We start from the raw sequence: 144179 nt of genomic DNA, 5'->3' as shown, positions 1-144179 counted from the left end.
TAAGCGTGTCCTCACACCAGGCCAAGTCAGTCCATCTGCAGTAGGAGCGAGAAAGGAACTGGCACAGCAGGACAGCAGCCCTTGTCCCACACATTCCATGGCAATGGGAAAAAGAGGGTAGTGAAGGTGGCCCTAGTTCTCACTCAGCATGCTCTGATCCCTGGAACAGTCGGCAAATATTTGCTTAGAATCTCCCAGATCGGAGTCTCATCAAGACCCCAGGACCTGCCCTCAAAGAGCCTACAATAACCTCGATTCTTTGGAAGAGCGGCTCTGCTAGCTGTGCTGAGCTATCACAGCACAGGGAGGAACTGAGGCAGGAAGTCTAGGTGCTAGAAACAGCAGGGCAAATTTTCCAATAGCTTCATCTACTCAGTTTGCCCCTTTCTTGAAAGTGAGTCTCCTTTCTTTGAAAATGCAGACTCCACCTTAAAGTTAGTTTACTTTTTGGCTTTGTATTCTGAATGTTGAATACTGAGTTGCTGCTCAAGAGCTCCTTGGGGGCCTTGCACCAGGCCTTCGTTCCCAGGCGTGTCACCTTCACGGTTGTCTCTACATCTTTCTAGGGCACAGCTCCTCAGTAACTTTGAATGCTTACAAACTTTTGCCACAAGAGCTCGTTAAACACAAATCCTCTTTCATGGCACTGCTGGCCATCCTCACCCAGCATCACAACTGCAAGAAAAGGCCTGGGCTCTAGAGTTCGACAGATGCAGTTCTGAAACTTCTAGCTGAAAAGTCACAACTCCCTGAACCTTAGTTTCTTCATTTGGTTCTTTAAAGATGACATGAGATAACTTGTGTAAAATGTTTAGTACTGCCCCTGGTAGATACTGGCATGCAATAAATGGTAGGTAGTATTATTAGCTATTATTTAACATCTCACCTGTTGTACTGGTCCTGGGTTTTCCAGGATAAACAGAACCAATGTGATATATACAGAGTGAGACAGAGAGAGAAAAAGAGACAGAGACAGAGATTTATTATAACTAACTGGCTCACGCAATTACGGAGGCTAAAAAGTCCCAAGGTATGCAGTCTGCAAGCTGGACACTCAGGAGAGCCCATGGTATAATTCCACTCTGTGTCCAAGTCCAAAGACAGAAGACCAATGTCCCAACTCAAAGACAGACAGAAAGAGAGAAAGTCCTCTCTACACCCTCTCCCTTTGTGTTCTATTCAGGCCTTCAATGGAGGATGAGGCTCACTCATGCTGGAAGGGCATCTGCTTTACTCCGTGTACCAATTCAAATGCGAATCCCATCTAGAAACACCCTCACAGACACACCCAGAATAATGCTGAACCAAGTATCTGGGCAACCCATGGCCAATGAAGTTGACACACAAAATTAACCATCGCATTTGTCAAAGCATACGGCAGTTTGAGTTAAGTGCCTCATCTCTGATGAGGCTGCACTGATACCATTAGGTAAGGCCACATTAGGGAAATATTCCTTCTTGGCCAAGGGAAGTCAGGTAGACACCCACAGGCTGAGGAAGGGAGTTCAGGGAGTGATCTATTGTATTTTTACCTCTGAAAATCCTATCTTCCAGAACCATCAGGTGTATTGACTTGATCCCAGTGTTCTAGGAATTTCCTTCCGTAGGTTGTTAATTTCTCTACTTGTTCTGAAGTAAAAACTATAGAGTGAAGACCAAACTGTATCAACCTTTCTGGTCGATTTGTCATTTTCCAAATTTAAACCTCAATGTTTTTCAACCTGGACCCTATTCTTTGGAATCATTCCTTTTCACACTTTTTCTTTATGTAGGTTTAAGCTTCCAGGTATATTCTCAAACATTTTTCTTAGGTGGTTATTGTATAATCATACACAGTCCCAAAGGCCAGCTTGGAACATATGGGCCAAGAACCCCAGCTCCTGGCCTAAGGAGGTTACAGCTGTATGGTGTTGACACTTGGATGACTTGCTGAGATCATCTAACAAATATTTATTAAACATCCACTTCCATGTTTAGACTAATGAAAGACTGCTCTCAAGGGGCTCACAACCTTGAGGAGAAGACAATTAAACAGGGCACAGGGCAGAAGAGTATAAACCAGGGTAGCCAACACTTGACGCCCTGCACTGCTTACAAGCTGTGACCTTAGACAAGTCTCTTAGCCTCTCTGAGTCTTACTTTTCCCATTTGCAAAGTGGAAATAATAAAACTCTTCCTGAGGCATATGGGGAGGTTTAAATGAATGAGTTGTGACTTTTCAAAGCAACTGAGCATATTAGGGGGCACAGTAGACATTCAATAAACTTCCTGGTCATACAGCAATACTCACACATACCTTAAAAAAATCTCAAGATACATTAAAAACTGAGGAATGTTTTTAATTAACTTAAAAACTAAACTTTTACATATAACAGTGCTATGTTAACTAAACACACACTTAATGGTGACCATTGGTTCCAAGGACCAACTGACTGAGTGTCCGTAATTCACAGGGTGAGAGTTGCAGAAGGAGTAGGAAAATGACCCCTCATCCCCAGATTACTTAGGCAAATCTGACAAAAAAAAAATCCAAATTTTTATTTATAATATTTAAGTTTCAGAAGATATTTCTCAAAAAAAATTGAAGGCAATATTATGTTGAAGATACAGATAATAAAATGTTCTCTCTAAGTAACCAATATTGTGCAAACTGACTCAATGAGGGTTTTCTTCTTTGTTTTTTTTTTTCCAAAAACTGCCTGTCTGAGTATCACCACACCTTGTTTATTCACACCGATAAGCACCCTTGGAAACTCACTGTTTAACTTATAGAACTTTGGACTTTATGGAAGTGAACAAACTTTAAAATCTACTTATTGCTAAAGTTGTTGGAGATTGTGCTTAGAAACTATTTTTCCAAATTTACTTTGCACCTGAGAACTGTCTGCAACTGGCAATAAATATTAATATAGTTTAGTAGTTGATTCAACTATATATGTTGAAAAACAGATGTGTTCCCAAAAATTGGCTAAGAAAGTGAATTTCTAAAGGGAACCCTCCTACATTGTTGGGAACGTAAATTGGTACAGCCACTATGGAAAACAGTATGAACGTTCCTCAAAAAACTAAAAATAGAGTTGCCATATGATCCAGCAATCCCACTCCTGGGCATATATCCAGAGAAAACCATAATTCAAAAAGATACATGCACCCCTACGTTCAGAGCAGCACTATTCACAATAGCCAAGACGAGGAAACAACTAAATGTCCATCGACAGATGAATGAATAAAGAAGATGTGGTACATATATACAATGGAATACTACTCAGCCATAAAAAAGGAAGGAAATAATGCCATTTGCAGCAACATGGATGGACCTAGAGATTATCTAAGTGAAGTAAGTCAGAAAGAGAAAGACAAATACTATACGATATCACTTATATGTGGAATCTAAAATATGACACAAATGAACTTATCTACAAAACAGAAACAGACTCAGAGACATAGAGAACAGATTTGGTTGCCAAGCAGGAAGGGGAGTAGGGGAGGGATGGATTGGGAGTTTGGGATGAGCAGATGCCAACTATTATATAGAGAATGGGTAAACAACAAGGTCCTACTGTATAACACAGGGAACTATATTTAATATCTTGTGATAAACCACAATGGAAAAGAATATGAAAAAGAATGAATATATATGTGTAACTGAATCACTTTGCTATACAGCAGAAATTAATACAACATTGTAAATCAACTACACTTGAATAAAATAAATTTGTAAAAAAAGAAGAAAGAAAGTGAAGTTCTCTATATAAGCCCTCTACTTTCTAACTGGCTTTACTTATTTTTTTTAAATAAAGATGTTCCTTTGGAAAATATTCTAGCACAAATACACAATAAAACCACAGATACGCATCCCTTAAACAAATTTTTTTTCACACTGAGGTGAGGAGTAATCATTTCAATTTTGTTATTTAAAATAGTTACTGTACAGCAAACTGTACAGCAAATAGTTACTGTACAGCAAAGTATAAATGCAAAACATTCAAGAATTTTAAAGACTTTTTATTGTTTTTAAATAATGCAATAACAATTTCAGGCATACATAAAAATATGTATAGGGTGATTCTTTCTGTGTCCACCCATCACTCAGCCTCAACAACCATCAACCCCATGGCCAAACTTGCCCCATTCACACTCTCATCCACTTCTTCCTTCCCATATTATTTTGAAGCAAATTCCACTCATAAACATTTCAGAACTTATCTCTAAAATATAATGACTACTTTCTTTTCAAAGTAAACATATCAACATATCACCATTATCACATCTGAAACAATTAACAATCAGTCCTTAAAGTCATCAAATGTCCCGCGTTCAAATTTCCAAGGTCTCATACGTGTCATAATCTAATATTTTTTAAAAATCAAGATCTGAGTAAAGTCCATGCTTTGCAGTTGTTTGATGGGTCTCCTAAGTCTCTTTTAAATTATTGGCCTCCTCCCACTCTCTTTCCCCCTTTGTAATTTATTTTCCAGGAAACTGGGGTGTTTGTCCTAAAGGGGTTCTTCTCTCAGGATTTTGCTGATTATATCCTGGGGTGGCAGGAAAAGAAAAACATCTTTTTCTGTACTCTATTTTCTATAAATTGGTAGTTGGAAGCTTGATCCATATGTATGATTTTTATTTTAATGTTTTCTTTGGCTTTTTATTCATTTAAGTTTTACCGAATACCTACTATGTACATGTCTGTTATGGCTGGTTGTTATGGAAACAAAGATGCCTCAGGAATTTAGATAAGAGTGAAGAAAATACATACAAACAGAATTATAATCAATGTGTTCAGTGTTTTTAAAAAAGTGTAAAATAGCTGCTAAGGGAGTCCCAGAAGGAAGAAACTAGCTTGCCAGAGGGAGGCTTCTTAAGGAGGTGATTTTTGAACTAGGTTTTGAAAGAAGAGTAGGAGTTTTCCAGATGAGAACCTAGGGAGAAATGAAGGGAGGGCAATTTCCAATCCAAGATATCAGCACATGTGAAAGCAGAACATTGTATAAGAAAATAAATACAGCTTGAAGATCTATCTGTCTAAAGTAGGACCGTTGATGGCAGAGTTCCTGAAATGGATAAAAATACCTTTAATTCCCTCTACCTTATTTCTGCTCCGGGAAAATTAGCTGCTTGGTTCCCGCCTCCTCAGTCTCTAGAGGAGTCTGTGGCTTTTACAGAGTTGACCGTCATGGCCAAGGAGAGCAGAAGCAGAGCGTGGAGAAGATGCCAAGAGCAGCAGCAGGAGAGAGAGGTCGGGTGACCTGAGCGCTCGTGACAGAGCTCGGGCAGTGCCCAGCTAGCCTGGCCTGTGCCTGGGACCTTTGGCACAATACGTTGCACATGTATTCAGAGGCAGCCTTTGGCGAGATGGTCAGGAGCGTGAAGTTTATTCTGGTCCCCTTAGCACCCTCCTCTCTTCGCCTCTCATCTTGCTCCCATCACCCCCGCCCCCAGTAAGATAAGGGCAGAATCTGATTCTGCAATATGACAAGATGCCTGCAGGAGACAGAGGACTGGAGGGAAATGTGGGGAAGAAGGGTGACAGAAGCAGAAGCTTCCAGGGCGGCCCTCGCAGTACAATGTTCCTGCCTATCCCAGGCTGCCTCTCTGAGGCTGTGTTAATCCTGCCCCAATCACTAGGCTAACAACACCCACCCCTCCCCCTGCTTGCGGGACTATTTGTCACTTATTTTTATCATGTCGTGATCATTTCCACCTTTGGTCATGCTGGTCCTTCTGATATGATGCCCCCATCTCTCCCTTCTCTGACTGGCAAACCCCTACTCATCCTTCAAGGCCAGCTCAGGGGTCACGGGCCCTCATCCCTGGATGACCTGCCCCCATCACTGTGCTCTCATAGCACAGGCACAAATCTTGGCTCCTGCATCTGTCGCTCAGTATGACCATATGCTCATGTCCTCCGTTTCTCCTCCATTTGACTTTTTCAAAATAGGACTGGGCTCCATTCACCTGTAAGTCTCAAGGCCTGGTCTAGTGCTGGCACGTGAAGATATTCAGTGAGCATTTGCTAGGTGACTAACTGGAAGTATTAACTAGAAAGATTTGGCTTGCACCCTTTGCCTCACTCCACCTCTATTTTCCCTCCCAGTTACAAGAGGACATTGTACATGGTGGTCTAGATATAATGTCCTGACTTGGCTATTGTGGCATAAGGCCTAAAATTAAGGCCCAATATTATGTATGTCTTGACATCTGGGGAAAAATGGGAGACCTCAAATGGTCTAACCACAAGTTCCCCTCCCCACTCTGCTCCAGAGGATAAGGTCCCCCAGCCAAACAACCCGCCTTATTAAATGGACCAGGTGCTAATCCCTGAGTGGTGGGTTTCAGTTCCCTGCCAGCCCTCAGAATTTAAACAAGCCACTCACATCCTCCCATGGGAATCAGGGGGCACTTCACCCTCTTGGCGCTACAAAGAAGTCTGCCCTACCCACACAAGTCATGGTCGTTCATTCCATCCTCGAGTGCAACCTGCACATGGCCCTGTGTGCAGTGTCCTCCTCCTCCCAGCTGTGAGTGTAGGTGACCAATAAACTACTGTCAATCTCTTCTGTCCAGTGTCAGGGGTTGTGTGTCTGGCCGTCCCCATAACTCTAGGGTGTGAACACCTCCCTCACCAATGGCGTGAATAGGAGGTGATTCAAACCACCATGGGTTCCAGAGGAACAGTGGTGATGGTGGGAAGTGGGAGCCAGGTTGGCAGGGATGAAGACGACCTAGCAGTCTTGGTTGATCTCCCTCGTGAGTTTCCTATCATGCTGGGTTCCTGAACTCTTACGGTAGTATGGGTGATCTGTCCATGGTTCCCAGTGCTATCAAAAAAAACCTTACCAAAATGTGCATGGACCTCAGTAAAAGCTACAAGGGTTACTACATTTTGGGTAATCCAGATATTTCAAAACATGGCAACCACGGAGTGAAAGTGTAACTTTTAAAAAGGTCTTTAGTTGAGAATGCCTGGCCTAGACCAAGCTAAGTTTTATAGGATTGCTGAGGTTAAACTCTACGAGAGCCCTGGGCTGATTCCCTCATATCCCATATTGTTTTGCCCTCTTTAACCCAACTTAACCCAAGGGGAATCCATTCAGGAGCAAAGTACTGCCCAGCTGGGGTAATCCAAACAAGAGTAGATTTCTTTGGCTTGAATTATTTCCATAAATGCATCACTTTCCACCTGGCATTAGTGTTAGGCCAGTGGAGTTATTCTGCAACTGCCCTTCAAGTTTGTGAAAGAACAGGCTCCTCTCAAACAGCAGCTTTGAGACAGAAACCACAAGTTCAAGATGCAAATTAGTGTCCCTTCACTTAATAAGATGCTTACTATACAATAATTTTTAAGATACAGGTAACAGAAAAATGGGGAAATGACAACAACCTAAAAGTAAAATGAAGAAAACTCCAAGCTTCAGAAATCTATCAGAGTGATGTTCTCTTGAAAAAACTTCCCTTGCTGAATCATTCATTTTTAGTGTTATGGTAACTAATTCCAAAAGTGACTTCGTGTTAGCAAAAAGTTCAGGGTCCCTCCACAGTTCAAGTCCGTAGTTCTCCGGGTTATTGCTCAAGATCAGCAGGGTATTACTCTCTTCTGTACCAGCCGCAAATTATTTCGGGCCATAGCATTCTGCCATCTCTCACAGATAATTTTTAAAAGGTTCTTTGGCATCCAAAGGAGTTGGATACATCTGATAAATGTCTGAGACACTTTGGACAAGGTTTGATATAGTTTTTTCCGAGTAAAGACAGTATAGTAAAGGTAGAGCATGAACTGTATTCATTTTTTCACGTTCCCTAAATATGTTCTAACATTTGCATATTACTATGAGTGGCAGTACTATTTTTTATTATTTCAACCTTATCTTACTCTGTGGAGCACTTTATGAAAGCTAGCAATAATTCTTACCTTACAAGCCTAAAAGGTGGGTTTATTACTTTAGTAAGACCTAAGTGAATAATAACGTTTCTCTAGCTCCACAGACCTCCTTGCCCTTTCCCAGGCAGCACCCTCGCAGAAAACCCAGAGGCAGCGCAGTAGACAAAGCTAGCTGTGGCAAACCTCCTCTTCTCTTATTTCTTCCACACAGTGTTCGCGTCTATGTATAAATATTGCTCCATTCATATTTATTACAGGCGCTGACTTACAGGAACTTGTCCATAGTCTCTCAGAACTAGGAACAGAGTGCAGAAATCTGAGCACTGGAGACTCCTGGAAACTTCTGGAGTACAAAGGGATATTGACGGCTCTAACGGTCCAGCCTTCACTTTCAGACATGCTTACGTCTAAGTGGGCCTCAGTGGGACACAGGCCTGGGGAATCCTTTTCCCCAATTTGATTAGAGGAAGCCTGTGGTCAGAAGACTGGGTTGCAATCCTGATGTTGTCACTAACAGAGTATCCTTTGGTAAGTTCCTCTTTCTAGGCCTCATTTTCCTTATCTGTAAAGTGAAGACACCGGATCAGATGATCTTCAAAGGTTCTTTCAGATCTCAGCTTTTATATACAGCAGATTATTTCTGAAGATGGTCCCACAGTCCCTCCTACCTCCTACTTTTTTGCTATACTTTACCAAATAGTTGTAATAAAATGCACACATTTTGACAAATGTTCCCTGTGTATACACCACCACAATCAAGGTACAGAACATTTCTATCATCCCCAAAAGTTCCCGCATGCTTTTTTGCTGTCACCGCCCTTCAGCCACAGGCAACAAGTGATTTACTTTCTTTTCCTCTAGATCAGTTTACCTTTTCCAGAAATTCACATAAATAGAATCATACATAATGTACTCTTTTGTGTCTGGCTTCTTTCAATCAGCAGAACCACATTCCCTTTGCAATGTGCCTGTATCATTCTCCCATCAAGAGTGGAATCCCAATCTTTTGACTTTATGCTGGCCCTTGGACTTGCTTTGACCAACAGAACACAGTGAAATTGATGCTGTGTAATCCCTTTCAGTCCTTGGAAGACATCCACCATGTAAAAATGCTTGGGCTAGACTACTGAATGATGTGTGACCACATGGCAGGGAGAGAGAGAGAGAGAGAGAGAGAGGAAGCATGTGGAAGAGAACCAAGGTGCCCCACCCAGGTATCAGCGCCAAGGCCCAGACAAGTGGATGAGGTCACCCTGGATCCTCCAGCTGAGGTACCCCAGTCAAGAGGAAATGGAACAGAGAAGAGCCATCCTCACTGAGCCCTGCCTGAATTCCTAACCCAAAGAATCATGAGCAAGTAAAACGGTCTTTGTTTAAGTCACTAAATTTGGAGGCGGCTTGTAACACAACAGTAGTTAACTGAAAAAATGAGTCTTCTGCCCTGTTTTTTTTTTTTTTTTTTTTTTTTGCAGTAGGCGGGCCTCTCACTGTTGTGGCCTCTCCCGTTGCAGAGCACAGGCTCCGGACACGCAGGCTCAGCTCCCATGGCTCACGGGCCCAGCCACTCCGCGGCATGTGAGATCTTCTGGGACCGGGGCACAAACCCGCATCCCCTGCATCGGCAGGTGGACTCCCAACCACTGCGCCACCGGGGAAGCCCCTCTTTCAGGCTCTAGGACTATTAGCTAACCATACCAGTGTTTTACCTTAAATCTTTTCTACTTCTCTTACTCCCCTTTCTTCCTTCCTTCCTCCATCCCTCCCCCCTTTCTTTCTTTCTTTTTTCTTTCTTTCCTTCTCTCTTCCTAATTGAGGCATATTTGGCAAACAACATTATATTAGTTTCAGGTGTACAATATAATAATTCCATATTTGTATATATTGTGAAATGATCACCATAATAAATCTAGTTAACATCCGTTACCACACAGTATAGAATTCTTTTCTTTTGATGAAAACTTTAAAGATTTACTATTTAGCAACCGTTAAATATGTAATACAGTACAATTAACTATGGTCACCATGCTGTACATTACAACCCCTGACAATTACTTTATAACTGGAAGTTTATACCTTTTGATCTCCTTAACCCATCTCTCACAGTCCCCCATCCTCCACCAATGGCAACCAATTTGTTCTCTGTCTCCATGAGGTTGGTTTTTGTTTGTTTCTTTGCTTTTTAAAGATTCCGCATATAAGTGAAATAATATAGTATTTGTCTTTCTCTTTCTAACTTATTTCACTTAACATATTGCCCTCAAGGTTCTTCCACATTATCATCTTACTCACGTTTCAGATTGTTCTTCCCTAAGGTATCATAAATTGCATCTAAATTCTTTCTAACTACATATTAACCCTGTTACTTACATGGACTTGAAAAATGTAGGGTGTTTTTCTTAGATTTCACTTCTATGTGATAAAAAATATCTCAGATTCTTTCCCTCTTTCCTTCAGATCCAGTGTTCTGGCATTTGAATTACAGCATATTCTAGAGAAAAGAATGCAGAGTTTGGGAGCAAAGAGCTCTCACTTCAGACCAAATGAGCTGTATGGTTCTGGGCAAGTTTAAAAGCTTCCTGCACCTGATATTCTCCATATAAAGTAGAAATACCTCATGTGCTGGTAGACAGAAGATAAAGTGCAAAAACAGATGGAAGAGTTATTCAAAGGCAAAAGTACCTTTCATTTCCATAACTCTGACAGGTCCTCTTGCAATGACATTTGCATGCCCTCCATGGGTCAGGTTCTCTGTCACAGGGTTGAACATGCAAGATACATTCACCTATCACCTGAAGACAAGATAAATACTATTTCAGCCTTACAGCTTTTTGTCGGGAAAAGTGAGGGGTGTGTGTGTGTGTGTGTGTGTGTGTGCGCACGCGTGCGCGTTTTACTTTGCCACTCTCCGTAAATGCTTTATGGTGGGCTATGACTCATTATGGTAAGAGAAAATCTGGTGAAGGAAACATTCTCATGGAAGGGTGAAAGCTGTGGTTTACATGAAGAGATGCATTGGCTTGTGGGGTACTTAACTGTAAGACTTAAGACTTTTAGAAGTCACTTCTAACAAAGAAAGAATTATGGGAGTCCTACCTCCCCAAGTACAACTCTAAATCAAAAATCATACTAGCCATAAAATAAAGGTAAAGAAGCTCAGAAAGTTTCTGATTTGCACCATGATAGTTACTTAGAAGCTTCGTTTGAACTATCAGATACAACCCATCTGGGGTTTTTTTCTCCTCATTTTTTCTTGGTGCCCCTGTTTTCCTCGGTGTCCTAGGACAGTGGTTCTGAAAGTGTAATCCCTGAACCAGCAGTAGAGCGGCATCACCAGGGAACTTGTTAGAAATGCTAATTCTCTGCCCCAACCCCTAATTTACTGAATCGGAAACTCAGGGTGCAGGACCTCGCAATCTGCGTTTTAACAAGCCTTTCAGGTGTTCTGAAGCAGTGAAGTTTGAGAGTGGCTGCCTTAGACAGATGCTTGAGCTGCCCACTGCGCTGTTTCTCAAACTAGCTTTCATTAGAATCTCCTTGAGAGCTTTATAAAAATACCAACGCTGGGACTCTAACTCCACAGATTCTAATCTCACTGGTCAGGGGTAGGCCCAAGAAGTCAGTACTTTTTTAAAGTCTGATTCTAATATGCCAACCAGGATTGAGAATCACTAGCGTGTTGGGTAATCCAGCTCTAACCCCCAGGCTTGAGCAGCTGGGGGTTGGCAGTGGGGATGAGGGGAGGTGAGGGAGGAGAGAGAGGTCTGCTTCCTCAGTTCAGGCTGAAGGGAATGAGCAGGAATATAGGGATTGTTCAAAAGAATGTTTAAGCAAGTTTGAAACGTAACAGATTTAAATGTGAAACGGGGAAAGGGAAGTATTGCAGTTAAGCCACAGTCTTCAGGAAACGTTTGGGTCAGTGAGCATTTTGGATTGTATCAAAGGGAGAAAATTTAGAGAAAACTGCTGAAAAAGAGTAGAGTTAGTACAACTAAGAAAATTCCTTCTGGTACTGTATTGTGCACTAGAAACTTGTTGCACGTTTATATTCCGAATCTCTAAGCCAACATTCAGTTTACTCCTTTTAAAATAATCTGGAAAAGAAACACCTCTGTTTTTAAGTTTAATATTGCTATTCTCCACATAATGTTTTACTGTATGATTTATTGTAAGATTAGTATGGTCAGGCAAAGGCTGGGTGAAGGAAACATTCTCATGGAAGGGTGAAAGCTGACTGAATAGTAATTATCTTCACTTATACAATAGCCAACTGAAGGAAACCAGGAAAATCATTTTTAAACTTTTAAAAATTATAGCCATAAAAGGAAAATTTTAGAAATGAATTTTTTGGTAAAAAGTTAGGTTTTTAAAAAGACTTGAGTTTTAAAGTGTATTTCATCATGTATTTTTATTTGATATGTTCGTATTTTGGATGAAGTGAGGGGCAGAAAATAGAAATGTTTTGAAAAAAAGTGGTAAAGTAGATGGCAAATGAAAGGTGAAAACAAGTAAAGAAAAAAGATGTAGTGAAAAGATGGAAGGGGTCTGGGAGTAGAACAATATAAAACAAGGAAAGGGATTTTTGTCTTTTTTTTTTTCCACTGCTATATCTGCAGCATCTAGAACAAGGCATGACACATAATAATAAATATAGTATACTTGTTGAATGAATGAATGATCTTAATATAGTATACTTGTTGAATGAATGAATGATCTTACAGGATACCTCCAGTTTTGCATACCAGGATGATATGATTACTGGTTGGCTGAGGCATTAATATATGAGATCTTAAACTTATTTTTTTGTGTGAAGGACTTTCCAATCTGTCAGGTATACTGTGACATATATTATAAACTTTCCTGGCCAAGGTGTAGCTCTTTCCCAACCAAAAGTTCCAAAGAAACGGAGGTTGAGACAGGGGTAATTCCTTAGAGCAGCTGGCTGTTCTGATCCTCTTCACTTTCAAAACACCCCATTTTCACTTCCTTCAAAACTAATCCATCATTTATGCATCAGCATCCTGTGGGGATGAAAGGGTGTTCAGAGAGCAGAAGGATTTAGCCAGCTAATTTTCATGTGAAACACACTCCCCAGGTGTGTCTTCATGTACTAGACATGACATTGTGGGTCCAGCACAGAAAAATAGTTACGTGGGGCTCACTGAGGTCCGTCTTGTGTTCTGAATGTCCCAAAGCCCCATGTCTTGCTCATGACAGGCCACCTAAACTCCCAGATGGGGTTGAGCATGTGTCCGAGGGTCACCTACGACTAGTAAAAAAGAAAAAAAGGACTTCCATTTTCCTCATAGATTGTTGTTGGGCTCACCTCAGAGAATTAATCTCTAGAATGAAGTGGAAAGCACCCTAGACATAAAAGCTCACTTCTTTCATTATTCTCCTTTGGAAAACGTAATAGTGGGGTATCACTATCTCTCGGTTATTCCTCACCAATGATTGCTCCGAAACGAAAAGAGCAGGTCTGAAGAGATCAACTTTTCTTGTGTCACGTGGCTTTCGTTTTCGTGCTTCTCTCATAATGCCTTTAAATAATGTGCCATGTGTGTTTTTCATTCACTGAGTCAGTAACTATTTACGAAGTCCCCCCCACCCCGCCCCGCCAGTACTTTGCCAGGCACCGTGCTAGGCTCCAGGGAACCCCAGTGAACAAAACACCTCCGGGCTCTCCCAGGTTTAGATCAAGTGGCGGAGAGAAGCCAAACAATAAGTATGTAAAATATGCAACGTCTAGCTGGTGGCAAGAAAGGCTACGAAGGGAAACAAAGGGGGAGATCAGCAGTCACAAGCTGCGAGCCCAAGCTGGACTTCGGTGCTCTCGAAAAATACCCTCCTGCCCTCTCTTCCGTCACTGAGGGCTGTCGCGTAACCAAACAATAGACGCCTTCGCTGCGGACTGGAAGCCCCTTTCTGAGGCTCAGCTGCCTCCACCTTCTCTGGTCAGGCAGTGTCCCTGGATTTTCATGAAAAAAACACAGACTAACGGGATCCCCAGATAACTTTAACCCGCACAGCCGTCTCCTGAGGCCTGCGTCTGAGGCACCAGGGTGGACTCAGCAAACACATCTCAGGACTGCAAGCCCGGGTGAGCCTCGCCCACCTCCACGGTTTCCCAATTCAATTCTTTCTGAGGGAGCAAAAGAAAAGATGTGCGCTAAGAGTCCACAGAGAAGGTCTCATCAGGTTTCAGAATCGCTAAAGGAGATGCAGTCAGTTTAGGCGGAGGGCAGTCCTCAAACTCCAAGACTCTAATCAGAATGAAAATGTCAGGAAGGAAAAAGCAGACTTTCCCGGGTTTAACTGACACGGAAAACATCGCCAGCGGAGCCCGCGGAGAGCGGCCCGGCGGCCATTAAGGGGGCGCCGCTTCGCCACAGCTCTTTTCCCGCAGACAAAGCCTCCTCGTCAGTCCCTCCGCTGCCGCCGAAGGCGCACCACGTTCGGCAGAAGAAAAAGAGAACCGCTGCTCTCCGTCAGGCAGCCAGACAATAGCGGCGGCCAGGCCGCGCCTTGCCAAAGGGCAGAGGACCGGCATCTTTGTTTCCACCCTGTCCTTCAAACCCGGTCTCCGCGGGCTGTCGTAGCGAGGAGGGCGCGGAGAAGGAGAAAACGACTCGGGACCACTCTTCCCGCTCGTTCCTTTGCAGCGGCAGGGACGGGGCGGCCTCCCTCGGGCCGTGGCGTGCACCGGCCGAGCCCGCGCTCCCCTCGTCCACGACACTACTCCTCCGCCCCGCGGGAAGTAGTGCCGTCCGCGCGGAGGGAAACGGCGCGCGGTGAAAAGCCCGGCCGCCGTGACGCGTCCGCGGAAACGCGGGTTCCTCGCTCTCGTGCGCGTCGACCGCCCGCGGCCCAGCCTGTGCTGGTGGCCGGAGCCCCCGGGCCGTCCCTCGAGAGCAGGCGGCCCTGGAGGCCGGCGGCTGGAGGGGTACGGCCTCTCCGGCCTTACAGGCGCCCTGGCAGGGCCTCCGTCCCGGGAGTGGGGGTTTGTCTGGCCCGCGGCTGTACACGGCCGGGCCCGCTGTCCCCCTCTCCAGCCGGACAGCAGGTGCCGCGAGTCGGGCCCCGGACCGCGGCGAGCGTGGCAGCCTGACTGGCCGGGGTCGGCCCGGAGCCCCCTCCCAAGCTCCCCCGCCGGGCGCCGCCAGCCTCGTGTCCCTGTGCTGGGAAGCAGGGTGGTTGTGAGGGCTCCCAGTGAGCGAATGCAGGTAAAATGCCTGGCGTTCAGCACACAGAGTGAAGTTCTCCAACAGAGCGAGCAGTGAAAAAACTCCCAGTATTAATACATACGGCAACGCGGATGGATCTAAAAAAACATTATGCTGGGGGCGGGAGGAGAGGTAAACGCGGAAGACCTTAGCGGGTCCGATTGCGTTTATCTGAAATTGTAGAAGAAGCAAAACTGTGGAGATGAAAGAGGCGAGAGGATGGGAGGCAGAGGAGCAGGAGGGAACTGTGGGCGTGATGGCGCAGTTCCACGCCTTGATGGGAGTGGATGTTGAGGACGTGTGCAAAATTCAACGCTCTGCACCTTCACATGGGTGGATTTTATTACACTCAAATTACACCTCAAACGATCTTGGGCGGGGGGAGAGTTAAAGTAGTGGGTAAGGGTAGTCGAGGAACATGGGACCGTTTGGTGGCAAATAATTACATTTACAAAATCTGAGAGCTGAACGCGTGCAATCTCTGAACTGAGTGGCTCCTCCTCCCCTAGGAGTGAGTGAACATCAGCACAGGACCAGCTCTGGCCCTCGAAGGAGGCACGGTACCAGACCCAGCTTGTGCGCCTCGCCGCTTTGCTCAGTCCCACCTCCACCCTCATCTTAACCTCTAGCTCGGTGCGGAGGCCTGGCGTCCACTGCTGTGGTTTCCTCTCAGAACAGCCTCCTCGTGGGTGAGGGTCAGGCTTCAGCACCGTCTCCCCCGCAGTCCGATTCTGACGGTCGGTCGGTCGGAGGCACCGGCTCCTCCCACCAGTCCCAGACTCAGGTGAAAAACCCTGAGGTTCAGCTTGTTCTTGTCTCCTTGGCAATTGCTGGGAGGGTCAGAAGACACGCCCAGAAGAGTGGGGCACTGGAGCCCCACGAGGCAAACTTACACCACAGAGGACAACCTAAGAGGGCAGAGAGCAAGAAGTAGCAAACATATAAACTCCTCTCCCCTTTTCTCCATAGGCAGCTCGTCCCAAGACGTGATGGTTCTGCATGGCTTGACGGGAAGGTGTCCCTGGGGACTGAGCAATCAGCCGTACTTCTCTCGTGAAGCACCGCTTTCCATTTGCTTTCCTTTGCCTTTCCCCTCACCCTTGATGCCCTGGAATTGCACCTTCTAATAAAATCTTAGCGCTTAAACTTGGCCTCAGGCTCTGCTTTCTAGGTAATCCTTTAGCAGCCTTTGGTCTTTCACTCTGTGCTTTACTGAAAATTTCACAGCCACAATAGCAAACAAAATTAAGATTCTTTTTGGCTCTGGCGTACTGTCCTATTAGCCCTGAACTGCTACTTGAAAAAGCAACCAGCTGAAACCAATACTAAGTACATACATTTATATACACATACCTCTTTGTGAGTTAGTAGAGATGAAAAAATTTGTTTTTCCATTTATAAGTTCCTAGTGGTGTTTCCTCTCACGAGTAAGTTCCTAGAGCACAGGCACTTGTATGTTTTGAACATTTGGAAGCTTAAAAAACTTGAGATGCATGTGAGTGCAAACCCAAGAAAATCCTTTTCAATCATGATCATAAAGCTGTCATTTTGTCGGGGGGTCTGGTTATGTTTTTTGGTTCATTCATAAAGCCATGTTCTATCTTTGCTAAAATCTTATTATTAGGGAAGGATATGTTAAAGCCACTTACAGGAACATCTTCTGTTCCTGAATGCTTTGCAAAACAATTTTTCTTTGCATTACTTTAAATATTGAAGACGGGTAAGTTTGTATTTTTAATGATAACAGCCACTGGCTTTGTGGCCTCCTGTTTATTGCAGGGTTGTCAGACCTTTTTCTTCCCTCCCACTTGGCTTGCCAACCATCTGTAACTTGATCAACAGTAATTTGAGATGAGACTGGCCAGGGTCATATGTTAAATAAGACATTTCCACTTTCTTGACCACAAAATCCTCCCTTTCCTGGCCACTTAAACACTGTTACATAATCTACAAACATGTGGCTCTGATGATGATCTGCTACATATGCTGGCAGAGGTCACACCTGCAAATCTACCTTTCTATTGGCACAATATATTTTTTTATTAGAGACATTTTTATTGCTTATAATATGGTGTACCAGAGCATTTAAAAGTTATTTTTAAAAACATGTTCTGCCTTATCTACATCATCGTAATGAATTGATTTTTGCAGAGAAAACTTTGTCATCCTATCATGTGAACAATTTCTAATCTTTACATTTGAAAAATGTTTTATCTGGGGTTAATTTCAATCACAGACAAACACAAAGCCAGGCTGCACACATAATGTATTTAAATAAATTTTCACAGAAAGAAAAAATATTTTAAAATATCTTAGGTTATAGACATGCGGTATCAGAGGACATCCCATTAAGCAAATGTGAGAGCTTCTCTTTAAATTCTAGCACTTGACTCTTTCCGAATATGTGAGGGCAGATAACGTTCTAGGTTTTATATATACAAATAGGTCTTGGCCTTTTCAGAATAGGTCATAAGCTTTGCTGCAGTTGTCGTTACTCAAACATTTTTAGAATTCTTTAGAGTTCTGAAAGAGACTGAGTCACTTTCTTTTAAGTAACATCATCAGTGATAGCAAATCTTTCTCTTTTGAGAGTGGATTTAATTTTTAGAAATAACCCTGCAGTCATTTGAAACCAGACCAAGCTGAGGAACATTGTTTAGCAGGAGAAAACTGAACACGAAAAAATAATAAGTGAACGGAGTGATACTTTTTAAAAAATTAAACTCTTAGAAAAGGAGAATTAAGGAAAAGATTGAAGCAGAAATTAATGAATGAGAAAACAAAAAACACAATTATTGATCAATTCCAAAAGTAGTTCTTTGGAAAAAAATAAGAAAGTAGAGAACTATCTGGCAAATCTATTTAATTAAAAAAAGAAAATATAAATAAAATTATAAAGGAGAAAGGAGACAACAGATATGGAGAAGTCTGAGGGGATTATATGAGAATACTATGTATAGTTAGCTATATGCCATTATATGTTTTTTCCAGGAAAAACATAAATCACCCAAATTTAATCAAGAAGAAGTTAGAAAAACTAAGTAGATCAAAACTAGAGAAGTCAAAAAAGGCTCACCCTAGAGATTTTATAGGCAAATTCTTGGAAATTTTGAAGGACATGTAATTCCCTTTCTGCATGCATAAATATATTAAAATTTAATCCATTTTATGAAGCAAATATAATTATTATAAAACCTATCAACTGTGGTACGAAAAGAATAGCCAAAAAATATGAAGTCACATAAGAAATCAAATGCCAGAATTCCCCCCAGAACTATCAGCAAATTACATTCAATGAAATAAGTAATTTTTAACATGATCAAGTAGCTTTTATCCTAGAAATGCCAAGATATTTTAATAATGGGAAAATAATTGAAATAATAAATCATACATTTAGGCCATATAAGAAAAAACTTTGTTATCTCAATAGATGATAAAAATCTAACACCTACTCCTGATTACAACAACTAAATTTTTTAAAAGACCTCTTAGTAAATATTAAACCAATAGCCAGCATCATATATTTTAATAAGGTTCTATAAAAATAATAATGCTAATGGTAAGACAGCCAAACTGTAAGGAAGAAGAGAAAGTGTATAGTAATTCCTCACCCTCCCATCATCACTCCTTATTCTCCTTCCCAGACATAACCTTCATTAACAGTTTCTTACATGTCCTGCCAGAAATCTTCCATGAACATAAAAGCATATGACAATCCCTTTGAAAAAAACAAATAGATTCTTACTATACGTATTGTTCTGCACTTGATTTTTTTCATTGTATACAATAACTTGGACACCTTCCCATATCAGCACATAGATCTACCAAAAATTTTCATAACTTATTATATGAATATGTGAATTATGTAGCAGTTCACATATTATATGAATGTGCCATAATTTTTCACTCCCCTATTGGGGAACATTTTCTAGTTTTCTGCAATTCTATACAGTTACACTGAGTATCCTTGAGTATAGGATTAATGCCTAGCGATGGAATTGCTGGATCCATTTCTGAATAGATATTTCCAAATTAGCATCTAAAAATTAGTCTGGGTTAATTATAATCCCTCTAAAAATGTTTGCAAAAATATCGAGAATCGTTGAGGGTAGGTGATGAGCACGTGAGAGTTCATTTTACTATTCAACCTACTTTCATGTGTATTTTTAAATTTCCATACTCAATGATATGACAGGAGAGACATTCTCATTAAAATCAGGTATAAAGATGCCCGCTATCAGTACTATCCTTTAAAATTATGCTGAAATAATTCTGACAAGAAACAGAAATAGGTAAAATATTGAAGGCAGAAGAAAAGTTACCTTTATTTGCAGATGATACTTTTGCCTAGAAAACTCACGACATGATTAAAAAGCTATTATAAAATAACTATTAAAAACCAGTAACTTTTCCAGATCCAGTAATAACCTGTAGGGAAATATGTATTTTTTAAAGATTCTATTAAAATATAAATAATATTGGCAACACCTGGAAGGGATTGATACGAAAGAAGAGAGAAGAGAAAAAGCATGAAAGCAAAAAGATTTAAATAGATTGAGAAATCTGTTATGCTTCTAGATAAATGTATCTAGTCCTTTGTTTGTGATTTTAACCCAAATTCTAATAAGATTTTTTTTAAGTTGAAAAAAATTAATTTCCGTTTGGAAGAAAAAGCAGGAGAGTAGCCAGAATACTTTTGAAAAGGAAGAGTGATAATAGGAGAGTCACTGTACCAGATGTTAATACATGTTATAAAGCCACAATAATTACAATGATTTTGAACTACTGAGAAAAGCTTGACAAATAGATTAATAGTTCAGAAAAAGCCCTGAAAGAAAATTTATATGCCAATAAATGAAGCTTCACCAACGAGGAGGACATAGATTATTCAAAACTGGCCAGTAATTTAGTCGATTAGATGCTCACTTCATACAATTTACTGAAATACATCGCAGATGGATCAAAGGGACAAATGTAAAAACGAAACTGTGAAAGAACTAAAAGAAAATATGAGTCCCTTAAATAAGGGATTTTGAGTGGGAAAAAAACTACGAAATACAAGATATATAGATGTATCTGCATAAGCATTTAGACCATCTGTATGTCAAAAATTACAAACAATATTAAATTAAAAGTCAAGAAGTAGAAAGATATTTGCCGTGAGAGTTAGTATTTGCAACAAGGTCCTTAAAAGCCTTTTCAAAGAAGAAATCCCAACACCTTTTGGGTCAAAACAGCATCACTGTATTATGGGTTATGTCTTATGAGTTCAGAGGGAACCACTTTGAAGAAGAGAGTTCATTCGGAAGAATCATTTGTCCCAGTTTTAGAATGCAAGGTTTTTGCTTTTGGTATGTTTTGTTTGTTTCCACCTCATTTCATGTGTACAAAGTGATATTATTTGGATTACAAATGCTTTTTTTTCCATTTTCTTTTTCAAAAGCACCCCTAGAATATTGTGCTTTCCTCTCTCCTCTGAAGGGGTTCACTTGATTTATCTCATTGCAAACGCAGGGGTAGCTACTCTTACTATCCCCATTTTCCAGATTAGGAAAGATGTATCTTTGTGGCTTTAAGTACAAATAGGCAGCAAACTGAAATATCGACATAAACAAGTCATTAGAGGAGAAGCGACACCGAGTGAACACGATTTAGAGAAAGAGAGGCAGTTGTTAAAAGTACCTGCCGATCCTCAAATGCGTGTGCTCAACCAGGAAGGATTCTTACATCCTGCCCCATCTTCGGCTGTCACAGACCACGCCCAAGGGATACAACCTAGCTTTCTGCAGTGCCTGAATGAGGACAGGTCACAGAGGCCCCGCTGGAGAGAGGAGGCTGTGAGGAAGTTCACAGATGCCTGCACTTGTGCTAACACCTTCTGGGGGCTCAAAACAGAGACTGTATTGAGCATGTACCGACTTCACAATATGCATGAATTGTCTCATGTAACCATTACCAAACAACCTCAGGACTTAGGTACTTTTACAGTCTCCATTTTCCACATTAGGAAACTGAGGCACGGAAAACGTTAAGCAGCTCGCGGAAGCTCGCACAGCAAGGGAGTGGTCGAAACTGTATTTGAGCCAGGCAGCTGGGGCTGGAGCCCAAACCCCTTGGCCACAAGTATCCATGTATAAAGCCCTTTCATCCACAGGAGCACATCTGTCCTCCCTCACAACTTTGTAAGGAGGTCAGGAAATATTCTCCCTGATTTACAGCAAGGCAGTGGGAAGCCAGAAATGCGTTACTGGAATTAGTCATCTTTTTTTTAATATATATATACTCTGAAGAAAGAGCATGGATGGACATGTGATAAGGAATGACTGGAGGGAAAACAAAGACTTAGCAAGGCTTGGATCAGAGAAAGAAGTGCCCTAAACTTTAAGTAGATTAAACACAACGGAGGGGAAGGGAGCTGGGGAACACGCAAGGGGAGGTTATCCTAGCATGGGGAGAATGAAAATCACTCTAGCTCACCAGCCATCAGGTCTGTCATGATGCTGGATGATAAACAGTGAAAGAAATCACACCCACAGCATTCTCATCATGTCGAACTCGTTTACCTTCCTGAAATACTAGCTCTACTCTATGTCACTATTTGTCCAAGAATACTGTTGTTAATTCATGTCCCTGTTTACTTACCTGGCCCTCGTTAGTTAACAAGACTAGAAGTTATGTCTAAACAGCCAAAATGAGGGTCCATTGCACAATAGGATTTTCATGTAGTTTTAAAATACAATCATGGTAATAAAGTTTATGCAAATACTTTTAGAATTTGCTCTCATAGAACTAAAACAGTATTAGTTAACCTCTGAACTTGTTGCTTGTTCTTTGATCACCTTATTTATTTCCCAGTGTTGTGAACACAAAGGAACTTCACAAGAAACTCTCATGTTCTGATAAACTTACATCTATAAAATGATCCATGTTAATTAAATGCACCGGAACTAACTCTATTTAAAAGTAGGAAAATAAAGAATCCTTTTACTATAAGACTGTTGCCCACTCATTTATCTGTTTTTGTTCATCTCAAATGATAGGTATCAGAAAATATATACTCTATACTCATTTCAAAATGTTCCTAAAATTGATACGTGTCATCAACTGCAAAGGGAATTCTTTAACCTATTGTAAATTACAGCATTAACCTCAAGTTGCATGTAATATCAGTATAAGATTTATCGTAAGAACATTGTCTAAGTACAAACGTTTTCATAAATAAATTTCTATCTAAATCCTCTCTCAAAAGTGAGTAAATTTCATGTAATAAGTCCTTCCTAACTTCCTTTTCCTGCTCCAAACCCACATTCTTTCGTTCTATAACTCTTGGCCATCAAAATCCTTCAGTGAGCTGTAGCCACCAAACAGGTTTCCAGGATTTGATCTCAAATAGTTTTTAAAAATGGGGGGATTGTTCAAACTGAAATATTTGGCTATGCCTCAGGGGAAAAAAATAAAAGGCACTCTTAATCCATGGTTCTGACAGCACTGTTCTGATTTTTTTTTTAATTGCTGGTGCTGGCATGAATGAAATATAGAATGATTCATCCAATGAGAATTTTGAATGCTGGTAGAAAACTGTACAGAAAATCCAGGTGAGTTGAAGGAGAAAGAGATCAGGGACTTGTGAGGAAAATGCAATCAGAAAACAAAAAGAGAGGTTCTATGAACGCAGGCAAACAAACGCAGCAGGTTTGAACTCTAATATTTAAAGCCTGCTAAAGGCCAGTGACAGATGACACCAGGATGGGAGAAGAGCCAAGGGTGAGAAGTTTCTAAGCTGACTGTTAAATAGATGTAACTCACTGATGAGAGTGCCCATGTGGGATTTTAATTACTCAGACATCTGTTTAGCGAAGTGTATAGTAAATAGGGATCAAATACAGAGATCAAATTATGTGGGGAAGAGAGTGGAGATGACATTCATGACTCAGAAAGGAGAGCTATCAGTCAGGGGAAAATCAATCCCGGCTTTACATCTCACCAACAGAGAAGCAATTATTTTAGATGTGGGGCTGGTTAGCATCCTAGGTCATGAATTTAATTAAATAACCCTCGAGTGGCAGAAAACAGAACAAACCACTGTATTTAACTGTCAGTAAGACATGCTGCAAATCAATGGCCAAATTCCTCCTCTTCTCCTTCCCTCCTTACAGCTGTCAGTGACAAACAAGGTAAAACAAGCTAATAGTTGATGTAACAACATGGATGGACTTGGAGGGCATTATGCTATGTGAAATAAGTCAGACAGAGAAAGACAAATACTGTATGATATCACTTATATGTGGAATATTAAAAAAAAATAAAGAAATAAATACAACAAAACAGAAACAGACTCATAGATATAGTGGTTACCAGTGGGAAGAGGGAAGGGAGGAGGGGCAAGTTAGGGGTAGGGAATTTAGAAGCACAAATTACCATGTATACAACAAAGAAGCTACAAGGATATATTGTACAGTCAGGGAAGATAACCAATATTTTATAATAACTTTAAATGGAGTATAATCTATAAAATTATTGAATCTCTATGTTGTACACCTGAAACTAATATAACACTGTAAATCAACTATACAATTAAAAAAATAATTAAAATAAAAGCCAGTTTAAACCTAGAAAAAGTCCAAAGTGCCTTAACCAATGGGTAAATGTAATAGTTACAATTAAGACTGTCATTTGATCCTTTTAATCTCCGAAACAGACGAGCTACAAACCGGTATTTTCTATACAGTGAATTTTGTGGCAAAATAAGCCACAGTATACACAAGCCTCAACATTTGCTAGCACCTTACTTAAAGTTAGATGATTTGAAAACACAACAGACAAATCCTTCATGCTTTCAAGGTCAGTTTCTAAATTTGACATCTTAGATTGGAGATGGCCTTACCCAGGAATTTAAGGTCAGGGTTTATGAATTTAAGGAAAGGGCTGGAGATCTAAAAACACAACAGACAAATCCTTCATTCTTTCAAGGTTAGTTTCTAAACTTGACATCTTGGATTGGAGATGGCCTCACCCAGGAATTTAAGGTCAGGGTTTATGTTAAGCAGGACCTCAAATCAAGTTTAGAAACTAGCAAATCTTTAATCCTGTCTTTAAGGGGATAGTTTGAGAGAAAAGGTTAGAAAAACAGGTCAACCTCCTGTAACTATGAGGTTGTCATTTGTTTTTACATACTGAATGAAATATGCCTGTTTGGTGTTCAGTGTCTTGTGCCTATTTTACTCCCTGTGTCTGGGCAAATGTGTTTATATTAGAAAACTCCATGAGGGCAGGAAATTTAGCTTTTCTTTATAATAAATCATCTGGAATAAACTCTACTGATCTAAGAGTATGGGGCCTGGTGTGCCCAACTGCCGGCCAAAATGTGTAATCTGTCACTGGCTGTCAGATTGCCCATAAATCACATATTGGTTTGCACAGAAGAGTTTACAAAATTGTTACATGCATCATTGCAAGTTATCTTCATAGGCACCTTATGAGTCTGCTGAGCAAGTATTATCACCTTTACTATTTAACAGACATGATCAGAACCCAAACTTTCACCATCTCCTTTCAGGTACCACTGATACACAACAGATGAACTGAATGAATAATAATAAGGTTCAACCAATAATAAGATTCAACCATTCTATTCCTGAAATGATAAAAATAAACTGTTGTTCATGTAAGCTAAATGAGATATCCTAATGATAGTTGAATTTTAAATAAACTGCAGGGGGTGGGGAGGGGAAACAGAGGATTGGAATTGACAAAATTCAAACCAGGAGTGAAAATAACAAAGAATACCATCAGTGAGAGACACTATTTTTCCTCTAGCACAAATAGAAAATATTTTTTTAAAAGTCTCATAATAGACTTTGCAAAGAATAAAGAAAGCTTCATTTTGCTTTAAGTGTTTTATGTCAAGAAACATTGCATAGCATATATTTTCCAAATTGCATATGAACAACTTAAAGCACCCATTCAAATTCCACTAAATATTTTTATTTTTCTTAGCTTAAAACTATTTGATAAGTATGAAATGATTTAAGAAGTGAAAAATTTCAAATACAACATACAATAGTAGGAAATACATAATAGGAAATACACCATTCCCGTAACATTTGAGGAGGTCTTAGAGCAGATGGACTAATTTCTGTCATTATTAATGAAGAAAGATGGAAACCACCTTTATTTTCTCAGTTTGTTAAAAGGTTCATAAGAGAAGCTGGGCAGGCAGGAAGGAGAGAAAGGGAAGCTACAAAACTGAGGATAAAGATTACATTTTCTTATGCAATGGATCTAAGAGATTACTGCAAGGAAACAAAATAGGCCCTTTTCAATAAAACTGCAGGCAATTCTAGACTGATACAAGGCAAAAAGAAATGGGGTAATCTTGGGTATGATGAAATTTAAAAATATACAACAAAGCTATGTACTGTTAGGAAATGATGACAGAGATGAATCCAGAAAATACCAAAAATAAATGGGTAGGTTTCTTTTTAGAGGGGAAAAAAAAAGAGTCTGAGAAGGAAACCTGAAGGCCAACCAGACTGGAAACAGTGTGTCCAAGGGGCTCTCTGGTTACCATTTACTTCCTCTCCAGGCCTCCAGGGGAGATCACTGTAAAGAATGTCCTTTAGATTAAAAAAAAGACACAGTTGCCAACTAACCAAGACTCCTGAGTCTAATCACATATTCCCCAAGGTCAGAAACACTACATAGGAAAAATGAAAAGGACAGTTCTAGGGCTGTTTTTATTGAAAATTTTATCACAACTCCCTCTTACCCTCCTTTCAGCTCCGTTTGTGAAAATGTAAATTCTGAGTCAGACAGTATTCTTTTCAAATTTTTCCTTAAATCCCTGAAAATCTGACTTTTGAAACCTGGGAATGTGAAGCTAGGACAAGGGAACGCTGAGGACCCATTTTATTTGTTTGCTTCCTTGTTTATTCATGAGCAGGGCTAGACTAAGAAGAAACCTTTCAATGAAAATGGAAAGCATGCCTGCAATAGTATAGTGCTTAATATTGACTTCTACCCCGTCCAGCCCCAAGAAAGGTAAGGAACAGTTTAGGTAGGGTAAGAAGAGGTTTAGGAAGCTTAGGATGAAGAGGAGACTTCCTAAATTTTAGGAAAACCTGGCAGGTTATCGATAGATTCCATGTGTTCGGCTAACACATTTGTGTAACCAGCATCAGTATGTTTTTCAAATGCCCTGTACTTCGTCATCAGCGTCCTCTTTCAGCTAGTACTTCCCTTGGATATCCTACTGTGGAATTTGCAAGGCCAGCCTTCCTTGCCTGTGCCTGTGAGGAATTGGCAAAATAATTAAGAGGTGTTTTTTCTTTGCGGTACGCGGGCCTCTCACTGTTGTGGCCTCTCCCGTTGCGGAGCACGGGCTCCGGATGCGCAGGCTCAGCGGCCATGGCTCACGGGCCCAGCCACTCCGCGGCATGTGGGATCTTCCCGGACCGGGGCACGAACCCGTGTCCCCTGCATCGACAGGCGGACTCTCAACCACTGTGCCACCAGGGAAGCCCATAATTAAGAGTTTTTGAACACCATCTTTCATCTGTATCTAGTTGGAAGGGTGTGTGTGTGTGTGTGTGTGTGTGTGTGTGTATGTGTGTGTGTGGTCTTTAATGGAACAATAACTAATGCCTTAGATCCTTTAATGTCTTAAAAATTTACCTTTAGAGCATATCCTATGCAAATGACCATGAAGAGTTCCTCATACATTCAAGCCACTAATTTTTAAAGTATTCCATAAATTTAGAAAATATCCAAAGGTTTTTCACAGTGAATAAATCTAGAATGCATTTAGTTCAAATATTTAGAAAGAGCTTTAACAACTATCATTCATAATTACTCTGCTGTGAGTTCAAGTATAAAAATGTAACTTTTCTCAGTTAGTAAATGGTTGATAGCTGTCCACTCTCTGCAGAAGTATATCTGAATATCCAGGGGAATAATACCTGAAAAAGAAAATTTTCTATTAGATCTTTGTGAAAAGATTCGGCACAGTAGGCAAAAAAGATTTAATATAAGATATTTATCTGAAATAATTCTCTAAGTGAAACCTCTAGTACACTGACCAGTTATGCTCCAGGAATGCTTTGTGCATGAGCGTAGAGATGATCAAGGAAGAGAACGACAGCTCACAAGACTGCCAGATAAACAGCAAACATTTAAGGGATATCAATGCAATGGCAAAGGTGTATTTTCAAAGCCAGGAACTTGGATCCAGTAACGTATTTTATTACAGAGACTCTGTTTTTATTATGTCAAGTGACTGATGTTGCTTTCATGATTGTAGCTAATAGGTTTTTTTGGTAAGTTAGACAACACAGTCTATCATTACTAATCAACTTCCGCATTCTTACTACCCTACAGATTATTCTCAACGTATGTTTTTCCAAAATTAATTAATTAATTAATTTTTGGCTGCATTGGGTCTTCGTTGCTGCACGCGAACTTTCTCTAGTTGTGGCGAGCGGAGGCTACTCTTCATTTCGGTTCACGGGTTTCTCATTGTGGAGGCTTCTCTTGTTGCGGAGCACGGGCTCTAGGTGCACGGGCTTCAGCAGTTGTGGCACAAGGGCTCAGTAGTTGTGGTTTGTGGGCTCAGTAGTTGTGGCACGTGGGCTTAGTTGCTCTGCGGCATGTGGGATCTTCCTGTACCAGAGCTCAAACCCATGTCCCCTGCATTGGCAGGCGGATTCTCAACCACTGTGCCACCAGGGAAGCCCTCAATATATGTTTTAATCAGATCTGGCTACCCATAAAAACAAAAATTTCTGGGAGTATAATTCACATTAAATAGCTATTTAATAAATAGTTTACAAATACTTCATCATACTAACCTAGGAAATAAATCCTTTTCGTTGGTTTTGGGCATCTATAGTACTATAAATTTACATGTATAAATTTATCATTTTATAAAATATATAGTATAAAAGTATTATATATATTGATTAATGCATTGTGAGATGCTTCACATACCATGAAAAGAATTTATATGCATATAAAAGTATGTCAAATAAAATTTGTCAGACATTCTAGAATATGCTAAATGGATAAAAATCTAGTAAGTATAATTTAAAATTTTCTAAAACATTCAAAGTAATTAAACCTCCTAAGGTGTTTTCTCCAAATAAAACCTAATATTCAAGACTTGCTTTATCCTTTGTTAATAAGCTTTACTTATCCTCAGATGCTTGACTTAAAAACTCATAATTTATATTACATTAGTTTCTTCCACAATTTGTCAAGTTAACATGGATAAAACTGTGTTTTCTCAACAGTGTGCTTATAGGCAGTCATAGATAAACAGATACATGCATACATAAAGAGCTACCTTAGAGAATGTATCTCCACCAAAGGCCTCCTACCCTTGAAAAAAATTGTCCCTCAACAGTGAGTCTCTTCCAAGTATTCCTAAACCAAGGAAGTTACAACTGTTTCTCTCTGAGTCAGTCACAAATTTTAAGCAGGCCTCACCTCCCTGGGTCTTATAAATGTGTTAGACATGAGATAGGTACTTTTTCTAGAAATGGGAGAAAGTGGATTTAGAAAAAACCAAAACTTTAAAAATTGTGCTGTTTCATATGGTAGCCATTAGCGACATGTAGTTCTCGAGCCCTAGAAACATGACTGAGGAACTGAATTTGTATATTTAAGTTTAATTAAAAATATTAATAACTGATATTCAATTAGTTATTAGAAAAATTTTAGGTGTGCTTGGAACAACTTGTGTATCTACTTTTTCAACCGTAAACTTTATATAATCTAAATACAGATCATGTATTTCCAATGAAATTTAATATCTGAATTGAGATGCACTAGAAGTGATAAAATACCCACCAGATTTCAAGAACTTAGTACAAAAAATGTAAAATAGCTGATTGATAATTTTTATACTGATTACAAATTGAAATTATAAAGCTTAGATATATTGGGCTAACAAAAATATATCATTAATATTTATTTACCCTGTTTCATTTTACTTTTTAAAATGTGGCTACTAGAAAATTTTAAATGACATATGTGGCTAATATTATATTTCTGTTGGACAGTATTGCTTTAAAATAAAGGTCCCCAATAAATAAATTAGGACCTACCTATAATTCTTGAGGTTTTACCTGGCTAATTGTCAAGCTAGTTGCCACTGTATACCTGTCTCTCCAGGGACCTCAGCGATGCCACATCTCCAGGATCCCCCACGGGGAAGGAAATGTGCTCAGGACTTATACTTCTCACCCTCTCAGCAGGGTGTACATTTATCACTACCTAACTTCTCATAAATGCATGCAGACCACGTATGTATCTCAGTGTATGGACCCATAAATAAGTACATCAAGTTACCCATTAACTGTCAGAAATCTCATTCCAGCTGGAATCTGTCTGATGCTAAGGAATTCTTTTGGGTTTTTTTTTTGGTCTATTTTTATTTAAGGAAACTTCATACTGTTTTCCATAGTGGCTCCACCAATTTACATCCCCACCAACAGTACACGAGGGTTCCCTTTTCTCTACACCCGCTCTAGCATACATTATCTGTAGACTTTTTTTTTTGATTCTTTGTACATTTGTTTGTCTTCAGAATGTACTCCAAAAATGGAGTTATATTTAAAATATTGTGTTCTTAAGTCATTTAAGATAATTACTTTTACAAACAATAAGAAAATAGTAAAATTGGCTTCTGTTTCTAAATTCTTAGGAATTGCTGGGATTTTTTTTCTATTTGATTTATTTTTAATATTTTTAAAATTTAATTTTATTTAATTTTATTTATTTATTTATTTTTGCGGTACGCAGGCCTCTCACTGTTGTGGCCTCTCCTGTTGCGGAGCACAGGCTCCGGACGTGCAAGCTCAGCAGCCATGGCTCATGGGCCTAGCTGCTCTGCGGCACGTGGGATCTTCCTGGGCCGGGGCATGAACCTGTGTCCCCTGCATCGGCAGGCATCGGCAGGCATCGGCAGGCGGACTCTCAACCACTGCGCCACCAGGGAAGCCTTAATTTTATTTTTTTATACAGCAGGTTCTTATTAGTCATCAATTTAAAACACATCAGTGTATACATGTCAATCCCAATCGCCCAATTCATCACACCACCACCACCACCCTCCCGCCGCTTTCCCCGCTTGGTGTCCACACGTTTGTTCTCTACATCTATGTCTCAATTTCTGCCCTGCAAACCGGTTTACCTGTACCATTATTCTAGGTTCCACATATATGCATTAATATACAATAGTTGTTTTTCTCCTTCTAACTTAACTTCACTCTGTATGATAGTCTCTAGATCCATCCACGTCTCAAGAAATGACGCAATTTCGTTCCTTTTTATGGCTGAGTAATAGTTCATTGTGTATATATACCACTTCTTCTTTATCCATTCATCTGTCGATGGGCATTTAGGTTGCTTCCATGACCTGCTTATTGTAAATAGTGCTGCAATGAACACTGGGGTGCATGTGTCTTTTTGAATTATGGTTTTCTCTGGGTATATGCCCAGTAGTGGGATTGCTGGATCATATGGTAATTCTATTTTTAGTTTTTTAAGGAACCTCCATACTGTTCTCCATAGTGGCTGTATCAATTTACATTCCCACCAATTCTTCAAGAGGGTTCCCTTTTCTCCACACCCTCTCCAGCATTTCTTGTTTGTAGATTATCTGATGATGCCCATTCTAACTGGTGTGAGGTGATACCTCATTGTAGTTTTGATTTGCATTTCTCTAATAATTAGTTATGCTGAGCAGTTTTTCATGTGCTTCTTGGCCATCTGTATGTCTTCTTTGGAGAAATGTCTATTTAGGTCTTCTGCCCATTTTTGGATTGGGTTGTTTGGTTTTTTAATATTGAGTTACATGAGCTGTTTATGTATTTTGGAGATTAATCCTTTGTCCATTGATTCATTTGCAAATATTTTCTCCCATTCTGAGGGTTGTCTTTTCATCTTGTTTATGGTATCCTTTGCTGTGCAAAAGCTTTGAAGTTTCATTAGGTCCCATTTGCTTATTTTTGTTTTTATTTCCATGACTCTAGGAGGTGGATCAAAAAAGATCTTGCTGTGATTTATGTCAAAGAGTGTTCTTCCTATGTTTTCCTCTAAGAGTTTTATAGTGTCCGGTATTACATTTAGGTCTCAAATCCATTTTGAGTTTATTTTTGTTTATGGTGTTAGGGAGTGTTCTAATTTCATTCTTTTACATGTAGCTGTCCAGTTTTCCCAGCACCACTTACTGAAGAGACTGTCTTTTCTCCAGTGTATATCCTTGCCTGCTTCGTCATAGATTAGTTGACCATAGGTGCGTGGGTTTATCTCTGGGCTTTCTATCTTGTTCCACTGATCTGTTTCTGTTTTTGTGCCAGTGCCATATTGTCTTGATTACTGTAGCTTTATAGTATAGTCTGAAGTCAGGGAGTCTGATTCCTCCAGCTCTGTTGTTTTCCCTCAAGACTGCTTTGGTTATTTGGGGTCTTTTGTGTCTCCATACAAATTTTAAGATTTTTTTCTTCTAGTTCCGTAAAAAATGCCATTGGTAATTTGATAGGGATTGCACAGAATCTGTAGATTGCTGTGGGTAGTATAGTCATTTTCACAATATTGATTCTTCCAATCCAAGAACATGGTATATCTCTCCATCTGTTTGTATCATCTTTAATTTCTTTCATCAGTGACTTATAGTTTTCTGCATACAGGTCTTTTGTCTCCCTAGGTAGGTTTATTCCTAGGTATTTTATTCTTTTTGTTGCAATGGTAAATGGGAGTGTTTCCTTAATTTCTCTTTCAGATTTTTCATCATTAGTGTATAGGAATGCAAGAGATTTCTGTGCATTAATTTTGCATCCTGAAACTTTACCAAATTCATTGATTAGCTCTAGTAGCTTTCTGGTGGCATCTTTAGGATTCTCTATGTATAGTATCATGTCATCTGCAAACAGTGACAGTTTTACTTCTTCTTTTCCAATTTGTATTCCTCTTATTTCTTTTTCTTCTCTGATTTCCGTGGCTAGGACTTCCAAAACTATGTTGAATAACAGTCGTGAGAGTTGACATCCTTGTCTTGCTCCTGATCTTAGAGGAAATGCTTTCATTTTTTCACCACTGAGAATGATGTTTGTGGTGGGTTTGTCATATATGGCCTTTATTATGTTGAGGTAGGTTCCCTCTATGCCCAGTTTCTGGAGAGTTTTTATCATAAATGGGTGTTGAATTTTGTCAAAAGCTTTTTCTGCATCTATTGAGATGATCATATGGTTTTTTGTTTTTGTTTTTTTTTTTTTTTGCGGTACGCCGGCCTCTCACTGTTGCAGCCTCTCCCGTTGCGAAGCGCAGGCTCTGGACGCGCAGGCTCAGCGGCCATGGCTCATGGGCCCAGCCGCTCCGCGGCATGTGGGATCTTCCCGGACCGGGGCACAAACCCGTGTCCCCTGCATCGGAAGGCAGACTCTCAACCACTGCGCCACCAGGGAAGCCCCGATCATATGGTTTTTATTCTTCAATTTGTCAATATGGTGTATCACATTGATTGATTTGCATACATTGAAGAATGCTTGCATCCCTGGGATAAATCCCACTTGATCATGGTGTATGATACTTTTAATGTGTTGTTGGATTCTGTTTGCTAGTATTTTGTTGAGGATTTTTGCATCTATATTCATCAGTAATATTGGTCTGTAATTTTCTTTTTTTGTAGTATCTTTGTCTGGTTTTGGTATCAGGGTCATGGTGGCCTCATATAGAATGAGTTTGGGAGTGTTCCTTCCTCTGCAATTTTTTGGAAGAGTTTGAGAAGGATGGGTGTTAGCTCTTCTCTGAATGTTTGATAGAATTCACCTGTGAAACCATCTGGTCCTGGACTTTGTTTGTGGGAAAATTATTTATTTATTTATTTGTTTGCGGTACACGGGCCTCTCTCTGTCGCAGCCTCTCCCGTTGCGGAGCACAGGCTCCGGACGCGCAGGCTCAGTGGCCATGGCTCACGGGCCCAGCTGCTTGGCGGCATGTGGGATTCTCCCAGACCGGGGCATGTACCTGTGTCCCCTGCATTGGCAGGCAGACTCTCAACCACTGCGCCACCAGGGAAGCACTGTTGGAAGATTTTTAATCACAGTTTCAATTTCATTACTTGTGATTGGTCTGTTCATATTTTCTATTTCTTCCTGGTTCAGTCTTGGAAGGTTATACCTTTCTAAGAATTTGTCCATTTCTTCCAGGTTGTCCATTTTATTGGCATAGAGTTGCTTGTAGTTGTCTCTTAGGATGCTTTATATTTCCGCAGTGTCTGTTGTAACTTCTCCTTTTTCACTTCCAATTTTATTGATTTGAGTCCTCTCCCTCTTTTTCTTGGTGAGTCTGGCTAATGTTATCAATTTTGTTTATCTTCTCAAAGAACCAGCTTTTAGTTTTATTGATCTTTGCTATCTTTTTCTTTGTTTCTATTTCGTTTATTTCTGCTCTGATCTTTATGATTTCTTTCCTTCTGCTAACTTTGGGGTTTTTTTGTTCTTCTTTCTCTAATTGCTTTAGGTGTAAGGTTAGATTGTTTATTTGAGAGTTTTCTTGTTTCTTGAGGTAGGCTTGTATAGCTATAATCTTCCTTCTTAGAACTGCTTTTGCTGCATCCCATGGGTTTGGGATCATCATGTTTTCATAGTCATTTGTCTCTAGGTATTTTTTGATTTCCTCTTTGATTTCTTCAGTGATCTCTTGGTTATTTAGTAATATATTGTTTAGCCTCCATGTGTTTGTGTTTTTTACGTTTTTTTCCCTGTAATGCATTTCTAATCTCATAGAGTTGTGGTCAGAAAAGACGCCTGATATGATTTCAGTTTTCTTAAATTTACTGAGGCTTGATTTGTGACCCAAGATGTGATCTATCGTGGAGAATGTTCCGTGCGCACTTGAGAAGAAAGGGTAATCTGTTGTTTTTGGATGGAATGTCCTATAAGTATCAATTAAATCTATCTGGTCTATTGTGTCATTTAAAGCTTCTGTTTCCTTATTTATTTTCATTTTGGATGATCTGTCCATTGGTGAAAGTGAGGTGTTAAAGTCCCCCACTATTATTGTGTTACTGTTGACTTCCTCTTTTAGAGCTGTTAGCAGTTGCCTTATGGACTGAGGTGCTCCTACGTTGGGTGCATATATATTTATAATTGTTATATCTTCTTCTTAGATTGATCCCTTGATCACTATGTAGTGTCCTTCTTTGTCTCTTATAACATTCTTTATTTTAAAGTCTATTTTATCTGATATGAGTATTGCTACTCCAGCTTTCTTTCGATTTCCGTTTGCGTGGAATATCTTTTTCCATCCCCTCACTTTCAGTCTGAATGTGTCCCTAGGTCTGAAGTGGGTCTCTTGTAGGCAGCATATATATGGGTCTTGTTTTTGTATCCATTCAGCGAGCCTGTGTCTTTTGGTTGGAGCATTTAATCCATTCACATTTAGGGTAATTATCAATATGTATGTTCCTATGACCATTTTCTTAATTGTTTTGGGTTTGTTTTTGTAGGTCCTTTTCTTCCCTTGTGTTTTCCACTTAGAGAAATTCCTTTAGCATTTGTTGTAGAGCTGGTTTGCTGGTGCTGAATTCTCTTAGCTTCTGCTTGTCTGTAAAGCTTTTGATTTCTCCATTGAATCTGAATGAGATCCTTGCCGGGTAGAGTAATCTTGGTTGTAGGTTCTTCCCTTTCATCACTTTAAGTATATCATGCCACTCCCTTCTGGCTTGTAGAGTTTCTGCTAGAAATCAGCCGTTAACCTTATGGGAGTTCCCTTGTATGTTGTCATTTTTCCTTTGCTGCTTTCAATAATTTTTCTTTGTCTTTAATTTTTGCCAATTTGATTACTATGTGTCTTGGCGTGTTTCTCCTTGGGTGTATCCTGTATGGGACTCTCTGCACTTCCTGGACTTGGGTGGCTATTTCCCTTCCCATGTTAGGGAAGTTTTCGACTATAGTCTCTTCAAATATTTTCTCTGGTCCTTTCTCTCTCTCTTCTCCTTCTGAGACCCCTATAATGCGAATGTTGTTGCATTTAATGTTGTCCCAGAGGTTTCTTAGGCTATCTTCATTTCTTTTCATTCTTTTCTCTTTATTCTGTTCCACAGCAGTGAATTCCACCATTCTGTCTTCCAGGTCACTTATCCGTTCTTCTGCCTCAGTTATTCTGTTATTGATTCCTTCCAGTGTAGTTTTAATTTCAGTTATTGTATTGTTTATCTCTGTTTGTTTGTTCTGTAATTCTTCTAGGTCTTTGTTAAACATTTATTGCATCTTCTCGATCTTTGCTTCCGTTCTTTTTCCGAGGTCCTGGATCATCTTCACTATCATTATTCTGAATTCTTTTTCTGGAAGATTGCCTATCTCCACTTCATTTACTTGTTTTTCTGGGGTTTTATCTTGTTCCTTCATCTGGTACATAGCCCTCTGATTTTTCATCTTGTCTATTTTTCTGTGAATGTGATTTTTGTTCCACAGGCTGCAGGATTGTAGCTCTTCTTGCTTTTTCTGTCTGTCCTTTGGTCGCTAAGGAATTCAAAAGTAGCTTCTCATCAGGAAAAAGTTTGGAATCCCTACCTTAGCAATTAAAAGCAATTTAAATCTAATCAGAACAATCTTTATTTATGTCTTTTATACTTGCAAAAATGAAACAAATATTTGCTTGCTATGCATTTATCATCAAAACAAATAGTGAAAAAATAAGTGGCCATGTGCTGCTACATAAGTTTCTCCATTATTATTATAATGTTAAATTTGATCTAGCTAATAATGTGACTTAACATGGATAGAAAAAAGAACAAGAATAATATGCCTTAGTGTAGGTATGTTTGGGTTTATCTTGTTTGGGACCCTCCTGTACCTGAATATCTGTTTCCTTGGTGTTGGGAAAGCTGGACAGCCACATGTAAATCAATAAAGTTAGAACACTCCCTCATATCATACATAAAAATAAACTGGAAATGGCTCAAAGACTTAAATATAAGACATGGCACCATAAAACTCCTAGAAGAGAACATAGGCAAAACATTTTCTGACATAAATTGTAGCAATGTTTTCTAAGGCCAGTCTCCCAAGGCAACAGAAATAAAAGCAACAATAAACAAATGGGACCTAATCAAACTTATAAGGTTCTGTAAGCAAAAGAAACCGTACACAAAATGAAAAGTCTACGGACTGGGGGAAAATATTTGCAAACGATGCGACCAACAAGGGCTTAATTTCCAAAATATACAAATAGCTCATATAACTCAATAACAAAAAAACCAATCAAAAAATGGGCAGAACACCTCAGTAGACATTTCTCCAAAGATGACACACAGATGTCCGACAGGCACATGAAAAGATGTTCAACATTGCTAATTATTAGAGAAATGCAAATAAAAACTACAATGAGATATCACCTCATACTGGTCAGAATGGCCATCATTAAAAAGTCTACAAATAACAAATGCTGGAGAGAGTGTGGAGAAAAAATCCTCCTACATTGTTGATGGGAATGTAAATTGGTGCAGCCACTGTGGAAAACAGCATGGAGGTTCCTTAAAACCTAAAAATAGAGCTACCATACGATCCAGCAATAACACTCCTGGGCATATATCCAGACAAAACTATAATCTGAAAACATACATACACCCCAATATTCATAGAAGCACTATTTTCAGTAGCCAAGACATGGAAGCAACCTAAATGTCCATTGACAGATGAACAGATAAATATTTAGTGTATACACACACACACACACACACACACACACACACACACACAATGGAATACTACTCAACCATATAAAAGAATGAAATGATGCCATTTGCAGCAACATGGATGGACCTAGAGATTATCATACTAAGTGAAGTAAGCCAGAAAGGGAAAGACAAATACCATATGATATCACTTACATGTGGAATCTAAAATATGATACAAATGAACTTATTTACAAAACAGAAACAGACTCACAGACATAGAAAACAAACTTATGGTTACCAGTGGGGGCAGGGGATGGGGAAGGGATAAATTCAGAGTTCAAGATTAGCAGACACAAACTACTAAATATGAAATAGATAAACAACAAGGTCCTACTGTATAGCACAGGGAACTATATTCAATATCCTGTAATAAACCATAATGGAAAAGAATTTGAAAAAGAATATATGAATATATCTGAATATATATATATATATATATGAATCACTTTGCTGTACACCAGAAACTAACGCAACGTTGTAAATCAACTGTATTTCAACTTTAAAAAAAAGAAAAAGAACAAGAAGAGGGGTGCCCACTGAGGACAATAACAGATATTTACTGAATTGAATTCTTCCTATCTGTGAACCCTGTGGCTAATCCTAATAGCCTCTCACTTAATCCTAATAGCAACTCTGTGAAGTAGGTAATTATTCACATTTTACACATGAGAAAACTGGTTAAGAGGGTTAAGTAATATCTTCAAAGTCACAGTTAGCAAGTCGTTTGGACTGAGATAGGAACTTAGATCTGTTTGATACCTAAGTCCGAGCTTTTAGCCATACTCCTCATGAAAGAACCAAAATGAACCTCCAAAAAAGAACTGGAAATGCCTTTCCTCTGGCTATCACCCTACTTCTTCCTGGCCTTTAAGAATATAGGGGAGTTAACTCATCCTAGACCCATGTAGAATTTAGGTTACTGTAATACCTGTTATCACACCAGAAATGGGCTGAACGGAAGACTGTATGCATGCCTTGCCCCCCGGTTTAGGCAGAGATCCAGAAGACAACAGCTGTGGAGTGGCCCGGGATTAGAACTTATGTCTTCTAACATCTTGTCCTGGGCGCCTTCCCTCTCATCATACCAACCACCTTTATTAAACATTTTTAAAGATTACTAAAATCAGAAGGCAACTGAAATAAATGTTTAGGCTGAAAACAGCTGAGAGAATGTATCCACTGATAATCTGTCTTACAAAGAATAATTCTAAAATAGTCACCAAGTCATTTTTGAGAATTACGACAGCAAAAATTAAACAATTTTGAGATTATATTTGTCTGCTTTCATAGGAAGGCAAATTTTCAGAGATTTCTATAAAACTCCTCTAAGTTCTATAGAGCCCAATGCTTTAAAAAAATATATGTCAGAAACTTGAAAAGTTAGCCAGCTAACCAAAATTCTTCATGATAATTAGCCAGATCCCAGAATATGAGAAGTGGAAATTTTACAATGGTATTTTGACAAAGAACCAGATCAAATTCTAACACGACAGAGTTTTTTATTTCCCCTGGTGCCCTGTAAACTAATCCTAGAAATTAGTGGAAAGAAGACTTCTATTCAAGAAAGCACCTTACCATTGGTCAATTCTAATAGGTCACTCCATTTGGGGGACCAGTTAGTTCACTTCTTCCATTTTTCTATAATTCTGTTTATGTTAGAAAATTGCATAGAAAGTTATTTTAAACTTATGTAAAATAGCATTCTTCCTGAAGGGACATACATTCCATGCACAAAAATTAACTTTATTTTCTTCATAAAAGGTTTTCATATTTCCTTCATTTAGTGGGTTCACACATATTTATATGTTATACAACCTTTTTGGTATGTTATTTTATTTATATATTATACATAGTATATATACATGTTATGATATACTACTCCTTTGATGTATTTTATATATATTAATACTTTCAAAGCTAATTTATTGGAACTCTTTTGGTCAAGAAGTTCTCATAAACCTCCCCAAAGTGAATGAATTTGTACACCTCTGGAAAGAATTTACTGGCAGAGTATATGTGAATATAAAACAAATTTCAATCTTAAAATTATTTTCGTGCTTTTAAAATCAATGTTACCAAATGTATTAAAAACCACTGATATTAAATAGGAAGAATACTCCCAGAGTAATGGAAATAAAAACAAAAATAAACAAGTGGGACCTAATTAAACTCAAAAGCTTTTGCACATCAAAGGAAACCATAAACAAAATGAAAAGACAACCCACAGATTGGGAGAAAGTATTTGCAAATGATGTGACCGACAAAGGATTAGTCTCCAAAACTTATAAACAGCTCATGTGGCTTAATATCATCAAAACAAACAACCCCAGTCAAAAAATGGGTGGAAGACCTAAATAGACATTTCTCCAGAGATGACATACAGATAGCCAAGAAGCACATGAAAAGATGTTCAACATCACTAATTATGAGAGAAATGCAAATCAAAACTACAATGAGACATCACCTCACACCAGTCAGAGTGGCTATCATCAAAAAATCCACAAACAATATATGCTGTAGAGGGTGTGGAGAAAAGGGAACCCTCTTACACCATTGGTGGGAATGTAAATTGGTACAGCCACTATGGAGAACAGTCTGGAAGTTCCTTAAAAAACTAAAAATAGAACTACCATATGACCCAGCAATCCCACTCCTGACCATATATCCAGAGAAAAACATGCTCCAAAAGGATATATGCACCCCAGTGTTCACTGCAGCACTGTTTACAACAGCCAAGACACGGAAGCAACCTAAATGTCCATCAACAGAGGAATGGATAAAGAAGATGTGGTACATAAATACAATGGACTATTACTCAGCCATTAAAAAGAATGAAATAATGCCATTTGCAGCAACATGGACCGAGCTAGAGATTGTCATACTGAGTGAAGTTAAGTCAGACAGAGAAAGAGAAATATCGTATGATATCACTTACATGTGGAATCTAAGAAGAAATGATACAAATGAACTTATTTACAAAACAGAAACAGACTCACAGACTTAGAGAATGAACTTATGGTTACCAGGGGGGAAGGGTGAGGGGAAGGGATAGTTAGGGAGTTTGTGACTGACATGTAAACACTGCTGTATTTAAAATGGATAACCAACAAGGACCTACTGTATAGCACAGGGAACTCTGCTTAATATTATGTAACAACCTAAATGGGAAAAGAATTTGAAGAAGAATAGATACATGTATATGTATAACTGAATCACTTTGCTGTACACCTGAAACTATCACAACACTGTTAATCAACTATATGCCAATAAAAAATAAAAAGTTTAAAAAATAAATAAATTGAAGAAAAATAAATAGGAAGAATAGTTTACATAACATATAAATTATAACAAATTTTAAAAATTGGAATTTGTAATCTCTAATATTAAGAGAAAATAAGAAATGAGTGTAGTATTAGAAAAATATAGATAAATATAGCCTTTAATTCTGCATGTTTTGTGGACATTTTTCAAGATTCAGTTGCTTAATAATTCTATCTGTACTTGGTAACTTTGTTTTTATTTATTTGAGGTTTAGTGGTAGAGTTCTCTTTTAGGCTTACAGGGACTGAGGCTTAGGTTTAATGCCCTGAAACCAACCTCATTAAAAAAATTAATCTTGAGAAAAACTTCCTGCTACATTACTATGAAGCATCTACATTTCATAAAAAATATAATTTTTTCAAATATAGATAGTAACTTTCTTTTTGCCATGCAACATCTCTTTCTTATTTGTAATACTCTCACCGATATGAATGGAGCTTAAGGCAGAGAAATAATATGCAGGGAACTATGAAAATCAGACTCTTTCTAAATCAGGTTCATATTAAAGATTGTTAATTTACTTTGAACTCTGTATTTGGGTACTCTTTAGTAAAGCATGTATTAAATTAGTACAGAAATATCTCAAATGGCATTCCAGTTTGATGTGGAAATGTATGTGTCACTCAGAACATAATTTAATTTGAGGGATAAAAGAGATCAAGAGAGAAGTAGAAGTATACACTGGTCTTATGTGCTATTTCAAAGTCCACATTTTGACACAGTAGATATAAAATCTAGGTTTGAGAACTGAAAAACTACATTATAACTTTGACCTTCTCAAAGTCCATTTTTCCCACCTTACTATTTCTTCTGGGTAACAGTTGTTAATACTGTTGATGTATTCTTGAAGGAGAGATCCAGGTTCTGCTTTTATCTCTTGAATCCTTTTAAGTCCACCACTTGTTACAAAAAGTCGTCGAGCTTTGCTATCATGCGGCAGCACCTTGAAAAGTGAAGCACACAAAAATGTCAGCTTTTCTTTTCCAAGTTGGATTTTTACTACTGAAAAGCAATAATATACCTGAGGAAATACATAAGAGAATTTATGTCCAATATACCTGCAACATAATGAGCCTAAATTTGCTGATCATTGGAAGTAAAATGCAGCCTTTTTAGAAATTTCTTAACTTTTTATGTTGTGGAGATGGAATAAAGGCAATGAACAGGAGCAAAGATAATGGAGAGCCACTCATATACATACAAGGTAAAGCAGTATCTGTTCTTCTCTTATACAAACTGAAGGTCTCTCCAAGCTCCTTAACAAGGCACAGAGGGCCTTCTGTGACTCAGGTCCTAAACATCTCTCCAGCGTCCTTCCCTACCAACCTCTATGCTAAATTTTATTTCAATAATCTCAAAGGGTGTGTCCAAACCATTTCTTGCCTTTGCCTATGCTGTTTCCTCTTCCTAGAATACCCTTCCACCCTCCACACACCTCCCCCATTACTTGGCTCACTCTTGCTTATCTTTTTTTTTTTTTTTTGGCCACGCCACGTGGCATGCAGTATCTTAGTTCCCCAACCAGGGGTCGAACCAGTCCCCCCTGCAGTGGAAACTGGACCATCAGGAAATTCCCATTCTTGCTTATGTTTTAAGACTCAGCTCAGATGTCACCTCCTTTAAGAAACTTTCTCTGGGATAGCCCTATTCTCTTTTCGCAGGATGAGTTGGGTACTTTTCTTCTCTCATGGAATTCTGTTAAACCCCTATCTGTGCACTTGCCACATAATTTTTTTTTTTTTTTGCGGTACGCGGGCCTCTCACTGTTGTGGCCTCTCCCGTTGCGGAGCACAGGCTCCGGACGCGCAGGCTCAGCGGCCATGGCTCACGGGCCCAGCCGCTCCGCGGCATGTGGGATCTTCCCGGACCGGGGCACGAACCTGTGTCCCCTGCATCGGCAGGCGGACTCTCAACCACTGCGCCACCAGGGAAGCCCTAAGCTAAACTCTTTATATATAACATCTCATTAACCTTTACAATGACCCTATAAATAGGTTCTTTTATTAACCCTATTTATGGGTAATCACACTAAGGTTTAGAGAGGTCAAGACTTGCTAAAGGCATTGCTGCTGGTAAATGGGGAATCCAGGCACCCCAGCTCCAGAGCCTGGGCTCACGGCCACAGTGGGATACTAATTCCAACAACCCTGTTTTCTTAAACCCAACCTCCTGAACACAGTTGATAGTTTAGGGTCCCCCTCCTGGCCATCCACAGCTGTGAGAACGCACTCACTCTCTCTCAGCCTCTGCTTTCAGCAGTCAGTCCCACTGGCTGAGCCCCTTCCAGCAGCTTGACCTTTCTACCTTACTACCTTGAATCTGCAGTGGTCTAAGAAATATGACAGCCACGTTTGTTAAAACTGTTCACAGAATAAGTCAATACACTCCAAGTGACTGTCTCAAAGCATCTCCGGTAAAGTGCATGCACGTTGCAAAAAATATTTCAGTGACTCAGAGACCTTTTACCTTTTCTTTATAAGACCTTCGCAGTGTTCCCAGATGAGTGAAACTAACAGACACTGGGAAAATTACCAAAAGTTACTTCTCAGTATAAATTATCTGCGCTATGAGGTTTTTATATGTTGACTCTTTACTCTCCAAGAACATAAAAAAGACAGTACAGAGGCTGTGAGGAAAATGTGAGGAAGAAGAAAGTGTGAATTAGTTATGTGTGAATTTTATTAGCTTATGTTAATTTTATTAACCTATTTTACCTTCCGTGTCAATATGATAGGTGAAAGTTAAGTAGTAAAACCCTGCCCCCATCTTACAGAAGAAAACATTGACCCAGCAGAAGCAACAAGTTAATACCCCATTTCAATTTTCTTCCCCCACTTCTAGGCTAAGAGAGCATGTCTTACCTTACTGAACTGTCCAACCACATACTTCAGAATATTGGGAGGAGCATCATACAGAAATGGCTCGAGAGCTGGTAAATAGGTGCATTTTTGTAGGATGTTCTTTATGGCTTTTTTACTCTATTGAAATACAAAGCAAAATACATACCAAAGTAAGTAATCAATGAAAGCTTGACAAGAATTCATGTCTTGTGTTCCTGGAATTTGAAAATGAAGTGAAGAGCTTGTGATGAACTTAACTGCTGTTGGTGACCAGGTCTACCAGCGGGATAGCGGAGATCACATCCACTGTACCATGCAGACAGCCTTACTCCAATTCTAACAGTTCCAAGCTGGTGATAGACTGCCAACTTATTAATCAAGAACTCTAATGACACTAGAAATCCACTGAGCTTCACTATCCTTCATCAAGAAATATACTTGAGTTTTGACTATAAACTTCTAGATCAGGATGTATATCATGATTAATAATCAGTTGTATTATCCAGCATGAAAGAAATATTAGTATATTAGTTAATTAAGGTTTTGTTTACTTGTCAAGTTCTGGGTTTAAGATTTTTTTAACAACATTATTGAGATATAATTTACATACCATAAATTCACTCATTTTAAAATCCATGTATTTTTAGTAAATTTACAGAGCTGTGCAACCATCACCACAATCTAATTTTAGAACATCTTCATCATCTCAAAAGAAACCTCGTGCCCGTTTATAGTTACATTCTTGTGGCTGTAAAGTAATATCTCATTATGGTTTTGATTTGCATTTCTATCATCACTAATGATGTTGAACATCTTTTCATGTGCTGATTGATCATTTGTTGGTGAAATGTCTATTCAGATCTTTTACCCATTTTTTAGTTGGGTTGTCCTCTTATTATTGAGTTGTAAGAGCTCTTTACATATTTTGAATACAAGTCCTTGCTTGAATATATGATTTGCAAGTAATTTTTCCAAGTCTGCGGCTTGTCTTTTCATTTTCTCAGTGATGTCTTCTGAAGCATACAAGTTTTTCATTTTGATGAAACCTAATTTATCAATGTTTTCTTTTATTACTTGTGCTTTAAGCGTCACTTCTAAGAAATCAATGCCTAATCCAAGGTTAAAAAGATTTACTTCTATGTTTTCTTCTAAGAGTTTTATAGTCTTAATTCTTATATTTAGACCTATTATCCATTTTTAGTTAATTCTGGTATATGGTATGAGACATGGGTCCAAATTAATATTTTTGTCTGAGGATATAATAATTATCCTAGTACAGTTTGCTGAAAAGACTATCCTTTTAACATTAAATTGCCTTGGCACCTTTGTGAAAAATCAACTGACCATAAAAGGGTCTATTTCAGATTTTCAATTCAATTACTACATTGATATATATGTCTTTCTGTAAGCAAGTACCACACTATCTTGATTCCTGTAGCTTTATAATAAATTTTGAAGTTGGGCAGTGTAAGTCTTTCTTTTTCAAGATTGTTTTGGCTAGTCTGAGTCCTTTGCATTTCCATATGAATTTTAGGATCAGCTTCTCAACTTCTGGGGGGAAAAAAGCCAGCTGGGATTTTGACAGGAATTGTATTGAATATGTAGATGGTTTTCACAATATTGAATTGCCATTTTAACAATATTGAATCTTCCAATCTGTGAACATGGAATGTCTCTTCATTTATTCAGATCTTTTTTAATTTTTTTCAGCAATGTTTTATAGTTTTCAGTGTACAAGTCTTATACTTTTCTTTTTTTTTTTTTTTTTGCAGTACGTGGGCCTCTCACTGTTGTGGCCTCTCCCGTTGCAGAGCACAGGCTCCGGACGCGCAGGCTCAGCGGCCATGGCTCACGGGCCCAGCCGCTCCGCGGCATGTGGGATCCTCCCGGACCAGGGCACGAACCCGTGTCCCCTGCGTCAGCAGGCGGACTCCCAACCACTGCACCACCAGGGAAGCCCTTATACTTCTTTTGTTAAATTTATTCCTAAGTATTTTATTCTTTTTGATGCTATTGTGAATGAAACTATTTTCTTAACTTCATATTTGAATTACTCATTACTAAGATATGGAAATACAATTGATTTTTATATTGATTTTATACCTAGTGATTTTGTTGAACTCTTATTAGTTCTAGTATTTGTGTATGTGTGTGTCTGTGTGTATTCCTTAGGATTTTCTACATATAAGATCACGTCATATTTTGGATTTAAAATGTATAAGCCTTTAGAAAATGTGCCTTATATTTGGTTATTTATGGCTGTGAACGAAATAAAATTGTTCCTACAACTTCATTTTGTGAATTGTACAGAAATTACATGGGGTCAACAAACCCTTTTATTTACCTAATTCAGGAAATCAAGTAAGGTGTTACTTTGAAATAATGAATGAGAGACTATGAATTTTGCTAAATGTCAGAGCATTTAGTAGCTAGTGCTTATCCTTAGACATATATAATACATGATGATGTGAGGGAAGGGGTCATGGGCTATCTACTTAGGGCAACTTGAGTTTGAGCCTGGTTTTCCTATGAACTAGCATAGCATCTACAGTTCTACATTCACTAATTTTTCTGATATTTCTAAAAACTGACTTCAGCCACACTGATCAAAGCTATTGTAAAGACCACAGTAAGTGACTAGCAATACTATTTTTTTTTAATCTCAACAACACACATAAGCGTAGTAATTAACAAAATACAACTGTCAATTCTAGGCAAACACTTGGTGCCACTTCACTTGTTTTTCACAGAAAATGAAAGGAGTAACAAAAAATTATTCACTGTTGCTTTCCTTAATGAATGATCTCTAATGAAAACTGCTTAAAATGAAAAATGTTTCTTATTCAAAAGTTAATTTTATTCTGAAAGCATTCTGACCCAAAGAGCTATAGTTATTTAAATGAGGGGGGCACATAGGAGTAAATCTTCATGACCTTGTGTTAGGCAAAGTCTTCTCAGATATAGCTCCAAAAGCACAAGCAGCAAAAGAAGAAAAATACACTGAACTTCGTTAAAACTTCCTTTTTAAATGTGCTCTAAACAATACCATCAACAAAGTGATAAGACAATCCACAGAATGGGAGAAAATATTTGTAAATCATACATCTGATAAGGATTTGTATCCAGAAATATATAAAGAACCCTTACAACTCAATAATAAAAAGATAAATAGCCCAATTTAAAAATGGGCAAAGGGTCTGATTAGACATTTCTCCAAAGACGATATACAAATGGCCAATAAGCACATGAAAAGATTTTCAGCATCATTAGCCGTCAAGGACATGCAAATCGAAACCAGAATGTGATACCAATTCACACCCACTAGGATGGCTATAATAAAAAACAAAGACGATAACAAGTGATGGCAAAGATGTGGAAAAATTAGAACCCTCATACATTGCTGGTGGGAATGTAAACTGGTACAGTCACATTGGAAAAGAGTTTGGCAGTTCCTCAAAATGTCAAAAAGAGTTATCATATGACCTAGCAAGTTCCATTCCTAGGTACATACCCAAGAGAAATGGAAACATACGTCCACACAAAACTTGCATAATAATGTTCATAGCAGCATTATTTATAATAGTCAAAGAGTAGAAACAACCCAATGTCTAAGCAGTGAACAGAAAAATAAAACGTGGTATATATCAATACAATGGAATATTATTTGGCAATTAAAAGGAACAAAATATTGATATATGCTATGACATGGATGAACCTTGAAACTTTAAGTGAGAGAAGCCAGGCACAAAAGCCCACATATATTGTATGGTTTCATTTAAATGAACTGTCCAGAAGAGGCAAATCCCCAAAGACAGATAGTAAATTAATGGTTGCCTGGGGCTAAACAGGAAGGATGTGGAGTGACTGCTAATGGGAGAATGAAAATGTTCTAAAATTAGACTGTGGTGATGTTTGCACCTGTGAAGATACTAAAACCATTGAATTGTATAGTTTAAATGGGTAAATTATATGGTATATGAGTTATATTTCAATAAAGCTGCTAAAAATAAAGGGGAACAACCAAGACAATAAGAATACAATAATTAAATCAAATAATTATCTTAGAAATAGTTTTATAACTATTTGAATAGTTTTATAACCATCCAAATGCCAAATTAAGATGATACATTTCGATATGATATCTCTGAATCAAAACAAGTGTAGTTGCCTGAATATTATCAAAATATATGTAGGTAAGCTGATTATATAAAAGATATATATTCTTTTCAGTTTTTATAAGGTATTTGAAATTACATAGGTGTATAGACAGTAAGGCTATGTGAAAATGTGCAAGAAATTCCAAGGGGCTGCTCCTTGGCTCTCTCTCATGGATCAGAACCAATTAGAGAATGCTTACAGAAGCTGACATGCCTTTGGGACAAAATGAACTTCAACATGGCCTTATAATTTGAAAGCTGCTACAGAGTAACAAATGAGAAACACCATTAGACAGTTCCTAAAGCTCTTGGATACATTTTCCCTACTGAGATAGTGTCACATCAAACAGATTTGGACTTTCACTCTAAAGCCTTTAAAACAACAACTGATAGAATCCAAGAGACCTTGGGGAAGAAAAGAAAAGGAATGATTAAGTCCCTACAATAAGAAAATATCTGGATGGATTTAAAGCCTTGGAAAGATTGTTGACAGGATAAAGACTGATAAATCACTTTTAATTTAATACCCACTGTATTTCCTGAAAGTAAATATTATATTAAATAAGGGCAAAAGGAATCTTCTATTAGTAAACCTAAATGTTTTAATAAAACCACCTTTATTAAACTAATACAAGATAAAAATTATCTGACTTCAAAAAGTAAAGTTATCAAACTTATTTTACTCTGGTGATATTTATACAACATAATATCATAATAACTCATTAAAAACCAAGTTATATAAACTTGGTAGCATGTAAATAGTATATAGTGCTCCCTCAGAGACTATTTGCAAGGGTTTCTCAAACTATAATTACTACTGACTCCACTATTAATTATTCATGCTCTAGCTGATGTAATCTTTTATTTCCCTGGATTACTAGAGGTAAGGGTGGGAAGGATGAGAAGTGAGGAGGAGGGAGGAGGGAAGAGGAGGAAGTGGGGAAGAGGAGAGGGAAGAGGGAGGAAGAAAGACAATTATGATAATGGGTTAAAGAAATATGCCACAAAAAGAGAACTACATACATAGGTTAAAATTATATGTAGGGCTTCCATGGTGGCACAGTGGTTAAGAATCTGCCTGCCAATGCAGGGGACACGGGTTCGAGCCCTGGTCCAGGAAGATCCCACATGCTGCGGAGCAACTAAGCCCATGGGCCACAAGTACTGAGCCTGTGCTCTAGAGCCCATGAGCCACAACTATTGAGCCCTCATGCCACAACTACTGAAGCCCGTGCACCTAGAGCCCACGCTCCGCAACAAAGAGAAGCCACCATAGTGAGAAGCCCACCCACCGCAATGAAGAGTAGCCCCTGCTCACCACAACTAGAGAAAGCCTGCGCACAGCAATGAAGACCCAACGCAGCCAAAAATAAAATAAATACATTTAAAAAAATAAAATAAAATAAAATAAAAGTATATGTATGTAAATCAGATGTACTTGGACAACTCAAAATTGGAAATGGAGTTGTGGTTTCTCACCAGAAAGTCAAAGAATCACACAATTGTTAAACAGGAAAAGACCTTAGCACATTGTCAATCTTACTCTCTACCAAGCATCGCCAAGGAATGGAGTCAACATTGGAGACAAGTAAGGGAAAAGCCCTAAATCTATTAAATCATTGCTTTGATCTAGAAAGTCTTATAAAAACGGGAAAAGCGTTAATCTTAGAAATCAACTTCCCCCAATGAATCTGTAGAGAAAAAACATGTAAACATAACCAAATCAACATAAACTCACTTTTATAAAATTTATAAACCAAATAAATGACTCACGACATCGCTTTCAGAGTCTCTCAACTGTAAGTTCAAGCAGACTTCCTGCCTTGTTAGAGCACCTAAAGTTGTTCCAGCAAATGTGTTTTCCTATTTGTTACTTCAGTGTTTTAATTAAAATTTAAAAGTAATTTAATTTACTGTTATTTTGATTGTCTTTTCTGTGTACTTCTCTCAACCCAAGTCAATTCTGAAAGCTGCTTTCCAAAAGTTACATGTTTTCCTAATAGGCAGTATGCTGGGAAGCATTTTTCTTTCTTTGAAATTCTAAAATTATTTTACAAACCCATCCTACTTTATATTCATGTTTTATGAATCATTTCAGTAGCTAGTAACATTTTTTTTAGAAATCTTAATTTTTTTTTTAAATGCATGATGTAAAAATGTTTAATTTAGTGAATCTTACAGTCATTTTTCCTTTAAGGAACAAATATAAGACATAATTAAAAGATCAGGCAGACTTGGAGTTAGGAGAGGTAGCTCATGCTTCAGGAATACCTTGGGAAAGCAGCTTAAATTTCTTTAGACTCAATTTTTTAATGTAAAATGGACTAAAGTACTCTCTGGCCAATTCCATCTCCAAAATCCTATTATTCAATAACCTATTTCATAAGAAAAGTCAATAGAAATGTAGAAGGCAACAACCAGACATTCATTTTACAAACAACTTTGTACCTACAGAGAACTTTCATTAAAATATATCACTGATTTTTAGAGACAAGGGTAACTCATTTTCAAAGAGTCACCTCACTTCTTCTGATAAATTTATTTCTTGACTCAGAAAAGCGATATTGTCCATGATGAAAATTAAAACATTTTAATTTACACATTTTAAAGAATGAGTCAAAATCTAACAAAGCCTCATTAAAACAGTCAAGAATTAAGCACTTACTTTCATTTGAAGATCCTCAGAACTTTCGGTCGACATGTACAAAGAAAGCAGGACGGGCAAAGTGTTTGTGACCGCGACAGCCCGGGCATGCTCCGGAGTGTGCCTCCCAATCTGTCCCAAGGCCCAGGCAGCAGCAGCCTTAATATGATCTTCTGGCTCTTCCGACAAGCAGACTGACAGCTGGGGCACACCCTGCAGCGTTGATCAAAAGAGCAAGAGTTATGAATCCAGAGCAGGATTAAAGAGTCTTCCCTGTCTCTCAAACGTTAGAAGGAATCATTTTGGTCTTGATCCTTTTCTTAAACGGTTCAATAAATGAGCACTTCACAGGGGCTGTCATTTTTCAAGTCAATAAAATGACTAGAACTAATTTACCTTAATTATCTGTAACAATCCAACTAAACTAAATAACTCCACTAGCGTTTACTCCCCAAACAGAGGCATTTAACCAAAAAACAGATGCCACAGACCAGTATTTAGGCAAAACCAGATTTCCCTGTGACAAATTAAAAATGCGTAGGATTTTAAAACCTTTTGCTTGAGGGGAGGCCGGCTGGGGCCGGCGCACACATCCCAGAGGCAGCCGGGCTGGTGACTCAGCTGCAGGTGGCGCCCCAGAGTCCGGAGAAGTGGCGGGGGGCGCAGGACGCTCTCCGAGGTTGCCCCCGGGGCAAAGGATTTCCAGATCTGATCAGGGAGCTGGACTCCTCGGTGTCACCACTTAGAACACACATCCTTTCTTTGCTATCAACATCACGGATCACCAACCACCCCAGACATCTGCCTGTGTGACTTTAAAAAGTCAATGCAGCAGCATTTTGGTTGAAGAAGGAGACCTTCAAGATGGCAGAAGAGTAAGATGCGGAGATCACCTTCCTCCCCACAAAAACGTCAGAAATGCATCTACATGTGGAATAACCCCTACATAACATCTACTGAACGCTGGCAGAAGATATCAGACTTCCCAAAAGGCAAGAAACTCCCCACATACCTGGGTAGGGCAAAAGAAAAAAGAAAAAACAGAGACAAAAGAATAGGGACGGGACCTGCACCAGTGGGAGGGATCTGTGAAGGAGGAAAGGTTTCCACACACTAGGAAGCCCCTTCGCCGGCGGAGACTGCGGGTGGTGGAGGGGGGAAGCTTCGGAGCTGCGGAGGAGAGCGCAGCAACAGGGGTGAGGAGGTAAAAGCGGCGAGATTCCTGCACAGAGGATTGGTGCCGACCAGCACTCACCAGCCCGAGAGGCTTGTCTGCTCACCCGCCGGGGCGGGCGGGGCTGGGAGCTGAGGCTCGGGCTTCGGAGGTCGGAGCGCAGGGAGAGGACTGGGGTTGGCTGCGTAAACGCAGCCTGAAGGGGCTAGTGCGCCACAGCTAGACGGGAGGGAGTCCGGGAAAAAGTCTGGAGCTGATGAAGAGGCAAGAGACCATTGTTTCAGGGTGCGCAACGAGAGGGAATTCAGAGCAACACCTAAACGAGCTCCAGAGATGGGCGCGAACCGCGGCTACCAGCGCAGACCCCAGAGACAGGTATGAGATGCTAAGGCTGCTGCTGCCGCCACCAAGAAGCCTGTGTGCGAGCACAGGCCACTGTCCACACCTCCCCTCCCGGGAGCCTGTGCAGCCCACCACCGCCAGGGTCCCGTGATCCAGGGACAACTTCCCTGGGAGAACGCACAGCGCGCCTCAGGCTGGTGCAACGTCACGCTGGCCTCTGCCGCCGCAGGCTCACCCCGCATCTGTACCCCTCCCTCCCCCCTGCCTGAGCGAGCCAGAGTCCCCGAATCAGCTGCTCCTTTAACCCCGTCCTGTCTGAGCGAAGAACAGATGCCCTCAGGCAAACTACACGCAGAGGCGGGTCCAAATCCAAAGCTGAACCCCAGGAGCTGTGCGAACAAAGAAGAGAAAGGGAAATCTCTCCCAGCAGCCTCAGGAGCAGCGAATTAAATCTCCACAGTCAACTTAATGTTCCCTGCATCTGTGGAATACCTGAATAGACAACGAATCATCCCAAACTGAGGAGGTGGACTTTGGGAGCAATGATATATATATTTTTTTCCTTCTTCTCTTTTTGTGAGTGTGTATGTGTGTGCTTCTTTGTGTGATTTCGTTTGTATAGCTTTGTATTTACCATTTGTCCTAGGGTTCTGTCTGTCCGTTTTTGTTTGTTTTTAAGCATAGTTTTTAGCGCTTGTTATCATTGGTGGATTTGTTTTTTGCTTTGGTTGCTCTCTTCTTTCTTTTTTTAAATTACTTTTTAATTTTTATTTTTTTTTTTATTTTTTTTGCAGTACACGGGCTGCTCACTGTTGTGGCCTCTCCCATTGTGGATCATAGGTTCCGGCTGCACAGGCTCAGCAGCCATGGCTCACGGGCCTAGTCGCTCCGCGGCATGTGGGATCCTCCCGGACCGGGGCATGAACGTGTGTCCCCTGCATCAGCAGGCGGAATCTCAACCACTGAGCCACCAGGGAAGCCCAATTTTTTTATTTTTAATAATTATTTTTTATTGTAATAACTTTATTTTATTCTCTCCCTCCCTCCCTCCCTCCCTTCCTTCCTTTCTTTCTTTTTTTCTCCCTTTTCTTCTGAGCTGTGTGGCTGACAGGGTCTTGGTCCTCCAGCCGGGTGTCAGGCCTGTGCCTCTGAGGTGGGAAAGCCGAGTTCAGGACACCAGTCCACCAGAGACCTCCCAGCTCCACATAATATCAAACGGTGAAAGGTCTCCCAGAGATCTCCATCTCAACGATAAGACCCAGCCCTACTCAATGACCAGCAAGCTACAGTGCTGGATACCCTATGCCAAACAACTAGCAAGACAGGAACACAACCCCACCCATTAGCAGAGAGCCTACCTAAAATCATAATAAGGTCACAGACGCCCCGAAACACACCACCAGACATGGTCCTGCCCACCAGAAAGACAAGATCCAGCCTCATCCACCAGAGCACAGCCACTAGTCCCCTCCACCAGGAAGCCTACACAGCCCACTGAACCAACTTCAGCCACTGGGGGCAGACACCAAAAACAATGGGAACTACGAACCTGCAGGCTGTGAAAAGGAGACCCCAAACACAGTAAGTTAAGCCAAGTGAGAAGACAGAGAAACACACAGCAGATGAAGGAGCAAGGTAAAAACCCACCAGACCAAACAAATGAAGAGGAAATAGGCAATCTACCTGAAAAAGAATTCAGAATAATGATAGTAAAGATGATCCAAAATCTTGGAAATAGAATAGACAAAATGCAAGAAATATTTAACAAGGACCTAGAAGAACTAAAGAGCAAACAAACAATGATGAACAACACAATAAATGAAATTAAAAATTCTCTAGAAGGAATCAATAGCCGAAAAACTGAGGCAGAAGAACAGATAAGTGACCTGGAAGAGAAAATAGTGGAAATAACTACTGCAGAGCAGAATAAAGAAAAAAGAATGAAAAGAATTGAGGACAGTCTCAGAGACCTCTGGGACAAAAGTAAATGCACAAATATTTAAATTATAGGGGTCCCAGAAGAAGAGAAAAAGAAAGGGACTGAGGGCTTCCCTGCTGGCGCAGTGGTTGAGAGTGCGTCTGCCAATGCAGGGGACACGGGTTCGTGCCCGAGTCTGGGAGGATCCCACATGCCGCGGAGCGGCTCGGCCTGTGAGCCATGGCCACTGAGCCTGTGCGTCCGGAGCATGTGCTCTGCAACGGGAGAGGCCACAACAGTGAGAGGCCCGTGTACCGCAAAAAAAAAAAAAAAAAAAAAAAAGAAAGGGACTGAGAAAATATTTGAAGAGATTATAGTTGAAAACTTCCCTAATATGGGAAAGGAAATAGTCAATCAAGCCCAGGAAGCACAGAGAGTCCCATACAGGATAAATCCAAGGAGAAACACACCAAGCCACATAGTAATCAAATTGGCAAAAATTAAAGACAAAGAAAAATTATTGAAAGCAGCAAAGGAAAAATGACAAATAACATACAAGGGAACTCCCATAAGGTTAACGGCTGATTTCTAGCAGAAACTCTACAAGCCAGAAGGGAGTGGCAGGACATATTTAAAGTGATGAAAGGAAAAAACCTACAACCAAGATTACTCTACCCAGCAAGGATCGCATTCAGATTCGACAGAGAAATTAAAATCTTTACAGACAAGCAAAAGCTAAGAGAACTCAGCACCACCAAACCAGCTTTACAACAAAGGCTAAAGGAACTTCTCTAGGCAGGAAAGCCAAGAGAAGGAAAAGACCTACAATAACAAACCCAAAACAATTAAGAAAATGGTCATAGGAACATACATATCAATAATTACCTGAAATGTAAATGGATTAAATGCTCCAACCAAAAGACACAGACTGCCTGAATGGATACAAAAACAAGACCCATATATATGCTGTCTACAACAGACCCACTTCAGACCTAGGGACACATACAGACTGAAAGTGAGGGGATGGAAAAAGATATTCCATGCAAATGGAAATGAAAAGAAAGCTGGAGTAGCAATTCTCATATCAGACAAAATAGACTTTAAAATAAAGACTACTACAAGCGACAAAGGAGGACACTACATAATGCTCAAAGGACCAATCCAAGAAGAAGATATAACAATTGTAAATATTTAAGCACCCAACATAGGAGCACCTCAATACATACGGCAAATGCTAACAGCCATAAACGGGGAAATCGACAGTAACACAATCATAGTAGGGGACTTTAACACCTCACTTTCACCAATGGACAGATCATCCAAAATGAAAATAAATAAGGAAACACCAGCTTTAAATGATACATTAAACAAGATGGACTTAATATTTATAGGACATTCCATCCCAAAAAAAGAGAATACACTTTCTTCTCAAGGGCTCATGGAACATTCTTCAGGATAGATCGTACCTTGGGTCACAAGTCAAGTCTTGGTAAATTTAAGAAAATTTAAATTCTATAAACTATCTCTTCTGACCACAATGCTATGAAACTAGATATCAATTACAGGAAAAAGTCTGTAAAAAAGACAAACACATGGAGGCTAAACAATACACTACTAAATAACCAAGAGATCACTGAAGAAATCAAAGAGGAAGAAATACCTAGAAACACATGACAATGAAAACACAATGACCTAAAACCTATGGGATGCAGCAAAAGCAGTTCTAAGAGGGAAGTTTATAGCAATAAAATCCTACCTCAAGAGACAAGAAAAGTCTCAAATAAACAACCTAACCTTGCACCTAAAGCAATAAGAGAAAGAAGAACAAAAAATACCCCAAAGTTAGCAGAAGGAAAGAAATCATAAAGATCAGAGCAGAAATAAATGAAAAAGCAATGAAGGAAACGATAGCAAAGATCAATAAAACTAAAAGCTGGTTCTTTGAGAAGATAAACAAAATTGATAAGCCATTAACCAGACTCATCAAGAAAAAAAGGGAGGAGACTCAAATCAATAGAATTAGAAAAGAAAAAGGAGAAGTAACAACTGACACTGCAGAAATACAAAGGATCATGAGAGATTACTACAAGCAACTCTATGCCAATAAAATGGACAACCTGGAAGAAATGGACAAATTCTTAGAAAAGCACAACCTCCCGAGACTGAACCAGGAAGAAATACAAAATATAAACAGACCAATCACAAGCACTGAAATTGAAACTGTGATTAAAAATCTTCCAACAAACGAAAGCCCAGGACCAGATGGCTTCACAGGAGAATTCTATCAAACACTTTGAGAAGAGTTAACACCTATCCTTCTCAAACTCATCCAAAATATAGCAGAGGGAGGAACACTCCCAAACTCATTCTACGAGGCCACTATCACCCTGATACCAAAACCAGACAAAGATGTCACAAAGAAAACTACAGGCCAATATCACTGATGAACATAGATGCAAAAATCCAACAAAATACTAGCAAACAGAATCCAACAGCACATTAAAACGTTCGTTCACCATGATCAAATACAAGGATTGTTCAATATATGCAAATCAAACAATGTGATAATGCCATATTAACAAACTGAAGGATAAAAACCACATGATCATCTCAATAGATGCAGAAAAAGCTTTCGACAAAATTCAACACCCATTTATAATAAAAATCCTCCAGAAAGTAGGCACAGAGGGAACTTACCTCAACATAATAAGGGCCATATATGACAAACCCACCACCAACATCATTCTCAATGGTGAAAAACTGAAACCATTTCCACTAAGATCGGTAACAAGACAAGGTTGCCCACTCTCACCACTATTATTCAACACAGTTTTGGAAGTTTTACCCACAGCAACCAGAGAAGAAAAAGAAATAAAAGGAATACAAATCGGAAAAGAAGTAAAACTGCCACTGTTTGCAGATGACATGATACTATACATAGGAATCCTAAAGACTCTACCAGAAAACTACTAGAGCTAATCAGCAAACTTGGCAAAGTAGCAGCATACAATATTAATGCACAGAACTCTCTTGCATTCCTATACACTAATGATGAAAAATCTGAAAGAAATTAGGGAAACACTCCCATTTACCACTGCAACAAAAAGAAGAAAATACCTAGGAATAAACCTACCTAAGAAGACAAAAGACCTGTATGCAGAAAACTATAAGACACTCATGAAAGAAATTAAAGATGATACAAAACAGATGGAGAGATAAACCATGTTCCTGGATTGGAAGAATCAACACTGTGAAAATGACTATACTACCCAAAGCAATCTACAGGTGCAATGCAATCTCTATCAAACTATCAATGGCATTTTTCACAGAACTAGAACAAAAAATTTCACAATTTGTATGGAAACACAAAAGACCCTGAATAGCCAAAGCAATCTTGAGAAAGAAAAATGGAGCTGGAGGAATCAGGCTGCTGGACTTGACTAAACTACAAAGCTACAGTAATCAAGACAGTATGGTACTGGCACAAAAACAGAAATATAGATCAATGGAACAGGATAGAAAGCCAAGAGATAAACCCATGCACATATGGTCACCTTATTTTTGATAAAGGAGGCAAGAATATACAATGGAGAAAAGACAGCCTCTTCAATAAGTGGTGCTGGGAAAACTGGACAGCTACATGTAAAAGAATGAAATTAGAGCACTCCCTAACACCATACATAAAAATCAACTCAAAATGGATTAAAGACCTAAATATAAGGCCAGACACTATAAAACTCTTAGAGGAAAACACAGGCGGAACACTCTATGACATAAATCACAGCAAGATCCTTTTTGACTCACCTCCTAGAGAAATGGAAATGAAAACAAAAATAAACAAATGGGACCTAATGAAACTTCAAAGCTTTTGCACAGCAAAGGAAACCATAAACAAGACCAAAAGACAACCCTCAGAATGGGAGAAAATATTTGCAAATGAAGCAACTGACAAAGGATTAATCTCCAGAATTTACAAGCAGCTCATGCAGCTCAATATCAAAAAACAAACAACCCAATCCAAAAATGGGCAGAAGACCTAAATAGACATTTCTCCAAAGAATATATACAGACTGCCAACAAACACATGAAAAGATGCTCAACATCACTAATCATTAGAGAAATGCAAATCAAAACTACAATGAGGTATCACCTCACACCAGTCAGAATGGCCATCATCAAAATATGTACAAACAATAAATGCTGGAGAGGGTGTGGAGAAAAGGGAACCCTACTGCACTGTTGGTGGGAATGTAAATTGATACAGCCACTATGGAGAACAGTGTGGAGGTTCCTTAAAAAACTAAAAATAGAATTACCATATGACCCAGCAATCCCACTACTGGGCATATACCCTGAGAAAGCCATAATTCAAAGAGTCATGGGGCTTCCCTGGTGGCGCAGTGGTTGAGGGGTGCAGGGGACACAGGTTCGTGCCCCGGTCCGGGAAGATCCCACATGCTGCGGAGCGGCTAGGCCTGTGAGCCATGGCCACTGCGACTGCATGTCTGGAGCCTGTGCTCCGCAATGGGAGAGGCCACAACAGTGAGAGGCCTGCGTACCACTAAAAAAAAAAAAAGAGTCATGTACCACAATGTTCATTGAAGCTCTATTTACAACAGCCAGGACATGGAAGCAACCTAAGTGTCCATCAACAGATGAATGGATAAAGAAGATGTGGCACATATATACAATAGAATATTACTCAGCCATAAAAAGAAACAAAATTGAGTTATTTGTAGTGAGGTGGATGGACCGAGAGTTTGTCATACAGAGTGAAGCAAGTCAGAAAGAGAAAAACAAATACTGTATGCTAACACATACATATGGAATCTAAAAAAAAAAAAAGAAATGGTTCTGATGAACCTAAGGGCAGGACAGGAATAAAGACGCAGACATAGAGAATGGACTTGAGGACATGGGGAGGGGGAAGGGTAAGCTGGGACGAAGTGAGAGATTGGCATGGACTTACATATACTACCAAATGTAAAATAGCTAGTGGGAAGCAGCCGCATAGCACAGGGAGATCAGCTCAGTGCTTTGTGACCACCTAGAGGGTTCGGATAGGGAGGGTGGGAGGGAGACACAAGAGGGAGGAGATATGGGGATACATGTATATGTATAGCTGATTCACTTTGTTATAAAGCAGAAACATACCACTGTAAAGCAATTATACTCCAATGAAGATGTTAAAAAAATAAAAATAAAACCTTTTGCTTTCCCTTGTTAAAAAAGTTAATTTAGAATCCTTTTAAAAATTGACTTTTCACCAAGTATAACAGATCTGAGAACAAAATACCTACTATAGATCCAAAATCAAATGAATAATATGAGCAAGAATCCTATTGAAGTAAATTTTAGGTAAAATATAGTCACTAAAACCTTTTCTGAAATAGTAAATTTCCATTAATTTTTGTCAACATTTAAATGATAGTTTTGCCCATTTTAACATGATTGAATGTCAAAGGAGGATGAGTACTTTTGTTACACAGATGGCATATGCTTATATCTTGCACTTCAAACTTCATCTAAATAATCAAAACAGAGTTAACTAAAGGGCCTCAAATGCATCACAGTTTATATACCCAAGGAAGAGTCAAATAACCAAATCAAATTATAATTCATTCTGTATAGGCATAATTTTCTAACTAACTTGAGACTAGAAGAATTATCACCTAAAATTTAGCACCACAAAAGCCACTATCACATGGGTCATGCTACTGCAGCAAAGGCCAAATGATCATATATACTTTTTTTCCCTCCACCTTTAAATTAGGTTTTTAAGACCAATTTCTTAAAGAAGAGATCTGCCATATTTCTTTGACTTCCTTCTTATGACTAAAAATGTGTCTGCCCATACAAAAAAAAAAAAAAAAAGGTCAGAATCTTTCTATCTTCAGAATGAGGTAACTCTCCAGAAAGTCCATACTTCTGAGACATACCAAGACTGAAGAAGCAGGAGGAAAAGAAGACAGCCAGCCCCCTTTACCCCATGCCCAGCACTCTGACTTACTGGCCTCAGTTGTTTTGAACGGCAAATGAGACAAGGAGCACTGAATGTGCTTTGAACATTAGAAAGTATCATTTAGACTGGAGGTGTTCTCAGTCCTGAGAGTACTACACGGAACGGGAAAGGATGAGGCAGTGTTGCGTGGTCTGCCTCAAACTGCTGGTGCCCCCACCTTGATCAGTTAAATGGAAGACAAACCAGATGGGAGAGGCCAGAAGCAGCCCCAGAACAAAGGCAGGGAGCACCTCCTGGTTAGTCTGGGGAAGAAACACAGGAAGCAAAAGCAATTGCTGCTTCCTTCCTCATCCTTCCTACAGTAGGCTTTCTGACTATCCACAAAAGAACCGAGAATCAAGAATCCTGATCGCATCCCCATGGTGACCCTTCAGAAAGCAGCACTACTGCTCTAGTCACTATCAGAGTCTTTGGTAATAGAAGAACAAAAGGAATAGCTAGAGATAAAAAGGGAGTGAAGTAAAGAATTATCAAGGAATAGGTAGAAAATAAAGATCTGAGGCTCATTTTTATTCTGAGGATTAGCAAAGGATTAAAAAAAAAATCCACACTTCTGTTTAACATACAGCAGCAGATTTTCCATGCTGATAAGAAACCCACATCCTAGAGGGTTGCCGGAGACACTGGGAGCACGCAGCCTTTGAAGCATGCTTCAGGAGATCAATATTTATTCATTCAACAAATATTTTTTGATCACCTACTATGAGCCAGGGCTACGTGATCTGGTGGGTTAATTCCAAGCCGTAAATTGAGATAAGGCCAAATCCCTAGAGCAAGGAAACAGCATGTCAGAAACATGCTATCCAACATGTGCTCTGAATTGCCCATGTCTAAGAAGATAAATTAGCTCATGGAAGCTGAAGGAGAGAGAGCCATCCATTGTCATATCCTGCCCAAATGGCAGGAAGGGGGAGAATGTACGGAATAATCAAAATGACCACTGGGCATGTCATTTATGATAGCTGTCTTTAATCAAAGTATGCTTTACATATTTGTAAAGCCAATCCTTCAGGATACAAATACATGGTATTTAGATATAGGTGATACTAACACTCAGAGGTGTTGACATTTTATTGATATTAAACACTGAGTAAAACTTTAAACTTCCTGCCAAGTAAACTTTACTTCAAGCACTGCTTTGGGAAACTTACTAATAAGCCTTGAAGAAAGCTGGTAGTTCTTTGACTCTGGTCAGCTATATTTTACACTCTGTGGGATAGTATTAATCTGTGGTTCTGTCTTAGAGTATCTCACTGCAATAACCAGAGGAAAAGGAAGCAAGAACAAACCTTGGAAATGATGACCGCCATTGCCAGGTTCTCAGAATGAGCTGCCACGTAGCCAAGCATCATGATGCCCGGCAGCTTTATGTTTCCTTTGCAGGACCCAATGCAATCGATCACGGCAGCAACTCCCCCCGTGTTCACTATCAGCTGAGAAAGCTAAGAGGAAAGAAGGAGAGCTAAAGTGTAAGATGATCTTTAAATATTACTTCAGCATTGCCAAATTTTAAATTTTAGGACGTAAAAAACGTCTGGTAAAATCTGAAATGTCATTTAGTGAAATTATTATTTTTATCAAAGAAGTGTACAAGGGTAACAGTCCTGCTATTTCTAATGTACAGAATATGCTCACTGTGAGGACCCTCTCTGTGGCTCAATTTTTCTTGCACGACTTTATCCTTATCATAATGGATGTCAAAACTCCTCACCTAAACACTAAGTCTAGGGCTAGTTCATAACTAGCTAACTGCTGAAACCCCCTATCACAAGGTGTGAGTAAGAATTGGATTAATCACTGAATGCTGAAAGGTGAGATCAGACTTGAAATAGTCTAGCCCCATTATCCTTCCTTTGCCAGCAATGATCTCTAGCTGACTGCACTCCAGTCTTGAACAATCTCAACCAGATAAAGATGTTGGGTGAAATAAAGAATGAGGACTTGGGACTTCCCTGGTGGTCCAGTGGCTAAGACTCCGAGCTCCCAATGCAGGGGGCCTGGGTTCAATCCCTGGTCAGGGAACTAGATCCCATGTGCCGCAACTAAAGATCTCCCACGCCACAACGAAGATCCTGTGTGCTGCCACTAAGGCCTGGTGCATCCCAATAAATAAATAATTTAAAAAAAAAAAAGAATAAGGACTACTTAAAAGTTTAGTGAAATGAAATTGATTAGTGAAAATATACACAGAAAAAGACATAACTTCAGAATCTACCCAGGTTCGCTTCGTCTCTATTCCTTTCCCACCTCACACCTCAGAGCAGGAACCACTGTGCAAGAGCAGCTGTTAGAGCAGTTACGCCAGGTCAGGGGGCCTGATGGTCTCTCCCAACCTGGAGGGGCACCATCTCTCACTACGCCCAGCTGACCTAGAGTGACAGGACAACAAAGGTCCACGGTCCCTACAATCTAGAAATGGAAAGCAGAAAATGATTAAAACCTGAGATTTCAGACTCAAACTCCATTGATATAACCCAGTGGTTCTCAAGTGGGGGCACTCTTGTCCCCTAGGAAACATTTAGTAATATGTGGGGACATTTTTGATCGTCACAACTTGGGGGAGGGGCGCTACTGGCATCCAGCGGGCAGAGGCCAGGGATGCTGCTAAACATCCACCCTACAGTGTACAGGACGGCCCCTCACAGTGTACAGGACGGCCCCTCACGACAAAGAATGACCTGGTCCAGAATGTCAACAGTGCTGAGGACGAGAACCCCTCACAACATGTGACACTGTCCCTGAGCCCTGTGAACAAACTGATGTTTTACTTAAAAACTAAAACTAACTGCATACTGTTGGGTTTTTTCGTTTTTTTTTTTTCGGTACGCAGGCCTCTCACTGTTGTGGCCTCTCCCGTTGCGAAGCACAGGCTCCGGACGCGCAGGCTCAGAGGCCATGGCTCACGGACCCAGCCGCTCCGCGGCATGTGGGATCTTCCCAGACCGGGGCACGAGTCCCTTGCATCGGCAGGCAGACTCAACCACTGCGCCACCAGGGAAGCCCCATACTGTTGTATTTTGAAGCTGTTTTTTTTTTTTTCCTTGTTTTACCTCAGGTGTATGTTTTGCAATCTCTCTAATTAAAGTGGAAGCATTTTTCTTCACGTATTCATCTTTGTCCTTCAGACAGGTAAGTACAGCTGGAAAAATCTCTGCTTCAACCACCATTTCTGCTAGATCCACAGAATGTTTCGCAATCTGACTGAGAGCTGAAAGGATCTGACGCTGTTGAGCAAAAACCAAACCCAAATGTTACATAGACTCCACTGTGGAGTTCAGACATAATTTAAACAGCTTCGTACACACTCAAATTCCTTTATAAAGAGGAAAAAACAATCACACATCCAACATAATCTAGGAGTCTCGAGGCATTCACATCCTAGTCTTCTTATACCTCAATACTCAATTTCTTAAATTCCCTCATATCCAAGTTAAACATCTTAGTTCACACTATTGACTATTTAAATCTCTTATCAGTTGAGGCTGGTCAAAGAACATGACCCTGGGATGAATACTATTTCTTAATTACACAATACTTAAATTGTTAATTGACGATAAACACAGTAATGTAGTACAGTAACAATCAAGCAGAACTAACATTTTGGGATATTGCCAATATCATTTGTAAAACTTTACATTGCTTAATTAATATTGACAATTTTTAAATCTTACAGAATATAACTATTAGAATATAAAAGTATAATTGGTAACTATCAACTGAAAATTAGATTTTAGAAAGCTATAGAAAAGACTAATGTAAATATGGCAATTCTTACAGGAAACTTAAATATAACAATGGGCTAGAAAACCTTTAGGTCCCTTCTAACCCTGAGATTTAATCATTACGTGATTCCTTACTTTAATTATTAGTATTAATTCTGATGCTACTTCTAGTTTTCAGCGTTGCACATACTTTTTCCCAGTCACATCTTTATTGTCTAATCCTTACAGCACAGTTTTCACATATTAAAGGACCAAATACACAATATTTCATATCTGTTTTCCATGATAATTTACTAATTATTTAAAAATGTATAATATTAATCTGCACACATTTCCATCTTCTTAGATTATCAGAATCCTGGATTGTTTGTTTCTTTATTTTTAACTACCTTCAACTTAGCATCAGGGTTCAGGATCATCTGGGCTAAGTGAGCAATTGCTCCTGCGTCCACCACTGTCTGTGCCAACTCTGGAGAATGCTTTGCAATATCACTGAGGGCCGAAGCAGCAACCCTTTTCAAAGCAATTTCTGGCTCTTGGATACAGAGCACTAAAAGAGGAATGGCTCCCGCGTCCACCACAGCTTGTGACAGCTCTGTGGGTCCAAGAAAAGTAATTAAGTGAGTATGGGTGACTGACCCTTGTACAAGCCACTTTTCACCCTGACAGATACAGCAAAGGGAAAAGGGGACGGTGTACTTCACTGTCTCAACATCTGCATTTCTAATCAGGCTTCCTGGTTTCATGAACCATGTGGACCAATCCTGAGCTGAAAAGAATACAGGTCAATAGATGGACCTCCATTTACATGAACACATTTGAGGTAGATTAAGCTGAAATGGCTTCCTATTCTTTTTTTTTTTAAGAGAGTAAGCAGATGTCAGCTGTTTAAGCTCTGACAATTCTGCACTTCTCAATAGGCAAGCATTTTATGCATGGTTTACAATAACAGAGAAAATTAAAGTACCAAAAATTTACCAACCACACTAATTAGGCAGTATTTTGTGCTATTTACATGAGTAAACATTAACATGAATCTTGTGCCAATAATGTCGATTTTTAAATTCCTTTCATCTTACTGTACTTTTAAAAGATTTTTTTTAAAACTTTGTACAATATTAAAAGGTGTATTTTCATTGTACATATAAAAACACTTTCAAAAATGAGAACTACAACTGAACAGGCTTTAATATATATAAATGTTAATGTAAGATAAAGAAATAAATTTATCTTAAGCATTTTACATGTCAGAAATAGTATCTTTTGTATATACATGTTGATTCACTTGTGTGCCCAAAAATAACAGCTATAAAAAATAACACATTTTAAAATTATAGAGAACAGGAGACAAGCAGGCAGACCCATATAATATATGTGTAAAAACTGTCTGTTGAGAAGCATAAAACAGTGCATAGTTACAGCTTCTACTCTCATTGTACTCATGGCCTTTCTTGCTGAATCACATATACCCATTTCTATAATCTCTTTCTTTCAAATTATGCTCTCATTTTCTCAGATTTATAGCACCTTGGCAATTTATATCTTAATAGCCAAGCTATCAATTCAGCATATCTCTTAGTCTTTAAAGAAAATACAGTCTTTAATTTTTCAAAAGATTGGTAATATCACATTTTCTAAAAGGAAATAATGTTAGAAAATACAGGTTAGTGTCCAACACTTGTTTTCCTTCAATTATTATAATTATCTTAAAAGTCCCGATCTTGCATAAACGATTCATTCATTCTTTCGTTAAACAAGTATTAATGGAAGGTTATTATGTGTCAGACTCATTCAACACGGGTGCAGATGACACACTTCTACAAATTAACACTACACTGATTAGCAAATACGTTTCAATTAAAAAACCCAAGTGTGAAATATGAAATACAATGGGAAGTTCACCTATTTATGTATTTTCACTTTTATACAGTTTCTAAGAGTAAAGAATCTGCAGTAAACAACTGTTTAAAAAACAGTTAATATGGGCTTCCCTGGTGGCACAGTGGTTAAGAATCTGCCTGCCAATTCAGGGGACACGGGTTCGAGCCCTGGTCCGGGAAGATCCCAAATGCCACGGAGCAACTAAGCCTGTGCGCCACAACTACTGAGCCTGTGCTCTAGAGCCTGTGCTCCACAACAAGAGAAGCCACCAGAATGAGAAGCCCGCGCAACACGAAGCCTTCGAAGAGCAGCCCCCGCTCTCCACAACTAGAGAAAGCCCGCACACAGCAACAAAGACCCAATGCAGCCAAAAATAAATAAAATAAATAAGTTTTTTAAAAGTTAATAAACTATTAATAAACAGTTAATAAAACTATTAATAAAAACAAAGTTCTTTTTAAAAAAATTTATCATCTTTGTAATTCCCATACATTTTATGCTTTCCTTGAGTGAGTATCGTATCCTCCTTTTCCTGAACTCTATAATATTAATAATAAAGCAAACTCAGTTCTTCTGACTTGTTACCCATTCCCATCCAAAGCTGTTTTCCATTCTTTCTGGATCAGTGATGCTAAATGAGGGGAAGGCTGGGGAGGGTACCAAAGAAAGGTTTGCCTGAAGGTAATGAAGCTTCCAGGGACCTGGATGGGGCCTAGCAATTTTGTACTTGCAGTTTCATATACCTTACATCTCCAATTTATATGGTCCTACAAAACCCAGCTCTGTTCTTGGGTGGCACACATTGTAATTCATAAATGATACTGTTCTACCACTTTCATTCATATATTGGGTATAAGACAGTGTATATAAAGGTAAGAGTATAATAGACCTAAATAATGCACACCATACTATATTACACATTCCACAGGCTATTTCATCCTGCCTCTGTCACTGCTCTTTTTCCTGTGGTATATCCTTCTCCTCTTTCCTACCGTTGCTTCCTCTGGTATTTCTGTGCCAGTCGCTGTTGACGTCTACCCCATAGCCTTTGTCGGTCAGGGCGTGGGCTTGTGAATCAATCCTGGTAAATGGGACCTGAGCAGAAGTCAGCTAGAAGCATCTCTGAGCGGTTTTCCTCTGTAATAAACAGAAATACACAGGAGGAAACACCGCCTCTTCTTTGCTGGACATGGGCACATCTGCCTGCAAATGACATCTGGAACTCCTACAGCCATCTTGCAACTATAACAGAAGAAATTGCCAATATGCTGAGGATGGCCGAGTACAAAAATGAAAAACATCTGGGTCCTCCAAGACACTGTTCAGCTGCATAACCAACCTTGGAACTGCCCTGACTCTTCACTTTGTGTCATGTGAAATAAAAAAATGTCCTCATTGCTTAAGCCACCTGTAGCTGATATTCTGTAACTTACAGCCCCAAACATATTGATACAATTCTGTCCTCTCTCAGGCTTGGTGTATGTACTTATTTTCCTCTCCTTTCTGGTCACTGAGTGTTCATTACGTGCTTACTATGTGCTAGAAACTTGGCTAGATCTTGGGGAAGCAGAATAGAGTAAAAACGTTGTTCTGTTCTAGCAGACTCTGCTCAGGGTAAATACGTGAACAGACCACAGCACAGAGTGGAGCTGGGAGTTGGGTGCATGGAGAGTTTGGGGAAACACACATGAGGTGCCGTTTTAGGCAGTGCTTCCCATCCTCCTTCCTGCTCCCCTTTTCTTCTTCTCTCTACTTTTCTACTCTAAAAAAAGTGGTAGTAACCAAAACACATACAAAAATCTGGTACATTTAAAAGTTACTCCCTATAGGAGAAATCTCAAAGAATTCATTTTTAACTCTAATTTGGAAATGAGTCTGGGTTGTTTAATTAATTATTAAACTTAGGAAATCAAAGATTGATATGTACAGATGCTCATAAAAGGTTTGATCAAGGAAAAAAAAGAGCCAATTAATTTATCTTCAGTGCCTGAAAATATCTTAACCTCATTTTTTTTCCTTAACCTCATTTTAAATTTTAAATGAATCTTCAAAAAACAAATTTTTTAAAACTACATCTTCTTTTATTTATGCAAGAACATGTGCCATAATCATATACTGTTAGGTAACCAGCAAAATTAGAAGTAGTTACGCAAAAAATAAAAAAAATCAGAGAAAGAAGGCTTTATGTTATACTAACATACTAACAAGATTTAGATGGGGTTGATGGTACTATTGGTGATATATTTTCTTCTCTATTTGACAAATTTTCTTCAATGTGATTGCTTTTAAAAAATAAAAGAAATATGAACATGTCCTTTGACCACACATATAGCTATTGCTGTGGCTAACGATACTAACATTACTATTCTAAAGAAAAATAAACACTTTAGCTTACTTCTCACTATGAAAGAAAGTTTCTTATTTTTAAAAATGGTGGGAATATGTCTCCTTGAAACAAAATATTAGGAAAGAATGCATAATTATTCTTTGAAGAATTACTAATATATACTAGAAATATTATCCATTTACTTTTTCACACGTTCCCTCATCTTAATTCATCCCTTTATTACAGTTAAAATGTTACATTTTTTTAAATGTTAAGGCTTATTCATTTTTAACAATTTTTTAGACTTCAAATTGTCAGTAGAAATAAAACTATACAATAGCACTTTCCTTATTCATAAATAATAATTAAAGCCATTGATTGCATGCATGTAGACAACTGGTATACAGTCCGCAAATCTGATGGTCAGCTGTTTTCAGTAAAGAAATAGCTAGTTCTCTTTGGCCTCCTGAATACCTCACTGCTGAGTGAAGGAATTGAGGCAGCCACCTCTATCGGACCATGACAAGCTCAGTACAACTTTAGATTTAATTTTTAAAACAAAAGGAGACACAGAAAAAAGGGAGGACATTTAAGATCAACAACATTCATAAAATTACTAGTATCTAAAGCTGGATGAATGGAATATTTAGGGATGACTTTATGTTGACCAGAAGGGAAGAGCACAGAACGGAAAGTCCATCAGCATATAATAGGCACGGCTGTAACACATAAAACTAGGTGCGTCAGGCAAAAGTGATTTTGCTTTAACAGTGCTCACAATGGCCTTAACCCCTCCTCTTAATTGTTATGGTTAGTGGTTTGTTTAGATCAGGAGTGGTAAACACAGGGCCCAGGCAAGTAATTAACATAAGTGAAGCCAGCAGGTGTAAGAAAAATAACTGAGTGGGAAGCACAGTAAACTGCAAAACTATATGCACCAGCTCCAAGGAGCAGCAACCACTCAGCTTCAGCCCAGCGCGGCCACGTAGGAATATAGGCAACCGTTGTCAGACGCTTGGATTTTTCAAGAGAAGCCAGACATCTGATTTTTAATGTGAAATTGCCTGGTTTTTAAGTGTTGGAAACTTAAAAACACACTGTGTAAGACAACATAGTGCAGGCTAAATAAAACACGTCCATCATTTTACAACCCTAGGCTTAAACCTTACACCTTCTAAAACGAGCTATGGGGACTTTCTGGATGTAGAAAGGTGACATTCTTTCTACATTTGATTCTTGAAGACACACTCTAGAGTCATAAAGGAAGAACCACTATAGTGATTACATAAGAAAATTCAGAGGTGAATTCCAAGAAAACCGATGAAAACCTAAAACTTGGCCTGCAAAAAAAGGATTAATCTAAACATATATTATGATACTCCACTAATTTTTCTGCTCATAATGGAGATGTAAGAGGGAAGAATGTGAGCAAAATTAAGTGATCCATCATGAGAACTCATAAAAAGGACTCAAAATGAAGAGGTTCTCCGAAAGGAAAAAAAAGGAAGGAAAAACTATATATATATTATATATATATATATATATAAAATATATAATATATATTTAGCATACTAATTCAAAAATAATTAGGCAAATCAAACACCTCAAAAACTCTAATTCCGGGGCTTCCCTGGTGGCGCAGTGGTTGAGAGTCCGCCTGCCGATGCAGGGGACACGGGTTCGTGCCCCGGTCCGGGAAGATCCCACATGCCGCGGAGTGGCTGGGCCCGTGAGCCATGGCCGCTGAGCCTGCGCGTCCAGAGCCTGTGCTCCGCAACGGGAGAGGCCACAACAGTGAGAGGCCAGCGAACCAAAAAAAAAAAAAAAAAAACCTCTAATTCCTTTTAACTTTATTGCTTTTTAATTTCGTTTTCCAAACACTGCTTTTAACTCACTGGTTTTAAGCCCTACAAAAATTTCTATTCTATTTTTTCATTAAAAATAAAGTTATGAATCATCATTTCTTTGCATTTAGGTGGCCCTATTTCTTAGTTCAAAGATAGGCTGGGGCTTCCCTGGTGGCGCAGTGGTTGAGAGTCCGCCTGCCGATGCGGGCGACGCGGGTTCGTGCCCCGGTCCGGGAAGATCCCACATGCCGCGGAGCGGCTGGGCCCGTGAGCCATGGCCGCTGGGCCTGCGCGTCCGGAACCTGTGCTCCGCGATGGGAGGGGCCGCGGCAGTGAGAGGCCCGCGTACCGCAAAAAAAAAAAAAAAAAAAAAGATAGGCTGGTTTTGCATCTGGCTGTAAAACACAGCTATATCACTTCAAAACCTTTGTGAAATAAAACGGGTTAAAAAATACATTTAAGATTTGGCTATCACTTATGATGTCAATCTTATGTTATATAATCATCCCATTCAACCAAATTTTTCATGATTTGGTGAAATTACAGTAAAAACAAAGATGGAGGTGTAATCGCCAAAACTGGTTATATACTGACCATACGCCAGTATGATTTTAGGAATGTCACTTTTAAAGTGGAAGAAATTTGTCTAACCCAGCTGTTTACAACTGGTTTAGTTACCTACTGCTACACCAAACTTAGCTGCTTGAAACAGGAAACGTTTATAATCTTACAGCTTCTGTAGGTCAGGAATCTGGGAGCGGCTCAGCTGGATGGTTCAGGCTGTGACCTCTCACTACGCTGCAATCAAGCCATCAGCCAGGGCTGCAGTTACCTGAGGCTTGACCGGGATACACTGGGTCTACAGGATCTTCTTCCCAGCGTGCCCACGGGAGTTGGAAGAAGGCATCAGTTCCTCCCCATTTCTGGGCTCTTTCATAGGTAGCTCATGATGAGGCTTCCCCCAGAGTGAGTGATCCAGAGGAGAGAACCCAAGACAAAAGCCATAGTCTTTTATAATCTAACCTCAGAAGTGACATGCCATCACTTCTGCTATATTTCATTGGTGCAATGTGGGCGGAGACTGCACAGGGATGTGACTAGGAAGAGGAAGGCGTGGAAGCCAGCTACCAGAAAACCTTTATTCTACACCAACACATCTGAGAGAGGCAATATCCTTCTATAGGTAACGATGGCTCACTGGAGCTATAATTCTGAGCTGAGAAACTGATATCTCCAATCACATGTCGGAGTGAGAAAAGGTGGCGGGAATTTGCATATTATTATGAAAAAATCTAATGTATGATTTTTATTTATCCCCCGCTCCCACAAATGTCATTTTTCCTACCCATTATCTCCACGCCACCTCTTTCCACCCCATCTCCAGAGCCATCGGTCTAACCCTTACATATGGATTGAGTGTCTGAGAGATGTTAACACACATACATACATATGCTTTGAAGGTTAAATAATTCTAGCTTCTTTAAAAAGTCAAGTGAGTCAAATAAGCCATTGATCTGGAGTTAACGGGGCATTAGTAAGAAATTACAATCAGCTGGATGGATGGCGCACTTATACAAGGCTCAAGTATAAAAAACAGCTTCAAAATACGGAAAGGAAAAGTCAAGAAGTGGAGACGAGAGAAAGAGAAGGTGGGAAGTGGTAGAGTTGGGTACGGCCTTGGAAGAGCATAGGTAGCATAAGATACAAAGCCATTTTTAAAACCTTGATTTTAGCAGCTTTTAGTTTTATACTTTACTCAACAGCTGAGACTAAGCTGAATTGGAAAAGGCAAAGTTACAGAGAGGGTCTGGAGTGCTCTTGTATGAAGAAAATAATAAATTACTTGGAATCAGCTTTTTACAAAATACGCTTTTTGTATCTAGACATGTTTCCATTAATTTTTACTTGCTTTATATAATATTGCAACAATCGTAGTTTCATTCCACCTACAATCTGCATTCTGCTGGGGGAAAAAAAAATCCTTAGATGGCAAATGCAGATTTTATTATTCAAACTTTCGAACTTCACTGGCATTTGTTCTTTGTTCCAGCCCAGTTTTAGGCAAGTCCCTGCCTTCGAGGAGCTCAGGCTGACGGAGGAGGCTAAACAGTAAAGGGTTAGCAGTGCCCCAGTGGAATTCTCTGCAAGAACACACAAAGGACAGAGGAAACAGAAACGAAGCACTGGATGGTTAGAAAGTTTACAGGGTGTTTTTATACAAGTGGTCCCCGGTCAGCAGTTCTCGGGGTGACTGCCTCTGGGTGGTTAATGAAGCTACCTGTGGGCCTCCACTGTCCACTTATATTCCTGAGGATGAGCCAGCCCAACACTGTTAATAACTGCATGATATCCCACTGAGTAAATATTCCATAATTTACTTAACCTCTCCCCCCCACCCCAGCTACTCAGGACACTTAATTGTTTTGTTTGCTTTGGGGCTTTGCCATTCTTAAGTTCAGTACAGTGAACTTCTTTGTGCATTAAGATTACGTTTATTTATTAGTTATCCATTGCTACATACAAAATGACCCAAACTCAGCAGCTTAAAGCATCATTCCTTATCTCCTATTTTCTGTAGGTCAGGAATCCATGAGCAGCCTAGCTGGGGGATTCAGGCTTGGAGTTTCTCATGAAGTTGCTGTCACACTGTCTGCTGGGACTGCAGTCATCTGAAGGCACAACTGGGGTAGGATCTGCTTCCAAGCTCACTCGTGTAGCTGTAGGAAGCTCCGGTTTCTTGCTGGTTGTCAAAGACCTTAGCTCCTCATGACATGGGCCTTTCCACAGGCTGCCTGAGTGTGTCCTCATGTCACAGCACCTGGCTTCCCTCAGAGTGAGTGATGAGAGAACCCCACAACAGAAGGCTCGATCCTGCAGAGCTGGTCACCTACTCTCAGAAGTGACAGACCATCACTTCTGCAGCATTCTGGTGGCAACACAGACCAATCCTGGTACGATGTGGGAGGGGACTGTACAAGGGTGAGAATGCCAGGACGTGGGATCTCTGAGGGGCATTTGGGAGGCTGGCTACCACGGGTCCTACACTGATACAAATATACTCTACAGGTTAGACAAACATACACACATTCACACACATGTGTGTGCACGTATGTGTTTAGTTAAGATAGAGGCACAGAGGTGAAGGTCCTGAGGGGAAGAATGTTGACATTTTTTGAGGTTCTTGATATTTTTAGATTAAACCACATGAAACTGCTATTTTTGTTAAGTCAAAACCAATCAAATATAGGTAATTTCATAAGGTCAACCTAATATGACTGCAATATTGTTTTCCAAAGGGGGTTATCAGTATGTGGCCCCATCAGCAATGTGCGAGCCTGGTAGTTTGGCCACTTATAAAGTACATTTCAGCCCTTACATCAGTAAGTGATTGCTCCAAGTGGACTCATCATTTACTTCTCCCCAAATGGTAAGTTTAGTTCCATATTCCTTAACTTACTACACATGTACTGCTCAGTTACACTGATTAATAAGCATGAATATTAAGTGTGACTTTTTGAGACCACAGCATCACCACTACATTGCCTTTTTGTTTGTTTGTTTGTTTTTGTTTTTTGGGGGTTTTTCTGCAGTACACGGGCCTCTCACTGTTGTGGCCTCCCCCGTTGCGGAGTACAGGCTCCGGACGCGCAGGCTCAACGGCCATGGCCCACGGGCCCACCCGCTCCGCGGCACGCAGGATCCTCCCGGACCGGGGCACGAACCTGCGTCTCCTGCATCGGCAGGCGGACTCTCAACCACTGCGCCACCAGGGAAGCCCTACATTGCCTTTTAACAACAACAACCCCCACCCCTACACACACAAAACACAGAGTACAGGCACAGGAACTCTAAGTCAGTGCTGTGAGATGGGAATGTGAGCCACGTATATAATTTAAAATTTTCTAGGGAATTCCCTGGTGGCGCAGTGGTTAAGAATCCACCTGCCAATGCAGGGGACACGGGTTCGAGCCCTGGTCTGGGAAGATCCCACATGCTGCGGAGCAACTAAGCCCGTGCGCCACAACTACTGAGCCTACACTCTAGCCCGCAAGCCGTTAACTACTGAAGCCCGTGGCCCTGGAGCCTACGTGCCACAACTGCTGAGCCTGCGTACTGCAACTACTGACACATGACATAGAAAAGAATCAGGCCAGCGTGCTCTGTCTGGATTTCTTCCTTACATTATCTATTTGGTAAACGGGTTGTAATCTACTCGATGTTTCTGTAGTATCAGAATGAGCCAATTCCTGCAAGCACTGCTCATCTGTGGCTGCAGCAATCTCCTCTCCTGACTGCTACTGAGCTGGAAGGGAAATTTCTCATTTGATTTAGGATATAAATGATATCCCTGAGAGAAAGAATAGTCACACATGTGGAAACCAGTCATCAGGGATTAAAAACAGAGGTATCTGGCAAGACTGTCAGATACTACAAGGAGCTTAAAATGAAGAACGATGAGCTTTCATACACTTGCCTTTCTCACATTATAAAAAGGAAGACTCTCTGAAGGGTTCTGAGTAATTGCCAAGCAGTTCTGCCATAAATGGCTGTCTGACCAGAATAAATCGTTTAACCTCTCTATTTCAGTTTCCTCACCTATGATATGTTAATATTATATATATATATAATATAATGTGTTAATAATTAAAATGTTTTAGAACACCTAATCAAACGTATTCCTCTTTGCCAGGACTGAGAACAGCCAAAGTTTATTCTGAGACAGCAAAGGTTTACAGGAGGCAAAGTTTACAAGAGACAGAATTTTTAGCTAAAGCTCCTAAACAAACGCTGAAAACTTAGTTTTCAGCCCAAATGTGGAAGATCTTTCCTACAAAACACTTACGCGGCCCCTCCTTCCTCAGGCTGCGGCCAGGCCGCTGCTCTCACCTCTGTCCCAAGTACTCTGATGACTGCCACATGCTGCGCTCAAGTTCGCTGGCGGCGCTCCTCCACGAAGCTGCTGTGCCACCGGCGGGCGCAAGGCCAGAGCCAGGCTGCCAGGAGGAGCGAGGAAGGAGGGCCCTGAGTGCGAGGAAGCCCCCGCCTGGGCCCTACCAGTGGGAGCACCGCGGCCGCAGAGGCCACCGCTCCTCCTGCCTCGCCCCCTGTAGCTCCAAAAGTAAGACCAGTCCTCGGAGAGAGTGAGAGATTTGACACCGATTAGGTAAAAATGTAACCAGAATAATTCTGCTGAGTGGGAGAATGTAGCAAGACGGAGGAGGAGGGACAACCAGTCTGAGAAGAATTCTACCTCGACCTTTATTAAGGAGCCCAGAGTAGAAAGAAGTAGCTTATTTATCTTCCGAGTAAGAGGTACATATTATCAATTGTATTCCGTACCTGCTGAGTCAAGCGTGGACATTTAATGAGACCATTTGCCCCGAGTTAAAACCACCACCACCACCATTTCTGGTGGATAGCCCCCAGTTTCCCTTGGTTATCTGTAAAATGCTTTAAAATCTATACATAGAAGTAACTCTTAGAAATTGCATTTTTTCAAATAAGGAAAAGTCAGATGATGCCCATAGATTTCCCTCTTCTACTAATTGTATGCTTACTTTATTTCTGTTTCCTATACACAAACGTTTTTCCTTAAAGGTTCCTTTCTTATTGCGCTTAAAGGTACATATTTTTTGCACCTCCTTTAAGGTTTATATTTCTTAAACTATCTAATCAAACAACTTACCACGAATACCCAGAAGAAAACACTGAATGAATCCCTTTAATCTCAATATATTGCATTTTTAAGAGACCACCAAGAAAGAAATCAGGTTATTTGGAGGTAAATCTTCTATTTTCACTGATATTCAGGATGTGAATGATGACTTACTGCTTACTAGATAACAATTCCCTGAGAAATCTATGCGGTAATCTCTTCTGGGAGCTTCTGGGTCCCAAGCCCCTAACTACTGTGAAATATTGAAATTACACTGGGAATTCCATGTGGGAGCCAGATTATAGCCAAAAATTGGAATAGAATCCCAAAGACAGAGCCTATTTATGAACTATAATCATTTAGCCTCAGGTTCAACAAAAGGGAGGTATGGAAAGGTTACCTATGGGCACCTGCCTCAGAGCATATCTGCATGGTTGGCCTCAAAGCTCTTTTGCACCACTCTTTAAAATACCCATGTTACAATCTGTTTGCCGTAAAGTCCTCTGACAATAAAAAAAAAAAACTAAAAAAAAAAACTAAATATACTCATGTAGTTTCCCCATGATAACCAGCTTCTAATTTAAAACAATTGCTTTAGTTTTCTCAATCAACAAGTGTTAAACAATAGTCTTAAGGTGAAGCTACTTGGAAAACCAAAATCCAGATATTAAAGAAATAATTTTCATATACCAATTCTGAATCATTCTAAGCAAAACAATAGTTTTCTTTCTCAATTTACTTTTATATCATTTTATTATTTTGTCTCCAATAGTGTCACCATTTAAAAACCAAATTAAAGGACTTCCCTGGTGGCGCGGTGCTTAAGAATCCGCCTGCCAATGCAGCAGACACAGGTTCGAGCCCTGGTCCGGGAAGATCCCACATGCCACAGAGCAGCTACGCCCGTGTGCCACAACCACTGAGCCTGTGCTCTACAGCCCGCGGGCCGCAACTGCTGAGCCCGTGTGCCACAACTACTAAAGCCCACGCATCTAGGGCCTGCGCTCCACAACAAGAGAAGCCACCACGATGAGAGGCCAGCACACCACAATGAAGAGTAGTGCCCGCGCACCGCAGCCAAGAGTAGCCCCCGCTCACCACAACTAGAGAAAGCCCGTGAGCAGCAATGAAGAACAAACACAGCCAAAAATAAATAAAATAAATAAATTAAAAAAAAAAAACAAATTAAACATAACCATGGGACAGCCACTTCCTGTTTCTGTTTTGAGTTTCTTCTTCAAAACTCTTTCAAGGAGTGCTTAATGAAACTGTATGGTACAGGGGTTGACATCTGGCTTTGGAGTCAAGACAGATTTAGACTCAAATTTTAGTTCCACCGTTAACATGACTTCAGGTATCCTAAGTTCCACTTTCTTCCTCTTTTTAACAGGGAGAGTAATACCTGCCCTAAGTGTATCTGTAGCCAAAATGAGATAATATCCTAAAGCATACTGCACAGAGCCAGGCACACGGTAATTACTTGATAAACGGTAGCTATTATTTTATACATGCACACACACTGAAAAATCTGGAAAACAAATTAAAAACATCCTTAATTCTATCACCCTAGTAGCACAAACATGTACGTCCTTGTAATTTACGTCCACATAAAAATTTATTTTTATATTATTATAATTGTAATGTGCAATTTTGTCTTTTTTTTTCACATCATAATCACTTTTCCATGTTATCATGTAGGATTCATAATTACCTTTTATTTGTTGAGTGAGATTCCATTAAGTAAATTACTATAATTTAACCACTAAATTCCTGCCAAATATTTGAGGGGTTTTGATATTAGAAATAATACTACAATAACATTTGCATGAATGCAGCTTCTTCATTCTGTGGGATTCTTCCCTTAGGAAGAATTCCCAAATCAGGCTTTCTAGAGTAGCCATGAACTCTTTCGTGGCTTAGATTAGTTTTGCCAAATGCCTTTGCACAAGTTTCTACGATTTGTAGTGCCTCCATCAGTGGGCAGAAACATCATCATGCCCTCTCAGACCTTCAGTATTAATACAGTATTCATACTTTGCATTTATTGATTACTTACCATGTACCAAGCATTGGTCTATCTCATCGTCCTCACAACGAATCTCTGAAGTAGTACTTCCTCTCTTGCAGATGAAGAAGTTAAGTTTCAGAAAGTTTAAAAGCCATGTCCAAGGTTACACAGCAACTAAGTAGTAGAACTTGGACTCAAACTCAGATCCTGTCCTAAGGCCACAATGCTCTTAACCACTTGGTTATATTTCTGCTTTACTCTTTTTTCCCCCCAAATAATAACAGGTAGGAAAAGATACTTTCACTGATGTTTTAATATGCAGTACTTTGATCACCAGAAAAGTTTACACTTTTACATATGTTTGTCTTAAAACTGTTATTTTCTTGTTGTGTTATTTGTTCATACTATTTAGCAACTTCTGTAAAGTGGTGGGAGCAATTTTGTTCCCTATGTATTTTTTACTGAGCAGGTGTGTCAGCACAACCTTCACACAAGAGGCCCAGGCCCCTTCTTTTTCTTTTTTATTTTTTTTTGCGGTACGCGGGCCTCTCACTGTTGTGGCCTCTCCCGTTGCGGAGCACAGGCTCCGGACGCTCAGGCCCAGCGGCCATGGCTCACGGGCCCAGCCGCTCCGCGGCATGTGGGATCTTACCGGACCGGGGCACGAACCCGTGTCCCCTGCATTGGCAGGTGGACTCTCAACCACTGCACCACCAGGGAAGCCCCTGGCCCCTTCTTGATGGCTTCACTGAGCTCAGTTTAGAAGAAAAGGTGCTCCTTCTCTTTCTCCTCCTTCCTGATGATTATGGGCTGAATACAAATATGTTCTAGCAAGTTACCATGCCCATATCTTTTCAACAATATTCACTCATACAACATGGCTCCTGGCTGGCTTGGAACACCCTACCATAAGCGAGAGTGAAGACCCAATGTCCCGAGGGGTGACAAACTCAAACAATTTTGTAACGGAACCGATTTACCAAGGTCCTTGAATCTAATCAATATCTCATTCTCCCCACATCCCCCTGATTCCCTTTCTGTCTTCAAATTTTTCTTTTGCTAACTAACATAAAGACTGAAATGTATAGGTTTTTTGGTGAATTTGTGATCCAAACAACTTGGCCATCATTCGAAACTTATCTCCCATAATATATAGAAATATCATTAAGACGTCATATCTGGGACTTCCCTGGTGGCACAGTGGTTGGGAATCTGCCTGCCAATGCAGGGGACACAGGTTCGAGCCCTGGTCCAGGAAGATCCCACATGGCGCGGAGCAACTAAGCCTGTGCGCCACAACTACTGAGCCTGCGCTCTAGAGCCCTAGAGCCCACGAGCCACAACTACTGAGCCTGTGCTCTAGAGCCCATGCTCTGCAACAAGAGAAGCCACCGCGATGAGAAGCCCGAGCACCACAATGAAGAGTAGCTCCCTCTCGCCACAACTAGAGAAAGCCCACGCACCACACCAAAGACCCAATGCAGCCAAAAATTAAAAATTAAAAAAAAAAGACCTCTCATATCTATGGTTTACTAAGCAAAACCAGATTTACCTAATTAATCTAAACTTTAACAATCCTATTTTATAATAAGGCCCATTACCTGCATTATGTCTTGCAATATAGCCAAGTGCCCAGGCTGCAGCCTCTTTGACTCCAGGGTCAAAATCTTCCAAGCATATCACCAGTGTATCCAGTGCTCCACAATCCACTATCGCCTGAGCTAGTTGGGGAGAATGTTTACCAACTGCTCGTAACACAAAGGCAGCTGCTTTCTTGTAAAAACGCTACAAGGATAAATAGACAAAACTCAAAGTGAATTGAGCTAAAAGTTAAAATAGACCAAAACCAACATTAAAATGACATTGATATATTAAAAAAAAAAGCTCAAAAAATAAATAAGTAAAATAAAAAATAAAACTAAGAAAAAAAGCTCAACAGCTATTAAATATAAGAGATGAAAAACATCCTGCAATATCATTTTCATTTTTTGATGTTTCCCCCATTGCTTTTGTTCAGTTAACTGAACTGAAAGGATTTAAGCCTTAAAATACATTTCAAATGTTTTACTCTGAAACATGCATTTGGAAATTGTATAAAATAAAATATAAACATTATATTTCCTACAAATTCATAAAATAATGAGATTTCATGTTTGTGCATTACAGTGAAAGGTATTTGTTTGCCCTATGGGAACTCTTAGATTGTTAGCGCATGCAACTAAACTGTCACCTAACAAATTCGTTTCCTTTACTTGCCCTCAGTCTCTAAGCATGACCTCAACTAACCTTTCTGGTGTCCCACGTTATCCTGAAATAACAACTATGTTCTGAGGCTCCCTTAGCAATCATCAGATAAACATAAAGGCAAAATATTCATGATACATTTTAAAACTCCTCCTGGCAAATAAACCAGCCCGACAGTGCGTTGTTATTTATCCCTTCTTAGAAATGTTTTTTTACAAAGATATAAATGACTCACCATTATGTGAATTTCAAGTAATACTTCATACTTATAATATGTTCTACGTGTAAATTTTATCAGATTAAGAAATAAAACTGAAACACAAGACTAACCTGTTTTTCTTCATATTGCTAAAAAAAAAAATTAGATGTAGAGGAAGTATTTGGCTATAACACTCCCTGTTTTATGGTTAGCGTAATGACACAGTAACAGTCTCCTAACTCTACCTGTCATTAATAGAGCCCAATTAATGCCCTATTTTAGATTCTAAGTTTCTACTTCTTTACAGTGACTACAAAAAAGAGCGACTAGATGACTATAGCATCTGTTTTGAAAGCATTCTATTTATGCAGGCTAAAATATTAAGATTCAATAAAAAATTATGTGAGAGAAAATACATCAAGTATACTTTAAAATATTATATCTCCAAAATCAGTATATATTGACAAGATAAGAAATATGCTATGTTAGTAATGATGTTTTGACTTGATATATTTCTTTACTTTCTTAAATGTCAACATATACAGGCATTAAGATATTTGTTATAAAGTCTAATTTTACATGTCAGTAACCAAAAATCTCCTACTTTATTATAAAAATTAGAATAGTTTTAGAGTAGCTTCCCATAGATTATTTTCTCGTAATTGTGGAAAAATAACGGTGACACATTTCTTGTCATTACCTTAAGCTAATTTGACTTTTTATATTGCAGAATTTTCAAATTCACACTTTACTGGGCATCAATAGTCAATACTAACTACAGTGCCTAGAATATCACTCTCTGATCTCATTCCAAATCCCTAACTCTCTTCTCTCCCAGAATTCTTCACCAAAAGAATTACCCTTTAAAAAAAAAAAGAAAAAAAAAAAGGAAGGAAAAGCAAAACCAGAGGACTTTGTACCTCATAAAGAAGATATTAAATCTCCTGTGAGAAACGGGCTGAAGGCCTGGTAGGGGAAGGAGAGAGAAGCCTGTGAATGATGCTTCACATTCTCACTTTCTCCTCACCTCTGCCCTAGTACTTTTTGTCTCTTTACAGCTAATGGGTACTCATTCACACTTAGAAAACTTCTGTTGAGAACCTTCTATGTGAGACACCAAACACAGGCCCTGCCCTCAGAGAAGGAGGTGAGTCCAAGCATTTGATGATAGAAGGAATGCCTACAAGAAAAATAAAATTTCTGTAACTCCTCCTAGGGATAAGACAGTTATTGGCAAATTACTCTCCAATCTAAAAAAATAAGGCACATTTTTAAACAATCAGGATTTTTTTTTTGGTAAATACACATAACATAAAATTTACTATTTTAATCATGTTAAAGTGTACAATTCAATGGCATTTAGCGCATTCACAATGTTGTGCAACCACACCTATCTAGTTCCAGAATATTTTCATCACTCCGACAAGAAACCTCCCACATGCTAAGCAGCCACTTCTCACTCCCTCCTCCCCCCCAGCCTCTGGTAACCATTCATCTGCTTCCATCTCGATGGATCTGCATATCCTGGCTATTTCATATAAATGGAATCATACAATATGTAGCTTTGCCTGGCTTCTTTCTGTTAGCACAAAGCTTTCAAGGTTCACCCATGTTGTAGAATATATCATGATTTCATCCCTTGTTATGAACTGATAATATTCCATTGTATGGATACACAACATTTTGTTTATCTAGTCATTCTTTTGGCTATCGTGGATAATGCTGCTATGAACATTTGTGCACAAGTTTTGTTTGAACACCTGTTTTCAATTCCTTCAGAAACATAACTAGGAGGAGAACTGCTGGGTCATATGGTGATTATGTTTAACTTGCTGAGGAAGTGCCAAACCGTTTTCCACAGCAGCTGCACGATTTTACAAAACTTCTCCACACCTTCACTAACACTTTTATTATTATTTTCCTTTTTTTCCTTCTCTTCTTTTTTATGGCCATCCTAGTAGGTACAGTGCTATCTCATTATGCTTGGTGTGTTTTTTTTAAGATTTGATTTTATTTATTTTGGGCTGCATTGGGTCTTCATGGCTGCATGCGGGCTTCCTCTAGTTGTGGCGAGCAGGGGCTACTCTTTATTGCGGTGCACAGGCTTCTCATTGCAGTGGCTTCTCTTGTTGCAGAGCACGGTCTCTAGGCACACAGGGTCAGTAGTTGTGGCTCGCGGGCTCTAGAGCGCAGGCTCAGTAGTTGTGGCGCACAGGTTTAGTTGCTCCGCGGCATGTGGGATCTTCCCGGACCAGGGCTCAAACCCGTGTTCCCTACACTGGCAGGCAGATTCTTAACAACTGCGCCACCAGGGAAGCCCTGCCCCCATTTTTAAAAATTGTATTGTTTGTCCTTTGGTTACAACAAATAAGAATTTAATCTTAAAGACATGTCAAGAAAGATACATCCCTAGGTTATGATAAACTAGCAGGATGGAATGAACAGTCAAGACCCTATGTAGAGGAAGATCCTTAACTATTGTTAGAAACATAGAGGGAACCAGACAGGATGAAAAAAACAATGGAGGCGCTCTTATATGGCCCTTAAAAGGGCTGACATGCTTTCATACTTGGAAAAAAAATGCTTTGGCAAACCTTCCATTACATGTATTCTCCTTCCTTTTGGATGCTTCTCTTCCCCTTGCTTCAAAGCTGTCTCTTACATTGTCCATTAACCAGATTTCACCATTGTATATAACTTATTTGCCCAGGGCTCCATACACCTTTCTAAGACTGATCCTATAACTTGAATAAACCCATGCTGAGAAATACTGCTTTATGCATAATTCCATTAAAAATTATAATATGTTTTCTCCTTATATTAACAGTAATGGAGAAAAGCTGCCTATCAGCCCCAAAGTAAAATACCCTAAAAGTATTATTACATGCAGTTCAAAGAATTGAAGGTTGTATTAACATCCTAATAATTCTATGCCTACAAACTTGCAACTGTACCCAAACTATCAATTTTTTTTTAAATCCAAAACAAACAAACAAAAAAACATATAACTTAGTTTTTAAAAATTCTTACATTTTGTTCTGCCAGTGAATAAACAAGCTGTGGAAGAATGTTGCCCTTCACTACTGCTTCTGCTAGGTCATCATTATAATTAGCCAGTCTCCCCAGAGCCAAAGCAGCAGTCTGTTGAATTGTTGGGACCACATCCAGAAGAAGAGGCCTCAGCAAAGACATTACACCTAAGTTATGAGAAAACAGAAATCAGCAAATTTTAAATTAAAAGGCAAGCATACCATTCAGCATATACGCAGATAGGAAAATTCAGGGGAATATATCAGTAAAACAACAACAACAAAATCATGCACTAAAAACTAATGGGATATCAAGCAGCATCTAACTGGCTAAAGCACAGAATAATACAACCTGTAATTATCAAAGTAGCAGCTTAGCATGGAAATAAGAAAGGCTTTGGAGAACCAGAGTTTAAATCCCTGATTTGGCAAACACTAGCTGCGTGACGTCACGAACGCAGAGAGAGGTTGTAAAGCACAGAGTAGAATGCCTACCTAGCACATGGCAGGGAGGCAGGTGCTGGGGAGCTGGGTCCCTCCCACACAGCCTTTGCACATCCTATCTTTCAGGGCTCAGTTCAGTCCTTTCCTCTCAATCAAGTCTTCCGATGTTTTTTTCTCTGATTCCAACTGAACTTTACTTCAGGGCTAGGTGAGCTAGGAGGGCCATTTGGCTAGGGCCTCCCGTTCATAAAGGGCTGCAAATTCAGATTTCTGACATTATCTCCAAATAAATAAATCACAATACTAGCTCTCATAATATTCATTCTAGGCTTGAATACATAGTAGGAATACCATCATAACAACAATAATAAAAGTAGCTTATATTATAGGTTATTTTGTGCATGCATTGTTTTAAGAACTTATTTTCCATATTAATTCACTGAACTCTCATAACAAACCTAGGAAGTAAGCCCTATTATCATGTCTATTTTATAGATGTGGAAATGGAGGCTGAGAAAGGTTAGGGAAATTCTCACACAATGGTGGAGCAAGGTTAGCAACTCAGACATTCTTTTTTGATACTTACTAAATAAGTAACATGTATGGAAAATTGAGGAGGTGGGGAAACATGATTGCATTTGGGCCATTTTACTGGATACTTCCAACTCTGTATTAACTTTGCCTTACTATAAAATATGCAAAATAGTCAACTGTTATTTGTACTTTAATGACGGTGTTTTAGTCTAAGATTACAAAAAAGGTAATGACGAGAGTTCAAACTAGAACAAGTTTAGAAATTTGACTTGCTAAACTTAATTTACAGCAGGCTATTCTACTTGATGTTATTACATCTTTTCTTTAAAAACATACCCCAGTGACCTATAAAAGCAAATACATACTACCAATATTCTTTTATAATGTTATATCCAGAAACATGTGAAATAGAAAGAAAAGGAAAACATTTACAATAACATATAGGATTAGACCAAAGTAAGATAAATGGTACTACCAAATAACATAAGCAGAGAATAATGATGCTTATCACAGAAACATTTAATGATGAGACCTGTGGCTTTTCGCAGTTCCCAATTTCCTTTAGTGATCATTTTTACATCTAAGTTGGTTTGGTTAGATCATTTTACAGAAGGCCACCGTTGCAAGTCTGCATCCCACTCAGGCTGGTTAACTTTGCAGGCACACAAAGTGTGCCTAGGCCCCTCCTCAGGCCTAGGCCACAGCTCATGTTAAACAAATCAGCATGTCCATGTGCATCAGTGTTGCTTATATTATTCTCTATACTTTTTTATAGAGATAATTTCTGTAATATCTCACAACAAAAAGTTTAATGCACAGAATAAGGTATTAGAATGACTACCAAACGTTAACATGGGTTCCTTCTAGAAAGTTGAATCTAAAACAATTTGTTGATTCTTCTTTGTAGTTGCTTTATTACTCAATTTAAGTTTTTTAACAGTGGTAAAATATACATAACATAAAAATTACCATTTTTACCATTTTGGGATGTACAATTCAGAGGCATTAAATACATTTACAATGGTGTGTAATCATCACACCATTGAACCATTAAACTGCTTTCCACAGCGGCTACATCATTTTACACTCCCACCAGCAAAGTACAAGTGTTTAAATTTCTCCCCATCCTCACCAACGCTTGTTATTTTTTTTTAGAATAACCATCCTAATAGGTTTGAAGTGGTATGTCCTTGTGGTTTGATTTTTATTTCCCTATCACCAGTGATGGTGAATGTGCTTATTGGTCATTTGTACATCTTCTTTGTTGAACTGTCTATTTAAGTCCTTTGCCCATTTTTTAATTGGGTTGGTTTTTTTGTTTTTGTTCTTGAGTATAACTTAATATTTTTTATAATGAATATGCACCATTTTAAATAAAACAAGTCAATACTCTAAAAAAGAAAAGCTAAATTTGTTAACATATATTTAAAGTTTCATAATAAATACATTAATGAGGATGCTCAGAATAGTTTTAAGAGAATCACAAATATGTTTCATATTATTTTTCCCTGATGATTCGAGTATTTCCTTTTCTCCTCACTTGATATAATTATGTGAAGGCAGTGGCTTATTGTCTTTTGAAATATAAATGGAAAATCAATCCATACTGGGTTATTCAACCTAGAATTTTGAATTAAACTGCAAGAACTCTGAACTTTTATGTTACGAATTTAAAGAATGAATTTATCTAAGTTTATAATATTTCTTATTATATTATTATGTATTATTAGTTACTATATTTAGCTAACACACCACAAGTCTCCCAATGTTGGATATTTTCAGTTTGCCATTTTAGCAATAAGATATTCTACCCCCAAAGATGTATTTCACTTGTCCATATACTCAAAGGAATTTTCTGCTTTGTATATTTTCTCCTCCCTTTTTCTACTGCATCTGGCCCCGGAAAAATAAGGTCAATAAAATGACACACAATTCCTTTCCTTCTATTCCAGTATTCAAAATCAAAGTTAGACTTCTATGCAGATGTTTCTGGTCTATCATATTCCTTTGTTCAGACAGTAAGAATTTTGAAAAATTTTAAATCTCTGAATATAAAAGTAAAAGCTAAAGTTTCCATTTAAAATATCTGTTTAAATAAGGTCATTCTGGGGCCTCCCTGGCAGTCCAGTGGTTAAGACCTTGCCTTCCAATGCGGGGGGGTGCGGATTTGATCTCTGGTCGGGGAGCTAAGATCCCACATGCCTCGCAGCCAAAAAACCAAAACAAAACATAAGCAATATTGTAACAAATTCAATAAAGACTTTAAAAATGGTCCACGTCAGCAACTAAGCCCATGCGCCACAACTACTGAGCCCTCGTGCCACAACTACCAAAGCCCGTGTGCCTAAAGTCCGTGCTCTGCAACAAGAGAAGCCACCGCAATGAGAAGCCCGCACACCACAACGAAGAGGAGCCCCGGCTCGCTGCAACTAGAGAAAGCCCGCACCCAGCAACAAAGACCCAATGCAGCCAAAAATAAATAAATAAATTTTTAAAAATAAATAAACAAAATAAAAATGGTCCACATCAAAAAAAAAATCTTAAAAAAAAATAATAAGGTCATTCTTATTAGAGAAAATATTGCCCCAAATTTCTAGTCCTTGAATTGCCTCTTAGTGCTTCATAGTCCTCAGTCCCCAGGGACATGTTTTTATCTCTTACATAGGCTAAGCATACTTTATTACTCTAATTGCAGGTTTGTCCTAGATATACAGATAATGATGCAAAAGGAACTGAGGAAGCGAGGAAGGAAAGGAGGGAGGGAGAGAAGGAAGGAAAGAGAAGCATATATAACATAAAAAGAAAATTTTCCTTACTTGTCTGTCCATTAGGAATTCATGGTGATTGATCCTTGGTGAGTGAATGCATGAAAATGTAGAGTCCATAAGTTACAACAGTCGGAATTACCGCTACAATATTTGATAGACAAGGTCTCTAGTGAGCAGCTAATGACTCATTAGGGTCTCCACTGAAGGAGCCAACACATACTAGCTAATATTGGGTTGGCCAAAAAGTTCGTTTGCGTTTTTCCATAACATCTAACAGAAAAACCCAAACAAACTTTTTGGCCAATCCAATATTATATCTAATAGTAAAAATTATTCCTGTATTATACTCTAATATCTATAAAACAATTCTGTTTTCTCTATATAAATTGATTAAATGGTGTGAAAATGTTTCTGAAATTTAACCTACAGGCTAAATCTTTACAATCTTTACAATCTTCCCCACCCCCAACTTTATAGCTTTGAGTTTCTTTTCTGTATTTCTTGTTCCAGTGCCATACTGGAGACACTGCTTCTAATACTTACATTGTAATCCAGTTTTGCAAAAAACAACCTCGCTAATCCTACCCTCGCTAATCATTCATTCAAAAAATAGATCAAGGTTTACCGAGTGGCAAGAAATAGGACCTCATACATGAGTAAAGGCAGTTCATGCTCTCAAAAAACTAATAATCTAGTGGAAGAGATTATAGAATAGCCTCAAAATAATCACAACTCTTTCCCTTAATTCCTTTTAATACAACATAGCCCTAATCACTTTAATTTTGCATGCCAATTGCATATGTAAGTCAGGAAAAAAAGGTCAAACATTTCTAAAGACAAAAAAAATAACTAACATTCTCATATTACATGTGCATAATTTATATAGATATTACTTCAATCTGAGGTGTTTTATAAAGATATTTAACATCTCAACTTTGTTCCATTAAAAACAATTCTTTGGGTTCATTTAAGTCATAGTAAAGATTTCTGGTTGCCCTGGTTACTTTTTTGTTTTGTTGTTTTAATTGTGGTAAAATATACATAGCATTAAATTGATCATTTTAACCATTTAAAGTGTACAATTCAGTGGCATTAAGTACAGTCATAATGTTGTGCAACCATCACTACTGTCATTTCCAGAACTTATTCATCATTCCTAACAGACACTCTATACCAATTAAACAATAACTCCCCATTTCCCCCTACCCCCAGCTTGTGACAGTTTCTATTCTGTTTTCTGTCTCTATTATTTTGCCTATTTTAGATACTTCATATAAGTGGAAGCATACAACATTTGTCCTTTTTCATCTGGCTTCTTTCACTTAGCATAATGTTTTTAAGAGTCATCTCTATTGCAGCATGTATCAAAATTTCATTCCTTTTTAAGACTGAATAATATTCCATTGTATGTATATACATTTTGTTTGTCTATTCATGTGTTGATGGACATTTGGGTTGTTTCCACCTTTAGGTTATTGTGAATAATGCTGCTGGGAACAGTGGTGTACACGTATCCATTTGAGTCCCTGCTTTCAATTCTTTTGAGTATATACCTGGGAGCAGAATTGCTGGACTAAATGATAATTCTATGCTTAACTTTTTGAGGAACCACCAAACTGTTTCCACAGTGACGGCACCCTTTTACATTCCCACCAGCAAATTACAAGAGTTCCAATTTCCCCACATCCTCACTAATATTTTGTTGTTGTTTATAACAGCCATCCTGATGGGTGTGAAGGGGTATCTCACTATGGTTTAATTTGCATTTTCCAATGACTAGTGATATTGAGCTACTTTTCATGTGTTTATTGTCTATTTGTTTATCTTCTTTGAAGAAATATAATTGATTTAAATCTTCTGCACATTTTTTTTTTTTTTTTTTTTTTTTTTTTTTGCGGTACGCGGGCCTCTCACTGTTGTGGCCTCTCCCATTGTGGAGCACAGACTCCGGACGCGCAGGCTCAGCGGCCATGGCTCACGGGCCCAGCTGCTCCACGGCATGTGGGATCTTCCCGGACCAGGGCACGAACCCATGTCCCCTGCATTGGCAGGCAGACTCTCAACCACTGTGCCACTAGGGAAGCCCTCTTCTGCACAGTTTTGAAGTGGATATTTTGTTGGTGGCGGTTATAGTTCTTTATATATTCTAAATATTAAGCTCTTATCAAATATATGCTTTGCAAACATTTTCTTCCATTCTGTGAGCCGTCTTTTCACTCTCTTGATAGTGTACTTTGAGGCCCCTCCTTGTTTCTTAGACTTAAAATGAATATTTTTTACTTTCCAATTTTATTCAAAATTATCACAAACATAAAATATGTTAAAGATTTGTTATAAATTTTACAAAGCTTTAAAATTTTAAACTCAAACAATACGTTTTATTTTAATCTAAAACTACTTTCCATGTATCCATTTACTATGAAACTGCTACTACAGTTCATTCAAGTTTTGGAAGAAGTGATTTCTGCATACAGTTAACCAATACTCAGCAAAGGATTCACCCTTAACCATCAACGTCAACGTTACTCAGACATTCTGCTGGGGCCCAATTAAAATATGAAAGAAACTTCGTGCTTTAGAAATAGAAGGAATCTTGCCCTACTTGGTACATCACTGCCTATGCTGAGAGACAAAAGACTGAGGTGGTTAATAGCATGTATCTGGAGGGAGATTGTTTGGGTTCAAATCTGGGCTCTGCCACTTCCTGGCTGTGGGGCCTCAGCGAGATTACTTAACCACTCTGTGTCTCAGTTTCCTCATTTGTAAAATGGTGACAAATTCTAGGACCACCTTATAAAGCTGTTGTGAGAATTAAAATGAGCTAAAATTTCTAAAGTGCTAGGAAGATTATCTAGGACAAAATAAACACCAGTTGGATGCCTGATAAATAAAAGTGCTCTAAAGGAATCAATTCCCTATGTTGACCATATTTTTCATCAACATTTTATTATTATTAACATAGATGACTCATTAATCAATCAGTACCTTACACTGTAATGGAGAAATATTTAAGGTTGCACGGCCCCACAGATTGAGCCTTTTCTACGATGTATTTTACAATTACTATGGAATGAATAGCTCATTCACCATTCATTTAAGAAATATTAAGAATCTACAACGTGTTAAAACACAATTGTCCCTGACCTCAAGGAACTCATAAAGGGGTCATGAGAGATAAACAACACATTATGATGTGTGCAACTAAAGGAATAGAGGATGCTTTGCAAAAACACAGTAGAGCATCTAACCCAGGCTTTGAGGGACACAGGGAAGGTGCAAAGGCTAACTGACATCTAAATTGAGATCTGAAGGCTCTCAGGCAGATTTTCTGCTGAAAAAATTTGGAAGGCGTAGGGATTGGAGAGAACTCCAACCAGAAGAAACTGTATAAATGAAGCTCAGAACCAAAAAGAGTTTGATATGATGACAAAACTGAGAATACAGTTTGACTTTAGTACAAGAGAGGAGAGAGGAGTTGGAGAAAGAAGGCTGAGATGAACAGAGAGAGACAAAAGTCCTGAAGGGTCCAATGAACTGTTTTAAGTATTCTAAATTTAATCTGAGCATTAATGTCAGTGCAGTGACAGATCAGATTTGCACTTTGTACTGAAGCATCTCAGATTACACTGGGGAGAAAGGATGAAAAGAGAGAAGACCACTTAGGAAGCTATTATAGGAACCTAGGCCAGATGTGAAGATAGCCTGGAGTACAGTAATGGCAAAAGGGAAAGAGAAAAGTGAAAGGTCTAAGGAGATATTTAAAAGACAAACTGATTATTGTAAAGAAGACGGAGGAATCACTGATACTTCCCAGTTTCTGGCTTGGACAAGGGATGCATGATTGTTGCAGACTGTTGAAGAAGCCATGATAAATCTATACTGGTCTGAAATGTAAAGTGGGAGGGGTGACGCGGCAAGGGATAAAGCTGGAGAGGTTGGTTGGGGCCAGATAAGTTTAGCTATAGGTTAAATGAAGATTTCTGTGATGTTGTTCTAAGAGAAATGGGAAGCTATGGGGAGCTTTATTGTTTGCACTACTCATTCTCAGGGAAGTAAATAAATGGAAATGAAGACTTTGAATAATTCCCAGGCCCACCATGTGTGGCTGGGCAGGCTGCATACTGCACAAATCCAGGGGACGCCATTCACATAGACCATGATATAAATGGCACTCCCGAAGTTGTGCAAAGCACAGTAGCCATCCTCGATATTTATGTGGTTCTCTATTTTATGTGAATAAATCTTACCTCCTCAGTATAATAATGAACATCTCTAGAGCAGTGCTTATGTTTTACATTTTTCTTCTATTTCTCAAATTACCTAGCACAGTTCTGAACGCACATCTAACTCTTATTGAAACACTTTGTGGTCTTGACTCTAGAGACCACTATCCACTTGGATTTTACTATTACAAGCACTACCTACTCTCCTATCACAGAGTAATTCCAATTACACTCATCAGCTTTACTCTGATTTTAGTTTTTTTTATTTCTTTAACAAGTTATTACATTTACATGTCTATATTTTTACTGAAGCAAGTTTTATGACACTGATGAGTTTTAAAGCATGTTCTCGTTTTCCTTCACTGGTCATTTTTCACTTGAAAATATTTGTGTTCCTCCCTTGCTTTTCTTTAGAGAAGAATTTTCAGGCCTTGATTTGATTTCTTTCATCCTCTATGATTATATACCTCTGGCCACTACTCTTTCATTTGATTAAGAATTAGTAAATTTTGGTATCACATATCTATTTGTCTTGCTTTCTGTGAAACACTTTTTCACTGCCATAACTATAAAGTCAATTATGGGCTTCCCTGGTGGCGCAGTGGTTGAGAGTCCGCCTGCCGATGCAGGGGGCCCGGGTTCGTGCTCTGGTCCGGGAAGATCCCACGTACCGCCGAGTGGCTGGGCCCGTGGGCCATGGCCGCTGAGCCTGCGCGTCCGGAGCCTGAGCTCCGCAACGGGAGAGGCCACAGCGGTGAGAGGCCCGCGTACCGCAAAAAAAAGAATTAGTAAATTTTGGTATCACATATCTATTTGTCTTGCTTTCTGTGAAACACTTTTTCACTGCCATAACTATAAAGTCAATTATGATTTTAGGTGTTATATCCCTTACAACACACAAAGATCCTTATAATTTATTTAAATGGTCAGAATGAATCACAAAATGTATATATAGTCTTTTTTACATAAAATTCAACTGTAATCATAAATGATTCAAGAAACTCTTATGATCAAGGGTAATATATTTTCTCCTTTTAAATTTATTCTCATTAACTTCAGTATCCTCTGAATTTTGTTTGGTGATTCACTGTCAATTCAGTCATTTGTGAGTGAAGGACTACCACACCTGACATGTCACTGTTGAGTGGGGAGGGGTGAGAGGAAGATGAGACAGAGATCACTGACCCCCTCACTGGTAGCAACTCTTCTAAGAGGGCAAGGAAGCACAGTATGTACTCACTTATTTAACATATACTTCTAGAGCATCTCCAGGCACTCCTCTAAAAAAAAATCTACAAATATTAACCCATTAATCCTCATTACAATCCTACCAGGTAGATGTTATTTATAGCTCGGGAGTCTATGCCCTCCTATTTCTCCAATGTCAGTCGCCCCATTTACCAATGAAAACTGGCCTCTGTGCTAGGTTTAGAATGCATACCATCTCTTGAATTCACATGATTCTGCCATTAACGTTACTGTAGGTCTCTTCCATGATTACTGTATTAAACCGAAATTCCACTGATTTGTCCAGTGCAACTGTGACTCTTGACTAGGTCACTGCCCCCACCATCTATATGGGAGATTTATACTGAGTGAGTATGTAGAGCATAAAAGTTATGGCAAGTTCAATTTACATGATACTTCAGTTAAAAATGATTAGAACTTACGTGTTTATAGTTAACGTGAAGAAATATAAAATGGGCTTTTAACATAGTTTCCAAATGAACATGTAAGTTCCACATATCCAAGCCTTTATTTTCATTTCAGATCTCTCTCCTGAGCCCCAGAGCCCTATCTATCCAAACTGCTTACCAGAGTCACTGGCACATAGATCTCCCAGACAGACTTCAACCCCAGCACTGTTACAGAGTGAAATCGCCATTTCCCCTGAGCTGTTTGTATCCCTTCTCCATTAATGAAGAGTGCTAATTTGCCTAAGTAACCAGAAGCCTTGGAGTCATTTTGTTTCTTTGTTTCTTTCTAAAAGTCATTTTATTGTGAAAGCATGAAGGACTGCCTTTCATCAGGCAACAAGTTTGCCATTCCAAAGCTGTTTCAACATTTATTGAGTGCCTATGTTGTACTGGACCCTCTGCCAGGTGGACAGCTGTAACAATTTTTAAAAACAATTTTATTGAACTATACTTAATTTACAATGTCGTGTTAGTTTCTAGTATACAGCAAAGTGATTCAGATGTGTGTGTGTGTGTGTGTGTGTGTGTGTGTGTGTGTATCCCTGTGCTATACAGTAGGACCTTGTTGTTTATCTATTTTATATATAGTAGTTTGTATCTGTTAATCCCAAACTAATTTATCCCTCCTCCACCCTCTTTCTTCTTTGGTAACCATAAATTTGTTTTCTATGTCTGTGAGTCTGTTTCTGTTTTGTAGTTTTGTAAATGAGTTCATTTGTATCGTATTTTAGATTCCACATATAAGTTGTATCATATGGTATTTGTCTTTCTGTCTGGCTTACTTCACTTAGTATGATAATCTCCAGGTCCATCCATGTTGCTGCAAATGGCATTATTTCATTCTTTTTTTATGCCTGAGTAATATTCCATTGTATATATATACCACATCTTCTTTACCCATTCATCTGTCTATGGACATTTAGGTTGCTTCCATGCATTGGCTATTGTGAATAATGCTGCTGTGAACACTAGGGTACATGTATCTTTTCGAATTACAGTTCTCCTTGGAGTCATTTTGAACTCCTCTCTCTCCTCACCTGCCCCTGCCAGCCCCCTTCTACTAAGTCACAAGTCCGACAGACCTCTTATCCAGCATGACTGCTATAGCAAAAATGGATACCTGGTCTTCCCGATCCTGTTTCAATCCCCTCCAATCTATTCTCCACACTACTGTGAAAATCATCTCCCTAAAACACAAAATGAATCCCTCCATCCCTCTAGTTAAAACTTTTCAAAGGTTTTTCAAAGGTTTTAGGATAAATCCAAACTTCAGATGAGGTCCTTCATAATTAGGGCTGTTTTCCGCTCCAGCCACTGACTTGCCTCTCTCTTGTCCTATTACCCCAAGAAGTTCCAGCCATACCTAAACATCTGCCTTTTCTATCAAGTACCATCTTTTCTCTTGCCTATTTGCCTTTGCACATAATGTTCCCTCTACCCAAATGCAGTTTTCCTCTCCCATTTCTTCATCTAGCTAACTCCTAAGAAATTAAGTACAGATAACACCTCCTCCTAAAAGTCTCCCATGACCAGCACTCCTCATTCCTAAAACCTGATTAGGTACCCTTCATATGTGTTCCGTATGTCTATATATCAGACACTTATCAAAAAGTATGTATTTATATATCTCACCATTAGCAAATAAGTTCCTTACGGGCAGAGTCTATGCCTTCAATTTTTGCATGATCAGCATCTAAGCATGCATCTGGCACTTGGACACTCAGTAAATGTTTGTTGAATGATGAACGAACAAACTCTGAAAATTAATGTGCAGTTTTCTCTTTTTAGGTAAATTTTAGTTAAAATAACAAAATGGATAAAGTGTTCATAGTTCTTTTGTTAGGTACACGAGGTCAGGTACATAAGTGTCATTATTATAAATTCATAAAGCTTTAAGGAACTCAAATGAGTCATTTAAACTATCCCCTCACCTAAAACCACCCCACATACATATAATTCTATTTTAATTTAAAGTCTTCTAGAGAGCTGCAAATTTTAAATTAGTTCTGTCTTCTTCTGTCAATGTGTTTTCTCTTTTACAATATATACCTATTACACCCATCTTCCTGGAGAAGATTGGAATGTTTAGGAATGGGGTCAGTATAGAGAATAAAGAGGACAGTTCTAAAAGGACTGTCTGCTCCAAGAGGTTTCATGGGTAATATTTGAAGAGGAAACTTTTGGAAGGCAATCAGTTCAAAAATCTATCTTCAGATGAAATTCTTTGTTTTAATCATACTCTACCTAGTTTACTTTTTTTTGAGACAGTTTACTCTAAAAGATATGGATACAAAGTTAATAATTAAGAGCCATGGAGTGGAGCTGGGGGCTGGTATTTTTTAAATCAGAAATATAGTGATAGTTGCTACAGCTGAACTCTGAACATAGCACTGAGTTTTGTGGCAGCAAAAGTAGAATGAGAACCACTTTGTGAAATAAAAGGAAGCAGGAACAAATTTTTTTTTCCTGAAATCATACCTAGGCCTGACTTGAAACATAATAGTTAATAAAAGATGGGTTGAATAAAAGAGTATATCTTTATATTAAAAAATTTAACAGCAAAATGGACATCTTCAATGATAGGTTTTTAAAGTTGTGGGAAAGTCTAAGTATCTATTTTTAAATAAGCCCTCAAAAAAAAAAAGAGGGACTTTTAGAGTTATTAGACTAATTCTACAAAGACATTTTTATAGAAAACTAATGTAATCTAGTCTACTTACATAATATAATAGTGATTCTAACTTGACACAGAGATACAACTCAGAATATATGGAAAAGTGGAGAGAGATCATTTCCTTTGGAGACACATGCACACATACACAAGCACAAATATTATTTGTTTTCACCTAGATTTTTTAACAGAACTTGAATAAACAATAAATTTCAAATTGAGCCACCCTTATAATAGAAAACTGGGGTGTATGGCAAAACCAATACTTCACTTTGAAAATTAGGGAAGTCTGACTTGTGTTCAAATGGGCCATTCCACCCACTACAAGACAAGGCCAATTTGTTTTCTCAAGGTATGGCCCTGGATTTCTCCTAGGGCCAGTAAATCTACTCAGTAGAAATCCCAAAGTTCTGCCCCCAATGAACATGGAAGAAAAGCCCTTCACACCAAGTGTGATTAAATAAAGAACAAAGGGAAGCGTTGAGTATACACTCACATCAACGAACCAACAAATATCAAGGGCCTCCCTCTTCACTGTACTCTACCTCACATGTTCTCAAAACACCCAGGAGAGCAGGCAGTCAATCCCAGGGCAGCTGGCCTCCCTGGGCCCTGAGGAAGTCTCCTGGGCACCCTTCCTGATAACAGCAGGTCTCAGTCCAACAACTCTCTCAAGTACTCTATTGGTTCTCAACTTCCAGTGGATTACACACTTTCCCCAGGTGATTTTAATTTTTTTTTTCCCCAGGTGATTTTAAAGAGCTTCTGGTTTGATAAGACTTTCCTTAGAAGCCAGAGGAAACCAAAAGGTCTTCTAGAGCTCTGAGGCCAGTTTAAGCCCTAAATACAACTTCCACTCCCTCAAACCTCCAGGTAGTTACCAATTAAAGTTAGTCCTCTGCATCTGGGCCTCCACTCAAGATCCCATAATGGTACTCAACGAGACCTCAAAAGCAGTTATGCACAATTACTGGACATTCACTGGTACCCAAAGGCCTAAATAGATGACTTGTTTTAACAGTTAACACTGAGGTTTATCTGGAACTCCTAGAACATCTAGGAATAGTTTCCTGATACCTCTGAGGTAACACAGAAAGAGCACAAGGTCAGACAGCAATTAAGAAACAGGTCCTAGTCCCAGTTTGGCCACTAACTCACTTTGTGATGAGGGCAATTATCCAACCTTCTTTGGGCTTTAACCACAGTGAACAAGATACCTACTCTACTTACCTGAGCTGTTATAAGAATCTAATCTTCTAAGAGATGTGAAAACACTTAGAAAAATAATTACTCCTTCCTTCATTCTATTTAAACATGTTGAACATCTGCTCTATGCTAAGCATTATGCTAGGCATGAAGTTTACATCTGGTAGAGAAAGCAGAAACTAAACCATTACAGTTGTGATAAGGACTATGAAAGAGAACTATTAGAAGCAGGGAAAGATAAATCAATAAACTCAACCCGCTGGGAGGGCTCAAGGAAGGTTTCCCTGAGGAATCTACATCTGAACAGAGCCATAAAGAATGAGTAGGAATTAACCAGGCAAAGAAGTGTAGGAAAAGGTTCTAGTAGTCAGAGGAGCAAAGGTCTTGAAAAAACATTCAACGAATGTAAAGTGCTTTTAGGAAACACTAAAATAACTTTTCAAAAACATTTAATCTATGACATTGAAATGTAACCCCACAATCTGTCATTTCAAAAACCCACTCTTACAGGTTTATCTACAGCTTGGATTTTTCTTTTTAGTCATCAAACTCTTCCTAAGAAAACAGTGAGATCCCAGCCCTGGTTGCATTATTTTCTACTTATGTACCAATGCTTAGATAACAAAACAGATAAATGTCCATGTAGGAACAACGATTTGGGACACAGAATAAAATTCTGAAAAATCTTGTTTTTAGGACATATTGGTAGGTGCATAAAAATTCAGAATTTTTATAGCTCCCTGGAACATTTTCCACTTAAGTATTTGGGGAAAAAAAGAAGAAAGAAAGAAAAAAAAAAAAGGCCTCTATCCCTACCCTATCCTTAAAGAAAAAGTCAGTGCTCTGAATTAATTATCATACATTCAGAAGTATAAGGCTCCTTTTATATTGGCAAATACATCAAATTTAAATGGCATAATTGCTTAAGTTTTCTGAAGTTGCTTTACTAATTATCTTTTCAGTTCTAATATCCTTTGGAACAATAGTTTTTGTAGGAGAATCTCGGTATTGTACATGTACCTCCCAGGATGTGTTTTAAATACATTATAAATGTTTACTACAGGCTTTTCCTTCTCATAGCAAATTGAAGTTCTAGATCATTAATATGAAGATTTTCACCCTGCCCCAGACACATGCAATTTAAAATCATTTTATGTCAACATATATTACTTATTTTCTTGAATTATGAACCAAATAAATTGCCTCAATTTGGAAATTAGCTTCATACAGGTGCATATTTAAAGTGATAGGCAAACTTTTCTATTCCTACTCTTCTGAAAATGTGCATAACTATGATTTGCCATGTTTACTGTTTGGCTATATATAGGTTACAAGCAAAATATTACAAAGTATTATTTTAAACTTTACCCCCACTTTTCTTATATAAATAGCTGCTTCAGAAGAAGTTTATTTTGTGCAGCTAAGCAGTTTAAAAATCATGTTCTTCAGGCTTTTACTGGCTTATTTTAAAAGACCTTCTAAACAACCAAAGAGTGGCCTGGTACTCCAATATACCACAAAACACCTTTCTTATATTTTGTAATTAAACAACCACCTCCAATTGCTGAGATTCCACAGTTGGTACAAGTAACGATGTATTATAACTACCACTGAAGTCATGTGTTATTATTCAAAGAGGTGAAATATCCAAATTCATTTTTAAATAGCTGCAAGATGTAATGGCTCAAACATATAGGGTTTGAGGGAGCATAAAGAGGTTTTATAACAAACATTAAACTTTTTAATGTTTTCATGTATGTCCTTTTGACTTAGAAAGAACAAAATCTCAGTGAGGAAAAAAAAAAAACTCTAGGTTATAGACACATTGTACACAGTTCTTTCTAGTAACAATTTTGATTGGAACTCAAACTTATTTTTGTCCAAATACTCTGAAGAAGATATCTTGCAACACTTTGTTTTATAATTACTTTGGACATATTTAATAGAGCAGATTCTCTCATTAGCACATCAAAAACACAATGAGAAAGATCAGAGATTTTAAATGAAATAAAACTTCATTGATAACTTTCACCTTTAAGATTCCTTTCACACTGAATGAATTTAAAAATTCTAAACCAGTAAACTACTGATTTATCATGATACCTATATGGAAACTTTTTTTCACATTATTTTGGATCTATGATACATATGTATTTAAACAGTTTATTAGGGAAGACAAGTGAGAAAACAAAACCCTCCCAGGTATGTAGACAGTATGTCAAAGTCAGGAATAAAATGCACTGGTATCTTATGATACCAAAATGAAGTCACTTGACTGAAAAAAAAAAAAAAGCTTGATCAAAATATATACTTTATGTACACATATTGTGGCTCATTCAAAAGCATTTTTAAATCCATGGTGATGTTTTAAAAATAAACCAGTTAAATGGTTAAGTTGACTATTAAGAGAAGTTTTCATAACAAAGCTTACAGGGGTTTTTTAAATTAAAAGAATAAATATATTGGAATACTCATCTGTCCCTATTTAAAGTTATTAAAGGGGAGCTTAAGTTGAATTTAGATAATATGAAATACATTAAAATAAGTTCCTCAGGGGAAAGAAAAATCTTACCATTCCATCAAGATATTAGGCAAGTGCAGATAACTTCAAAACATTAAGTTATATTCCTTTTGTATTCCATTCCTTCATAAGCCAGACCATAAGTGGAAATAGGTGGCTATTTAAGAATGCCATATCTAAGTCACTTATACTTTGGTGATGACTTAGCCTGTTTGGATTGATTAAATTCCACAATATATTCTACATTGTATACTTATGGGAAGAGATAATCTGTCACTATTACACTAAAACATGATATTCTGTATCTTAAGAGTTATCTGTACATCCATATTTCAGTATCAAATTTATAAAAGAATGTCAATCATTTTCCCTTTTTAAGAAATCATGTTTTAGTTTAGCTGTATACATACTGTCCAGAAAATTAAATATTTGTAAATAGCAAGTGTCCATTCACGAAGGCCATTGAGTAGGACTGAAAGGTAAAAAAATCCAAAAATAAGCGCATTCAAAAAATGTAATATGCTCTAATGAAGTTAACATGGTCAGTATATATGAAACTCTGTGTGTTCAGCACTGTTCTGGGCACTGTGAGGAGTATACGTGCATGCATACAAGCACACACACACGTGCAGAACAAAGAAGATGAATTCACATGAAACAACGGTAGAGCAAAAGACTATAAATTCTGAAATTTTCAAAATGGAGAACAGATTAATGGTTGCCCAGCATTAGGAACAAGAGGGAGATAGGTGTGGCTATAAAAAGGTATCACAAGGGATCCTTGTGGTGATTAAAGTAGTATCTTGACAATAGTGGTGATGGATACACACGGTATAAAACTGTATAGAACTAAAAGCACACATACACTTAAAGTACAAGGAAAACTGAAAAACTGTTGGATTTTTACCAATATTCTGGTTGCGATATACTACAATTTTGAGGTACACTAGCTCTCTATATTATTTCTTACCACAGCATGTAAATCTACAAATATCTCAAAATTAAGTTTTTTTAAATGATTATAAAATACACTTTCCCTATTCTAAATACATCCCCCTCCCAAAATAAAAACATGCAATAATAAACACCAGAATCCCTCCCAGTGACAGAAGAAATTGCCAGCTAGGTGCAGTAGTAATTCCCTTCAAAGAAACACAGAGTAAACAGTATGTCTAAACATTCTTGCCCCGAAATATGTTCTGAATTTTCTTCAAATCCGTGTTAATTTAATGAGTTTTAAAGATCACATCCCATAAATTGAAGATTTCTCATGACACAGTAGCAATAAAATTCTACCTTCAGATGGTGGTGGAATCATCCTTAATCAGAGACAGAGACGAGGGGAGGGTACCACCATTTTCTTCTCTGTTTATGTTAAAAGATAAGAAGCAAATCACACACACAGGCATACACTCTTCCTCTTCCTGTAGAGTGTACATGAGTTCGGATCGAGACGTGGAATAACAGCACCACAAGGATTTCTCAAAGCTAGGTCTCTGCCTACTTGGAATCTCTTGGAAAATATTCAAGCATATCTTTGCTCTTTCGCTAATGCAAGACAAGAAATAACGGGTCAACTGCTCTGGAATTCCTTTGGTGTGAGAAAGTCAAGTCGAAGGTGATCAAAGGCAGGGCATCCGGATAAAATGGGTCTGATTAGGGTAGATTCAGACAACCTGACATTTGCTTGGTTGCGATAAAGATGGAAATAGGGACGTCGGGTCCCTCTCACACCAATCTGGAAACTTGACCCGCTAAAGAGATCGAACGCTTCTACAGCCTCCGCGGTGGATTGGAGGAATTTAGGGACGCTGTCCTCCTGTCCCCATCCTGCCGCTCCCCAACAGCTCAGCCGGCTGGGGAGCGGGGCGACGGGGACCCGGGGCGAGGAGAAGCCCGGGGACACTGGGCGACGAGGGGCCGGGGATACGGGGTGAGGGGCGAAGCAGGGCCAAGGACCCAGGGAGACTAGGAATGGAGGCGCGGGGCGAAGCCGCGGCACCAAGGGACGCGGGGCCGGGGTGCGGGGCGACGGGCGAGGCGAGGTCAGGGGCGTGGAGCGACGCGAGTGCGAGGTGAGGGCTCACCCGCGTTTTGCAGTGTCTCGATGTTCTGCGGTCTGGTCGCCAGCTCCGCCACCATCTGCACGAATTGGGTCCGGGCTTTCTGGTACTGCTCGAACACTGCGGGGAGAGACACGCTGGAGCGCACCGCCCGCGGCCCCTGGGCCCCGCCGCCCCCCGTCGGGGCGCCCGGACCTACCTTGCAGCACCTGCCTCTGACTCATGGCGCCCTCGCCACCAACTCGGCGGCGCCCGGCTCGTCCGCGCCCGGCCTGAGAGTCCGCGGAGGGGGCGACCGTGGCGACCGCTCGGACTCCGACGGGAGCCAGGTCTCTCTGTGTACCCGCGTCTCCCGGGCAACCGACCGGAACCGGAACGCAGCCCTCTCGCGGCAACGGCGGTCCCGGGCGTGACGTCAGGGCGCGGTGCTTGGGCGCCCCGTGCGCGGTCACAGTCCACCGGGGAGCTCAGCCTGTGCTGTTTCCCCGACGTGCGGAGCTCGCCCGGCGGCCGCGGGAGCAGTGCGCCGTCGAGGGTCACACCCTATAGGCACAGGAGTCCGCCAGGAGGTCAGGGAGTTTCACAGACCGAACCCGGAGGGAGCCCCACGCGCCCAGGAACCCGGTCCAAGTGCGGCGAGACAAGCAAACTTTTACGATGGAGTCGCCTGGGCTTCGACGGTCGAGAAAAATCTCATATAGGACACTGTGTAATCTGATAAATACATTACTGTCAGTACAACCTTAAAGTCAAATGTTTTCCCCTTTAGTCCAGCTTTTATATACCCGGCATTTCAGGTTTCAGGATTCCTGGAGGGTCAAGACAGCTATGTTCATACATTTAATTATACTGTATTGAAAGCATTTAATAAGCACTCATAGAGATTCAGTGAGGAAAGCAGACGAGGAAACAATATGATAAACGTCCTGTCTTCCTTGACTTTCTCCAAATTACTACCAACTTTGCTGTTTCCTCACTTTTATGTGATTTTTAAACATGTTGTCTTTGTCTTTTAAATTTAGGCTTCATTCTGTTGCTGAAGGACATTTCCAAAAGAAACTGAGAGAATCTTTACCTGGAAAGCCTTGATTGAAATTATCTTAACCAGACTTCCCTTGCTGACATAACTTTAATTCTTTACCCAGTTTCTTTTGACAAAAGTTAGGTAGTCTATCACTGGTTTCTAGTGTGTCTGAAAACTGTATACCAAATGTTTCAGTGACAGGTTTCAACTTTAAATGTTCCTCCATCAGAAACTACAATTTCGCCAGATGTCAAGTGAGCGGATAGTCACAGCTGCTGCTGAGTAGTGCCAAGACAGGAAACCTCTTGATATCTCTTCTTTAATAGAAGGGAGCATGCAAACTTAGCTGGGGTGAGTCCTATATAATAATCTTTCAAATCTCACTCTGACTTGATCTCTCTGATAAAGTCCTGGTATTTTGTGAAGCCCCAAATAGTTGTGGAATGGACTAGCAATCAGAGAGAGAAATAGGTATGTTCAGCCGGGTCCCTACCACCCCCAGAACAGGTGCATGTCTTCTGCTCCGGAGTTCAGAAGCCAATGATACCCACAATCCCTTTACTTAACTCTGAGGCATAAAGTTTAACAGGGATCTCCACATTTCCCTAAGGAAACAGGTCCTTTAGAATTAAAGTTTTTGTGTGTACTAATTTAGAGATTGGGGGGCAGGGGGAGGGACAAGTTGAACAAATAATTAAAATGGCAAATACACCTTCACTGTAATTTTATTTTCAGTTCCTTGTTGCATTGTGAAAAAAGAAATCCCCTTAAAACTAAAAGGTTCCATATTTGGTTTCAGTCCTTTAACAATTCAAACTCCGAAGTGACTACAGCTGCCATTTTTAGTAATTCTTTTTACTATGTATTTTCTACTTGAAACGTGTTGAGATAGGAGCTTAATAGTGAAAAAAAGGCTAAACCTATAAACGTAACAGTCTACTTACGGAACCCTACAAAGTTTGAAAACTTAAGTTCAAGTGGTATATAAATTATTTTTAACTATAGATTCTGAGTATTTGTCATTAACAGTGCCTGTGGGTTAAACTGTATTGTTCCTGATGAAACACAATATAGAATTCCTACTTTATATCTGAAACTGGACATACTAAAGAAGCTAGATCTTTGCTCTTTATTCTAGCTTTCTTTTTTAAAATCCTTAAAATTAAATGGAGAACTGTAACAGATTAATTGTAAAACTTAAATGAACTGTTAGTAATTCAAATATAAGATATGGCAAAACTGAAAGATTACTTTTACTGACAAAGCCAATCTATATTTTCTGACTCACTTTTCAACTTACTAACTATAAAATAAAAATACCATTCTGTTTTACAAAGCTAGTTGAATGCCCCAAGATGACATACACACCTCTAACAGTTAAGCAGTGAGAAAGAAAACTATTCAAAGGGATATTTCAATTAAAAAAAAAAAAAGGAAGAAAAGGTGCTATTTAAGATTACTCTTCTTAAAGTACCAGCTGACTTTAATACAGATATACAGTGTACTTGACACATTAAACTATACATTTGATTGAGAATGAAACTTATTATCTGAATAACTTGCAAAAATGTTTCCAAGAAAGATTTGTGTGGAAGACTTTGTCCCCTTTTGTATAAAGCTAATCACATGTAATTTCAAAATCATTTCTGCATTTATCTTTTTATGAAAATGAGACTCAAAAAAGACAACGTTATAAAGCCAGTTTAAAAATCCTGTTCTGTTTCTCTTTAAAAATCTGCTCTGGGAATTCAGAAAAACCCATTATCATGGGAATATATTCTGCATGTGCCTAAAAGAAATTTTACTAATTTTAACAGACATGTTTTCTTTTCCTTCAGCTTCTAGAAGAATTTTAAAAGTTAAAGCTTTATATGTTCTAAGTAGATATTAATATCCACATTTAAAAAACTGCTGTTGAATGAATCAAGTGTATATATATTCCTCTCCCAAGCCAAAAACATTAAATATCAGTGTGTGCCAGACACTACTACTAACAGAATGTGCTTGTCTTCTAGGACATGAAACCTAGTGGGAGATCGACATCTAAAGAAAGTTTAATTCATTAAATAAGCATATACTGCAGCCTGCCCTGTTTTAAGGGCTATTATTGCACTCAGCACTGTTAAGTGCCTTGGGAACAAAGAAGAAGGACTTAGGATAACCTAGGGGAAGAAGTGAGAATATCTAAAACATCACTTAACTAATAAAAGGTGTCTTGTTTTTAAGAAAAATTAGCTGACTTTTGCCTAGATATGAAATCTCCTTCCCTCCTCCCCCAAAGAATTAAAACATAATGGTAGTATTTAAATATGCATTCATTTGGCAACTGCATGCAATTATGCAAGTCATAAGAATACAATAATCATTTTGCCAACATCAAATCTAAAATTAATAATATTTACATACTTGAATGAAAAATAAAGGTATTACATAACCAAGTTAGTGGACTCAAAATATTACCTATAATGATGAAAGCAAACATATGACATCTTAAATGTTGCTCTGCTCCTCTTTTGAGTAAAAGCCTCAGGAGTTTACATTTGGGTTTTAGCAGACCAACCGGTTGTGCCATCAAGTTTGTCAGCAGAGCAGAAAAGACTCGGACACTTCCATCCAGAAAGAGAAGATTAACATTTCTATGCTGATGTTGTGTTTGTGTCTTGTTTCCTATTCTTTGCTTTTCAAGCCTTTTAAAGTCAACTCCTTATATTTCAGACTTTAAAGTGTTTACGTTTCTTTGTGTTAAGGCCAATAAAATGTTTAAATGACAGTGATTTTGCTGGCCCCAAAGTTCTAAAGATACGCCTGTACATGGCTTCCTTTTCCAGGAATTCAGTGGATGCATAGATTGAACTCATCCTTTCCACTTCCAAAGTAAACCGTGATTAGGGGGATTCCACACACGAATAAGTTCACCTCCAAAGCCACCATTATAGCACAAAGTGATTGATACTAAAAATTGATGATTCTAATGCCCGAAATACAGCATAACATTTTCGAAGGCAGTGGGACATGCATAAAGACCAATTTATTGCTGCTTGGTGTGCGTGTGTGTTATGTGAATATCTTCTTTTTAAAGACTTATGTGAGTATTCCTTTAAGGCTGTATCCGAACCCCGCACCACCAGATACCCTCTAGGCACCCTGCCATAGAAGTCTGTCAGCCACTCCTTCTCAGCGCTCCCCAGGCCCCCCACCCCTTTAAAATCTTGGCCTTGGACTTCTCTGAGACAAGGTCGGTGCTATTCCTTTCCCACGTTTTTATTAGTACTGGACGCAAGAGACAAAAGATGGAAGGTGCCACATAGGGAAAAAAACCCGGAGCCCACCAAGCGCGCATCTAGGCCAAGACCCAGGAGGACGCGGCTCACGCATCCCCCATGTGCGGGTCCTGCCAGGGCTGCGCGGCGACCCCGCCCGCCGCAAGCGGAAGGTTCTGGGCCGACGCTGCGAAGCTAGACGTAGGCGGGTCTCCGCGCGCGCAATGGGCACGGGGTCCCCGGCTCGACGGCGCTAGCCTTAAGGCAGGCAACTGCGTTCAATGTGGACGGGGTGTCGGAGCCGCAGGAAAAAGGAAGAACACGATGCTCCTCCGATGTCCTCGGCTTTTCCTTTAGGCCAGAGTTTCTCAGACTCCAGCGGGCACCCCCGCGCACTCCGCGCAGTTCTCAGCGGGGAGGGGGCGCGGGAATCTGTTGGGGTTGGGGTCAGGCCATCGTTCGAATCAGAAAGCCGCTAAGCCCCCGCCGTGGGTCGCTGGGCTGGGCCGAAAAGGGGCCGCGGGGGCGGCAGCGCCGGGAGCGCCGGCTGGAGGAAGAGGCGGGGGCGCGCGGCCCGAGGGGTAGAGTGCGGAAGCGTGGCGCAGGCTACGCGCGGGCGGCCCCCCTCCAGCGGCGCCTCCGGGGGCCGGCCGCGGGCCTGCGGGTGTGAGCGAGGGGGGAGGTCCCAGCTTCGGCTTGCTCGTAGCCCTGCGGGCTGCCGGCCTGGGGATCAGAAGGGAAGGGGCGGCAGATGCCGCAAGCCGACGTCTGCTGGGGGCGGGTTGCAAGATGAAGAAGGCCTCTGTCCTTTCGCTTTGCTTCCCCCGGCCAGGCCTCCAGCAAGCACCGCACCGCCGCGCGGGCTCTCGCGGACGGCTCCCGGCCCGATCCTCCCCGCGGCGCGGCTGACCCGTGGGCCCGGGAATGGTGTGGCCAACTCGCAGGGGCGAGCCCGGAGCGGGCGGAAGCTGGAACCCCGGGAGCAAAGGCCCCGCAGCGTTGCGCAGCCAGAAAAGCTCGCGGCGGCCGCTCCGTTCGGCCCTGCTTCCCCTGACTTGCTCCTCCAGGGACTTAAAAAAAGAGAGCCCCGTTAGCGGGGGAGGGGGATCAGACTCTCTTGGCCGGGAGTGGGGTGTGGGAATGCTACACCACCTTACATCAGTCAGCTCCCTAGACCCCGGCGGCGCAGGCCGGATCCCAAAGGTTGAGTGAGGAGCCCAAACCTTACTTTAAAAAAGGAAAGGAAAAAAAGCTGCATGTCACTGCGCATGTGCGAGCCTCGTGTTTTTGGTTTGTTTTTTTTTTTAATTTTTGACGTCATTTCGCTACATCAAATCTCAAGCCAAAACTTCTTGCTCATTGATTACTCTGAAAAATAATTGACTGTATGCTCTGACTCCTAGGAAATACTGCAAAAGTACAGAGAGACAGTGTTCAAGGTTTGTGCTTTCACAAAAATAGCACAGGCTGTCTATCCACCCTGCACGTCGGTTCCCCCCACAGATTATCAGAGCCGAGAGAGAGCTCCGCTAAAACGTAGGCTAGACTTGGAAGACTCAGTGGCACAGCTTCCCATTTTTTAAGTGGAGATAACTTGCGCTATGATTTGCATCTTCCTTAGTCCAAGTAAGCTATACAACACAACTCCTGCCTTTTTTTTTTTTTTGGTATTTCTGAGGAAACATCTGAATATTGCTAAAGCTGAACTACTTTACGTCCTACTCCAGTGTTACCTCATATTTATTTTTTAAAGCGAAGAATAAAGGTTTTCATATGGACCACATAAGAAAAGATTAATGACTACCAATATGAAGAAAATACTAATGCCTTTCCCATTAATAAAACAGGAAATGAATAGTAAAGAAATGCTTTTTATTCTAGGACTGCTTTATTTTTCCCGGTGAAATAATACGTAATTGCTTATCATTCTGATTATAAGTCAAGGGTGAAGGTCTTGGAAGTTTACAGATAAAATTAGATGTATACAAGTAATGTCAGTATATTTATGGTCAAATCCCAGAGAACCAAACTTACTAAAAAACTTTTGGCTTAAAGATTGCCTTGCAATACTAAGGACACCAAATGGGGACAATTAAGATAGAGACTTCTTGTAGCATAACTGGATGGAAAACCCTTGATTTTTTTTTAATATGATGCTTATGCATAATGCTTTAAACGTATGGCAAACATCTAAGACTGATACCAATTAAGATGTCAGTTATCTTTCTTGGAAAGTGTATTCTCAGAACCCAATGCAGACCATGATAATATAATAGATTTGGTTGCACTAAGGTCTGTCTTTAAGTTTAGAGAGCCTATACGAATTGTGTATATTAAGTTCATGAAAATGGATTTCCTTAAGCCTATTTTAAAGGTTGCTTATATCATTCTGTTGTAAACTTACTTTATTCTAATGAATTTCCTTAGAAGTGGTCTCCAAAGTGATAATTTTAATTGGTGAATAATTTGAGCAGAATGATTATTTAGTAAAAGTGAGTGGAGTCCTTCAGATCTCATAACCTCTTTCTCATTAGAAAATGATGGCATAGTTTGAAGAGAACCCAAATGAATATATTTTAAGATAACTGTCATGAGGCATATTTAGAAAGAAACAGCTGGTAAACACATTTTCCCAAGCTTACCCTGACTGACTTCTTCAGTTACACTAGAAAACAAACTGTAATATATCATGTTCAAAGGAAAAACACTCTTCTGAGTTAATTACTGGTAACATTAATTTTCTGATTCATGAACAGCTAGATGCTTTCTAAACAGCACTCCATTTTCCCAGTATCATTTATACTTAAGTATTTTGGATGAGTGTTTATTGAACTTAGGAGTCTTGTTCAGAAGGTTGGAAAGGAGTCAAAAATTGCATGGTAAGATTCTATAGAAATGTAACCAATTCCAGTAAAAAGTCCTTTGTATGGAAGTACATTATGGAAATGACGTGGTTGTCAGACCTAATTGCTTGGCTTTTGAGTCCTCAGAAGATATTCTACAGCCTTAGGGGTGTAGACTCAAAAGCAGCAGCATTTCTGGTTTCAGTTTAAATAAAACAATGAAATCCATCATTATTCAAGTCAATAGCGATAATTCACATGAATATGAATGCACTTTGATCTTATCCTTCAATTCATTGAAAGACACAGTCGTAATGAAAAAGGGAGATAATCTCTTTAACTTGGTCCAAAGCAAGTTGTTGGAGCTTTTCTTTCCTGAAAGACCATAGAAAGGAACTTTTCACTAAAGCCTTGCTTTCGTGTTTTTCAGGTGGAGGTGGGGAGTGTTGGGCAAGCTACAGGTCATTATGTTGCCCCCAGGAACCAAGTAGTGCTAACTTTCTTCTTTGAAGTAAACTGTCTTATTTAATGAACTTGACGTTTTGTGAAGCTTAAAGGTGAACCCCTTTCATAACATCATACCTAAGAAGCATTTTAGGAGGCATGTTGATTTGAGTTTACCATCAGATATGATTAAGACATATTAACTATTTTCAGTATGTTTTAAAGATTAAATTAAATAGGATATTTCAAGCTGCATTGTCTTAGATTTGCAGTATCCAATAGTAGTTCCTTAAGAGTTCCTGTTGAACTGTGCAGACAGTTAACACCCTGCCTGTGCTGTATGAAAGTCACTTTAAAATATCATCTTATGCCTATTTAACCAATTTCCAGACACCTTTGGTGGGAAAATAACAAAGTTACAAGTTCTTATTCTTAGAATTCTGGAAACATCTGTCAGATATTTTTTAGTACAGTCACCACATTCGAAATATAATTAGGTAAAAATATGCACGAATGAGGATATCTGATTAGTGCCACTGGCTTGGAAAATCTTTACCTTTTCATTGAGTTCATTAAAGATATCCAAGCTTTATAGTAGTTATTAGTAAGTTTTATTTCTCACAAGGACTGTTGAACTTCTGGAATCCTCTGGAAATTCAACAAATATTTGTTGAGTTATGTTAAAGGGACTCCGGAGCATACAAAGATAAATAAGACAGGTGCTTGTCCTCAAGGAGCTTTAAACTTAAAAATTTCAGCACATCTGTGATTTACATTAAATGTCAATCTAGGAAGAACACTCCACTAACTTAATAGCTGTTTAAAACCGGGTCAGTTGTTAAGAGCGATGAAACTTGGCAATGCATGTATTTCCCGGGGTTATCCTACTAGCTAATCAAAATATTTTGCTGGATACATTTAAGATTTTTCTTCAATAAAAACTTGTTTAAAACATTAACAAGAGTTCTGTTAAAAATTAAATCAACGTCCTAGAGCCACAGACATTAGAAAAGGCAGAAAGATTCATAAGGGTTAATGTCAATCATTTTCTTTATGCATCCCTACTGCTGACGTCTGGTGTGGTTTATCACATGAGATGAAGGAGAAAAAAGTGCTCCATCCACTTATGTATAAGAACAAGTATCTGGAGGTAATGTTTGAGCTACACAAGCAGTTATATTATGAATTTCGTGCAAAATATTCGTGGTAGACAAAGAAGAGGGAAGGCTGTAGCGTTTGCCTGTGGTTATAACCCAGAGGAAAGCCACCTTTACCAAGGGCAGACACAACCCTAAGCTCTTTGTGTCGATGTTACTAGAGAGGGAGTGGGCATCTTGACTTCTTTCTTTACCACCATCCTTATTGCTGATATCTAGAAAAGCTTTTTAATGGACTGGCCATTGACAAAGAATTTCGACTCAAGTTGGAGACGAGGGCACCTGGGGCTGGGACGAAGCCGAGCGCCGGGATCTCGGGGGCTCAGGTGCCTGCGCGGCAGCGTGCGCTTGGAGCCTATTTGTCTATTGTCTGCCATGGGGGCAGGGCCGAGCCGGGGGAACTAGCTTTCGAGTGGAGCTGAGGGTCTCGGAGGATGAGGACACGGAGGGGTGGAGGCGAGAGATGTCAACGAGGGCAACCCCTAGAGTTCTAAATGCTAGACACCGAGATGTACGAAGCGGCGGCGGTACCCGCGGCTGCAGCCCTGGCTGCAAATCGCCGTCGTGTGGTTGCTACTGGCAACCGAGCCTGTGCAGAGCGCGCAGCCCCGCAGCCCTTGGAAGGAAGGTGGCGAGGGGAAGCGGCGGCGCCGCGGCCGCCCCGGCTCGGCCGCCCGCAGGGCTCGCGCTCCCGCCCGCGCCCCGCGGCCCCTTCGGGCTGTGACCACTGCTGTGCGGCACGCAGGGCCCCGAAAGGCTCTCGGGTTGGGGGTGTCGCTGCCTCGGGAGCGTCAAATTACTGGCGTCCTCCGCGAATGCAACATGGCAGCTCTGGTTCAAAGACGACTTTTTCAGTCCGCCGGGGAGGCGGGGGCTGCGGACTCCGCTGCGCGCCCGCCGCCTCCCTTCCCGGCCGCGAGTCGGCCCTCCTGGCGCCGCCGCCTCCGAGTCGGGCCCAGCTAAGGGCAGCCGCGCGCGCCGAGTCGTCTTGCGCTCGCCCCTCGGCCCTTTGTTCTCCTCTCGATAGGCACCTCGCGCTTCGGGGGCTTTTAATGGAGACCGTGTAAGACAGGGTGACCCCGGGTGGGACGCCGACGTCCTGGCACTCCCCAGAGGTGTGTAGCTCCCCGGGTCTCCCAGGGGCTCCGGAGCGAGCTGAAAGCGCCAGTCCGGGATGCTAACCCGACACTACCCGAGGAGCCGCGTCTCGTCGGGTGGGTCCCTTTCCGCCAGGCCTGGCCCGCCTTTCTCTTCCTTGCTTCCGAGAGGTGTGAGGCGGGAGGCCAGGGCTGGCACGCGACCCCCGCAAAAAGACAATGCCCGTCACCGCCCCAAGGAAATGAGATTCTCCGCAGGGGAGAGGAAAGCTGCGGGCTCGCAATCTGGGAAAAACGGGGAGAAAAACACCCGTTAGTCCTGCGCTGGGCTCCACCCCGCATCACACTAGCCCTTGGGCGCGGGTGGAGCCCAGTGCAGCCCCGAGGTCCCCGCCCCGGGTCGAGGGGGAGCCGAGACGCGGCGCCCTCCACCGCGAGTGGGGGAGGGGTCGGTGCTCCGGGGAAGGGGGGAGGCCTGGGGGAAATTTGCATTTTTAAAAACGGCGGTTCCGAAACGACCTTGCCACGTAGACAAGCCAGTTGTGACGTTCAGCACAACGTGCTACTGAAATACCGAAATCCGCCACCAAATGGCGGCTCCTGCAGTCTGCCGCGCCGATAAAGAGGACTCGCCGGGCGTCGCCCATTTTAGGCCGCTTTCATTTCTCTGCTGTTACCCCGGTCCCCCTCCCCAAGCCGTCCCTTCCTCTCCCCGTTTTTGGGCGCACGTGGGACTCCTGGGTCAGAGAAGCTTTTCTGCCCCGGGGATCAGGCAGGCGCGGACTCTGCTGGAAACCGCTGCGTCCCGGCGGCTTTCAGAGGCGATATCCCAACCTCCAACCGCCCGATCCTCTGCCCCGCCGGGGTCTCAATGGCGCCGGAGTGCGAGAGCACCGGACCTTCCAGGTTCGCCCTGCCCGGAGCCCCAGGCTTCGCATTTGGGTCCTAAAGTGTGGTCCTTTGCCCAGATCTTAAGATTCCTATCGCGCAGCCACCCCTTCCTCGACACTCACCTGGTCAGGTTTTCTTCCCAGGGGATTAGAGCCCGTTCTACCCATTAAACAAGTTCAACTGGAGGACCCTTCGGGTAGGCTGAAGCTCAGCCTTCGGGAAGCCTCAAATGGCAGTTTTATATTTTGTTAATAATTTGGCTTACAGTCTTTCCAACAAAACCCTAAACTCCAAGGACACCTTGTTATTGAAGGAGAAAGGGCACAGGATCTGAAGCAGCCGGAGGGAGGAGGGCAAAGCGAGGCGATAATCTGGAATGGCCCCGCAAGGAATCGCTTCTGAGGGCTTTGCAGGCGACGCCGCCGCCTCCCGGGACGTGGGACACTTTCCTGCCCGCGCTTAGCTCTCGCGGCCCAGGGGCCGGTTGCCGCGCCTCGGTGTCCCGCCGGGCGGAGAGGCCTTCGGCAGGACGGGGGCCGCCTTGTGAGATCACGCGCACCCGGCTGTCGCCGCCGCTCGCCACCGGGTCCGGCCTTGGAGACACGACTTCGTTTTCCCGCCTCCCCAGCCTGCCGAGGCCTGGGAATCTCGCTTTCAAAATTGGCGGGATCCGAGTCCGCCGAGCCGAGGGTGGCGCGCCGCGCACGCGCAAAATGGCCTCCCGGTGCCCCGCGGCCTGGGCTCGAGCGTTGGGCCGGGCCGAACCCCGCGGCGCAATCGGGGGCGGAGGTCCGGGCTGTCGCTCTTTGCGGTTCTCGGAGAGCTGCTAGTTAAAAAATAAAACAGGGAGAAGGGCCGTTTTCTCTGTAACCGGTCCTTTTGGTAAAGGCTCCCTAATCGGGAAGGCAGCGCTGCCGGGAAACGAGGTCATTTTCTCCGGCCGGGCGTCCTGTGCCCTTTCCACCGGGCACCCGAACATAGGAAGCCTTTCTTTCTCTCTTTTTTTTTAAGCCGATGCTCTTTCCACCCTAATTACTCTCGCCCCCGCTTTATCTTGCAAGCCGCGCACTGCGCTTCTGTCTTCGGCTTTCTTTGAATATTTCCACTCGTGGGGGCACTTAGACCTAAGACTGGAGCTCCTGGACAGGCTTCGCTATCTCCAGTAACTTCTTTATCCATCTCTGTAACGTTCTCATTCCTTCCATCCCAATTTTCGACGCGTTTCCCGAGTACCCTAGTCCGCAGCCTTCCGAGGGTCTGTTGGGTTCTAGCTAACTTAGAAGGACAGAGTTGAAGAGCGCCGAATCCGCACGGAACTTGAAATCACGTTCACTTTGAAGTTTGGAGTTGATGACCACCGAACAATCAGAGCAAGAAGTAACTTTTTTTTTTTTTTTAACTGAAATGTAGGTGACTGTGAGGGAACATCACTTGCTATTTTGGGAAATTCCCTTCTAATAGCCTCTGGAAGGGATATTTTAAGAAAACAGAAGAATGGGGGTAATTTAACTCATCCATTGGAAGTTTTATGTAGTGCTTACTATTCATTTAGGGGGTTAAATGAGACTTCGCGTGAGTTTTCCACAGGCACTTGAACTTCTTCAGAAAACTCATAAGGATCCTGGAGTAGCCTTTCCAGTGATGAATAACTGTTGATGTCGTCGACTTGATGAAGACAAAAAGTTGATGGTGAAGTCTTCATGTGAGACCTCTAGAAATTGCACACTCAGAAAAAGAAACTGGTGCAAATAAAGGAAATCCGTTTCAAGAACCAAAAGAAGAAAAAACGTTAAAAAAAATTAAGTGCGGAAACAGGAAACACTCGACTGTGTAAACATTTTCGGAGACTTTCATAATCAAAACTGGGAGATCTTGAGATTTGTAAGGAGATGGACAGGCTTCGCGGTGGCATTTCCCAAGTCTGATCTACTGGGAGGCTCTAATATGTGATACTTTCTCTTCCTTGTAAAGAACCCATCTATCTGAATTCTGTGGTCCCAGTTTAATTCAAGGTTTTATTTTGGAGGAATCCGGATTTTTTTTTAAGCGACCTTAGAAATAATCACCTGTTGTACTGTTCATTTTTTACTTGAAGAAACATCCTCAAGCGAAGTGACCTTATCTAACCCAAGAGCCTTATGTTGGAGCTGCGTTCTGTGCTCTTTGAAACTTAGAAGTCTTAAAGGTATATACTTTTTTTTTAAGGGTCCTTTAAAATGTAATTTCATCAAGACCTTTTGTTTTGGATAAAAGGCGAGTAAAACTGTATGGAAGAAACAATCATTGTATTTCAAAATAACATGGAGCCTCCATTTCATGGAGCACCAAACTGAATCAGAATTTCCAACTGTCATTCCAGGGTAATGTCAGAAGGAAAAGATATATCTTTAAAACCTTTAAAATATAAAGAGAAATGAACAAAAATAACACTTCCTTCACCTCAGGATTCTAAAGGAGACTAGGTTCCATGTGCAAATTGTTTCTAAAATTAAAATCCCATCTCCTCCAAAGATTACCATTAAGCTATTTCTCAAAAACCACATTTTCATTTCTTCTTGGCCAGTGCAAGTAGTATTTCACATGGATTCCTTTTACATTGCTATTAAGGTTTCATAACAAAACTTTTTGATAGGCCTATACAACGAGTGTACGGAAAGACTTCACAAATGAACTGCAACTCCAATATTGGGAAAAGAATAAGAGGAAAGGATGAAGGAAAGCCCCTATCAGCTTACTCTGCCTGTTGCATTGTACCTCCAAAGGTCCTAACATTTGCACATATGGATAAGGAAACAAAGCAATATGGTTGGTAGGTTAAGTCAACTGAAGGGCAACTTTTTTTTTCAACTCAGAGCAATTAACGGCCGGCAATTTTAAAAGCAAAAAGGTATTTGTAAAGTGGTATGCATGTGTAAAGCAAGATAGATCACTATTTATACAACAGCAACCAGCCTCATTCCTTTTTTGCATTTAAGCCAAAATCTGTGAAATCAATTTAGGCATTTTCTGTGGAATATTTTTAGCTCTAACTTTGTGGTATAGAATCCCAGAATACTGTTCAGAAGCAAAAGCCAAACTTAAAGCCGACTTTTCACGCACCCTGCCTTGACTGCTAAGAGTTACAAAGTTAGCAGCTTTGATATGGGTTTTTGTAACGTTGAAATTTTAAGTGGTAGTTCAGCAAAAGTTTTAAAGCCTAATTGTCAAACCCGTGATGGCTGCTTATAAAATACAAAACATTATACTCTCTTGTTTTATTAAAAGACAAATTTTAGCTGAAATAGCCTTTAAAGCTTAAGCAATTTTCAAATTGAGTAGGGGGGAAATTCCTCTTTCAAACAAAATAAATGGACATGTTTTCAAATATGGTGAAATAGTGTTAGGTAAGCCATAAATGCAATATCTGATACTTTACTAAGGAATTTCAAACATAAGTCCATAAAAAGGTTGAGATGTAAAATCTTTGAGTTCTGTGTTGATCCTATGACTTGGTTTTGTGTAAGTCAAATGACAATCCACTAGCACTTTAAGTTTTTAGCCTTTGAAAAATACTTTTGCATTTTTTATATACACAGTCATATCCAAAATAAAAACATCACTTGAAACTTCCATTAACTTTTTTTTCTTGTCTTAGATAACATCATGAACAACTTGAGAAGAAAAGCCTAGAAAAATAAGTTAAATTCACCAAAATTGGCAAACATGGGTAACTTTTACTTCAAAGATTGTAGAGTAAATAAACAGATACATCTTTCAATTGGGCTTTCAAGCAATTATACAACAACGCATGTACTCTCAGCAACATCACTAAGACAGCAATGGATGTTCTTCAGCTTTTACCTGTTGTAATCCACAATAGGGTTTCCAAAACTTCTGCACATTGTGCTTTTCATATCAAATTTTTATTAAAGTCTTAGCTATTTTCTAAATGAATATCCTTTTTATTGGATTTTTCCAATTACAAATGAAATTTAATTTTACATCTATCATTAGAAACAACACTTACAATGGGACTGTACAAATTTAGGTCAAAATAAAAATATATGTATTTTGTGGTTTCATAAAACTTCATTTACTGTATCTTTAAAGAAAGCAGAAGTAACAGCAATATATGTAAAAGTAATGATTTAATGACTATAAGCAAGACAGAGCAATAGAATTGTGCTTCTTTTGCAGACGGGGGACAATGAAATGTTTAACTACAATTTCCCCATACAAACATGAAACAATATTCATAGAGAATAAACACCCTCACAAATAACTGATGGGTGATGAACAAGTTCGACCAAAGCAAAACACAAACTGAAAATTGTTGGGGATATTCATACTTTAAATTCAACACGCTCACTGTATTTAAAAACTAATACCTGTAGAAGCTCACAATAAATTGCTTCTATTTCCAGACGTTACAGAGAGGGCATATTCCACTGTTTATAACTGTAACAGCAATTCTTAAGTTTGAAATTTCCACTATGCCACATATTAAAATAATTTTAGATAAAATGCCTTCTTCCAGCAATTTGCTGGTTTATTTAAAATATTTGTTTTAGAATTACAGCGATCAATATGCATTTTAAAAACACATTAATTCCATCATAAGCAATGGGAAATGAAGAAAGCATTTCCAATTTCCTTAGTGAAAAGTTTTTCTTTAATGCAACTATTAATTTTAAAAGTAAACAGGTATTACTAGAGAAAAATCAGTATTACGATATGCCAATCGCTTCCAATGGAACAAAATTTAGAATTAAATATCCACATTAAAAATATCCTATGGTGATAAGGCTCAAACATAGGTATCTGCAAAGGTCGAACCAGTTGGGAGAATTTTAACAACCATCTCTGAATGCATGAAACACAATATTTTCTTTATAGTATTTATAAATATATCATACAATACTGTTTCCTGTTATGTCGTATACCAATATGGCATTGTACAATAAGCATAATGCCATCTGATTCATACAAAAGCGAATCATTTAAACAAGTCAGTAAAATAAACGGTAGTACCCGCTTTTAGGCTTACAGATTGTAAAACTGAAGTTTACTTTCCTTTGATCGGTTTCGCACAGCAACAGAGAAGTAAAAATCAAACAGGAATCAAAATGGCTAAATATGCAAGAAATTGTTATTCACAGTGACATGGCTACATAGAATGCATTATTCTATGCATATTCTTTCCATTTGTTGAATTTCAAGATAAAAAGCACTTGTTTTCTACAGGTTCACAAAACAGCATAATAACAAGAACAATCAGGGAGGATGTAATGTAGGCGTTAGTTGAGATTAACAAACTATGGCCCAATGTTTATAGCCACTGCAGAAGATTTTCAAATCCAAACAATGGTTACAGAAACCATTTCACATCTGTCCTAACACACAGAAAAACATCTTGCCTGCTTTCTCAGAAATCAATTCTTTCGAGAAATAATCTTTCTTTTCAATTAACGTCCATATGAATATCACATCTAGTCCATCTTTTATAGCCAAATTTAACGTCACTACAAAAGAAAGCAAATTGGACGATAGTCACATGTATTAGCATCTATAAAGCTGTAATGGCATGAAGATATCTATATAAATCAGGGGTTTAAAATTTTTTTCCTCAACAGTCTCAGGTATCAACCAGATGAAGTTGCTGATGACCCATTTACTGACGATTTTCGAGGTCTATTGGCAAAAGAAGATTGGTGGTTACCGCTGGGGCTGCTGCTGGTTCCATTCATAGTGCTGGAAATGTGAGGAAACTGAGGATGAGGAGACTGGACTGGAGTGCCGGGGCTGGGCAAACAAGAAGAGGTGGAGGGAATACCTCCTGCTGGGCTGTTGGCCTTGTCACTCCCAGAGTCACTTTCCAGTTCTCCAGCGTTTGTCAGTCCATCTCTCTGATGACTGATCTTCATTCTTTTACAAGTAGGTCGAACTCTGTATTTCAAAGGAAGCGGACCATTCTATAAAGTTAAGAGGAAAAAAAAAAATCAGTCTTAGATCTTTAAGTACAGTCTACAAAAATAACCTGCGAGCATCAGGTACGCTACTTACCCTTCTCCAGGTATAAATGTAGGCAATGTCCATTAGTGTATAGTAATCCTTTAAAGGTTCCTCTTCATACATGACATCAATCTGTTGAAAAACAACACTTCAATTATTAAGTGTCACAAAGAATGATGGTAAATCTAGATTTTTTTGGCCACCTAAATAGAATCCAAAAATGCTTTTAAAAAACATTTTCTCCAAACATTTGGACAAAGAAAGAATCCCTCTGGAAACTTCAAATGAGGGAAAACATTTCTTGAAATTAGTAAGGGATTTGTTTTCACAGCATAAAACAGAATCCATACCAAATATTTTAAGAGCGATTTCCAAATAAAGTACTAAATTAAAAAAAAAATTCCGTTGCTTTTTTGGGTGTAGAATCCAAAAAGAAAAATGTCATTGAAATTTTTTTTTAAAGATTTACATAGAATGCATGAAGACTATAAAGTAGATACCTGGAAAGTATTAGGTATGTCCATTTTACTTCTGAGAAACTTTCTTAGGTGCATCACAGTCATTGCTGCTGGGCATCGTAAATACCTTTTATCATTCACCTAAGAGCATATTTAAAAAAAATAATTTTTTAAAATTCCTAACTTTAAGATTTTTTTTTAAAGTAAAAAAAAATAGATGTCTGAGTATGACAAAAGGTACGAATACCAAAGCTGAGATTTGACTAAGTTCTCAGCTATACTTTGAGTTTGCTATTATTATAAATACTAAATGAACAGATTCCTTCAGTACATCAAAGCATTAAACATTAATTACTGAAAATATTTTGTAAGAAGAGTAATCATATATAAGATAAATTCTATCTAGTAACTATTGAATACAGATCACTCTTAAACAACAAACGTGATGATTTTCTTCTATTTGATAGCAACATCTGACCCTAGGATATGCTAAAGAGCAACATACACCCTCATAAAATCTAGAATCCAAACAATGCATCTTCTATGTGTTTTTGTATCATGGAACATACCTCCTCCTTAGATTTCTCCTTGTCTTTATTTACTTTCCGATCCAATCTAAGAAACAGATAATTTATTAGGCAAACAATGTATCTAATAAATATATTAGCATAAAACACATTTCCTAAAGAATTTACCTGTTCTGGTCAAAGAATTCAATGGATAAACTTATTATTTCATCATCAGTTATAATTCTCTTATCTTCATCTGCAACTTCTCCTCTATCTTCATTAGAGCCATTGGCAGCTATAAAGACATTTTTAAATTCAATTTTTAAGAATTAAGTATTTAATTAAATATTATACATATAGAAGAATGGAATTGGTACTTTTAAGCTTAATTTTAATAATTTACTGGATAAGTTCTCCCTCCAAATAAAATGTCTTTCCCCCTCTAAAGAGTTTACCATCAGCTGAAGGATGAGCTGCATAAAAATCCCTTCTTCTCTTCATTTCATCTAAAGAGGAGGAAAAAAAAGACTTAAACATAGCAGGTAAAACTGATAAATACTTTTTAAAAATTCATTTTTAAGCAAGTTACTCACTTTTGAAAAGCCCTGGAACTAATTTGTATACAATATCTTGAAGAGTTTTATCTGACCTGAAAAAGAATAAATTAGAAAATAAACTATCAACTAATATGGCAAAAACTAAAAATGTTTATTAAGTTTTTAAACATTCTTTGTTTTCTCTGTTATAGTATTTTACTTGATTGTAACACTGTCTATAACTACATCAACATGATAATTATGATAAAACTTCTTTATGTAGTAGCACTGTTTTTTAATTAGTAGAATACTCTATTTTATACTCACTAATAAATTCTTCACATTTCACTAAGTCAAGAAAAGTGTGCCTTCCAAATTACTGAATTAGCTAATATGAAAGAGAACAAAGAGGAGAGAATGGAAGCAGTTTAAACACATGCACTCTTGCTTGTCACAAGGTCAATAAAGCAATGCAAAAATGGAGAACTAATTCCATTTTTAAAAATGATTTTAAAAAATCTTAAAATCCCTTGAATAATACTGAACTCTGTTTAAAGTTAGTCATCATTAAAATGGCCAAGAAATTAAGGGCTATCCTCCTCTACAAAGTACACGCATTAGACGGTGACTGAAGGGTAAATTTTGTGTGAAGAAATAAACACTAAATTCAATAATTATGCAATTACAAACAATGTTTTTAAACATTTTCCTACCTTATATTCAGTAGTGGTCTGGTCTTGTGAACTTGGACATCACAGATAGGACAATACTTGCTGGTCTCCAGGTAACGCACAATACACGTTTTACAGACTAGAAATAAAAACACAAATTTTTTAAAGTTCAGGAAGTAGATGCTAAGCAATAAAATTAGTGTGTCAGAAATAGAGAACTAGTAGTAACAAAATGGTAAATACCAAAAGGCATTTCTAATTAAATAAACAAATTCAGTTAATATCCTGAGAACACTTATACAATTTATATTTATACAGTATTTTATTAAATATGCATTAACAAAAAGTCACTAAATGCAAGAGCGGAAAACAACTTCTTCATTTTGTACCAACATTCTCAAGGACAGTGGGAATTGTTAGTTTTCAAATTTCAGGACAAGATGTTAAATATACACGACACAAGAAAAGGTCTAAAACTGTGTACTTACAGGAATGTAGACATTCTATTATGGTTGTGGCATCAATGAAGTACCCTCCACAAAGCACACACATTAGGTGGGGATTTAGCTCAGTGATCTTGATTCTGGTTGTTCGATGCATTTCTGCTTGATAAAAGATCCTGCAAGACAAAGAAATATTGGCCATAATTCACAGAAAGAGATTCGAGATTATCTCCAACTCCCAGTAACTATATGCTCTGAAATGCTGAAGGAGTTCATAAAACTCGTTTAACACTGTGCAGCTGGACTGTCCCAACGTCTTCTACAGAAAGAATTCACTGATCAGACCTCAATCAGTTCTACAGAAAAGGTGAAAAAGGATCCAAGAAAAGTAATCTCTGGTTCCTCAGGTCATTCCAGGAGGGAGAAGAAAAGGTCTGGGGTGGGGGCTGGGAGCTGAGAGCATTCGGGTCTCTTTCTTCCATTTGTCCTCCAGCCCAGCAGCCCCACGGCTGCTGCAGACGCTACACGCTCCCCGCAGATATTTACCAACCGCTAGGGCTTGTTCCAGGACTCCAAATTTAGGGTAAAACTTCCTTATGGATCTTCGATCGAAAATCCAGGAGCATGCCCTGGCTTCCCAGGGGTTCTGGTTGTTTTAAGCGGTTCCGGCAACCAGAACCAGGCACGTTTTGACGCGATACAAAGGGAAAGCAAATTCTGCTCTATCTGCATCCCTGGCATTTCCGGAGCTGGGTGCTGGGGCCGTAGGAGAAGCACCTCGAGTCGGCCTCGGGCTGGGGCCTGAGCGCGCGGACGCCCGGGGGCCGGGGGGCCGGGATGCGGAGGGGCGGATCCGGCGGCGCCCGGGGCTCCGTCTCGCTCCGGATTCGGAACTCGCCTCTGTCGGGGTTTCCATAGCAACTTACACTTACACTTGGCATCCGGCCACCGCTGCAACTCCGCGCGGAGCCGGGCCGAGCCCGTAGCTTCGGCGGGCGTGCGGGGCTGCCGGGCGGCGGCAGCGGCGGGCGCGGGGGAGGGGCCGGCACGGCGCGGGGGCGGGGCCGCGCGGGGGCGGGGTGGGGTGCGGGCGCGCAGCGCGGGGGTGGGGCGGCCCCACGAGGCCCGCCGCGCTGGGGAGCAGGATTCTGGCCCGAGGCGACCCGGCAGACAGCCTGGGGGACCCCGGAGCGTGCAGTGGTAAAGGAAAATGCAAACCGCACTCCGGCCATTTCGGACACTCTTGGGGGCCTCTTTCCACGTCGACTCGGCGCGAAGAGCTTGTTTCAGATCTTGACTCTTTCGGTCTCTCCTGTTAGCAATCACTAGGTCAAAAATTTCATGAAGGGATCTTTTGAGAATTGCCAACTGTGCACTTAGCCCGAAACCGTCAGGGCTCAAATTGCAGAGATGTTTATTGAACTGAAACTCTTTAAAGCTTTCTTCTCTAATAGGAAGTTCTTCTGTAGATTAGGATGAGCGATACAAAGTTTTGGAAAGGCTGAAAACTGAAATCTGTTTCATAGCAGACAAGAAGTGGTCAAAGCCTTGTGTTTTACCTGAGCTATGCTGGATAGAGGCAAGAAAAACTACCTGAATCGATGGCAGTGACAATAAGTAAAGAACCATGTGACCAGCCCATTCCCAACGCTAAATCAACACCTTGTCAACCCAGAGCACCGAGAGCAGAGAAAAACAAATGTCATTTTCTCAGCCTCACCTCCATGCAAACCCCACACAATGAAATGCTATTCCCAACAGATATCGTATGTTATAGAAAAGTCACGGTGGGGAACTGTCAGCAACAATACAATAGCGGACAATCAGGGAAGTCAATTACTTCGTGCAGTATGCTTGAAAAATGCATTTCTTACTCCCACTTCATTCATTTCAGAATCTGAAATAAGACTAAGCTTCCAGACTTATCTGAAGCACATTCTCAAAGCTGCCTTGAACAGAAATCTAGGAACTTGTGAAACTTGAAGATGCATCTGAGGTTTTAATTCTCAGGGAATTTTAATGCAGGAGAGGGAAATACTAATCAACACAGCTCAATGGCTGAAACTAAAAGTTTTAGAGTACTAAAAAAACACACACACACAACAAAAAAAACCGGTAAAAACAAAACAAAGCCTCTTTTATGAAAAGTGACCACAGTGGCAACCAGTGACTTCAACCAGAAAACGTCATGTGTGACTCCTCAGTTATCTTTGGATGACTTGTTTAGAGGAATATTGTCAACATATTGTTAATATAAATCTAAGTGGGATTACAGAGGAGTTGTGGATGGAGCAGTGTCCCTAAAGAGTAGCAATATTTAATTCTATTGTACTTGGTGATTAAAGACAAGTCTTCTTGGTTCTCAAAGAAAACTCTCCTTATGAAACAGCAGGACCTTTACTAGAAAGATAGTTAGCAAGGTGATACTTCTGTCCCCTTGCAAAAGCACATCACACTAATGCCACCGATCATGAAGTTCAGGAAGGGGCATCAATAAAAACAGCTGCCTTTATTTCTCCTCTACTTTACATAAAATCAACACCAGACAAACACAAATATTAACACACAGAACAATCAGACCTCAGTGAAAGGTTATCTACTGGTTGGCTTTGAACGTTTAAGTCTCATGTACTTGACCAAAACCCTTTCAAATTCATTTTAAGTCTTAATTCACACAACTCCTCTACTTCAATTCACAAGAATTTGACCACAACCCTATAACCATTTATCATGCTAGTAAATACCACTTTGTTACTTGTATAAGAATCAGTTCTTTATCTTTATATACCACTTGAAAGTACTGGGAACCTAATGAAGACTTCCAAAACATCTGACATGCTTGATAAGGTTTCAGAAACAATCTCTTGCACCTTAGAAAGAAAAACCTTCTAGGTTCCACCACAGAACTGCCAGTTAAGCAAGCAAAAATGCACCAAACATACAATGGAAAAAATACTCAATAGTTTAAACTTGCCATTATAACATACTCAGTTGGGGCTGTCACTTTAGTTGGAGGCCTAACACCAGTAATGTCAAAATGAAGGAAAACAGAAGCAAGTTCTTATGTTAACAATCAGCTTGACTATTGCAATCTAACACATGCAAATAAACTCCATAACCCCAGTTGGGGCTCCCAGGTCAATACAAGTATGGGTAAACTTGGGGTTAACTTGACTTCTAGGGAGAATTTTACCTTTGGGGGCACTTAATGCACATCCAAGGACTTGATGGTAGAACATTAATGGAATTTTCAAGTACAACTAAATGCTCACTTTTCTTACAGAAGCGTGTGTATATGTGTGTGTATACATACACACATGCATACACAGTGACTTATATGGCTTTAAAGATACCAGGTGTAAATTTACACAAGTAGGTTATTTCAAACACCTTTGCACTTTGGGGCAGATGTATGGGAATGAACTCAAATATTAAAAAAATATATGTTTGCCCACAAAATCAACCTCTAAGGGATTCTACTTAAAATAAAACTCAAATGTTAATATAGTCTCATAAGTTAGCATATGCTGTTAACAATTGGCATCCTTAGGTTTCAAGACTTTAGCGTAGCATATAATATGTTTCCAGAACTTGGGGGTTAAGCTTCCTATAAAATATAGGTTGAACTACTCATAACATTCTAGGCATCACCAACCTACACTTGGATTTGAATAATATGCCCATAATTTTGCCTACTTTAAGGGAAGGGGTTAATACATGCTTGTATTTCAAATACTGAACCGTGACCACTAAGCCCACTAAATCCTTTTATTGCAATTGGGAATGATCAAAGTCTCTATACTTGTTTACTTCCAATTATTAACTGTAAATCTTTGGGAAAAAGATCATGCTATACGGCTGTCAAACCCAAAAGACTGCGTAAATATATGCCATCAACTTTTTAGTGCTCGTTTTCCAAAGCATCTCCTCACCACATGACCTAAGCTGACATTTACCAAACCTGTAAAACGTTGTGGACTTGAGTCATGGTTCTAAGTGCATCCCATACTAGAGGTTGAGAGAAAAACTGTAGTCTCTGAGAGAGAAAAAAACAAAAAGAGGAAAAAAGAAAGAAAGAGAGGAAACCTCTTGCAAGACTAACGTCCACTCACCATCATCACTCCAAAAAAAGCTCCAAATTTGAAATGCCCACTTCCCAGTGAGCACGTCCCAAGTAATGTTTGAAGAACTTATCCAAGACTCCCAACAAATAACACCTTGAAAACTTTACCATTTTAAACACAAACGCAGGAGACCTTGGAAACAACTGGGAACCGCCATCTTACAAGCCATCCAATTTCTCACAAGTGTCCCTCCAACTTAAGTTAATAACATTTTTGTTCGGGCTCTCACCAGCCTAACATCCACCTTGGCGGGATCGCTGCCCCCCACGCAACCCGTCCCTATAAAATGGGGGCGTTCTCTGGCTGTTTAAACCCCTCCAAAGCCCTTTCTTCGGGAGAGGAGGGAAGCCACTTGACCCAAGCAGCTCCCGATTTCAGGCACCCGTCCCCGTTTCATCAAAATCTACCTCTCAACAAAAGGCGCCGTGGCCGGGAGAGCCGCAGAAGCTGCAAATAGAAGTGTTCTTCTCGGGGGCCATGTGCGTCGCGAGGGTGTAGAGGGGCGCTTGGGGGAGAAAGGAACTAAAACGTGGGGCCGCGCGCGGCGCGTCCGGGCTGGAGCGGGCGGCGGCTGGAGCGGCGCCGAGGCCGGCTGGCGGCGGCGGCGCGGGCTGCGGGTCGGTCCCGGCGCCGCGGGAGTCGGCGGGCGGCGGCGGGCGCGCGCTCGCGGGCGCGGGCGGCGCGCGGGGCCGGGCGGCGCGCGGGGCCGGCGGGCGGCGGGCGGCGGCGGCGCGGGGCTCGGCGCCCACGCTGTCAGCGCCCTCCCGGCCGGCGCGGGCGAGGCGCGGGGGGGCCGCTCCCAGTCCACCGGCGGCCGGTCCGAGCCCGGCGCGACCCCCGCCGCCCCCAGGCCCCGTCCCGGAGGCGCCTCGCCTCCTACGTACCCGGAAAAAGCAGCCGGCGAGAAGCGATCGCAGCGGGCGGAAAAGACAATGAAAGTTAAAAGTCGTTCAGCAGAAAATGAATGTGAGCCAAGCGGCCATCTTGAAGCGAGCTGCAGACGCTGCTGTCAATGGGCAACGAGCGCAGCCGAGAGGAGCCGCGGCCGCCGCGCTCGGCTCATGCTGCCTCCCGAGCCCGGCCTCCTCCTCCTCCTCCGCCTCGGCCTCCTCCTCCGCGGCCTCCTCCTCCTCCTCCTCCTCGGCCTCCAACGCCTCCTCCTCCTGGGCCTCCTCCTCCTCCTCGGCCGCCGCCGCCTCCTCCCGCTCCGCACTCGGGGGAGGGAGCGCGCGGAGGGGGCGCGATCAGTATTATTCTGCGGGGCTGGGAGGTGTTTCTAATCCGGATCGGGGCTCCCTCGCCAACATCCCCATTGTCTCGCCCCGATCTCTGCCTTTAATACTACGATTATTATTTCATAGTTGCCGTGGGGGGAGGAGGGGGGTGGGGGGCGCCGTGTGTGTGCGTGCGGAGAGGCGGGGGGAGGGGAGGAAGGCTGAGGAGGGGGAGGGGAGGGTGGAAAAAAAAAGCACCGCTGAAGGCAGAGTGGAAACTGACACCGGCTCCAAAATGGCTCAGAGTCCGCCCGCCCCCTCCCCCCGCCGCCCCCCCACCGGGTCACGTGCTCCCCTCATTCCTTAAGGGCGGCCTGGGAATTAGTGTCGGTGTAGTCGGGCCCGCGGCCGCCCCCTCCCCTCGGAGCAGCGCGACCCGGCCCCCTCCCCCTCGCTCGGCGCGGCGGCGGCGCTGGCGCGGCTGCGGAGACATTTCTCCACAGCGCCACACGCGCCACCCTGCTCTCGGCGCGGGCATCGCTCCGGCCCCGCAAGCAGTTCAGCCCAGCCCACCCCACCCCCCGTTATTTCTTTCTTGCCGCCGCCCGCCTCCGCCCGCGGTGCACACGTCCGCGGGCTCCAGCCGAGGAGATCGCCCGGCCGCCGCCCCCCGCTCGGCCCCACGGGCTGCGGCCCAGACTCCGGCGCCGCGGCGCGGAACCTGCGACCGAGTTGGGCTCGCGGAAACAACAGCGCCCGCCCCAGTCTTCCCGCGGCCGCGCCGGCCCCCTTCCCCGCCCGCCAGTGGCCGAGGCGGGGCGCGCGCGGGCAGCCGCTCGCTCCGGGCAGGAGCTCCGCGCGGGGCCGGCCGGCCGGGCCGGGCCTCCGGAGCCCCACGGGCGAGGGTCGGGCTGCGGGCGAGCCCTCGGGCACAGGTAACGGGACGGGCCAGCTCCCGGCGCGGGGCGACCGCGCCCTTTCCCCACGTCCCGAAGCTGGGGTCTTAAGGCAACCCCGAAGATCGCATCCTTTCCCCCTACGCTTAACTTTAATCCTGAGAAGAGGCGATCGTTAAAAGTTAACGCCAATCGTGTCTGCGTTTTCAAAGTAATAATTAACAAACTCAAATCCAAACAAACTCTCAGCACTCTTTAGTGGGAACAATTTATTTATTCAGAATATAATACTGTCTGCTTCCTTTTGGAAGACTTGGAAAAGATCAAATATGATCAGTGTACAGATAATACTAAAGATGATTCAAATACTTAGGCAGACTTTCCCTCTTAACCCTTTCACAAGTGTAAAAGAAAAAGTGTCAAAATTGATGAGTGACACAAATCCAAAAGAAAAAATTTGTTCTCCTGAAAAGGAAGACATCCAGCTCGCAGAAACGATGGTTCGGCGGAGGCAAGGCGTTCCTGGTCTTCCTCTAGACCGGGGCAGATCGTTAACTTCCCCAAATTACAACTGAGTTGCTCTTTCCAGGCTTTTCGAAGCATCTTTAAGTTTCCCTACTAAGTCCTGAAGATGTGTATGATGAATCGTTTTTAGGATAAAAACACAAGAAAGAAGTATCCAACTTTGAGAAAGATGCAAGAAAAAAGTCGGGGGACACTTTCTAAACAAGTTTAAAATTCACAAAGATTTTAAACCTTTGACAAACCACTATCAAAAGAAGGTTTTCTTCTAAAATATAAAAGATGTAAAAAATTAAAAGAAGGTCAATAGAAAGTTTTCCTCTAAAATATCTCATCTTCAAATGGGCTGCTTGCCCTCAGATGTGAGATATAGTTTCTAACTGAATCCTCTGAACAGGCGAAGTATATCAAAATTAAAATTTCTCAAGTTATCTAACAAAGATTATGCTGTATTCACATCTTTTAAAAGTTTAAAGTTTGATTAATGGTTACATTAAAACGACTCTGCAGGAGATCCCTTTTGAAAAATTCAATCTCATCAAAATTTCAAGCAATGACCTTCATTTTTTTAAGTGGTAAGAAATAAATTCGTTGTCATGTCCATTAATCAATGTAATTTTTAATTTCCCCAGTCTTACACTGGCAATATAAACAGTTTTAGAATTTTTGTATACTTGCTCCTTTATAAAAAGTCATTTACAACTACTGTTTAAAAATCATGTTTTGAGAGTTTAATTCAATTTCTGAAAGCAAAGAAGACATTTTCAAAGCCAAGCTCTTCCTTTTGCTTTGTCCTATTGGCTCACACTTATCACAAATAGAAGGAATTTACACTCAACACTACACAAGTTTATTTTAATTGGAGGGAACAGCAAATGCAGACCAATTCTGTTAGTAACATCGTAATTTCAAAAGCGAAGCCTACGTTAAAATATTGCTTTTGAAGCCCCCTCACCATTAAATCCTTAACCAACCTTCATTATCTACTGACAGATGGTTAATTTTCTTTTGAACTTTACATAGGCATAATTCTCAATTAAAAATCTGTAAAAAGGTAGGCATATTCACAGATCCTAATACTGTACCTGTAATTGTTCCATGTTGCAACTAAAACTAATCTCTGGGTGGGATCGGGAATCAGTGTTCTAGGGAAGAAAAAAATGCTGTTTATTTAAATCAAGGAAATTTTAAATTTCATTACACATTTAATTTTTAGACAGGGCTTATGTATAAATACCTCTACATTTAAGGTCACCAAATATGCAGGTCTGTACATCTTATCAAGTTGATTGGTCTAAAACAACACAACACATTGATTTCAGTCTTTAACTCTTACTTTTTTAAAAAAGTTCCCTAAGTTCCCCTAGAAAACAGTTTGTTAAACTTTACCTTTATCTGATATTCCAAATGCCAAGAAACATCAGTTATATGAGGGAAAGATCTGCCTATACTGAAAGATACAATGATAATTTTGTACATAATAGCTACAGGAAAACTTTTAGTATTTATCTTCACCAACAATGGTGTCTATCACCTCCCCACCACACACACTATTTTAATCCATTCTGAATTTAAAACATTGTTAAACTTTATTTTCAAGTTCTGAAGAGTAAAGAGCATTTTAAAAATTATCTCCATAAGCTTTATCTTTAAAAACATTAGCTTAACTGCAATTGTTTCACTTGCCCTTTAGCCCCTTTTCTTTTGGTCTAGATCCCGTTTTTTTGTCCTGTTTTGTTTCACACCAACACTCTCCATTCATACCTGCAAGTAAAAAGTAGCTCAGCTTGACACCTTATACAGGACCTACCTTCCCAGTAGGATTTCTAGGGAATTCCTATTATTCTGGGAGGAAAAAAAAGAAAGAAAATATGTCTTTGCAAACAGAGTAGAAGAAAAATAGTAATTGTTAATTTTTAAAAATTTAAGTAAGTAACCTGATATTCCGTGCAAAACAATTCTATTCTCTCGCTGTCAAATTTACAGTCTTCTAGATAAGTGCTAAAGAAAAAAAAAAGCCTAAGTTTAGTCTCCATTTTAAAAACTGAAATTGGAATCATAAAGGTACTATTTGAAAACAAATGGATATTTAAATAAATCCTGTACCTTAGAGTTGATTTGTCAGCTCTTTGCTTTCCAGCCTCCAGTATGTAAGTTGCAGCTGCTGCATGACAATGTTTTAAAACCACTGGATCGATATGTTTCAAGTCTGGGTGATCTAAAATAAATTAATTGCCAGTGATGCCTGTGACAATAAATTCTTTATAGTCCTGTTTCTAAAAAGGGATTTTAATTTGGGTAAAGAACCCTCTCTAACAAGATAACAAGAAGAATTCAACTATAAGGACTGGAAATTATAAGTAAATGAGATGTGCAACATGGTCAATGGCAAAACAATAAAGATCACACATCAATAATTATGCAATTACCTGGTCAAATTACCTTCTTTTACTTTACCTTAATACTCTTATTTTTTAAAAAACATAGTCCTAGAGTAAAATATACAGTGGTCACTCTAAAGCTGGAGTAAATTCCGAGGAAAATAAGAAGATAAATATTTTATATGGTGTAAATTTAAGAATGAATAAACTTTCCTTCTAAAGATTAATTTTATGCTAACTGGCTCCATGGACATTAACACATGGAGGTGGGGGAGAGGGAACGAGTTCAGAATATAAAATACAATTTTCAAAATATTTTCAGGTTTCGACAGCCATCCTTTCTTTTTTTTTTTTTTTTTGAGATTAACCAGGTGGCGGTTACTATTTTCGTTTAAAGAACTTCCACTTTCATACTTTTTGTACACGTGTTTAGCTCGTGAAACTACAGGAAAAAAATTTGAATTGTTGAGATATTTATATTTAAGAAAATCATGTAATAGCGATCTGTCTTAAAATATGCCTCCATCCATACTGACACCGCACTCCGCAATCACTGACCCGACCACTTACAAGAGACTCGCCTCCTGATAACTAGTGCAGAACAAAACATTATGCACCATATTTTAAGGGTCTAGGCGTGGAACCTGTGCAAAACATATTGAACTAGAGTGTTGGAATGATCAGAGGATCTTGAGGTATTCTCTAAGATGAAAAATGTCAACACTATTTGACGTAGTAATTACTTTGGAAGCAGACCCTTTAAAACCTTCGTCAACCTAGCACTGAAAGCTTGAATTGCAGGGAGCTGCCCTGATGAAGTCCAAGTGTCAAACAGCCTTTGCCCCAGACCAGGCTGAAAACCTTAGATGTTTAGGCCACAAACAAGACTTGAACACCGGCTTTACAAAGGAACAAAGAGCCTGGGAGGGGAAATCAGGCCAGGAACGTGTAGCTGGCTGTGTGCAGGTGCCAACTGGGGAGAGAACAATGCTCAGGGTCCGATGTGGGTTCTGGCAGAGCCACATCCCCACACTCCGTCCGGAGCGAAGGGCAAACCCCGGAGACTTCCTCTTCCCGGGGCTTTCCCCTTCTCGCTCCATCTCGCTCCTCTTCTCCGAGCGCCCCTCCACCCAGGCCGATCCAGCTCAGAGCCCAGCGGCTTACCTAACACGGCCTCGTCCGCCTGGGCGTCCAGCAGGCTCTGGAAAGCCGCCCGGAGGAGAAGCGTGAAGGCGTTGGAGTCGAAGGAGCCGGGATCGGCCAGCATCTGGAAGCCTTTCTGCACATACTCCGAGAGCTCCATTGTGAGCGCGCCGTGACCTTCGACACGCGCACCACGTGACACGCGCCGCGCGCTCAGCTGATGCGGCCGCGCGCGCACGCGGCTGGGGCGGCGGCGGAGGCGGCGGCGGCGGCGGCGCGGGCTGCGGGCCTCCCAACCCGTGGGCTCCCCGCCGGCCTCCCGGGCCGCTCCCCGGCCCGCGACCCCGGCCACCCGCCAGCCGCCGCCGCCGCTTCCGTCCAGTCCTTCCTTCTGCGCCCGCCGCTAGGGCCGCCGCGCCTTAGCGCGAGGGGCGGCCCGGGCTCTTTGTGGACGCGCTCGGCGCTTTCTCTGCTCTCGGCGCTCACCTAGGACTGTCACCGGCTCCTGCGGGGCCCGCGGGAGCGCTCCCGAAAGACCCCTCGGGAGGTGGTGATGGTGACGGGATCCCGGCCCCCACCGGCCCCGAGAACTACGCCTTCCCCACTCCTCGCTCAGCGCGAAAGCCTGCGGGAAGCTCCAATCGGAGGCAACTGGTTGGTTTTTGGTTGGGGACTTTTTTTTAACTCAACAGCTTAACCCCCAAGCACTGCCCTTCTGTGAATGAGACTGTAGACGTCTAATTATAATTCTTGCTTATTTTTCCTCTTTCATTGTCATTCCTGGAATACGGCAATTGATTCCTTCCTGCGTGGTGTGTGTGTGTGTGTGTGTGTGTGTGTGTACACATGTATACATATAGTGCGCGTGTGTAGGTGCTGTACTTCGACAGTTAAGGGATTAATATCTTATTCACGAACATATTGGACAGAATTATTAAAAATTTTAGATGCAGCTACAAATAAACACCTTTCAAAAGCAAACTGATAAAAATTTTGTGCTACTGTGCTCACAGCATCTATGGGTCCTGTTTTAATTAGTCAAGCTATCATATTTTTATCAAATAGTTATCTTAGTAAAATGGCAAAACTAAAAACTATTTACTAAAAACTTAGTAAATAGTTAAGAATGGCAAAATCTTTATCAGAAGTGAATACCCATCATTTTAAAGGTTCAAATATTGTATAAAGTTTAACTTCCCCTTTATAGTTATACGAATTTGGAGAACAAGAGTGATTCTTAAAACAAAACAAAAAACTGCATCAAAGTAGATTATGCATTTTTTGATCAAAAGAATTTAAAAAGGAAACTCAAAGTGCAGTTCTTTCCGGGTGGAGGGGCGGAATAAAGAACGAGAAAGATGTTTTAGTCTTTCAAATAATGCCTCTTAGGAGGCATTATTTGAAACAGACTCACCATGAAACACTTTTTGAGGCATAATTTAGGTGTTTATTTGAAAAAAAAGTTTCTAACGAATACAGTCAACATTTAACCTTGCACCAGTGCATAAAGAACACCTGATTTCACAACAACAGGACGCAAATGGAATAATTTAGCATCAGTAAAGATTGAGTAACTACTCAAGTTCTCCTTTGAAGGCTTTGAAAGGCATGTGAACTAGCTCTCCACTTCGGTGAGCATATAGGAGCAGTGAAGGATTTGAAAGTCTCCCTAGAGTCTTTATGAAACAAACACCTATTAATCATGTTCATCTTTTCTTCCCATCTCTCATTTTCTTTCTAAACTCCTTGTTTCTCCTCAGTAGTAAAACGTCAGTTGAAAAATGTCCAGATATCTGATTTGCATAAGGGATATTTTACAGGGCAGAGTTGTGTAAAAGTTAAACAATATTAACAACACCCAAGCTCATTACATCTGTTACATATTTTATGACCTTGCATAATATTGATTGTTAATACTCTAATAGAATTTGAGTTGATAACTGTAATCATACTCAATTTAGTGTCAAAAAGGAAAGCAATAATGCTTGAGCATAGATTTTTAAATGCTGTTTTAAAAGAGGAAAGTAATTCAATTAAATGTGACTTCCTGGGTGTAAAAGTTAGGAAATTCACAAGAATTGTTTCTGTAATAGCTGTCATGTTACTCTCCTGTACATATATAAGTCCTTTCTCTTACAAGGCATTTGTCGTCTTCTACCTAAATGTGTTTATGTGTTAGGCCCAAGTGATGGGTATATTTCCAGCTCACACAAAAATTTTCACCATAATGTTTTCTGATACTAGAAAAACTGAATTTTTCTCCTGTAGCTACATTTATTTCAACTCCCTTTGTAGGAGGCACAGGATTAAGTATTTGTTTAAATGTAGATAATACATGTATTTCTTTGACAAGTAAGCCATTGAAATACATTGAAGTATAATTATTAAAAGGCATGATTACACAGATGTAGACTCTGTTGCAGCAATAAAATCAATATATTCTATATTATTAGAAAAACTAGGTATGAAAACATTCTGAAACTATGGGGGAAAAACTATTAAAAATTTTTGCTTTGATCACTGAAAACAGCATTGGAACTTTCACTAGACTTAAAACAATTCTGCAGCCTTAAAGCCAATCGACTAAATTTGCCCTGAAAGAGCCTTTTAAAATAACAATTATGTGCAGCTGAAAACAGCAAAATAGATGTTCAATGATCTTCGTGTTAATAATGTATTTTTCCTTTTAAACTGCAAATTTAAGATAGATAATGCTGCTAAATTTGTTTTTCTTTTTGAGAATGTACAAATTATTCAAAGGATGAGAAAGTATTTTTAAATGTTTTTAGAATGTTTTAAAATACATTGTATCCTTTGAGCTGGTTAGTTAACTTTTTCTTTTTTAGAAAACAATTTAATATTGGCCTCTGCACCATGAGTACAATTTAAATGTGCTGGGGCATTTACAGGATCTATGTGGTCAGCTTTTCCCAAAGGCCTCATTGGTATATTTGTTGGTTGCAATTGTTTTTATTTCTAGTATTTATTTTTTAGACTGTATAAGTACTTTTGCTTTTGTGCCGAGGAAGCTGAGGGAAAGTATTACTTTAGATTGAAGAGTTCCTTGAATACCCATGGGGAGGAAAAAAAAAAAAGCCAATATGCTTAAATGCCCATGCATCCAAAAGTTTTTACTGGCATACATACTATGTTCTTGCGGGGTTCTATTCCACCCCTGCACGTGGAATACCTGCTCACTTTCCAGAAAGAAGAAAGTTTAAAATGCTTAAATATTACCTAGACACACGAAACATCTTCTCTCTGCCCCCTCACGGGGATTCTTTGGTGGTTAGTGATCTTAAAGCCTTGAGATAAATATTAATAAAAATAGAATTTATTATTTTAAAGCTACTTTAACCACAAATGGACACTTGGGAGGAATGCTTAACTGAATTAACATACGGTATTTGAAAGTATAGGTCAAAACTATTTCAGTGAAGTTTATAAAATCTATACACATTCTTTTATTAAATATCTTAACTTGGCAAGGCATAGATTGGGTCTTGGAATTCGAATGGTCAAGTTTTTGCACATTTATGACTACAGAGTTCAGTGGTTTCAAATTGAGTCTTGTGTCACATGTTTTCAAAAGACCACATCAAGCATTCAGAGGGAACAACAAAGGTTTAATTTTCAAATTAAGCATTTAGTCCAATCTCTAATAATTTATAAATGGTCATTGCTACAGTAATTAATATAGGCAAATACAACCTTTTCCCTCCCTTATTCATATAGCCTATCTTGTATATGAGGATTTTTTGATAAAACTCAAATTTATTTCAATGGAGCTAGTGCCTTAATATGTGAGAAAAAGTGAAATGCTAGTCACATTAAAGAAGTTGGAACCATAGGAATGAAAATCAATGATACAATGTTCTCTAAAGTACTACAAAATTCATGCTTATGGTTTTGCACAAGCGTTTTGAATTTTTCCCCCAAAACTTTTATTCAAGACATTTAGACTAATTAGCACAACTTCTATTTAAGTAGTAGTTTCATCATTTAGTACTATTTTTTAAATTTCCTTTTTCAGATAGTTGCATCAGGAAAATATCAAATATAAAACTTCAAAATGTGGTATATGATAAATATTTCAAATCTAAGTTGTAACAGGTTAATTATCATGCTACTAAGAAACTGAGTTTCTTAAAAAGATAAATATCAAAGCATTTCCTTTGAAATTAAGAAACTATAATTTTGTCAAACTTTGCAAATAGGAAATTCTATAGTCAGGATGTTTAAAAAGGAGAATACTCTTGAATTTTTAAAGTGAGATTTGGGAGCTATCATCAAGAGTGTCCTGCCTTGATTTTGTTAGCTACTTGAGTCAGAATGAAATAATTCTGTAATATTAAAAGAATGTACATAAGTATCAAATGATAATTTTTAATATTAAATCTTTGTATCTAAGCAGTCTATGGGTTTGAAAGGATTTTCTACATATTGGAAAAGTCAGGTCTGCTCTTCAGGGTTTCCTTTAGGAAGTTTGATCCCTTATTTTGAAGCCAAGCAACTAATGTCACATGGGAATATCTGAGTAGTACTGACTAAAATTGTGAAGTCTTCAGCTAGGAAGAAATGAGGAATTGGTTTCTTAAAAGGAAATAAAATTTTTAACATGCAGTTTGGCAAGAGATGAAGGCAAATTTTAATTTAAAGGTAAAGAAATTAGAAACAAGGAAGGCAATCATACTCCACAGTATATTTAATGAGAAAAGAACAGGTTGAATTGTGTGTCTTAGAATTTCTCTACATGGACAAATGGAAACTATTTACTTTTAAATTATTACAATGTACTTATCTTTTGTATGGATTATAAAAAGTAAGTTTACTCCTTAAGTCACCAGTGAAGTGATATGAAAATTAGGAGCTGGCCAACCATCCAATAAAGTCTGTCAAATAGAGAATTTAGATAATAAACAGTTTCCCCCTCAACAACAGGTTGGTTTTATTCTCTACTTCACTTATAAAGATCACCGCTTCAATTTCCTACTTCATTGATCTGGGATCAGCCAGAATGACCCATGGGTTAGCTAGAAGAGAATGAAAGTGAAGCATGGACATGTTGAAACAAATTTACTTTGATAAATATATCTGATTAATTCTTCCATATGCATGCAGACTGTCCTTTAAATTGTTATTTTACATTTTTAGAGAGAGAGGGAGAGAGAGAGATTGAATATTTTTTGAAGGAAGGAAGGAAAGGAGGGAGGGAGGGAGGAAAGTTTTTCCCTTCCAGAGAAGAAATGTTACAGAAAACTTATTTACTGTTTATTTTCTCTGACACAGTCCATTACACCAAGATTCTCTTAGCTCCACTGAATTTAACTAAGCCTCACAGTCATGCTCAAAATGGACCAGAAGATCATCTGTCATGTCCAGAACCTAACCAGTTTTAACATGGCTTACATTTAGACTATAACAACAGAAAATATCTAAGAGATTCCCTTCCTTTTTGGTCCTGGTTTTGGACTTTATTCTAACACTGTATTTTCTCATACCTTAGAAACTGAAGTTTTGACCAGATCCATGAATTCCAACAACAACAACAAAAAGGAACAAATGGGCCTAGTCAATGGAATATTATTGTCTAAAGCCAACATTTTTTAAAAGTTTGTATTTTGAGAGCATGCTTTTTATATATTAAAATTTGAAATTTAAGTAATGTATAAGTATTCATATTTATTTTGTTTAAAGGAGTATAATTTAAAAAAAGAGGAAACAAAAAATAAAAGTATTTTATATACTAAACTCAGGTAACAATAATCTATACTTGCTTATAAAATGAAAGATTTGACCATCATTTATCAAATGAATTATTTCAGAAGAGAAGTTATATATATAAGAATGCATGATCTGAATTAAATACATTGCCAACACTAAAGAAACTATACAAAATGTGCTTTTAACTCATTTAAAGTAAACATTTAAACCAAAATTAATATATTAAGAGAGATTACTTTGTAAAGAAAGGCTTAGGTGAAAGTTTTAATATTTTGAAACATATGATATTTTAGATAATACTGGTTAAGAATTTAACATTTTAATTATGGTTGTTTTGAATGGTGTTTTCAAGAGAGTACATATTTTTATGTCCCTTGTCAAAATAAAACATAGACTTGAAACAATTTTATGCAAAGTTCAGTCTAACAATACTTTAAAAAAATCCTTAGAATAATTGTGTTCAATTCTCTCACATATTTTTTGCATATATAGAACTATTCAGAAAATACTTTATTAATTTATTTTTAATTAAAGTATAATTGACTTACAATATTATATTAGTTTCAGGTGTACAGCATAGTGATTCGATATTTTTATACATTATAAAATGATCACCATGATAACTCTTGTTACCATCTGTCCCCATACAAAGTTATTACAATATTATTGACTATATTTCCTATGCTGTACCTTACATCCTGGTGATTCGTTTATTTTATAACTGGCAGTTTGTATCTCTTAATCTCCCTCACCTGTTGCATTCATCCCCCCTACAACCCCCTCGCCTCTGGTAAGAAAATAAATCGTTTATACATAACTGATTTTTACACCATGGTAAATGCTCAGAAAGTAATTTTCTAGACTGTTGTGAAAACAAGTGCCTATGAAATAGATGAAAATTTCCATTTTTTTCTCCCTAAGTGTTTGATTGTTTTCATTAAGTTTAAAACATAAATAACCACAGTTGTTCTAACTCTTTCAAGTGTAATTTTCAAAATTACATTCCTTTTTGTAAGCATTCTAATCTGTACTTTATGGAAAGGAATGGGGAGCAAGATTTATAAAATCATTTTAATGTCATAAAATACCAAGAAAATAATGACTGGCAACAGGGTGAAAGGGAGAGTTGTATTAATATGGGCAATTTAGTCCATGTTATTAGAAACTTGGACTTGAGTTACTAGTATCTGGGTAATTACTCAACTTTTTATTTTGTGCTAAAGTAAATAGTCCTGGATCATTTGGAGCAACAGTATTCTAAATCAAAATTAATCAGATAATTGGCAACTTTTATTTGACTTGCAGTGCTCTATAAATTATAGACCGAGAAATGAGGAGAAATTTGGTAAAGAATAATAATGTAGATGGTAATACATGGCCAAATGAGGCCTAAGGAAACTCTGAATTTTTATATGCTTTTCTTAAAATCTGAAGGTGACAGAAGATTTTTAGTGAGGCCCAACTACAATATATAGGTGAGTAGTAGAGAGTTAAGAAAACTTGTTTTTTTAAAAATAGTAATTGAATTAAAATATTTGTGAATTGAAAGGAAGAATTGTTTTATAAGACCAGTGGTGTCAATAAAGAGATACATATTTTGTTTTATAAATTTCTATAGAGAATATTCACTCTACAAAGGACTCTTTCCTTCAACAGTGTAAAATGGAAATATTGATTTTACATTTGCCAATTATAATAGAAGGAAAATAATATTCTACTATGTATGTTGTGGCTTTGAAGGTTGCCTTAATTTTGTAACAAGGTGGACATTAATAAAAATCTAAAGTTCAGAGGCTTGTGAGATATTTTAACCAATGATTAATGTGTTTTTAGAAACCTAAAAGCATTTTCAAACTAATACTTTTTTATTCATTTAAATTTCATTTTGCTTTTATTCTGTTTCTAAAAGTTGCTCTGATCAATATTTGTCTGTAGAGACTATGACATTCTATGATGACTAATGTTCAAGTTGAGTCATAATGATAGTCTGTTATATTAAAATCAAGAGTGACTATAGGAAAATAGTCATTTTGCAAGCAAACATCCTGTCAAGTAATGGCCAGGGTAGCAGGGAGCATACGTCATAAAGTAACAGACTTAAACCTTTAGCTATGCCTTAAGTATCTGTCCATTGACATAAATGGCATAAAGACAATCTAATTGTGTTTGTCTTAAGCTTTTTTTCTTAGCTGCCCTTTATTTTATTAAAGTTTTAGAAAATAGTGTAAAGAGAAAGACTTGGTTAGATTTGAACACACTCGACATAATTCCTAAGATGATAAAGAAAAAGAAAACCTTTCACTGAGATGTTATCAGAATCTCAGACATAGTTTTACATTATGCAAAAAGTTTAAATAATCATTTGATCATTCCAGCTAAATACAATAATTGAAGAGTAGATAATGCTACTTTGTGTATTAGAATAATATCGTGCCATTCTTTGAATGAAAATAGTTGTTACTCTTTTTTTTTCCTTTAGGATATCTGAATAATTATATGAATAATATTTTGGAAATGTAAGAGTTTAAATGGAAAATTTAGGATTAGAATTTATCTCCAGTTTCAAGTGGAATGTCAATTTTTCAAATAATATACTTGATTAGGATAAAAAGATTTATTGAAAAGGAATAAAAAAAATCTTTTGTGGAGTACTTATCCAGAGATATATTCTGGATAAATAGGGAGATTTTCATAACTCTGCTTTAAAAGTTTATTTTTATCTTAATTGTAAAGATCACTATGAAATTATATAAATAAGTTACAATGCCTTCTTAAAGTATACTGAAGCTCATGGAATTTAAACCTTTATGGTTGTTACTTCTTTACTTTTTTACTTTGCTGTCCTTAAAAAGAGTCCTTTTATTAGACGAGTACCAGGTACATGACAGACAGTCAATAATATTTATTGAATGAATGAAGGCAGTACAGAACATGGAGTCAGAGAAAATTGGGTTTAAATTCCTTTCCTACCTGCTTCTAGTTCTTGACCTTATTTTCTCTTCTCATTTTTCTCAAATGTATGATGGAAGTAATAATGGCATCTCTTTCATATGGCTCTTGAAAAGCGTTCAGAGCCTAAGTATGTGCAAAGCATTCAGAGCCCAGCCTTAGCATGTGCTCCATGCATGCAATTATAACCAAATAATGTGATTATGTAATTTTGAATTTGGTTTTCACTGGCATAGATTTTTTCCATTCAGATTTACAGCTGTTGTGCACATGATACAACCATCTGAGGACCCCAAGCACATAAGCCCCTACTTAGAAAATTAAATAAAAACCTTCTGGGCTGCCTAGCACTTCTTTACAGTGAGTCTGACAGAGCTCTCTTTTAATAGCAACCATCATAAGATACCCTCAAAGACCTTGATGACAATAATTATCTTACCCTTCATCTCTTGGTCCCCCAGGAATCTCAGAATCCAGGCCGGTGTCCGTTATGGTCAGCCATCCTGTAAACACCTCCATCTTCCGAAGGCCTAGTGGGCCATTCCTTCTCTTCCCACTGGTTCTTACCCTAGTTTTTCTTAAACCATTTCCTTTGGTTAGCAACTCATTAGAAAGTATCCAGGAGCAAAATCAATACATCTTCACGTTTTCCTCTGGAACATCTCTTATTTATTTTTATCTTAACTGTAAGGATCATTATAAAGTTATATAAGTTACAATGCCTTCATAAAGTATATCAAAGCTCATGGGATCTAAACCTTTCTGGTTGTTACAGCAACTGTCAGTGAGTTGCTGTCTCATCCTCTAGTTAGAGTAATGCATAACTTGTGGTCCTTTGGGCTCTGCTTGGAACATCTTTGCAATGCCACATGCTTCATAAGGCATCGAGAAGATAAAGTAAACTTAAAACAATAAGGAAGGACTTCCCTGGTGGCACAGTGGTTAAGAATCCACCTGCCAGTGCAGGGGACACCGGTTCTATCCCTGGTCTGGGAAGATCCCACATGCCGCGGAGCAACTAAGCCCGTGAGCCACAACGACTGAGCCTGTGCTCTAGAGCCCGCGAGTCACAACTATTGAAGCCCGCGCACCTAGAGCCCGTGCTCTGCAACAAGAGAAGCCACTGCAATGAGAAGCCCGCACACTGCAAGGAAAAGTGGGCCCCGCTCGCCGCAACTAGAGAAAGCCCATGAGCAGCAACGGTAGACCCAATGCAGCCATAAATAAATAAATGTATTAAAAAAGAACCCTTACCTACCGTGGAATGGAGGACAAACGGTTTAGAATATGGAGGTTTAAACTCGACAATTCCGAAGTGTTGAACAATTCAATGGGTTTTGGCAAATGTATGCAGTCATGTAACCACACCACACTGAAGAAGCAGAGCATTGCCATGATCCCAAGTTTTCCGTCTTCCCCTTTACAGTCATTATACTTGCCCCACCCCTGATCCCAGGCAACCATTGATTTACTTTGTCTCACTATAGTTTTGTCTTTCCTGGAATGTCTCACAAATAGAATCATTCAGTTTGCAGTTTTTGCATCTGTCTTCTCTTAACAAGTATAATATTTTTGGATTCACCTATGTTGATGCATGTATCAGTAGATCATTCCCTCTTATTGTCGAATAGTATTCCATTGTATGGATATACCAGAGTTTGTTTATTCATTCACCAGTTGGTGGACATTTAGATTGTTTCTAGTTTTTGGAGATTATGAATAAAGACATTTTAACAGGTGTGTAGTAGTATATCACTGTGGTTTTAATTTGCATTTCTGTAATGTCTAATGATATTAGGCATCTTATCATGTGCTATCTGCCATCTGTATACCTTTATTAGTGAAGTGTGAATTCAAATCTTTTGCCCATTTTTTATAGGGTTATTTTCTTATTGAGTTTTGAGAGTTCTTTATGTATTCTGTATACATGTCCTTAATCAGATATGTTTTTACAGATATTTCTGTGTATATTTTATGTATTGTCTTTTCATTTTCTTAAGAGTGTCTTTCAAAGAGCAGAAGATTTAATTTTTGATTAAGTCCCATTTTTTTCTTTTATGGATTGTACTTTTGGTGTTGTGGCTAAGAAACCGTTCCTTAACCAAGGTCACAAAGCTTTCTCACCTAGGTTTTCTTCTAGAAGTTTTACAGTTTTAGATGTCACATTTAGGAGTTTGTGATCCATTTTGAGTCAATTTTTATATATTGTGTGATATATGAATTAAGTTGGGGTTTTCTTGCATGTGGATATTCAATTATTTTGTCCCATTTGTTGGAAAACTATCCGGTCTTCATTGAATTACCTTTCCACTTTTGTGAAAATTCAGTTGACTATATATATGTGGGTCTATTTCTGCATTTTCTGACACATTGATCTGTGTGTCTATCCTTTTGCCAATACTGACACAGTATTAATTACTGTAGCTTTATGCAAGTCTTAAAAGCAGGTAGTGTGAGTCTTCCAACTTCTTTTTTTTTTTTTTTCAAAATTGTTTTGGCAGTTCTATTTTGTTTGCTTTCTCCACATAAATTTTAGAATCTGTTGACTTCTACAGAAAGGACTGCTGGGATTTTGGTTGGGATCACATCGAACGTGTAGATCAACTTAGAGAAGAAATGATAATATTGAGTTTTCCAATCCATGATAATGGTATGTCTCTACTTTTATATATATGTCTCCTTTGATTTCTCTCATCAGTGCTTCACAGTTGGGCATGCAGATTTTGTACATATTTTGTTAGATTAATGCCTAAATATTTTATGCTTTTGGTGCTATTTTAAATGATACCTTTTAAAATTTCATTTTTCTAAGTATCCATTGCAAGTATATAAAAATACAGGGCTTCCCTGGTGGCGCAGTGGTTGAGAGTCCGCCTGCCAATACAGGGAACACGGGTTCGTGCCCTGGTCCAGGAGGATCCCGCATGCCGCGGAGCAGCTGGGCCCGTGAGCCATGGCCACTGAGCCTGCGCGGCCGGAGCCTGTGCTCTGCAACGGGAGAGGCCACAACAGTGAGAGGCCCGTGTACCGCAAAAAAAAAAAAAAAAAATACAATTGGTTTTGACCTTATAGCCTATGACCTTGCTAAACTCACTTATTAGTACTAGTAGCTTTTTATAGATTCCATTTGGGATTTTTTTTCTGTGTAGACAAGCCTGTCTTCTGTTAATAGAGATCATTTTATTTCTTCCTTCCCAATCTGTATGTGTTTAATTTATTTTCGTGCCTTATGCACTGACTAGGACCTCCAGTATGATGTTGAATAGGATTGGTGAAAGTGGATATCCTTCCCTTGCTCTTCATCTTTAGGGAAAGCCTTTGGTCTTTCATCATTAACTATGATGTTAGTTGTAAGTTTTTTATAGGTATATTTTCTTAGGTTGAGGAACATAAGAACATCCCTTATAAACCAAGTTTGCTGAGAAGATTTTTTTTTGAATCATGAATAGATGCTGAATTTTTTCAAAGCCTTTTTCTGTATCTGTTGAGATAACCATACAGTCTTTCTTCTCTAGTCTTAATATGGTAAATTACATTGATTGATTTTTAAAATTTGGAACTAACTTTCATTTGTGGCGTAAAGCCTACTTGGTCTTGTTGTATTATCCCTTTTATATATTGCTGGGTATGATTTGCTAATATTTTGTTGAGGATTTTGTGTGTATGTTCATGAGACATATTGGTCTTTAGTTTTCTTTTTTTCTAATATCTTAGTCTCCTTTTGGTATCAGGGTAATACTGACTTCCATCCTCTTTTATTTCCTGGAAAAGTTTGTGTAGAATTAGTATTATTTTTTCCATAAATATGTAGTAGATTTCACCAGGGAAGCCATCTGGGCCTGCAGTTTTCTTTGTTTTAAGGTCTTTAGCTATACATTTATTTTTTAAGGTGATGTAATACTATTTAGTTTACCTATTTTTTTCTTGAGAGAATTGCCACTTGTCTTTTTATTTTCTTAACATTGTTCTTCAAAGAGCAAAACATTTTACATTAGTTACAGTACTTAATACAATAGACAAGAGCAAGCAGCTGTAGTTCTTGAGCAGCAGAGAACAGTGAGACAGCAGTGTTTTAGGAAGATGAGTAGGATTCAGACAGGATCAAAAAAGGAGACTGGGCTTAAAGGGACTATTTAGCAGATGACAGTCAGGGGAGGGGTGGTGGCAGAAAAAAGGAAGAGGAAAGGAGCACTTGGAAGTCACTTTAAAGAAGGAATTGACAGAACTTAGTCGTGTCTGGCTGGAAGTTGGTAAAGATGGAGAGGGGTACTCACAAATGAACCCAAGATTCTATCTGAAGAGATGAGAAGAATGTCAAGAGTGCAGACAGATGTGACATGATGGAAAAGGTAGCCCTTTTAGAGGTTAAGGTCATGCTTCATCTTGGGATATATTGAGTGTGAAGTGAATTGCTATGGGAGTTGACAGCAAAAATAGTATGAGAGGGTAGAACAGTAGAAGAGATTTTTGGGTTAGTGAGATCAGGGTTCCTTAGAAGAATGGAGAATCAGAGAGGGTTGCCATATAAAATATAGGATGCTCAGTTAAATGAGAATTTCTGATGAATAAGGAATATTTTTGTTGTTGTTTTTTGGCATAAGTTTGTCTCAACAGCCTGGTATTCAGCCTATACTAATTGGAATTTATAGATCAGAGAGGATCACAATTATTTTGGAGGGATCTAAAAATTCTTATCAGTATAGGTTGAAGACCAGGCTGTTGGTGGCTAAATCATATACTTATTTTCAAGTTTGGGGCCATAAATATAAATGTTAACTGCATATGAGTTTTACTCTCAATAAAATTAAAAATCATTTCTATCCAGAGGAAAATGACATACAATTTTGAAATATATTTCAAGAAAATTAAACGTAATTTCTTTAAAAAAAAAAGCAAATCATCGTGATAATTTCATCAAAAGAGGGTAATTTGAAATATAGAGGGAAATACTATAAAACTGGCATTAAAGGCCTTAAAATGATCTGCTTCATAAGATAAATCATCGACTACATACTAGATACTGTGAACTATGCCTTGAGATATGCAGCCTCACAACAACTCTCCCAGTTGTTACACTATCCCCAATTATTTCCTTTTCCCAAATGAGGAAACCGACGCTAAGGTGGTTTTACTTGAGGTAACATAGAATGGTGGCTTGATACTGTGTCAGTTTAGCTAAACTGCAGTTAGGTTTCTCCAAATTCCTTGACTCGTATGGTTCCTGTCTAAAGTTGGCCCCAGGAGAAATCTGTGCAACATTCGAAATGCAGGATGAAGCGGCAGCATTACCCTCAAAGCAGGCTGCTGCTGATGTCCTCGTTGGCTCACCTCGTTGGCTTGAGGCAGCAGCTCCCTCAGCATCGGCCAATCTCCTCCTTCAGGTGCTCTCGATCCTGGGCCAGATTAGATGCAGCGAGAGACATGTATAAAGCCAACACACTGTGTTACTACAAGCAGGTGTGCTTGTCTCCCACCAGTCTGCCTCCAGCTTTCCTTCCCCACAGCCTGTCTTGCCAGTCTGCAGGCAGGTGGCTTCGGGGCCAGCAGCAGAGGAGTTGGCCTTCCGGAGAGCCCTCGAGAGACTCCCATTCATGTTCACAGGTT

The 144179-nt window shown here is 39.6% G+C and overlaps 3 protein-coding genes across 6 annotated transcripts; all 3 read right to left on the bottom strand.

The window, feature by feature from the left end:
- Positions 1-26989: 26989 nt before the first annotated feature.
- On the bottom strand, positions 26990-100522 carry SPAG6 (sperm associated antigen 6; the record flags this gene model as incomplete). Of its 2 annotated transcripts, XM_082648323.1 has the most annotated exons (11): positions 26990-27059; positions 40960-41105; positions 43024-43140; positions 49825-50016; positions 60549-60701; positions 62310-62483; positions 63371-63576; positions 78301-78484; positions 82173-82339; positions 100323-100418; positions 100498-100522. In XM_082648323.1, 11 exons carry the CDS (start codon positions 100520-100522, stop codon positions 26990-26992), a joined length of 1530 nt encoding a protein of 509 aa, XP_082504449.1. The 2 variants fall into 2 exon arrangements, with proteins under 2 accessions (XP_082504449.1, XP_082504450.1); XM_082648324.1 differs by lacking the exon at positions 60549-60701.
- A 14185-nt stretch (positions 100523-114707) lies between these two features.
- On the bottom strand, positions 114708-125123 carry BMI1 (BMI1 proto-oncogene, polycomb ring finger). 3 transcript variants are annotated; one of them, XM_082647232.1, is made up of 10 exons: positions 124631-125123; positions 119668-119798; positions 119222-119318; positions 118566-118621; positions 118428-118478; positions 118159-118267; positions 118033-118078; positions 117506-117604; positions 117057-117137; positions 114708-116965 (listed from the first exon to the last, which is right to left on the bottom strand). In XM_082647232.1, exons 2-10 carry the CDS (start codon positions 119777-119779, stop codon positions 116636-116638), a joined length of 981 nt encoding a protein of 326 aa, XP_082503358.1. In that variant the 5' UTR covers positions 119780-119798; positions 124631-125123; the 3' UTR covers positions 114708-116635. The 3 variants fall into 3 exon arrangements, with proteins under 3 accessions (XP_082503358.1, XP_082503359.1, XP_082503360.1); XM_082647233.1 differs by lacking the exon at positions 124631-125123 and adding an exon at positions 124154-124247; XM_082647234.1 differs by lacking the exon at positions 124631-125123 and adding an exon at positions 120400-120494.
- A 993-nt stretch (positions 125124-126116) lies between these two features.
- On the bottom strand, positions 126117-130078 carry COMMD3 (COMM domain containing 3). The gene is made up of 8 exons (XM_082647235.1): positions 129924-130078; positions 128485-128596; positions 128316-128379; positions 128189-128223; positions 127768-127828; positions 127616-127672; positions 127464-127523; positions 126117-126481 (listed from the first exon to the last, which is right to left on the bottom strand). Exons 1-8 carry the CDS (start codon positions 130060-130062, stop codon positions 126422-126424), a joined length of 588 nt encoding a protein of 195 aa, XP_082503361.1. The 5' UTR covers positions 130063-130078; the 3' UTR covers positions 126117-126421.
- Between the last annotated feature and the right edge of the window lie 14101 nt (positions 130079-144179).

Source organism: Grampus griseus (genome assembly GCF_964374135.1).
Source record: "Grampus griseus genome assembly, chromosome: 2".
NCBI classification, from domain to species: Eukaryota; Metazoa; Chordata; class Mammalia; order Artiodactyla; family Delphinidae; genus Grampus; species Grampus griseus.
Note: the sequence above shows the minus strand (reverse complement) of the source record. Positions and strands in the feature narration are given on the sequence as shown.

Excerpts from the sequence above, each read along its gene's own strand:
- BMI1 (XM_082647232.1), bottom strand. The coding sequence starts at position 119,779 with ATGCATCGAACAACCAGAATCAAGATCACTGAGCTAAATCCCCACCTA. Across the intron at positions 119,319-119,667 it reads AATAGAATGTCTACATTCCT|TCTGTAAAACGTGTATTGTG; the intron begins GTAAGTACACAG and ends TTTTATTTCTAG. Across the intron at positions 118,622-119,221 it reads AGACCACTACTGAATATAAG|GTCAGATAAAACTCTTCAAG; the intron begins GTAGGAAAATGT and ends ATTCTTTTTCAG.
- COMMD3 (XM_082647235.1), bottom strand. The coding sequence starts at position 130,062 with ATGGAGCTCTCGGAGTATGTGCAGAAAGGCTTCCAGATGCTGGCCGAT. Across the intron at positions 128,597-129,923 it reads GGCGGACGAGGCCGTGTTAG|ATCACCCAGACTTGAAACAT; the intron begins GTAAGCCGCTGG and ends AATTTATTTTAG. Across the intron at positions 127,524-127,615 it reads TGGTGACCTTAAATGTAGAG|AACACTGATTCCCGATCCCA; the intron begins GTATTTATACAT and ends TTTCTTCCCTAG.